Source organism: Desmodus rotundus, chromosome 1, assembly GCF_022682495.2.
Source record: "Desmodus rotundus isolate HL8 chromosome 1, HLdesRot8A.1, whole genome shotgun sequence".
Lineage (NCBI taxonomy): Eukaryota > Metazoa > Chordata > Mammalia > Chiroptera > Phyllostomidae > Desmodus > Desmodus rotundus.
This window is the reverse complement of record NC_071387.1, coordinates 35,970,077-36,114,255: the sequence shown is the minus strand read 5'-3', so window position 1 is coordinate 36,114,255 and position 144,179 is coordinate 35,970,077. Positions and strand designations below refer to the sequence as shown.

General features: G+C 42.8%; 1 protein-coding gene and 1 pseudogene across 1 annotated transcript; both read right to left on the bottom strand.

Annotated features, from left to right (window-relative positions):
* Positions 1-55,607: 55,607 nt before the first annotated feature.
* SLC28A3 (solute carrier family 28 member 3) lies at positions 55,608-109,518 on the bottom strand. The gene is made up of 18 exons (XM_024559994.3): positions 109,311-109,518; positions 85,447-85,542; positions 81,753-81,832; positions 79,043-79,134; positions 76,990-77,179; positions 75,778-75,922; positions 74,432-74,545; positions 73,713-73,790; positions 71,656-71,736; positions 70,280-70,360; positions 68,205-68,330; positions 66,433-66,563; positions 65,100-65,268; positions 64,518-64,715; positions 60,182-60,263; positions 58,833-58,931; positions 58,478-58,598; positions 55,608-57,721 (listed from the first exon to the last, which is right to left on the bottom strand). The coding sequence occupies exons 1-18, from the start codon at positions 109,368-109,370 to the stop codon at positions 57,595-57,597; spliced, it is 2,070 nt and encodes a 689-aa protein (XP_024415762.3). The 5' UTR covers positions 109,371-109,518; the 3' UTR covers positions 55,608-57,594.
* An 8,107-nt stretch (positions 109,519-117,625) lies between these two features.
* Positions 117,626-126,070, bottom strand: LOC128781454 (dual specificity protein phosphatase 5 pseudogene; annotated as a pseudogene).
* Between the last annotated feature and the right edge of the window lie 18,109 nt (positions 126,071-144,179).

The following is a 144,179-nucleotide window of genomic DNA, read 5'->3' as shown; positions in this document are numbered from 1 at the left end:
TAAAAGGAGTAACTCAGTTTGGAGAAAGGTTTTGCATTATCCGTTGTTCAGGCGGCAGTGCAGATAGTAGCAGGTAGTCTGCGGACAGGACAAGAACTGAGCGGTGGTCACAAGGTCAAGGAAGCCGGCAGCATGGAGGGAGGCGACGGCTGCCCTTGTGCCCGCAAAGATAAAGCCTGCATTTCCCGGAGGCTGACAGCCTTTCACAGGCAGAGGACAGTGATTACTCCATGGACCCTCCTCTCACGGACTTGTGTTTTGAAGGCCACAGGTCGCTCCCTGTTTCTCCTTTGCTCCTTGATAATCATTGTCTGCCTGCTCTATTTGTGCTGGGGAGAAAGTGAGGGATGTTCCAGGCAACTTCACTGCAAACCTCACGCCAATTTAGGCACAAACACCCCCTGCCTCAGGTGTCCACCCCAGTGTCTCAGGGGCTAGTTACTTCTCTGACTGAAGGGTAATCAGCAACTGTGCCTGATTCAGACATAAGTTAAAGGCTCTGGGAATTGGCCCTGAGCCGAACTTCTCCACAGCTGCCCCCTCCACAGCCTCTTCTGCCCCCTCCACAGCCGGACGTGCTGCTTGACAGGGCGATGGCTAGTCAGAGACAGCTTTACCTTCTATTGCTTATGCGGCAAGTATCCTCCCAGGAAATGTGTGTGCGTGTGTATACACATATATACACATATATATTTATACACACTCTGTCCAGAAAAATCCAGCTAATGTTAATATAACAAGAACAGTTTGTGTGACATTCTTCCATGGAAACTATTCAGATGATTCAGAAGGCAGCAGCTATGGGCAGCTGGTGATTGGCAGCTTTATCAGGACAACATGCCCACTCATGCATCACGTTTCATGCAGTTTTTTTGTGAAACATCAAATCACCCAGGTGACTCAACCTCCCTACAGCCCACATTTGGCACCCTGCCACTTCTGGCTTTTCCCAAAACTGAAACACCCTTGAAAGGGAAGGGATTTTAGACTGTCGATGAGATTCAGGAAAACACGATTGGGCAGCTGATGGTGACTGGGAGAACTGGGTGAGGTCCCAAGGTGCTTACTTTGAAGGGGACTGAGGCATCATAGTCCTGTGTACAATGTTTTTGTATCTCGTACCTTCTTCAATAAATGTCTCTATTTTTCATAGTGTGTGGCTGGATACTTTCTGGACAAACCTCGTATGTATTCTTTACAATTTTGAGACCTGGATTTTTAGCCATACCATTAGATGATTATTTCTTGTTACCTTTTCTTCTAGAGAGGGGGGATCAATGTCCTTTGCCAGCAGCCGAGGCCCTCAGTCTAAAGCAGCGTCCTCACCACTGCATTGGGTGCTGGCTGATGCCCTCCTGCCAGTGTCTCTATCTCTTCGCCTGGGGAGAAGCAGGGCTGGGGAACTGACCATCCTCTCCTCTGGAGCCCTCCCACCCCACCAACAGCCTTCAACCAAAGACTGACAGGAGATGGTATAGGAGTACTCCAGCCCCTCCTCTCCCAGGAGGGAGAACTCTGCAGTATGGACGCTATACTGACCCTGTTTTCTCAGCTGGATTAAACTATTTGCATTTGAGTCCTTGTCTCAGGCTTGGCTTCTGGGGGCTACCTGATACCAGACATTCACAAATTGCTGGAATAAACTAAGCCCTCCATTTTAATCTTCAAGATGCCTTTTTTATACCCTCAGGTTGGGAACAATATCTGCAGTGTGGTTATTGTCTTCAAGAGTTGACATCAATTAAGCTCCAAGATGTTTTATTGCAACAAATGTTTAGAGTAAAACTCGCAACAAAGGACATAACCATCAGCCCAATGGCAGGCATACATATGGTGTAAAGAAAAGAATTAGGGCTGCTGAAGGTGCAAACTATCACTACTTCATCAGCTCCTGCTGATCTAGATGTTGATCTTCAGCAAACCTGATTCCCAGAGGCCACGGCAGTCAGCAATGTTTGAAGCAGGATGAATTTTTATTGTGTGCTTTTCTCAGCTCATGGGTGGCCAATTTGACAAAGTGGAAAAAGAAAGTCATGTTGCAGCTTCTAAAAGAAGGAGAGATATAAAAGAGGACATATCTAAAAATAAGTTTACTTCCCAATGGAGAGCTTACTAGAGAGAATGAAACTTGGAGTCAGAAGGCCTAGCCAGCCCATGCAGTGTCATGCATACAACTACTTCTTGACTTTGCATGTCATTCTCCTACCAGGAGCTTCATCTTTAGCACTTCCTTCAAGACCTGGCTCAAACATTGCCTCCTCTAGAAGGTCTTCTGGGAAGCAGATCTGTCTCCCCAGTGGAGATATAGGTTGTTAAGACCATGAAGTGTCTGAGATTTTACACTACTTTCAAGTTAACAGTTAGCCTAGCCCAATTTTATGCCTGTGGGAGAAAACAGGAGACACATGGATTAGATACAAAGGACGTCATTACTCATAGCAGTAGGAGCAGCCATAATGCCAGCATTTGCTCCTTGAGCCCTAATGCTACAAAGATTTGAAGAAGGTCAGATGTCACCTGTTGATTGTATTGTAGGAGAGGAACCCTGAGCTCAGGAAGCCTGAATCTTTTATAATGAGAGTAAGTATGTCTGCCCTTAGCTCCAGAGGGAGACAATGGCTCCATCTTCCAAAGGCTGTCACTAGGCAAACATCCTTGAACCAATAGTTAGGACCAGAGAAAGCTGAGTCTCTGCTCAAAGATGTGCAGAAACATGAGAGACCCACGGCAAAATGTCTCCATCATAGATTACACCCGACAGACAGGACTGTTATAATTAAGTCAATAAGCAGAACAATGGGTAAGATCACTTAACCATTAAGATGGTCAAGCTAGGATTTGAATTGTATTAACTATATGACCTTGGGTAAGTTCTATAATCTATCGGTGCTTCAGTTCCACCACTTGTAAAGTGGGAACAGTAGTACCTCTTGGGTGCTTATGAGAATTCAAAGAATTAATATTTACAAAGTGCTTAGAATAGTACCTGGAACATAGAAAATATGAGGTGTTTGTACAATGAAATGAGAAATAAAGATTAGTCAATGCATTCCCTGGTGACCTGTGGCCAGGACCCATGTTCTTTGCGACATTCTCATCAGACTGACTGACGTGCCTCAGGACATGAAGTACGTGATTTCCATAAACTTGGAAATTTCAGTGTGTTTCCCCAGGATGGCAGGTATAATGGGCATTATCAAGATAATAGGAGATTGAAGTTTAAAATTTTTAAATATTATTATGTGTCATGAATGTTATTTTCTGCTTATACAGAGTTCACAAAGAGATAGGTCAATCTTATAGATGAAGCCTCTCTCCACTTAAATGTAACTTTTTGCCTCTAAACTCTCTGGTATTTTGTACTTTTCTTTAAAAAAAGATTTTATTTATTTATTTTTAGAGAGGGGAAGGGTGAGAGAAAGAGGGAGAGAAACATCAATGTGTGGTTGACTCTTGAGCGCCCCCTACAGGGGCAACCCAGACATGTGCCCTGACTGGGAATGGGACTGGCGACCCTTTGGTTTGCAGGCCGGTGCTCAATCCACTGAGCCATACCAGCCAGGGCAGTACTTTTCTTATATCCTCTGGGTTAGTGTGTGTGTGTGTATATGTATGATCACTCCCGATAGACTTTAGAAACTTCTGAAGGGTGGAGGCTGTGTCCTGCTCGATTGGTTTGGTAGAGCTAATAGACAGATGCTAACGTTGTGCCGAGCACTGAGCGAAGGCTCAGTCACCATTGAATCCAATAGGAGAAGAGCTACTCAACCCTCATAGTGGTCTCCTGCCTGGCCTGGGGGCTGCAGAAACCAAAGCTGTGCCGCTTGGCTGGTGGAAGCCTTCAGAAGAGATGTACGCAAGGCAGGGAAGGGCTTCTCAAAGACAAGTCTGAGAAGGCTGACAAAATCTGGTCATTTTATTCGCACACCTTGCCCTGAAAGTGTGGCATGTGTGGTGAGTCAGGTGACAAAGACAGACAGGGTCAGTCTGTCTTTGTGGCCTCATACTTTAATTCAGGAACAGAAAAAGTAGCTCTAACAGTGCTCTCCGGATAGCAGAGAGTTCCGTTCCTGAGAAAGTCAAGTTTATGGTCAGCACCAAGTTTGATTTTCAGGATGCTTGCAGGTAGCAGCCACTAGCTCTGAAGACGCAGTTTCCACAGAGGTCTGTTTGTCTTTGCGGCATGATAAAGAGGGTCATGGTCAGGACAAAAAGGACGAAGGACATTCCTCCAGCCTGCTGCTGTGTGGCTGTCCATGCATAACGTGCATTTAAGGCAGGGCTAAACAACGGTATTTCCTATTAAACGGAGAAGTGCAATTGCTTTGGGTTTCTCGTGCAGTTCCGAGTGTGTGTGCTAGCAGGGGCTTGCGAGGCCCAGACATGGATGTGCCTTGAATCAGCCAGGAAGGTGATGAGTAAAGCAGGGCTCCCTGGGAGTGGCCACTGTAATCCCAGGCCTCCAAATGGCCCGTGAATTAAAAAGCGTTGGTGTGAAAGCCAGGTGTCAGCTGACCTGTTTTTCAGGTCTCCATTTGGAAATGGAGCAAATATCACTGGAATGTCATAAACCACAATGGCAGCTGGCTCTGGAAGAGCTGGAGGAGGCTTCTGAAGGAGACAAGGCCAGGGGTGAGGACAGAAGAAGCTGATGGCACGGAGGGGCTTGGGCCTGCAGCAAAAGGAAGCCACAGCTGTGCTGACAGAGAGCTGCAGGGCATGCCAGAGATTTTCCAGGCAAGGGCCATTCTTGAATGTTAGAGCCTTAGGGTGAGGAGATACTGCAGGGGGAAAGAAGGGAGGTGTAGCAAAGGAGTGGGATTTGGAAAAGGAAGCTGGGGAGGTTTCCTGAGGCTAAAGCTTTTTCTAATGCTGAGTCTTTATTCTTTGAAGACTCTGGAGTGATAAAAGGAGGAGGAGTAAATGGCGGGCCCCTTTTCATACACCGTACATGCCATCTCTTATTTAAGAAAAGGTTAGTGAGAAAATGAAGTCCTCCAATAGAAACCTGGTTTTTACACACCTTTTACAAATCTGATCTGGGATGAAAATGATCAGGTGTGTGAATGTTTGGAGTAGTGCAGTGGGCATAAATATTATTGACATCTATCCAGATAAGTAATTCTCTTATTGGTAAACCCTCTGCACACTGTCCACCATGAAAGCTAAGCCAGGGATTAGAAGACAAAAAGAAGATGAGGTGTAAGGTAAGTAGCTCCCAATAATGGAGGGAATAACCTCTACTGTGAGTAGAAAGAAGCAAGGAAACAAAGGACTGGCCTGAGTCATAAGGGTCAGGGCACCCACCAGGCTTAGAGTAGGGGCAGGATGAGGGGAAGGAGACAGGGAGAAGATAGAAGCTCCTGAAAAATGTGCCCTGCTGGGGAGGTGGAAGTGGTACAAAAAGAGGGCAGGATGGCAGGGACAACATTCTGGTTGTAAAAGGAGGATACAGGAAGGCAAGTTCCTTCCAGGAACTCTGAGCATTGACAAGGTGGACTAAGGTGGTACCAGTCATCACTAGGAAGAGGTCAGTAGCTTATGCCTTAAAGGCAGAGGCTGTGCAGAGATCTCTAGAGATGGGAAGGTAGAGACAGGGAGGATTTGCGGATGGATTGTATGGGGGGTGTTGAGAGAAAGAGAGGAGTCAGGGATGATGGCACAGCTTATGGTCTGTTGGGATCAACAATGGCTATTTGAGGAGGAATCTGGAGTTTGGTTTAAGAGTAGATATCCTGGTGGAAATGTCATGTAGGTAGTTTGATGAAGGAATCTGGCATTTGGAGAAGTCAGAACTGGAAACACAAACTTGAGAGTCACTAGCTTGTAAATGGTGTATGAAATCCAGGACCTGGATGGTACCATTCGGGCTTGGGTGTAGGGAGAGAAGAAAAGAGTTTGAGAACTGAATCCAAGGGCCTTCCACCAGTTAGAGATCAAGAAGAGGAACACGATCCAGCCAAAGAGAGCAGTTCCCTACGTACAGCAGAATCCCTTTTCTACTGCTGGTATTTGTGATCAGGGCTAACACCCACGGCATAGATGAAACCAACTTTGTCCTTTTAGAGTTTGAGAATCTGAAGACACTAATCATCACATGGTCCTGTATTGTCCACAATGTGGGTCATGGATGGTCAGAAGTGAACGGAAATAGAAGACTCAAGTGCATCAAATTGGACTGATTCTAATCCTTGGTTTGTGACACCACATATTGGCATTGGTACATGAAAGCACTCTTTTATTTTATCTATCGTTTCATATTTTAATTAGAAAAATAACATAAAGGTCACTCACAACTAAGAACTAGTAAGAATATTTCCAGTAATCTTGAGTGCTCCCAGGTGACCAGGCCCTTAATTTTATGTTTGTCTTTCCCTTTTTTCCCCGTCTTCTTATCTTTCTTTCATGTATAAACAATGTATTGTTTAGATCTGCTTTTTAAATTTTTTATTATGGAAAGTTTCACATATTGTAAATTAAAAAGCAGAGAGGATAGTATAATAAACCCCAGGTACACATCTTTCTGTTTCAACACTGATTAACTCATAACCAATCTGTTTCATCTCTACCCACATCACCTCATTTTGCAGCAAATTCCAGATAACATATTGTTCTAACCATAAATATTTCAGCATGAGACTTAAAACACACATAATTATTGTCACATCTAAACATTTTTAATAATAGTTAAAAAATAACTAAATATTCCATTACTTCTAGAGTCCCAGTTGTCTCAAGAATGATCACATTTAAAGCTCCCGCAGGTGTGGTAGGTGGAGCGTCATCCCCTGACTGAAAGGTTGCGGGTTTGATTCCCAGTCAGGGCACTTACTTAGCTCGCAGGTTCAATACCCAGTCTGGAGTTGGGTGTGTGCCTCCCCTGGTCCAGGTGCTTACTATCCCTGATCCCTGGTCCGGGTACGGATGGGTGGCAACCAATCGATGCTTCTCTCATGTGTTATTTATCTCTCTCCCTCCCTCTGTCTCTAAAAGCAATGAAAAAAAAAAGTTCTTGGGTGAGGATAAAAAAATAATGAGTGATCACATTTGTGAGAAAATTAAAAATTTGAACTCTGACTCAGTAATTAAAGATATTAAGAAATGACTGCTATTGTGTCTTAGATGTACTATTATGACTGGGTTTGTTTTTGGTTCTTTTTAAGAGTTTTTATTTTTGAGGTATATATTATATTCGTACATCTACATCTATTCAGCGTGTGTGATATATCTATACTGAAATATTTCTGGATGAGATGCTATCATGTCTGAGATATGTTCTGAAATAGTATAGGAGTGGCGGTGCATGGGTGGGATACAGTGCGGATGAGATTGACCGTGAATTTATCACTGAAGCTGAGTGACAAGTGTGTGGGGTTTATTAAACCTTTGTATATGTTTGAAATTTTCCACAGGAAAAAAATGAATGCATAGAATGCAATACTGAAAAGAACATTCAGGTGTATAGCTCCTTACGCACACATGGGAGATATTTCAGGGTATAAACTTAGAAGTGCAGGTTCAGCTCTGCTGGCCAGTGAGTGCAGAGTTGCTCCCCAGAGTGGACGGCAGCCTTTGACAGAGACCAGTGCAGAACTCGGATTGCCTCACTCTGATGGCCTTTCTTGCGCTTTTGTGGTATGACTCCCCCCGGGGTGAGAAAGAATGTGTTGACCGGTGCCCCTGATCCTGAGGGTGAGAGCAGTGTGATAGGACACAGCTGGATCAGATGAGCCATTTCTGGAACACGAATGCCGCCTAAATCTACCTACTGTTTCTTTTCCTATGTTTGAGCCCTTGTTTTCGGTGTAAGACTCACCCAGTTTACAAAAATCTACAGACATCTGCTGTCTTTGTTTTGTTACAAAATAAATACATGTCTATGGCCGACATTACAAATAAATAAGAGACAGAAAATAAAAATCAGCTTAACCTACCATAACTGTCAATATTTGCTGTTCACTGTCTTTTTTCTTTGCATTCTATGTTCTCTTGAAATATGCTTTCTTCATTTAAGATGCTTTTTAATGTTACTAAACTACAGTTACATATATTTTTTGATGGTGGCATAATATTTTATTGTCTGGAAATGACATCATTCATTTAGGTAATTCCCAATTTTTAGTGCTTAGACCGTTCCCACTATTTCCTTACTTTTTTCTGTTTTCGCTCATTTTGAAGGACTCGGCGCTTTGACTGGTCTCCAAAGAGAACCAGCCCCACTGTGAAGTATCAGACACGCCTGCTTCATAGGGAACACACAGCACACACCACACAGTGGAAACTCAGGGTCATTAGCCATTTGATATTTGTGTCTTCCACCCTTCATTCTTCTTCCCAGAAGTGGCCTCTTCTCTATTCTTTTCCTTCCCCGGATGCAGTTTCCGATGTCCCGCATGAGTCTGAAGTTCAGAGTTATTCGTCTCTGCACACTTCCTCAGCACAGCAGAGTTCTGTAGTCAGCAGAACTGTCTTGAGATAGCAATTCATGGAGCGTCTATTTCACTGAAATATGTCCCTTGCAAGTTTCACCAAGTGATTGATCAAAATATTATACAGTCCATAAATATTTCCTTGAGGTAAATTCTTAGGGGTGCAATGGCTACACCAGAGAGCATGAAAAATGTGAAGAGTGTTGCTGATTGCCAGGAATAAGGTGTATTGACTTGCTCTCGGCCTGCGCTCCTGCGTGAGTGCCGGTTTGACTGTAGTGATTAACAGGCTGAGACCTGCAGTTGCGTTTCTCAGGATCATGTGTCCCTCTGTTCCCCACCAGCTTTCTCGGGAGCACAGCAGTCAGAGTGCAGTCAGGAGAATAAAACCAGTGTGAGTGGTGTGGATGAGGGGATGTGTTATAGGGATTAGACTTTACACAGTTGTGGCAGAGCTAAAGAAATCAAGTTCTGGAAAGAGATTGGTTAGAGGATGAGAGATAAATTTCCAACCAGGGACCAGGGAGGGGAGCTGTCTGGAGACTGGCCTGAAGCTGTTGTAGGTCCAAAGGCAGACAGTTGGGATGAAAAGCTGCTTATGAAGCAGAGGAAAGTGGACAAGTGGAACGTATAAGGGCTGTGTCTGTCTCTCACTGCATCCAGTCCCAGTGAGGCTGGTGACCTGAAGAAGTTGGCACCTTTCACCGTGGAGCTGTTCACGCGCCTGGCCCGGGATCTGGCGGGAGCTGAAGGAACGGCTTACCCTGTTGCTGCCCCCGGCTAGCAAGATGACCCAGCAGATCCGCAATGCGCATGACCGGTGCTGAACTTCGAAGCATAATGGCAGCTGTTTGACTTGGGACTTCCAAATCTCATGCCAATGTCTCTTGTGTACAATCCTAGCTCAGAATCCTGTGGGGAAAGGACTTTTGGGGAGCTCAGTTCCAGCTTAGCTAAATTGACACAAAGTAAAGCCACCACATATCGTGCCTGTAGGACTTAGTTGGTGCCAGGACATAAAAGTGAATTCCAGTGAACCTGGCAAGCATTCACTATTGCCTGGAGAAGTTTAGAGATGGGCTGGGGTGAGAGGTAGCAAAGTCAGAACATTTTGCAGATGGGTTTTTCTATAGATAAAAAATTTTGTAGAAGTGAAAAGAATATCTGCACTGAAGACAAAAGTCCATCAAAGGGGTTACTGAACCAAAAATTCCCAGGTCTGTTGCCAGAAATATTGAAAAGTCAAGCATAGGAAGACCACGTGTTTGTATCATTTTCCAGAAACAGACTTAGTAAGTACCCTGAGCTTACCTATGCATGGAAGTCTGTATAACGGCTATGGAAATATGCCCCATCAGTAAGTAGAAGCCATTGATCATGGAGCTGTGGCTCATCTGTTGTATCATGAAGAATTTATACAGTTACAGGAGTTGAATGTCTATAATAGTGATTACCCTCCACCACGCCGAGAACCTGTTGTATAGTATTGTATATATTTGTCATATGTTCCAAACATAGGCAACAAAAAAGTCTGCTTTATAATATTAAATAATTCAAAATTGTAGACAAGTACTAAATATTCCTGCTTTGGAAGAGACTTTCAGTGTTAAACACAAATTTTTTTTAAACTATCCTGTTTTATGGCATAGTTTCTTTCAGTTTTTTTGACCATGGTGGGAGTGTGAGAGGCAGAGCAGTAGAGAGAGTGAGAAGACAGAACCAGAATAGTATAGATGGTGGAATTTAAGTGACTCATCTTTGTGTCCTTGTTTTTATTACAAAGGTTAGTTCCCACTAACTAACTGATACTTGTAGTATCAGTAAAGAGATATTCCTGCTTATATCACTGTCTGATTATTTGATGTTTTTCTAAGCATCGTTTTGCTCAATATGTGCGGAGTTTTAACATGGGTAGTCTTTGAGAAAATCCTCCAAATGGGTCAGACATTATTGGTGCAGCTCTGGTAAGATCTTTTTCATTCTCATGGCAAGAGATGAGAGTGGCAGATCATCACCACTGCTCCTCAGTGAGGTGCACTGGCCAGGTTTGCAGAAAATGATCCTAGGCGGAGATTTGAGGACGTTTTCCAGAACCACACCACCAAACCGAGCCACAAGAGAAGCTGCTGCTTGCACAAGTGGAAATCTCACATTTTGGAAGTTGCCCTACAGGTATAGCCTACTTTGGCCCTTCCAACAACTCTATGAGCTCTCTACATCCTTAACAACCTCTTTGCATTTAAATTAACTTGGTGGATGCTGCTGTCTGGAATAAGGACCATGACAAATACAGCAATTGGCACTATAGTCTGCATAGAGGAGCAGTTGGCTCGCTCATTCATTCATTTATTCATTCAGTAAATGGTCACTATTTAGCAGTTGGCTTTTTGAACTATGAGGTTCAACTCGGTCAATGTAGATTAAGAGCCAAAGCTAGCAGAAAGCACCTGGCTTGGCGTGGCTCTGTTTCCCTCCCTCTCTGCATTCAAACTGGTTAGCCTTAGTCTGAATTCACTGTTTGTTGCTAAGTCTTTCGGAAAGGTACAAAAGCAGCCAAACTACTGAACTGCTATGAGGAAACTGCCAAAAAAATTAAAAAGCAGCTAACATACTCTTTTTCTTTGACACAGCTACAACCCTTGTTGACACCTTTCACTAAACTCCCAAAAGCAGAGTGAGAAAGTGAGATTCTGGGGCCTTCTAGGATATGTCTCTTTTCCAGCCCAGAACCTTTTAGACAATTGAATCATCTCTCTTTTGGGCAGAAAATGGGGTCGGAATATTGTTTGGCACTGACTGACAGGGAATAAAATTGCATGAGCCATCTCCAGAGGCAGATCTGCCTTTAGTAGGGCTTGAAGCTCATGTAATTCAGGGCCTTTCTTGAAGACAAACAGTGCAACATTACAAATACAACATTAGTTATCAAAGGGAGCCCTTGGGATTAGAAAAGAACTCAAGGCACACTGCAAAACTGAAAAAGGAGACATAGCAGAAACTTCACAAGGTGCAGTAAACAATGTAATCGACTATTAACTGTGTGCCTGACAAATCTCTAGAATACACGTACACTTTCCTCCTGTGTTTTTGGCGAGATAAAAAAGGACACATAAAGGACACGTAGCAAAGGAAAGAACATGAGGCAAAGTCACCCAATTCATTAAAACGAAGCAGCTGTAGGTCTCAAGCTTGCTCCATGGTCTGTACAAACTGCATCTTCCTTTATTAATACCACCCACCTTCCCGCCTTTTGTTTCCTGTGTTAAAGAGACTTGATTCTCCTAGTCACCTCTATCTTTTCTATAATAATTTTCCTCTACACTTTATTGGCTATTGTATTGTTTACCCCCCATCTTTACGATTTTGACCGTCATTGGTTTTAGTTTCTGTTATCCTCTTACAGCAAGAGAGTGTCTGACACTTTCAAGCTCGGCTAATTTTCGTTTCCTGATTTACATTATTGGCTTCACCAGGATATTTCCTTCCTATCCTATTTATCTGGATATGGTCAGTGATTCTGAACACAGTATATAAAATTAATCTGAAAATAAGCTCTACAAGGAGCAATTCAGATGCATTTTAAAATTGCCGCCAAGTCGAACTGGGTTACAGAGTCAGGTAATCAAATTACACTCACGCTGCATCCCGTGATCTCTCGACGAGTATGTGCGAGAGTTTTGTCACGGAGCACTGTTTTCTTTTTTATTCCGGGCCATTCCTAAGCACTGGGGGCAATTTTACGTGCCTTCTCCTCTGTCACTCAGACCTTGTCAGGGTGGGTGGGGTGCATTCTGTGTGCCAACATGTAACCGGACACCTTGGGATGCATAAAATAACGGAACCTCGCACAACAACTCTTTGTCCTAATGTTTGTAGCCTATACACACAGGAACTCCGATAACCCCATTTTGCATAGTTTCTAAGAAACATGAAAAAATTATATAGTAGGTTTATTATTATATCAGCTGCATTGAGTATTCCTAATAAGAGGAATTTGGATCAGGGGTCCTTTGCTTACTATTTTACATATGTAATCACTGGAAGAATTTCCCAAATACGGGCTTCTGGCTGCATGCATTGCTGTCCTTGTTTTTTCTCCATTATTCTTTTTTTTTAATTAAAATATCTTTATTGATTGCCTCTTATGTACAAAGGAGTATACTAGAAGCTATTACAAAAAGAATGTATATATAATTGTAGAGATTGTATATATTTTTCCATTTATTTTCTTAATTTTTATTGTTATTCGGTTACAGTTTTCTGCATTTTCTCCCCATCCCTCCACCCCACCCCAGCCAAACCCACCTCCCGCCCCCACTTCCATCCTCCCCCTTGATTTTGTCCATGTGTCCATTATTCTTTTTTTAAAAAAAATATTTTATTTATTTATTTTTAGAGAGAGGGGAAGGGAGAGAGAAAGAGAGGGAGAGAAACATCAATGTGTGGTTGCCCCTCGCGTACCCGCTACTGGGGACCTGGCCTGCAACCCAGGCATATGCCCTGACTGGGAATTGAACCCGTGACCCTTTGGTTCGCAGGCTGGTGTTCAATCCACTGAGCCACACCAGCCAGGGCAGCCTCCATTATTCTTAGCCTTGGAGTGGTAAGTGCCACGGGGTCCTTTCATTTCCTGATAGAGCCTCTGGCTTGGGGACTTCATGCTATGACGTTTGTGCTGGCACAGTGAGCAGCAGGAGCACTCCTGGAAGCCGTCCCTACAGAGGGATGGCTGAACTATACCCAGAGGTGACAGTGAAACCTGTAACTGGGTCACAAGCTGATCCACGCTACATATATCACCAACTCTCCTTCAGTGGTATCCCAAATACCTGTGACCACTCCTAAACCACCCTATAAAAATGGGAGTATAATAGAGGAAAAGTCAGAGTGGAAAGAGACAGTGGAATTGAGCAATTGAATTTAAAAAGCTGACTTCTGTAAATTTTACAAAACACATGACCTGCCAGGGCCTTGCAAGGGCCTGGGCACTGAGCACCCCAGAGCTTAAGCTTCACTGGCATTTTGGCAAACCTCCTATGCCAGTTTCTGTCTCAGTGTTCCAAGATTTCAGTCTGTTGGGTTTAAAAGAATTAAGGTTCAGGTACAGCTTATCTCGGGGAAGGGAAGCTCTTGCACGTTTGTCATACCCTAAAACAGGGTTAACACTTTCTGAGGCTCATTTTTCTCATCAGTCAATGTGACCATTCTTTCCAACTGTTGATGTGGCCTTATTTCCAACTTGAAAGGAAGGAGTGTCAAGACTGAAGAGTCTGACCTATGTACATGAACTAAGAAGGGCGGGGAGTGTGGGGGGTCAGGGCAGAGGGGAATAATGGGGGAAATGGGACAACTGTAATAGCATAATCAATAAAATATATTTTTAAAAAAGACTGAAAGGTAGGAGACTTTATCCTACTTGCAAGCTAACAAGTTAACCTGCAACAGTTTCATGAATTGTGGAAAAGACACAAGACTCCTGGACCAGAGACAAAAGACATCATTACTCAAGCACAGAGAGCAGGTGAGCAGCATATGTGCATCCGTGTCCCTTGCCCACAAGCCCCATCAGGTCTCAAAGATGAGCTCAGAGGGATGTCTGCACACGCAGTGTTTGCATTGCAGGAGAGGAGCCCCGAGTTTAGTTTCATAATGGGCAATAAAATAAGCGTGCCTGCCCTTTGCTCCAGAGGAAAGCACCAACTTTGTTTCCTAAAGCTGTTCACTAAACAATCATCCTTGAAAAGATATTCCAGAACAAAAATGTGACCAGTGCCTTGATCACAGGATGTGCAGATTCATTAGAGGCCTGTGGAAAACCATCTCCCAAGGCAGTTAAAAGCCCTTGGTTAGAGAAGTAAAGCCCAAGGTGGTTCTATACAAAACAATCGTTTTCCTGTTGGCTGAATCAGTCACCTCACAGCCTAAGAAAAATGCACAATGGAGGCATGAAAGATGCTGCTCCTTAATAACGCTCGTTGTAGGTATTGGAAATGTGATTCCCAGATATTTTAGTGTCCCTTTAATTCCATGTGACCCTGCTGTCTCCAAAGTGATCAATGTTCTAATTTTTAAAAATCTTGTGAATTACCTTTAGATTGATTGAGTCTATAAGTTGATTACATGTTTCATGAGATAGAACCAATTTTTACTCATTTTTTAATCTTGTGCTTTTCAAATATAGTGCTGGGTTCAAATCTTAACCCTGCCATTAACTTGTGATGGAACTCTAAGTAAATCACTTAATTCTCATCATCTGAGGGAAACTGTCCTAAGTGATTGCTAGGGCTCCTTCCAGATCTCAAATTTTTATGAACATTTTGCTCTTGAATTTTTGATTTATAGTGTTTGCCTTAGGTTTTGATGTTATCATCATCAACAACAAATACTGAGTACTTTCCTATCTAAAGCGCCTCACCTGCTGTTTAAACTGTAATGATGAACGAGATGTATTTTCTCTCCCTAGAGGGTAGCTGACTCTTCCAGTTATCTATTGCTGCATAATAAAGCACCCCGAAACGTAGTGGTTTAAAACAGTTATTTATTTGGCTCAGACACCTGCAGTTTGAGCACGGCTCAGCAGGGGCAGCTCACCACTCTTCCTCGTGGCACCAGCTGGGCGAGTTCAACTGAGACCAGAGGGATCATTTCCAAGGTGGCTCGCTCATACGATTGGAAGATGGGGGTTGGCTATCACTTGAGAGTTCAGTTCCTTTCCACAGAGGTCTCTCTGCAGGCAATTTAGGCATCTCCACAGCGTGGGGGAGTCCAAGAGTGAACATCCAAAGAGACCCTGGTGGGAGCTGTGTGGTCTTTCGTAAAGCTGCCTTGGAATTCACAGAATGTCATTTCTGCCTTGGTCACAGCCCATCCAGTTTCAACTGAGAAGGGGAAACAGGCCCAATCTGTTGATGGAAAGAGTGTTATGGTTGCATTACACTGGGAAATGGGAAACTATAGAGATAGTAAAAAGATCAGAAGTTGCCATGGTTTCATGGGGAAGAGGGGAGGGATGAGTAGGTGGAGCACAGGGGACTTCTCGGGCAGTGAAACTATGGTGTAGGATACTGTAGTGGTGGGTACAGACACTGTGCACTTGTCAAAACCCATAGAAGCACACAGCGCTAGGAGTGAATCCTCATGCAAACCGCAGACCCCAGCGAATAATAAATGTTCATCAACTGCAAAAAAAAAAAAAGTGTACTGCACTAATGCAAGATGTTAATGATAGGGGAAATTGTGTATCAGAGGAGAGGGGAGAGAGGGAAAGAGAAGGAATATGGGAATCCTCCACACTTTCTGTGCAATTTTTCTCTAAACCTAAAATTGCTCTAAAAAATCACATTGTGAACATTGTAAGAAGAGTAAGTGGGATGGGAGCTACCACTGTGGCCACTTTTGGTAACATGATCTGCCTCCGTCTTCAAGTTCGTACATTTTCTGGACAAAAGATGTCTCAGAATTTGTCCTTGTGCTGCAGGCCTTCCCCTGTCGCTGGGCTGAAGAAATAAGGGCTGAGCTCCATGAGGCTGAGGTCATGCCGCTTCCAAACTCCCGAGCCCTTGGCAGTGGTGAGTAAGTGCGCATTCAGAGTTCTCTTTCTAGGATAGTCAACGTAGGAATTAAGGAAACTGGACAACTATCCAAGGATCTCTGTGCATAGGGGCAGGTTTGGCTGGAGAAAGAGTACTGCCTCTGCAGGGAGAGAGTCTCAAACTGGGACTCCAGCTCCACTGCTGCTAGCTGGGTGACCTTGAGAAAGTTACTTGGGCTCTTCGGATCCCACTTTCTCCAACTGTAAAGTGTATATGATTATAATAATATTAGCAAATCTGATGTAGCACTTAGTATGTGCTGGACACGTGTATCACTCATAGTTGTTGGGTAGGTCGGCCCTAAGTTGAGTACCTTATTGCTCCTGGTTTATTGTGTGTTAAGAGAAGAATTTCCACTTCTAGCAGCTCTTGCACAGGAGAGATCAAATGGAGTGCCGTGGGTCCTCAGAGCTAGTTCTGACCAGCTGAAGCTGATAATGACTGGGCGGCTCCAGTGGCCCTCTCCCGACCTAACTGAAGACTTTTCTGGTCAATAAACAGTGGGGCTGTCATACCCACCAGTACACCTATGGTACAGACCTATGAGCTCATTCAGTCCTCTGGAGAGTTTTCAATCCTTAATAACCACCATGAAATCACCTTCGTTACACTTAAAAATGCCACTGAATTCCTCAGTTCGTTTACTCACTAGCGGGTGTTTTCTTGCCTGGCAATTCCGCCCTCCCCCAGCACTGGTAGTCTTTGCTGCATTCTTTGGCATGTAGGAAGTCAATTAATAGGCATTTTTATGAGTTTTAAGTGCTGTTTATGTATGGGTTTCCCTCTTGGGTGAGCGAGGTAAGGGATGACATCTGTGGGCTGACAACTGCCTTCTCTGGGCCTGAGTACTCTGTGACCTCCCCCAACTTGCCGAACAAATATAGAGCCGTGGGGCCAACCACCAGATGGGCAGCCAGTTTGTTTGGAACTTGTACCATTTGGGGGTACCTATTTAAGGAAAAGAATTTTAAAATTTTAGAAATGTATTTAAAGTGAGAAAATAGAACCCCCAAAATTATAAATTTAAAACAAGTGAGAAATTACAGTCTCGTAATTGGAAGGCATACGAATGGTTACCTTGTTATATTATGAGCCTCCAAAGGAGCTGGGGCCAGTGCAGAGCCCCCAAGCTCCAGCTTCATTAGCTTCATGGTGAAACCCATTCTGATGACAGCACCCTGACCTTCAAACCCCCTCCCCAGCAGCTCAGTGCTTCCACTTTCTTCCAGCTTCCAGTTAGGAAGATAAAGTTTTGTGAACTAGGGGTGGGGAGTTGCTTAGATATATAGATGAGTCCCTGGTTAGGTACCCAGGTCTTTCTCCAGAACAGGCCCCCTGGCTTGGAAATTACTTAACTTCTTTGAGCTTTGCTTTCTTTCTTTACAAAATGTAATTGGAGGACTGACGGGCTTCCCACCTGTAATTCTGTGAGAGGGGTCACAGGATGTGAGTGAAGGTGTTTTATTCCTCTCTCACAGCTCTGAGTCCATGAAAACTCTTGTGATTGTTGGTGTCTACCCGAAAGAAATCTGATCTACAATCCTCTCCGCAAAAAGTGAAGTAACTAACAGGTAATTTAAGATATGGAAACTTAAACTACGTGCTACAGACACATCGTTTAAAGTGATAAAAAACAGTATTTCATCATGGTGGACGGAGGAGCCTCTCCGATAGCTACTCTCCAGATGCTCCTTTGAGGGCTGCTTTTGCCTCTCTCTGGTCTGCATTCCCATTGCCTAATGGGCCCACAGCAGGTTGCATAAATGTTTGGTGAGTAAACACATGCATTACAGGAGAACCCCATTTTACAGAAGTGTTACAGTGAGTGTATCTTCATTGACCTTATTCTGTTTTCCCTCCTCCCTTCCTTAAATATAAACAACTTTTACCTATTCTAAGGCCCGCCTTGGCACCATCAAATGCTACCTCACTGGCAATTAAGCCCTTTTATTTAAAAAAAAAAAAAAAAAGCAAGTGAATAAAGGCTTTATATTTCCAGGATTAGAAAAGCAGGCAGGCCCCAGGATGGGGCTGGATTTCAGGTCCTGAAGAGGAAGGAGCTCAGGCCTCCTGAAGAGTGCTGAGTCTGGCTCCTGAGGTAGCAGGACCTGGGGCCCTGGAAGTGTTCTGGGGTGGGTTGGGCCTGGAGCTGTGGGAAGAAGCTTGCGCAGGAAGCCCATTCCTGGCAGAACAATGAGGGTGGCCAAGTGGCAGACCACTTGCTCTCTACAAGGAGCAAGGAAAACCCAGAAACCAGATGCCAAGAGATTCCTCACCACCTCTGGGTTCTGTAAGCCCCTGATGATTGGAAGGAAGGGAAGTGTGATTAAAAAAGGGACAGGTAGCCCTGGCTGGTGTGGTTCAGTAGATAGAGTGCTGGCCTGAGAACCAAAGGGTTGTCAGTTTGATTCCCAGTCAGGGCACATGCCTGGGTTGTGGGCCAAGTCCCCAGGAGGGGGTGCACGAGAGGCAACTACGCATTGATGTTTTCTCTCCCTTTCTTTCTCCCTCCCTTACCTGTGGGGGGGCTCCGCCCGCAGGTCCCCCCCCCCCCCCCCCCCCCCCCCGCTGCCACGGATGAGAATAAGTCTACTAAGACATGATCTGCTTGGGGAGGAAAGGCGGCGGATCTCTCTCTCAAAGAAGAAGGGCCAAGATCCTTTTCCTCAATGGGCTTTTATTGGGTTCAATTTGCAGAGGAATACAGGTAAAGCTCATCTATCATAGGCAGTAAGGATCAAACAATAGATAACATACAAAGAACTCTGAGCGCTTATTCTGAGTCAAGGTCAGTTAGCTAAGCGGCTATAGGACTTTGGGAAACAAACTCTTTTCAGGTTTGGACCCTTATAATTTAAATTGAGGGTATTAGCAAAGAGGTTTTACAGGATTTTATGCATTCTTTCTTAGGCCTGATCGACCCCGGGGAATCCGCCCTTTCCAGCACAGGACTGTACCGCCCTCTGTCATTGTTTCAGGCTTAAGTCAGGCAGGGGAAGTAAGGCAGCCAAGAGATTAGGAGACTTCTTGCAGACAGAAAGAGGACTCAGGCTATGTCAAAGCCGAGGGGCGAGGGCCCATCACCCCCTTTTTCTATAGCCCCCCGAGTCCTTCCCTGTGGGCCTCTTCATGACCACGCCTGTCTTAGGTCGTCTCTCCCTTGAGGAATCTTACCCGTCACTGGCTAACTGGTCAGGCTCAGGGCCAAGCAGCGTAAAGTGGGCAGGGGTGGCGCCCCTGCCAGGGAGATAAGCTTTGTCTCCTTAGTGGCTTATGGTCCCAAGGTCTCTGACTTAGCCTTAGCCATGGGGGTTTACAGCTTCTGAAACCAGGCAGGGTGGTTCCCCACACTTACCCTCTCTCTAAAAATAAATAAATCTTTAAAAGAAAGAAAGAAAAGGGACATGCATTGCACTTCCCACCAGGTCAGGACAGTGAGTGCCTGAGAGGGACTGCATTCGAGTTATGCCATAAAAGACGTGACACCATTCACACCTGCCTGCATGGAGCATGGGCACAGAGTGGACTGGTGAGCACTTTCCAGTAAGGAAAGAGTGAAGGTAGGGAACATAAAATGAATTCCTTTCACCAAGCTGCTAAAATTATTAACATTATGAAGGTCGAGGAATGAGGAAAGGGTCCATTGTTATTCTAACTAGCCTGGGAACTTAATCTGTTCTGAACTCCCCACTGCTGCATCAATGCCTGGTCATATATCTGGAGCTCAGGCGACCCTCTCATGATCACCTGATGGACTCACGTATACGTCCACCTGACATCCATCATCCAGGCCCTGGGGACTGACCAGAACTACAGGTGCCCATCTCCTGAACTACCTGGCATCCATCAGCCTGATTGCCTGACAGCTGCCTGATACAGTCCTGGACCAATCCTAGGGCTAAGAGTACAGGACTGATAGTTCTGAAGAATTCACTTTTTGTTATAAGAACTTTTAACTTCTCTTCCTTTGGGACACTTCTCAGTTTTTGCCTAGCTGTACTCCCATTCTGCAAACTCCAATACCCTTGAATAAATATCTATCATTTATTTCTAGAAAAAGCCTCCAGACTCTTTTGGAGTTTGTATGACCTCCAGGGAGGTCATATTTAACCAGGTCATAGATAGAACCTGTTTTGCAGTTTGCAAACTATGACCTAGAAAGGGGCCTTAGGGGTGGTGGAGGAGGCTGGTTCGTGGAGAGCTGGGCCACCAGGCTCCTCAGGAGCATAATGGGCAACAGGGATGGAGGCAGTGTGTGGGGAGAGAGAAGCCTGGGGGAAAACATTTGATCATCCAGGACGTAGACAGGACTCAGGAGAAGGGGCTAATCAATGCCTGTCAGAAAATAGTCACCGTGGAAGTCAAGTTCAAAGCTGAATATGGCCTCTGAGCCATATTATTCTAGGTTATTCTAGGGTCTGTTAACACATATGCCATAAACCATCTCATATGGTTTTATGCCACGGGGGCTGGTCCTGCTCTATTCTGGTGCTTCCAGCACCTTTGGGGGCTCCTCAGACCCTGCACTCGCCCTGGGACCCTGCAGGTTATCACTTGGGAAAATTTTTGCCTGAAGGTTCTAGAAGATCTTCCTCAGGGTCAGGTCAGCCATTTTTTCAGAACTTTATCCCAAGGTGTTCTAGTCTCGGTGCTGTTGAGCGTTGGGCCAGACTCTCTAGGGGCATTTGAAGCCGCAGGCCTCTGTTCCAGGCAGTCTCGTGGCTTTGGAAGACGCGCAGATCCCCGGGCCGTGCTCAAAGTTTCCCCTGCACATAGACGAGGGGCTGTGTGGTGGTTTGGGGGGACCTACCAGGATGACCCAGAAATCTGCATTCTGTTTTGAACAGGAATTTTTTTTTGTATCCTTTTGAGGCTTCTCCTTGTTGCTGGAAATTCTGTGACAGGCAGACATGCCTTCCCTTTGTTTTGAGAGCAGCTTTCTTGCCTTTGTGTGTGCTGCGGGGTGTCGGGAATCAGGCTGGCTTTGTCCCAGCACTGTGCAGCCGTGGTTCATGTAACATTTTACTTCAAGAAATGGCATTTCTTTCAGACCCCACCGTAAGTAAATAGAGATGAGATGATAATGTGTTTTTAAAGCACTTAAAGAGAGTTAGAGACTCAATTGAGGTCACTCATGTTAAATGTTACCTGTTGCTGCGTTAAGATTTTTGGCATTTAAATAGATTACAAGTGAGGGAAGAGGGTCCCATCACGTCACCTTCTGACACGAAAGTCCCTGCAGTCCTGAGTGACAGCCATGCCTCGGGACCAGCGAAGGAAAAGGAGCATTTGGGGGGCTCCTTGGCTGCTTTGCTTAGATTCATGCTTGGGGAACAGAGGGAAGGGCAGGCAGTTTTGCCATCATTTTGCTCTCTCTTCTTTCCCCTCCTCCTTGGAATTTTACGTGGGGTAGGACGCCGCCCAGTGCTTCTTCCCATTTGATGCTACAGCGTTTACCGTCACACGGAGCAGTCTCTGTCTAGGGAACCGAGGTCCCCATTCCTCAGCCCACAGCCTGTCATTCTGCGCAGCTCTGCGGAGGGTCCCGTACAGGAAAACCAGGGAAAAGAGATTCCTCTGCAGTGTGTTATGTTGGGTTTGAGTCACTTAGAAAAACTAAATATTCTTGTGTGATACGGGAACATTTTCCTTTCTGTTCTTCAATTGTTAAAAGAAGTTAATTTTCTCCTTTTTAATTCTTTCTTTTCTAATTAAATTATTGTTTTTATCAAAGTAGTATCTGAATCTAGTTTTTAAACAATTATTAGAATATTTTTAAATTTTACTTTTTTGAATGTATCAGGGTGACATTGGTTAATAAAATTATGCAGATTTCAAGTATACAGTTCTACAACGCGTTATCTGTCCACTGTACTGTGTTCGCCACCCCAAGTCTCCTTCCATCACCATTTATCCCCCTTCACCCTCTCCTCTGCCTCCATTCCCCCTTCCCTCTGACCTAGTTTTAAAACTTAACTGCATTACCAAAGGTCTGAAAAACTTCTCTCTTTCCCTTAAACTTTTTTTGATTAGAAATGCATTGTATTTTTTTTTAATTTTTCAATTATTTTATTGTTGTTCAATTACAGTTGTCTGCATTTTCTCCCCACCTCTCTACCCCACCCCAACCAAACCCACCTCCCTCCTCTGCTTCCACCCGTCCCCTTGGTTTTGTCCATGTGTCCTTTATAGTAGTTCTTGAAAACCCTTCTTCCCGCTATCCCTTCCCCCGCCCCCCAGCTATTGTTAGATTGTTCTTAACTTCAATGTCTCTGGTTATATTTGTTTGCTTTTTTCTTCTGTTGATTATGTTCCAGTTAAAGGTGAGATCATATGGTATTTGTCCCTCACCGCCTGGCTTATTTCACTTAGCATAATGCTCTCCAGCTCCATACATGCTGTTGCAAAGGGTAGGAGCTCCTTCTTGCTCCCTGCTGCGTAGAATTCCATTGTGTAAATGTAGCATAGTTTTTTGATCCACTCATTTGCTGATGGGCACTTAAGTTGCTTCCAGTACTTGGTTATTGTAAATTGTGCTGCTATGAACATTGGGGTGCATAGGTTCTTTTGGATTGGTGTTTCAGGGCTCTTAGGGTATAATCCCAGCAGTGGAATTGCTGGGTCAAAGGGCAGTTCCATTTTTAGTTTTCTGAGGAAATTCCATACTGTTTTCCACAGTGGCCGCGCCAGTCTGCATTCCCACCAACAATGTACTAGGGTTCCCTTTTCTCCGCATCCTCTCCAACATTTGTTTGTTGATTTGTTTATGTTGGCCACTCTGACCAGTGTGAGATGGTACCTCATTGTGGTTTTAATTTGCATCTCTCTGATGGCTAGTGATGCTGAGCATCTTCTCATATGTCTCTGGGCCCTCTGTATATCTTCCTTGAAGACATGTCTGTTCAAGTCCTTTGCCCAATTTCTAATTGAGTTGTTTGTCTTCCTGGAGTGGAGTCATGTGAGTTCTTTATATATTTGGGAGATCAGACCCTTGTCTGAGGTATCATTGGCAAATATGTTTTCCCGTACTGTTGGTTCTCTTTTTATTTTAATGCTGTTTTCTTTAGCCAGAAGTGCATTGTATTTTAATCGAAGCAAATTTAGAAAAATTCAAAAAAGGTCTAAGTGAAGGAATTGAAGCCTGACATGCTCTCATAACACCCAAATGGTAACTTCACATCTCATTTTAAATGCAAAAAACATCAAAGCCATAAGCTACATGTATAGGTTTGAATAATTGATTTGCATGATATACTTGTAGGAAATAAACAATCCTTATTGACTGTATATATTTTAAGCTTATTATGTATCTTACATTTAGTATTTCATATTCTGTATTATACCATTCACACAAAAATCACTAACATATCTGAATTCTGGGAATGCAGAACAGGTCAGACCCCATATACTTGGGTCAGTAGTCTTTTTCAATAGTTCTTAATGGTCATCTTTGTCTTTGTATACTTGAAAATTGATAATTTTAACTTTAATTAAAATTTGATTATGGATGTATATTTTAAAATATTAAAATTACTTGAATTAATCTATAAATTTATAAATTAGGTGGTAATAAAATTTTTCATCCCATTTCACCCCTGAATCCTACTTCCCAAAGGCAAATACTTAAAAATGTTTTTAACAGTTTATTCTAATATTCGCTGCCATTTAAAGAATATACTTACACTGCCATTTCTTGATACATTGATTTTAGACATTCTCTCTGTTGCCCTAGCTGGCTAATGAGGATGTAGATTTCTTACACTGTGCGTGCCCCACCCCTGCCCCTCCACACAGACACTTTATCTCTTCTTCCTATTTTATTTTGTATCAAAACATTTTTTATAAAATCAATAATCAGTGTTTACATTATTGTCTTAGCTATAGGGTCAAAGAGGGTGCTATTATTAATTACGTCCCATTGATGAATTTCATTTCCCAGACAGTCAAAAATTGTCAGACAGCTGATCCATCCGTGCCTCCCTCTCAAAGACTTCCCTACCAGAGTCCTCTGTCCCTTAGCTCCGAACTGGTCTGCCTGTGCTCCACACCAGCTGGCCAGTGGGCATCTTAGGACTACCCTTCGCATCCTCCTGACTTTTCTGTGCCATTTTCTTGGTAGAATCCCTCTTTTCTGGGTCCCTTGTACTCTTTCTTAGTTTAGTCACTTCTTTCTCTACAGCTTACAAGTTGTGAGGTTTTTGATGAAATCATCTAATTTTTCTGAGTCCAGTTTCCTCTTTGGAAAAACAGAAATAATAGTGCCCACATCACAGGACTGTGGTGAGGAGTAACCCAATTAATATACTTCCAGTAGTGCCTGGTGCAGAAAGTGCCACATACATATAAGCTATTTGGGGTTTTTTGTTTTTTTTTTTTTTTTGGTTGTGATTCATTCTCTATTAGGGTCCTTAAAAAGAATGCAAGGGAAGTTTTTGAGAACTTATCTAAAAATATCACTTCCTCCATTTCCCTTGGTTGATCATGTGACTGGAGAGAGTTCTAGGTTGAGGATAATTTTCATTCAGAGTTTTTAAAGCATTGTTCTGTCTTCCATTGTCAAGCTGATGTTATTGTGATGGCCAGTTCCTTCCAATTACAGGAGTAATTTTTTCCCCTAAAGTTGAATTTTGCAATTTCATTTTCATGATTCTTTTTTCATTCATTATGTGGGGAATTTTCAGTCTGAAATATATTACCATTATTGCCATGGTCATTCACAATTTCATCCCCTCCACTTTTCCTATTCTCTTTTTAGAAGTTCTGTTTGTTGGTTGTTGGACTTCCTGAGTTGATGATCTGTCCCACTTTCCCCTCTTATAATCCATATTTTTGTCCTTCTTTGTGATTCTCTCTGGGTTATTTTCCCGGCTTCATCTTCTGACATTTCTGGTGAATTTGATTTCACGTTTTGGTCTTGCGAGCAGCTGAGGGTTGCAAAGGGCAGCTCCGGAGTGGCGTGGGGACATCCCTGCTCTTAGCCTACTTGAGGCTTGCTTGTTTGTGGTGGAGATAATCTGTGCAAGGCTGGCCTAGTTACATTTCTTCTCTTACAATTCTTTTGTTTTGTTTTGGGTTTTGTCTTTAAGTTGCAATTACATAAATATTGAGAATCTTATGTGTGTTTTACATAACAGTTAAAGTAATTGTGTAGAATTAATTTAAATGCTAAGACCTGGGAGAATTTGTCCCAAGAGGGACTGATGTAGAAACAAAATATGTCAGGATGTGAGCAGGGGGGTGTGAATACTGGTGGAGAAACTTTCGGGTTCCTTCCAGGTTTACCCGATCGCAGGGGAGTCGGCCCCAGCTGACAATGAGTGTTTGGCACCAGCAGCTGCACAGGCTTTCTGAGGCGGGTTTCAGGAGAACTTAGATTACCACCCCTTCCATTTACAAAGGTGCCTGAAACAGAGGCAGACAAGGGGCAGCAGGATTCCTAGGATAGTAATATCCCTCTTCTAGCCCTCCAGGGGAGGGGAGGGAGCATTTGACATGTTGCCCCTCAGAAAAGGAGGTATGCAATTGTTCCTGAGGTTTAAGGGTGACCCTGGAATCTGGGCAGAAAGCCCAGATTGCTCATGGAGTTGCTGATGGCTCAAGAAGCAAAGCACCTTAAAAAATTGTGGGGTCAGAGGTGCTGGGTAGAGTCCTCAGCTCACCCATTTAGTACCCAGGGGAGCACAGCTGAGAAGGGGGGAGATTCCACTGCAGAGGATGAGGAGGTTGGGGGAGGGGGCGGCACTTGGTCAAGTAGGAAGGCATACACCCTGAAGGGACACAGCCCCTGCTGCTGGGGTCTTGCGGACAGGAGAAGAGAAGTGTGGCTGCCTTGCCCTGAACCCCATGAGGGAACGCTGCCTGGAGGCCCTGCTTGCCTAAACAAGAACTGTGGGACCTGCATATAAGGCGTCACTGTGGGACCATCCGTCCAATATATAGCACCAGTGATCCACGGCGACCTCAGCACGGAGCGGTAGCGATGGCCAGCGGCAGGGGGACCGTACCCTCCACGTGTACATGCAACCGTTAGAAGCTGCGCTGGAACAGAGGGGAGAGGGTATGGGAAGGTGGGTCTAGAATTTCCTTCTCCACCTGAAGCATCTTCAAACAAATCCCTGGACTGAGACTTTGAATTGACCAGTAATGATTCTACTTCCTGAATTTCACTGAATGTCAACTAGAGACAGAGATTAAGTTTAAGCTGGAGGTTATTTACACATTATTGGTCCAGGGGTGTCCAATCCATGGGCCACATGCAGCCCAGGATGGCTATTAAATGTGGCCCAACACAAAGTTGTAAATTTACTTAAAACATTATGACATTTTTTTTGTGATTATGTCTTGCAGTGTATATAATGTGTGGCCCAAGAGAACTCTTCTTCCAGTGTGGCCCAGAGACACCAAAAGGTTGGGCACCCCTTCTAGGAGGTTGCTAAACATGCAAAATGGTTACATATATAGGAAAGTATATGTCAAATAGTGTAAAAAAACAGAACATTATTGGATGATTGAGTTTGACTGATTGAACTATGTTCAGTCTTCCTGATGTGGAATAAGTGTGAAGAGCCCATTTGAAACAGTAAAGCCAGCTCCACACTCATTCTCCCTAAACTGAGGCTGTTTGACCAGACCTGTGTGGCACAGAGAAGAGAATACCTGAAGGAAAATTCAGCAAGCTGTTAACAGTGGTCGTCTATGGGGTGTGTGTGTGTGGAGAATTATAGGAAACATAAGTTTTCTACCAGATGGATTATTGTGATGATTTATTTTTTATAATTAGTGTTCTATTTTTATAATTATAAAATGACAACAATAAAGTGTAATTAAAAAACCCAGAAGTCGATTAGCTTCCAGCCGATAGTTTGATGGGGCTGGCAGAGGTGGACGTGTGGGTCAGCTGATGGAGCCGTTGCTCACATGGAGGACTGGGTGAGGCCAGGGAGGTGGGACATGCAGATCAATGCAAACCCATTACCATAAATAGCAAATTGATTGGACGCTCTCCTTGACTGATGGTGAGTGAGCAGCTTAATCGTCCATGTAACACCTGAGTAGGGCAAACATTTGATGTATTGTCCAAGTCAGTACACTGTGAGTGAATGGGAACATTAGTAATGCCACTAGGACTTCAGTATTAACAAGGACTGCCCGAGTGTATGCCCCTGGTTGTGTTCTAGGAGTGGAGGTCTCCTCAGGGCTGTACCCCTGTGACCTGGAGAGGGTCCGGGCACCCTAAAATGGTCCATCTAGTGAATTTTGGTGACTAGAAAGGCCCTAGATTAGTGAGTGCTGTTCAATAGAAATGCAATGCAAACTACATATGTAATTTAACAGTCTTGTAGTAGACACATTAAAAAGTGAAAAAGAAACTGGCAAAGTTCACCTTAATACTATATTGTATTTAATCCAACATACCTATGTAGTAGGCAGAATAATGGCTTCCAAAGATGTCCACATCCTAATTTTCACAATTTGTGGTACCTTATCCTACATGCCAAGGGACTTTTCAGATGTCATTAAGGTAGGGAGGGATCTTGAGATGGGGAGATCACTCTGGGTTATCTGGGCCCAATCCAATCGCATTGATGCTTAAAAGCGGAAGGGCTTTCCTGGCTGTGGTCAGGACGATGTGACCAGAGAAGGACAGTCAGATGGATGAAGCACTGCTGGCCTGGAGGGTGCAGGAAGGGGCCACGAGTCAGGAAGTGCAGGTGGCTTCTAGAAGCTGGGAAAGGTGTGGGCACGGGCTCTTCTCTAGTCCTCCGGAAGGAACACCACCCTGTGAGCACCTTGATTTGGGTTCAGTCAGGCCTGTTTTGGATTTCTGAGCTCCATGACTGTAATATAAAAATTAACAGTGTTTTAAGCCACTACATTTAGTAGCAAGTTGTTACACTATCAATAAGGAACCAATACAGCCCAACATATTTGCATGTCAACATTTGAGCCTATAAAAATTATGAATGAGATATTTTACATTCTTTATTTTATGCTGAGTCTTCAAAGTCTCAGATCTCAAGTCAGGTTAGCCCCGTTTTTTTAATCCTCAGCTAAGGATATGCTTATCGATTTTTACAGAGAGAGAGAGAGAAACATTGATCAGTTGCTTCCCATATGCACCCCGACTGGGGGTCAAACCCCACAACCTAGGTAAGTGCCCTGACTGAGAATTGAACTGGCAGCCTTTTGGTATATGGGATGATGCTCCAGCCAACTGAGCCACTCTGCCAGGGCTGGGCTAACCCCATTTTAAAGGCTCAGAAGTCACACGTAACTGGTGACTACCATACTGAAAAACATCATTCTAGACCCTTTGTCCCAGGATTCTGAAAGCTAAGTTCACCAGCGTTGATTTATCCCAGCTTGCAGCATCCGCAGAGCATCCTCTGAGGTAGCCGTTTCCCAAACTCTCTCCTGCCAGTGGCAGTTTGCATCTGTGTGAGTATGTTTGTGTACATGGGTTGCCTCCGTGAGCATTTATGCTGTGTCTGCGGGCAGTGGGGCAGGGCCAGCAGCCTTGGCAGACATGCCATGTGCCCAGGGAAAAAGGGACAGTTTTTGCAGATCCTAGTGGTCATCCCAGGAGGAACCAGCTTGCAAACTGATCTGCTAAAGATCCCTCCTCACTGCCCTGGTCCTGCCAGCAAGGCAGCAGCTGCTTCTGGATCTTCACAGAGGCCATTGCTGACGTTTAGAGGGTCCACATTCCATTTTTTAATACAAATTTTTATGAATTCTAACTCTATTGAGATATAATTGACATGGAACACTGGGTAAGTTTAAGGCGGACAATGATTTGACAGACGTCTGTATTGGGGAACCGTGTACCACAATAAGGGTAGTCGCCACGTCCTTCACCTCACAGAATTGCTGCTTTGTTGTCGTTGTTGTTGTTTTGGTGAGGACATTAGAGCTCTAAGCTACAGCGACTTTGAAGGATTACACGGGACCGTAAACTGTCATCCCACATTCCGTTTTGATCCGCTTTCACTGGCATCTCCACGGGAGCCGCCCCAGGAGCACGCACCACTGTGGTGACAGTTCCTGAATGGGACAGAGAGAGGAACGACAACACGATTGTGTTTCACTGGGGCAGGCCGGGAAATATCTTTACCATATCTTCATCGGATCCGGCTTTCACTGAGAAGTTGCTTTTCCCGCCAGTTCATCATCAGGTTGCGGGGAAACACCACAGTGTAGTTGAAGCTCGGGCAGGCAGAGATGTCGGGGATACATGTGCCGGTGCACGTTTAGACAAAGGGGAACACGAGTCTCCAAATTGCCCTTCCTGGGCTCTCCCAAAGCCAGATCCACAATGATCAGGTCACACAAGGAATGGGCCAGCCCGGCGGCAGGACCCAGACAGCTGACACATTCAATTTGTTGGCAAAACCACTGGGCACTGTATCCCTAAATCTTATCAGAATGACTCTTTTTAATATCCGATGTGCAGAAGAGTCACAAGGGGCCTGGTACACTCGCTAAAGTTTGTACTGCTGTTCACAAAGCCAGTAGGAAAAAAAAAGCTCCGTCCTTCCCACCCCCCCACTGCTGTTCCCTGAAAAAGTACGTTATCCTCTCCTCTGATCAGATTTCCTAATGAAATGACCCAGCGCCTGGGCAAGTAATCCTAAGGCCCATCTGATTCTTCTGGGTCGCTGCTTCAGAGAGCAATTCGTTTCTCTCTGGCACATGTATTTCTTATCAGAAACACAGAAATACATGTTTTGTGTTTCCGATAAGGCTGAGGTGAAAAATAGGGCGGCAGCTATACTATTGGTGCAATTTACCCTTGTAATCTATGGCCCTTGGTGATTCTGAAGTGTACTCAGGGGCATTAGCTTTCTAATTACGGATTTTCACGGGATTCTTTGCTATGCCAGTGAACGGTCAGCCCCTGAATGGGGGGACCTCTGTCTGAGGGTGGTGGCGTCATGGGGGTGGGCCTATTATGACTACAGAAAGAGTGATACCTTCAGTAGTTACAGGCCACCTTTCTCCTGGGAGGGTATCAGGGAAGCTGCAAAGCCTTGCGGGTTTACTGAGTGCTCTGCACATCATTAAAACCTGTTCATTAAGCTGGGTATGGGACAATTTGCCAGGGAAAGTCTAGTCTTAACATCACTGTGCTCTCATTCTTCAGCCTGCCAGCAGAGCACATCGCAGGCTCCCCTAGATATTGCGTGTGTGTGCGTGTGTGTGTGTGTGTGTGTGTTGGAGCAGGACTGGAGAGGCAGCAGTGTTCTCAAGAGGATAAGGTGTGACAGCGTGGAGCGCTTTACCTTTTTTCTCATCCTCCCATCTCAAGGAGCATCTATAGGTTCTGTGGTGGTAAAATCCACTGGTAAAAGCTCTAGCCTCTTTCTAGCATTAATGGGTTTCTGCGAGGCGAGGTATGGGCTTGGGTTGGATGTCTTAGTTGGAGGAATAATGTCTGGGGCTCTTGGCTAGACTGCAGGGTGGAGGGATCCTTACAGAGAAGAGCTCAGTAGACTTTCTTCCCACCTCCCAGGGCCACCATGTTGCTGGGGGCTACTTGCAACTCTGTTGCCAGTCCTCCCTTTGCCAGGCACCCCAAGCTCTTTCTGGGGACCATGGCATTGTGCTTGGCCCTCCAGGACTGGCTGCAAAGCTTGTTTGATTTTATGCCCCTTCCAATAATCTGTGTTCCAAGCCAGTGCAACAACTCCCTCTTCCCCACACAGCTCTGTGCCATTGTTCACATCTGCTCCACTTCAGGATGCCTTCTCTTTTCTACCTCCATTGCCTGAATACCATGCACTTTTTTAGGTTTAAAGTGTAGTCACCTCTCCACAAAGTCATCGTGCCCACCTCTCTCCAGCTCCATGTTACCTCTTCCTCTTTTGGACTCTTTTCCTCTCCCATGACGAATCTCTTTCTCCCTTTGAGTAGTTATTTATGTTTGTGTTTCATTTTCCCTGTTAGACTGAGAGTTTCTTGTGGGTAGGGGTCCATATGAAATTTCTCTGCCTTTTGAGTACCATCCTACACATGGCAGGTCACTGTGTGTTGAATAAATGAATGAACACAGTGTTGATCAGAAGCCACTGAGATGCATACTCTTGGAGGTCACTGGTTTGTCAAAGTGAGTTCTTGGGATCCTTTACCTGGTCGGGGTGGAGGTAGAAGTTTGTTAAAAATGCAGATTCATGGATTCCACTAAGACCTATTGAGTTAGAGTCTGTGGGAGGAGAGGCCTGGGAATCTAAATAAGATTCCCTGAGAAGTCTGGTCTTTGAGAGCCTCTAGGGATTTACAAGATGTTCAGGCCAGTTGGGATTAGGTTCCCTTAGGATAAGGATCTAGAGAGCGATGAGTGGGGGCTGGGTAACTCTAGTCCATGGATTGCCAGAGAGGGCATTTATAGCAGCTTTAAAGCTGGGAAAGGTAAGCCATGGTGAATTTTGGTCATGATTTGTAGGGACCCTGTCCTCTAATGCAGAGAATCCTGCTAAGTCAGGGAGAAAAACATGTCCTGGGCACGAGTTTAATTTGTGTACATCCACTACCCGAAGTGCTGTCGAGGATTGGCTCCAGTTCAGGAGAAGCGTGTTAGAAAATTCAAAGGTCACTGGTTTAATGAACAGAATTGGGCGTTTACTTATTAGTAAAAAAAAAAAAAAAGTTATTCTAAATGAATAAAGTGACTGAGGAAAATCAGCCAGGCTTTAGGCCAAAGGGTGGGAAAGAAGCTCAGTTTGGATACAAAAGAAATCACATAGCATCGAAGTGAATATTTTAAATGCTTATAAAATTTTAATAGGAAATGGGAACTGGATTTCTATAAACTTTAGTTACTGTGGCTAATGGGTAACTAAAGAAATAATCCATTCTTCCCTACTGGTTTTTCCAGGTGATTTTAACCAAGTATTAAAGCCATCAAGGAAAAGAAGTGGCATCCCTAGCTACACTGGGAGAAAAGCAAATAAAGAGAAAGGCATTGCAAACTTAAAAAGCTTTTATTCTAAAGAAAAGTAGTGTGGTGGTCAGGGGTGTCAAAAAGCAAAGGGTGACAAGTACTTTAAAAAAATGATGGTATTACTGGGATGCTGCTAATATTTAGAAAGACAGGGAATTATAAGAGTTGAGCTGCAGAGAAAATGGCCCCAGGTTCTATTTTCAGCTTTTCAATAGGTCAGAGGCAGCTAATGAGTGCTGCTGGTGGGTGGCAGGTCTGCTGCCAGCTGAACTGGTTGTGCAAGCTTCTTGCACTAAAAGCAGAGACTGGGGGAGCCTTCCCAGAGATGAAGCAGCAGGTAGAACAGCCTCTAGGACCCATTTTTCTAAATACCATGCTGTTTTAGCTTTAAAGTTCCGACTGGACATCCATTAGGGGGAAATTTACCTGGTTGGATCATTTGGAGTTATTGAGTTTCTGTCTGGCCAAAGGCTGTGCGTCTACCAGCCGTGCAAAGAACTCCCTGTTAACTCGGAGCACTCGGAAGGCTCCTGCAGCCTGATGTTCACCGAGTGGTCCCAGGAGCCCTTTCGATCTTCGTTTTGTGTGATAAGAAAGATGGAATGACTTACTGGAGCTGCTCTAAAAGTTTCACGTGAACTAGGCTGTCTAAGTCTGTACGTTTGTTTGAGGCCAAGTTCTGGTTCTGTATGTGTGTGCTTGTGTGTGGCCTCTGGGTGTGTGATCTTTATTTTCTTTCTCTTTCATGTCCTGGGCCACTTTGCTGTATTCAGGTTAATTGCACATCTTTGTTATTATTCTGGAAATTAGGACACCCTGGCAGTCTCCAACAGAGACACCTTGGCTCTGAGATCTCCCACGAATATTTGGCTCAGGGGCACAGAGGCAACTATTTTCCCAAGCAACTTCCTTCTGAGTCTTTCCAGTTGTACTTGCTCATAGGGTTGACAAATTCTGTTTTTTCCTGCAATCTTAAAAATTACTCTCTTCTTGAACAAGCAAGCTATACAACACGTACCAGGCATGGCTCTCAAACCACCAGGTCACCTTCGGGTCTCTGACCCTTGTTCCTGCTGATGGTTCCTGATGGTTCCTGTACCTGAGAAGGCCCCATTCCATATCTCCTAGGTAACAGTGAACTCAGCAACAGTAGCTCCACAAACAACCTGGCTGCATGGAGAATTGTCACAGAGTCATTGTCCCCAGGATGGACAGTGAGACTAAAGTGGGTAGTGGGGGCGGTGAGATCCGCCCCTGCTGTTGCCCACTTGCTGTGACAATACCCAGCACGTGGGAGTGCAGCTGAAGCAGGTACTCAGTTCAGGTTCCTCTGGGGAGGATTACATCCACATCTTCTTTCTGAAGAACTTGCACTTGTGAGCCTGGCATTGTCACTTTGACTAATGAGTGTTAAAAGAGAAATCAAGAGTCCTGGATGATCTCAGGTGAACAGCTCTTCAGGGGGGAAAAAAGTTGCAAAAGACCTGTGCTGACTTTCCCAAGTCTCAGCCAAGTCCCCAGGGCTGAGGAGTTTATGCCACGCTTCATTAATGTCTATCAGTTGCTTTGGAAAAATAGAGGGCACCAAGACTGCAGTAATCCTTGGGATCTAATTTCCAGCTTACAGGGGATGTGGGGATGGGAGAACAAGTAAATGACAGACAGTCTTAGGAAGTAACTAGGCAAATCAGTCCAGAAGATCCAGAGGACAGGACCTAAGCCCAACAGTTGACCTGTTCTCTGCATAACAGATGAATGTTTTAAAGAACTCTAAGGAACATAACAACCCAACATAATGTGTGGTTCTGGATTGGATGCTGACTTAGCTAAAATGACAGTAATATACATTTTGGGAACAATGAGGGGATATGAAAGGTGTTAGATTAGAAGAAAATTTATTGACATGGAAAGATGAATAATCATATACTGATATATATACACATATATCAGTATATATACACATATACATGATAAGTACATGTGCTTAGAGGAAAGTATGGAAAGATAACCTTGGATAGATAACCTGGGATAAGTGTGGAGGGCAACTGTGGTAATCTTGGGGGATAAGAATATGATGTTTTAATTTTCCTTTTTTCTTATTGATGATTTTCTGTTTTCCCCCCTCAGTTTTATTAAGCTATAACTGGCATATAATATTGTGTAAGTTCAAGGTATACAATGTGATGAATGGGCACACATAAATATCACAAATGATTTAAGTTTTTAATATTGAAAAATATTGCTTTGTAGTCACAAAGGGTTATTATTTTTTTAAAACACATATGTTTCTGAGCAGCAATAATGCAAAGGGACCAAGAAGCTGGGTCAGCCCACCTGCTTGTGGGCTAGCGTGCGCGCGCACACACACACACAGAGAATGTGTGAACACCTCCCTCGAGTGCCTGGGACTTCTCAGGAAGACCCCAGCGGAGTCCCTAACCTTACAACCATGTAACCCCACTTTTTCACTTTGAGGCTCTGGTGAACAGTTTGAAATTGGTCACAACGTAAACTGAGTGTGCAGAGTGACTTCCAACCGCCAATGATCTGGAGGACGGACTGTGGAGATGGAGGGGCAGGGAAAACTCATGGGAAGCTGCAGGGAGCCTGTTTCTGCTCGGGCCACATTTTGTTCTGGGCGGGAAGCACTTCTTCAAGGATCTTGATGGCTTTGCCTATCACCAGGTAAATTCCTCAGGGCCAGGGTTTATCAGTGACACAGTACCTGAGAAGAGTATTCTGTAAGACAGGTGGAAGATAAATGGCAGATAGATGGCACACAGTTTTCTATGCCAACATTAAATGCACTTCACACTGAAACCAGAGCCAGAAAGCTCTGTGCTCTAACCATGAGTCCTTTCTCCCGTAGGTCAGAGGTGCTGGGTGGCACCTCCTGAAGGTTCAAAGAAATAGGTGGTGGAGCAGCTTCTCTAATCGTGTGTTGGTGGTAAATTTAGGATAAGGAAAAACAAAATAAAACACGCAGGGAAGAAGAACCAGAGGGAGAAGACGGCTTGCAGCACAATGACTTCAGGTCCGATGTGCAGGGTCACATCTGCCCTGGGGGAGAGGCGAGAAGACCGGGAGTCACTTTGCTCCTTAGTGAAATTGGTTCAAGGGAAGATCGGATCTCCCTCCTGCTTAGCTGAGTCCCAGGACCTAGAAGGACCAGGCCAGCAAACATGTTTCCAGATATGTGGATTATGGCCATGACCTGTACTTTATTATTACTTAGAGTGAGACTGTTGTTTCTTACAGAGTAGCCCTGTTTGTGAAAGGCTTCTTGTTGGTGTGCTTGGCAGACATTTTTACCCTTAGATGTGCTGTTTAAATTGGCAAAAACAAACAAACAAATGAAAAAACCACCCCCCCAAACTAAAAACCAAACTTAAATGCACAAAAAGTAGAATTACCAAGGATGGAGACGGATGTTTACCTTGGCTGTGGAGCATCACACCTGCCACATTCTCTGGAAATTCACTATTGACACTTAGGACTGTCCGTCTCAGCACAGTGATAGTAATGACCGCTGCTGACCTCCTCCTTTTCACCACTGTGCTAGAGCAGTCAGATGTCAAATGCAAAGTATTAAGATGTCAAATTAACCATATGATTTTTGTAGCCAACTATGGTGAAATGGCAGCAATTTCATAGATTTCAATCTGGTAAGTTGTCTTTCTCTTATAGTAGTTTAGATGTGACTTGGGAGGCAGAAGATTAATTTATCAGTAGGTGCAAAATGATTAAGGCCTGGAATTGAGAAGCTTTTGCTTAGAAGTCAGTAATGCCGGTGGTATTAGTAATAGCTTAAGGGTTTTCCTGACTGTCTCCATGAAGGTGACTCTATTCCACTAGATGAGCCATATAGTCCAACTTGTAAGCCAGAGGGAAAATCAACCCAATAACTAAATGCAATTCAGTTTCTTTAAACTTTATTTTTATTGTTTGCACTCTTACACATGTCCCTATTTTTTCCCCCTTTGCCTGCCTCCACCCATCCCCCGTCTTCCGTCAGGCCATCACCACACCGTTGTCTCTGTCTGTGGGTCACATACATGTATCTGTTCTTTGGCTGATCCCTTCACCTTCTCTCATCCAGTCCCCCTCCCCCTCTGACAGCTGCCAGTCTGTTCCATATACCCATGCCTCTGTTTCTATTTTGTTCGTCAGTTTATTTTGTTCATTAGATTCCAAGTGTAAGTGAGATCCTATGGTATTTGTTCCATACAATAAGTTTTATTCCAAAGTGTTATATGCCTTGACTACCCACGTTTTCCCCAAGAGTTGACTCTGCAAGTTTTCCAGAAACAACTGTACCCTTGCACGACCAGGACTTATGCTGGGATACAGAGCTGGCAGAACATGCTTAAAGCTCCTAAGGCAAGTCCCGGAGAAGAGTTAATACTTGAGCTGCTGCAGCATCGCTGGCACAAATACGCAGCTCCCAAGGTGGCTGCTGTGGAGGACACAGGGCTCACTTAGAAAGCGCTGGTTGTGTTTCTCTTAACATCTGACACATTACTTTATCGTCACACCTTGTGAGACAGGACTCAGGGTCTCCGGAGTCCAGGGAAGGCATTTTGTTCCTTTTGTCTGGATTTTATTCAATCTCGTATCCTAGTCAAGTGGCTGTGATCCGACAAGTTCTTTTTCAGGGTCTAGAAAGATTAGCCCTGGGGTTTTTTTTTTTTTTTTTTTTTGCTTTACCATTGGAGAATCATGATGCTTCTCACATAGTTATCGACCCACGATTTAATTTCTAACTAGCACAGAGCCAGTTAAACTACTCTAATTGCACAGCATGCTACTGGACTGATATTCTCTCTCCTTGCTGGTGTTTCTCTAAGCTATACAGCATCAGTTTTCACCCTTTTTCATCTCATGGCACACACAAACTACTAAAATTTTGCAGCATACCACAAAATATATTTTTTGGCCAATCTGACAAAACAAAGGTATAATTTTGATTCATTCACATCAGACAGTTATTGTTGTGTTTGCTGTTGTCATTTTTTAAATTGACAATCTAAGGGAAAAGAGGTCAGTGCCCTGACTAAAATAGTCAGGTATGGCCTATTTTTAAATTCATGTGCACACTGGTTGAAAATTGCTAACATAGGGTAGAGGAAAAATCATGCCTTTCCTAACATAGTTAAACAAACAAAAGATCAGAATTAGTCCAAACTGTCCTGAAAGTCAGGTAACAAAAGGTTAGGTCTCCGTTTTGAACGGGCTTTCTGGGTCGCGTTAGGCCAAGTTAATGAACTTCGGCACAATGCTCGCTTCTGCCTGGCGAAAGCGAGGCCATTAAAGTGGATGATCGCGAGCTGCCGTCCGAGTCTAGGACAATGTGCGTGTATGTGAAACCCTGTGCATCACTGTTCTACGATCTGCAAACACTCGTTTTTGTAAGGGGTAAAAGAGAGAAGGTAGCTCAGAAAAAAGGTTGGTAGGAAAACCCAGGTTTTAAAATGTTTTTGGTAATTGAGTTATATGGAAACAATTGAAATTTGACTATTTTTAAAAGATATTTTCATCTTTATAAGAAAATATGATACTGAGGAGGTTCTGGAGATTCTGGGGGGTTGATCCTGACGCCTAGAGTTTCTCAATTCCTTTATACATTTCATAATTGGAATTCATGCAAATAGAACTAGTCATTTGTGTTGGAATAAGTTCATGGTCACCTTAAAGTTCCTTTTTGTTTGTGTGGAACGATGAGGTACCCATTGTACTGTCTTAAATAGAGCTGAGCATTTAGGCAGAAGACTGGCATTTGCAGGATTTTTGGCACTCATTTAGGTTTAGGGTTGATGTTAATTGGAATATTTCAGTTTGTCATCTCAGGTGTCAGACATCAATCGGTGCCTTGGCCTGATTTGCTCCAGCTGTGAAGCTGGGGCTTGAGCATCCTTGCTGGTGAAATCCTGCCACCTTGTGGCCAGCTGTGGACATAAGCATTGCGCATTGTCCCCTAAGTGTGCAGGCCACCCTTGGCTGAGCCTGAGTGAAGAAGCAGTCTGTGACAGGCATTTCCAGGCTTGGAGATTCCGGGCACAATTTTGTGGATCCTATTCATTACAGACTCTTCCACTGATGACCAAATGTTTGCATTGCGCCCTAGCCCCAGGAGAGTCAGTGATCCTTTCACTGTTTAACAGTGGTCCCATAGCTGATGGGATGACCCAAACAGAGAATCGTGACAGAGCCTTTGCTATTATTATGCATGCGGTTGAGATTATTGCTAATGGCAGGCAGAATTTTCCTATTTCATAAATGGAAGCGAAGAGCGACTCTGGAGAGAAATATCCGTACTGATTTAAAAGTTATTTGCAGTTGCTTTTACTGATGTTCTGTAATCTTCTCATTTCTTCACTTGCTACACAATTTCAAACAAAGCTGATCCCAATGAGAGATTCCATTTGTGGAAAATGAATTTGTTTGTGAACTCAATATACAAATGAAAAGGTGGCTTTGGACCATTGGGAGTAACAACTAGACCGGTGTGATAAAGTTTTGAGATTTTGGTTGGTAGCTACGTGAATGGCATAGTTAATTTAATTAGAGGGGGCGGGGAGGGGGGAAGATGTTCAGCCATTCTAAAGATAGAGAGGACCTCACTTTTCGTTCTCTGTGGGAGGGACTTGAGTTACTTGGAATGACGGGGTACCCTGCAGCTCCGCATTGTCAGCGCAGCATCAGCACCAGGAAGTTAAGTAATGCTGGGGTAAAAACCAACCAAACAGAAAGCAACGTGCCCTTCTTTACTCAAAGCCAATGTTGAGTTATAGGGAGGCATATCTTAATAAAGCCTAGCCATGAAGTATGAAGGGGCCACAGTGGATGCAAAGTATATAATCGTCTGGTTTAGGTAGTACATATTCACCAGTTTCCCACCCACTGCTCTCACAAGCCATTCCTTTAACAGGGTAAATCCAGAAAGGGACCCACGTTTGACTAGCAAGTCTTTGGAGGGCAAGATCCTGCTTGAGTGCTGCAGAATCAATGCATAGAGCAGACGTGAGGACCATCAGTAAGCACCTCACTGAAGATTTTGAAAATGTATCCCGAGGCTTCATGGATGCCTGGCTAGCTGCACCTGGCAAAAGAATGATGTGTTGGAAATCATGCTGGTTTCCTTTATGAGATATAAATTGCTGACCTTCACCAGTTTGTATTCACAATTGCGACACATGACCCATAAGCTAAATATTTACATTTTTGGTCTCTGTGTTTTAGGGTAAGTGAGTGCCTTACATAGCTGAATTTTACAGAAACCAGAAGTGGAAAAAAAACACACATTGAGTTCCTTCCCCAGCACCCCCCTGCCAACACACACAATTTTTGAAGAAGAAAATAAGTCCTAAGATTAAAGACTGAATGGAGTCTGAGGAAGGGAGGACGGATCAATTCTGCCCATTTCTCATTGAGGGTGGTCACGCTGGTGCTGGTGGTAGACAACTTGGAAGTGAGTTGAGCTGGCTTTTTAAAGCAACTTATCCCCCCACCAGTTGCCTCTCTAAGTCCTACCTAGCTAGTGTTTGTGGGGAAGGAGATGGGGAGCATTCAGTCTAGCATAGTACATAAACCAGCACAAGGGCGATTTCAAATGATCTACACTTCGATTCTCCCGGCCTATGTTGAAGACCATGATGAAACACATCATTTCTACTGTAAGGGGGTTGTTGCAGTTGTTGTTTCGTTACATGATGGGTGTTCTCTTTATGAAGATTCAGGATAAATCAATTTGTTCATACTATCAGGAACAGTCATTTTTTCTCCTTGGGAATTAAAAAAAAAATAAATCTTATGACATGGAGAATTGTGTCCATAAAAGTTTTACTGTCACATTAACCACTAAAAAGCTTGGAGCTAAATTTGCAAGTTATTCATGGCAAATATAAAGACTTTGTGGTATATATTTTTGTGTTAAGTTTATTTCTGACTCAGTATGTCCCCTCCATCCCCCTGCTGCCCCAGGATAGATTTGGCTCTGAGGAATGGAAAACCCAAAATACCAGTGGCTTAAATAAGATGGAAGCTTCATTTTCTCACAGGTAAAATTCTGGGTAGGTAGTCCACGTTTGGAACAGCAGGTCCATGATCATCAGGAACCCAGACTCCTAATGTGTTCCTCTCACATCCTCAGCACCCACCTTTCAACTCCTGGTACAAGATGGCTGCTCTGGCCTCTGCCATCATATCTGCATCCATCAGCAGGAAAGAGACTAGGAAAGAAAGGGGATACAACCAATCCTCCCTTTTAAGGATACTTCCTAGAAGTTGAACATGCAACTTCCATTTACATCCCATCAACCATATCTTACTCACATGGCTTTACCTAGCTATAAGCACAGCTGGTAAATGTGGGTAGCCATGTATTTTAGCTAAAAATGAGGAGTCTTAGTACAGAGGAGGAAAGAGAGATGGGCTATTAGAAAACAAGTAGCAGGCTGTGGTACATTTATTTGTAATTTAGATTATTTAATGGATCTTTGTGAACTTTAAAGCCATACTGAGGCAGGAACAGTTATAAGCAAATGAAGGAATAAATAAGTAAGCATTCATTAGAAGGAGGAAGATATCTTATTATTGTTTCTGTTTGATATAAGTCAGGTTGTCAGAATGAGCTCTTTGATGCCCTGGAGTTCTTTCACGGTTTCTGGAGATCCCAATTTGGGATGCCACGGATTACTCAGTGGCTGCAAAAGTAGTACAGGTGAACAGTGGGCTATTCTCTTTTCTCCGAAGGCCTAATGAGCAATACGCATTCACCTGAGCTGAGGCTATGTGGACAGATAAGCTCTCCTTGGTTTGAACAGAATTTTTACTAATGTAATACCTTAAGGCTGCTCTCCGCCAATCAGATTTGGGTTATATAGGTCTTAGATGAAAAGGGGGAAGCATTTTTATTCAACCCATGCAGTTTGTTTGGTAGACAAATATTCTTCAAAAAGCATGGCTCTTGGGTGCCATGGGGTGGGAGAACAGACGCAAAGGATCCAGAACAGTGAACAGTTTGGGTGCTACTGGCTAGAATTGCTGCTTTGTCAGGAGACTTTCAGGTTAAATAGCTCCACGAGAGCAGTATTTTTTAAACTTTAGGGCCTTAGGGATGTTGTTAAAACTGCATTGCCTGGGCCCCATCTATAGATATTCTAATTTGACAGTTTGGGGAGAGCATTTTGACAAATACTGGAGTAGAGGATGCTGATTGTCTAAAGTTTAACATTTCTAAGTAGATTTAATCAAACTGTCCTTCAGAAAAGAACAGGAACAAGTCTTTCAAAAATACAGAATTTGTTCACTTAGTAAATTATATAAGTGTCTAATCACTATGCTGTATACCTACCACTAATATAATATCGAATATCAACTGTAATTGAAAAAAAATTAAGAAAACTAAATACAGGTATGGAATTAGCTTGAAAATACAGAATTTGCATGAAATACTACATTTTGTAGGTTTCTGAAAGGCCCAGTTCTCCTCTCCCTCCCAATCTCCTTCGTGAAGCATGGCGGTCCGACCAATGAGCACACTGCAATCCTGCCTGCCTGGTAGTGATTGGATGAGGGGCTTGTCGCGCCCTCTTGCAGCTCTGGGCCCCTGACAGGCCCGGCACCAGTGGACATACAGAAATCATCATCAGGTCCCTCCTCACCATGGCAACCAGCGCACACTGGTCTCTGTCTGTCAGTTTCCAGGCTGGTGACTTTACGGGGTCACCTCTGTCATAGCAACAGGAGAAAGCTGCAATTGACTTTGGCGGTCCAAATGTCCTGGAAACAGGGCTTTCAATCCCAGGCCCCGACTTCGCAGTTTCTGGGTGCGAAACTGTTTGGCCTCTGGGAGTTGGGGGCTTGAGAGAAACAGGTTGGGAGGGGGGATTCTGGGACATGAGTGAAATTGGTGGCAGATATGTGTAAATTGGAGCTGTCAGCTGGACCAGCAGGAAATAACAAGTATGAATCTCAGGGGAAGGGACCGAATCACATTCACAAGGACAGCTTGAAATTTAGGCCAGGAGGTGAATTTTAAGTTCTCCCTTCTAGGTGAAATATCAAGACACAAGGAAAATCAGTCATCCTTTGCCTTTGAGTGTTTGGGAGGAGGTATGATAAAATTAGGACTGAAAGGAGGGAGGGATGATTGCCTTGAGTTTCTCCCAGCATTTTACTGTAAATGTTTTTCAAACATACAGTGAGCTTGAGAGAATTTGATAGTGAAACTCACTCCTTAGATTCTACCACTAACATTTTTAAGCACTGTATCACATTTTACCCATGTGTATATCCCTTTGTTCCTCTGTCAATATATCTTGTTATTGTTATCGTTTGGATAGTTTTGATTTTAATATTCTGATTATTCTCCTCTTTCTTTCCTTCCAATTTGGCATCTGTTGCTCTTTTATTTGTCCTCATTCGCCTATAACCATCATATTTAATGATTACGACAAAGAACATGATGATAATAACAGAAATAACCACCACTTATTGAATATATGCTATATGATAAGCATAACACTGGCCACTTATATTACTATCTCATTATTTGTCAAAATGAGAAGGAGGCAAAATTATCCCCCTTTTAATGATAAGGAAATGGAATCTTCCTGATGAGTGGATACACTATAATTCAAATCTGATTTTATCTGACATTTTGCCTTCATAGGCCAGTTTCAAGGGGAACAACAGCCTTAGAGATTGCCTTTCAAACTGAATTTGTGAAAAAATTTACTACAATTGTCTCAACTCTACTATCAAAATCATTGATAATATAATTTTCCATGTGTAAAGGAGTCTTTAGTTCAGCTATAATGGGAAGGCTAATCTTTTAAGGATCATTATCTGTGAACCTTCTTGGTATCTGCATTTCTTTGCATAAGAGTGAAGTAGGCAGTATTTCCCTCTCTTTATCTCTGGTGCTGAAGTTTACTGAATTCTTCTATCATCAAACATTCCACATTTATTTAATTCCTAAGGCTAATTCTCTGGGGCGAATATGAGACTCTCCATTATGGAGATTATAGGGAAGGGAAAGGATCTTTTTCTCTACCCTCTTATCTTCTGTGACTGGGGCCCCCAGGCTAACAACAGAGAGATTAACAAAAGAAACAGTTCATATGATATACATTTGGGGGCTTCACAAGAAAGAAGTGAAAACCCAAAGAAGTGGTTAGATGTGGGTAGCTCGTATCCCATTTTAACAAAGAGTGATAAATTGTGAAATAACTAGACAAAGGAAGCAGAGTAAATCGTGGGAAGGTAAATATTTGGGGGAAACTAACAAAAGAATTATTTAGTAAAATTTGTTACACAGCCCTGGCTGTTGTGGCTCAGTGGATTGAGTGCTGTTGGCAGACCCCCAAATTGCTGGTTCCCAGTCAGGGCACATGCCTGGGTTGCAGGCCAGGTCCCCAGTTGGGGGCATGTGAGAGGCAACCAAACAATGTTTCTCTCACACATCAATGTTTCTCTCCCTCTCTTTCTCCCTCCTTCCCCCTCTCTCTAAAAATAAATAAAATATTTAAAAAATAATTTTGTTATAAAGACTCGTTGGTGCCTTCTTCATTTTTAAATCTATTTTATTGATTATGCTATTATGGTTGTCCCATTTCCTCCCCTTTATTCCCCTCTGTCCTGTATACAACCTGCTACCAGCATTCTCCCCCTTTAGTTCATGTCCATGGGTCATACATATAAGTTCTTTGGCTTCTACATTTCCTATACTATTCTCAACCTCCCCCTGTCTATTTGCTACCTACCATTTATGCTACTTATCCCTTGTAACTTTTCCTCTTTTCTCCCCCTTCCCCTCCCCCACTGATAACCCTCCATGTAATGTCCATTTCTGTGATTCTGTTCCTGTTCTAGTTGTTTGCTTAGCCTGTTTTTTGTTTTAGGTTCAGTTGTTGATAGTTGTGAGTTTGTTGTTCATATTCTTGATCTTCTTTTTCTTAGATAAGTCCCTTTAACATTTCATATAATAAGGCCTTGGTGATGATGAACTCCTTTAACTTGACCTTATCTGGGAAGCATTTTATCTGCCCTTCCATTCTAAATAATTGCTTTGCTGGATAGAATAATCTTGGATGTAGGTCCTTGCCTTTCATGACCTCCAATACTTCTTTACAGTTCCCTCTTGCCTGTAAGGTTTCTTTTGAGAAATCAGTTGATAACCTTATGGGAATTCCTTTATAGGTAACTGTCTCCTTTTCTCTTGATGCTTTTAAGATTCTCTCTTATCTTTAGTCTTGGGTAATATAATTATGATGTGCCTCAGTGTGTACTTCCTTGAGTCCAACTTCTTTGAGACTCTCTGAGCTTCCTGGACTTCATGGAAATCTATTTCCCTTGCCAGATTGGGGAAGTTCTCCTTCATTATTTGTTCAAATAAGTTTTCAATTTCTTGCTCTTTCTCTTCTCCTTCTAGTACCCCTATGATTCAGATGTTGGAACTTTTAAAGATGTCCTGGAGGTTCCTAAGCCTCTCCTCATTTTTTTGAATTCTTGTTTCTTCATTCTGTTCTGGTTGAATGTTTATTTCTTGCTTCTACTCAAACCGTTGATTTGAGTCCCAGTTTCCTTCCTGTTACTGTTGGTTCCCTCTACATTTTCCTTTATTTCACTTTTCATAGCCTTCACTTTTTCCTCTATTTTGGGACCATGATCAATTCTGTGAGCATCCTGATTACCAATGTTTTGAACTGTGCATCTGATAGGTTGGCTATCTCTTTGTTACTTAGTTGTATTTTTTCTGGAGCTTTGATCTGTTCTTTCATTTGGACCTTTTTTTTTTTTTTTTGTCTTCGCACACCTGTTACGTTGTAAGGGGTGGAGCCTTAGGTATTCACCTGGGAGGGGCAACCCATGTTGCTGTGTTGTGGCGCTGCATGTTGGGGAGGGGTCCGAGAGGGAACAATGCCTCTTGTTCAGCTCTCCGCCTGCTTTTAGTCACTTCCTGCGATACCCACTAGCAAATTGGGCCCTTCTGGTGCTGATTCCCAGGTGGATGGGTTTGTGTACATTCTAGGACCCTGTGGGTCTCTCCAGCGAACTCTCCTGTGAGGCTGGGAGTTTCTCCCACTGCCTCAACCATCACAGGTTTTTTCAGTCAAAGGTTTTGAGGCTTTATTGCCCCTGCACTGGAACCCTGGGATGTGTGGTCTGTCTCGCTTCCCAGTTGTTCCTCCCAGTTTATCTGCAGGTAAATGTGGGACCGCCTACTCCACAAGCTGCCACCTCACCCAGTCTGCTAGCTACCACCTCACCTGTTCCACCAGCTTCTGCCTTGCGGTGAGTCCTCTCTGCCCAGCTGCCCCCTCTGCCCCTCCTACTGGTCTGGCTGAATGTTTCTTCTTTAACTCCTTGGTTGTTGGACTTCCATACAGTTCAATTTTCTGTCAGTTCTGGTTGTTTTTGTTTTAAAGTTTGTTATTGTCCTTCTTTTTGTTGTACGAGGAGGCACAGTGTATCTACCTACGCCTCCATCTTGGCCAGAAGCCTGATGCCTTCTTCACTGATGAGCTGTCTCCAGTGACTGAGTTGTCCTCCTGTTTGTTCCTGGTACAGGAGAGAGAGACACAAATGGAAATTAATGTCTTGCTTTTAGAGAGAAAGGGGGAGGGCAGAGGAGCTAATTGCTTTCCGCTCAGGACAATCCTTATACCAAAGTGCCATGTTTTGGGGGAGTATACTTTGATCCCCTTCATGTACAAAGAATTGATCCTCCCTGGAGTAGATAGACAGATAAATGGAACTGGACAGAATGTCCACGTATACCCCAACACCTGGAGCTTTGTTATGTGATAAAAGTGACATCTCAAGTAAATGGGAAAAATTGAAACTACGTTCTTCATTAAATGACATTGGGACAACTTCTGAGTGGCAAAAAAGCACCACAGAAAAGTAAAAATACAAATGGTGATATGGGGAAATGTTCGCAATTTATATTACAGACAAGAGGTTATACTCCCTAACAGATAAATAGCACCTACAACTGTCTGAGGAAAAGACAACTTATACAACAGAGAAATGGATTAAAGATAGGAATAGACTATCCCTGGAAGAAGAAATGTAAATGGCTCTTAAATGTGAAAAAAGATACTCAGCCTCATTAAACAAGATAAATGTAAATTAAAACAACACTGAGATGTCACTTTACATCCAAAAGTTTAATAAAATAGTGCTCTGTGTTTGGCTACTGAGAATATCAATGTCTAATCTCCATGGGAGGTAATTTTTCAGTCTTTCAAAATTATAAATGTATATGCCTTGAGTTTTAGAAATTCCATTTCTAGAAATTTCTCCTACAAATTTACTCACGCATGTGTGAAGTGATACATGTAGAGGCTATTTATTGCAGCATTTGTTTTTGCAACATATGGGATATAACATAAATAGAAGACTGCTAAATAAATTATAGTAAATCCATATGATACATATGAAAGAATGATGTCTTTATGTAGTAGTTTAGAAAGAGCCTTAGAGTATATTATTAAGTGAGCTGTGTACAGCATGCAGCCACCTGTGAATCCTGAGTACAGGGAGTTGACCCTGTCTCCCCATAAAAGGGAACCCATGCGGCTCTCCTGGGCAACCTGAGGCGATAGGGCAGGATCCAATTCTGGATCCTACTTTTGCTGGTGAAATTGCTGGCCTTGCACTAACTGGTGAACAGACTTAGATCCTCAAGGTCCCGTGCAGTGCTCACCCCTCCTCTGCTGTCAGCACTCTCTGTCTCCACTATGCTGTTGGGAGCCATACTTCTGGATTCTTTGTGGACTAGAACTCTTTCCTGTGCAAGCGAGTCTAAGGATGGTTGGGACTTAGCATTCAAACTTACTCCTGTTTTATTTATACCTGATGAACCCATGTTGGCAGCATAAAGCACCATTGAAGAAAGAGAAAAACCGCTTTCATTTCCAATTTTGGAACTGGAAAATTCATGGTAATCAGATGAAGATAACCCAGTTTTTACAAAATGAATGTCAGTGAGTAGAGCATGGAATCCCACGCAAGCCTAGGCTTGCTCACATGTTGTAACTACCTTCTTAATTGCCATCAGAAGCTCGAATTTTGATAACATGTAGACTGACCTTGTTACTAGAAATAAATTGTCCCTTCAAAGATTGTCCATTCAAAGCCTCATTTGGCTTTGCCCTGAGGCTTAGAATAAGATGGGAAACATTCTGCTGGGTGATAAATCTCTATGTCTCTAGAATTTTTGTGTCCTGCAAGAGACTAATCATGAACTCGTACCAAGATTTGATGACAAGAAGTTTTACTGTACGTGTGTTAATAATTACAATAAAGAGGAAACATCGGAGAACCAAGATGGCGGCGTAGGTAGACACACTGCGCCTCCTCGCACAACCAGAACTGACAGAGAATCGAACAGCAAGGGGGACCAACACCAAGAAAATAGAAAATAAACATTCATCCAGACTGGTAGGAGGGGCGGAGACGGGCACTGGGGTGGAGAGGACTCGCGTGGCTGTGGCAGGACTGAGACTGGCGGAGTGTGGGACAAATGGCGCAGGCAGTCTGAGCACTAGCAGACCCTGCGGCCCGACATTTGCACAGATAAACCCAGAGGGCCGGGCTCAGAGTGGCGGAGAACGGGGCAGGCAGAACAGCGGGTAGCAACCCGCGGCACCACATTCGCCCACAGATAAAGGGGACGAACGGCGGGGAGAGAAGCAGACCGAGTAACCCAGGGCTCCAGCTCAGGGAAATAAAGCCTCAAACCTCTGATTGAAAACACCCGTGGGGGTTGGGGCGGCAGCAGGAGAGACTCCCAGCCTCACAGGAGAGGTTGTTGGAGAGACCCACAGGGGCCTAGAGTGTGCACAGGCCCACTTACTCGGGAACCAGCACCAGAGTGGCCCAGTTTGATTGTGGGTATCGGAGTGGAAGATTGAAATCCGGAGGAGAGTGAGGCGGGCGCCATTGCTCCCACTCGGCCCCTCCCCCACGTACAGCGTCACAGCTCAGCGAGCAGCATTACCCCGCCCTGGTGAACACCTAAGGCTCCGCCCCTTAAAGTAACAGACGCGCCAAGACAAACAAACAAAAAAATGGCCCAAATGACAGAACACTTCAAAGCTCCTGAAAAAATACAACTAAGCGACGAAGAGATAGCCAACCTATCGGATGCACAGTTCAAAGCACTGGTTATCAATATGCTCACAGACTTGGTTGAATCTGTTCGAAAAACAGATGAAAAAATGAAGCCTATGCTAAGAGAAACAAAGGAAAATGTACAGGGAACCAATAGTGATGAGAAGGAAACTGGGACTCAAATCAGTGGTGTGGACCAGAAGGAAGAAACAAACATCCAACCAGAAAAGAATGAAGAAACAAGAACTTGGAAAAATGAGGAGAGGCTTAAGAACCTCCCGGACGCCTTGAAACGTTCCCACATCCGAATTATAGGGGTGCCAGCAGGAGAAGAGGAAGAACAAAAAATTGAAAACTTATTTGAACAAATAATGAAGGAGAACTTCCCTAATCTGGCAAAGGAAATAGACTTCCGGGAAGTCCAGGAAGCTCAGAGAGTCCCAAAGAAGCTGGACCCAAGGAGGAACACGCCAAGGCACATCATCATTACATTACCCAAGATTAAACGCAAGGACCTACATCCAAGATTACTGTATCCAGCAAAGCTATCACTTAGAATGGAAGGGAAGATAAAGTGCTTCTCAGATAAGGTCAAGTTAAAGAAGTTCATCATCGCCAAGCCCTTATTATATGAAATGTTAAAGGGAGTTACCTAAGAAAAAGAAGATCAAAAATAGGAACAGTAAAAATGACAGCAAACTCACAGTTATTAACGGCCATACATAAAACAAAAATGAGAGCAAACTAGGCAAACAACTAGAACATGAGGGTTGTCATTAAGGGGGTGGGAGAGGGAGGGGGGGGAAGGTACAGAGAATAAGTAGCATAGATGATAGGTAGAAAAATAGACAGGGGGAGGGTAAAAATAGTGTAGGAAATTTAGAAGCCAAAGAACTTATAAGTATGACCTATGGACATGAACTATAGGGGGGGAATGTGGGAGGGAGGGGGGTGGACAGGATGGAGTGGAGTGGGGGGGAAATGGGACAACTGTAATAGCATAATCAATAAATATATTAAAAACAAAACAAAACAAAAAAAAAAAAAAAAAAAAGAGGAAACATCTATGATGGCCAGCCATAGGAGGTAGGTTAAATTATACTAGAGTCATATAATGGAGTGCTTCGCAGCCATTAAAAAATAATACAAAAGGAACAATGTAGAAGCCCTGACCGGGGAGCTCAGCTGGTTGGAGTGTCATCCTGATACGCCAAGGGTTCGATCCCTGGTCATGGCACATACACGAATCAACCCATGAAGTCATAAATAAGTGGAACAATCTCTCTCTCTCTCTCTCTCTCTCTCTCTCTCTCTCTCTCTCTCTCCCCCTAAGATCAATGATAATTTTTTAAAAATGTAGAAGATGCCCTGGTCAGTGTGGCTCAGTGTATTGAGTGCTGGCCTGTGATCCGAAGGGTCACCGGTTCCATTTTTGGTCAAGGCACATGCCTGGGTTGCGGGCCAGGTCCTCAGATGGGGGTGTGCAAAGGCAACTTATCAATGTTTCTCTTCCTCTCTTCATCTCTCTCTGAAAAACAAATAAATAAAATCTACAAAGAAAAAAGAAAAAATGTAGAAGAATATTAACATGCAAAAGTGTTTGTGATATGTTAAGGTGGGGGGAAGGCTGGCTTCAAAATATATCACAACAGTGTTACACACACCCACCCATTGACTGGCTATACGTTACAGGTTATTAGTACTGTTATATTTTTGTGATAGGGTATGGGTGAAGCTTTTAGTTTCTACAACAAATGATTGATTACTTTTGCAAGGATGCAACTTATAAAAGCTATTATGAGAAGGCGTAGAGACAGGAACACCTCTGGACTCCTTCCCAGTCCAGGTCCAGTGCAGGGGCCACCTCCAGAGCCCAGTCTCTGCCATGTCCTCCCAGGGCCAGGTGGGCTCTGGCCAGTGGCTGGGGGACCTCTCTGATCTCTGCCCTGTTCCTCACTGTTGATGTCTGGAGACCAGCTGGCTGTGCTGCCTACCTGCGCAGAGGCACTTGTAGATACCTCTAACCTGAATAAAATCCCCCTCAAGCATATTCCTGGTCTTACAGGTAAGATGGAGGACACAGCATTTAAGAAATTCATGTTACCTTCAGGTCATCTAGAAGACCATTTCCCTGCCAATTTTAGATGAGAATTTGATTGAATTCTTTCCGAATACTTCTGTAACTTTTGAGAAAGAATTTTCTTCTGTGCCCAGCTCTAGCCTCCTGTAAACAGCAGCACACGGTGTCTGTCTGAGAATTCCAGTCCGTTGCTATGGAAATAATAGTCAAGTCACACTGACAGGAGGACCTCTCCTGAGCCCCCAAGAACACATCGCTTCATTCTGTTTGGTTTAATTTGGTTAAATAGATGCAGAAACCTATATTTTCGGGATAACCCGTGTTCCATGGCCAGACATAGATGAGTAGATGGTCAAAGAGAGCGAATCATTCTCAGTTGTTCGAGCTGTCCCTCTTAGAACAGGCAGGTTGAATTTGGATAGGTGAATTCTAATGAGAATTAGGCTTTGTTTCACAGAGAGCTTTTAAGACCTGGCCAATCTTTCCCATAAATGAGATTACATTTTTTATAGCTCCTAAGTAACAGAATGTTCGGCTGATGGATGCTTCTGTGTTGTGCAAGCTGCTGGAGGTAAAATCTGTTGTGGAGGATCAGAGCTCACCTCGCATGCACGTCAGGCTTTCCTACAATACTTGTAAACTATAGAGTGTTTTCTTGCCTTTCTTGTATTTTTAAAAATTCATGTTTCTGCACTGTAGCCCTATGACATCCAATGCTAATGTAAAGTAGATTTATTGCAGACTTGGAAAAGTCAACTGAATTTTCTCAAAACACACTACAGCGAAAGTGCCATTATGCAGTGTGTAGAACAGATTAACCAACATTATTTCCATCAAGAGTGACCTCACGGTACTCTAGCTTCCCTGTTATTCTCTTCTGAGCCTCAGTTATCACTGATCTGTGGCCTGAGGCCAACAATCTTGAAAACATCTGTGAAAAACAACAAGTACGTAAAGAGATTCAGCAAGATCAGGAGGGAGAGAAAGGGCATGAAGGAGCAAACTCTCATGTGGGCAAACCACACCTTCTTCACCTTCCAATTCACATTCCCTACACTTAAAATATTCTGAAACACCTAAGCAATGTGTGGTAAATAGAGGTTTCTTTAAAAAAATTTATTCTACAAAAATTGAAAACAACAATCTAAATGTTCATCAAGAGTAGAATGGATGCATAAATGGTGATAAAGTCATACAATGGAGTAATATTTAGCAATAAAAACAGAAAGACCTACTGGATAAACCTTAAACACACTGTGCCGGATGAGAAAAGCAAGGGCCGGAAGAGTATGTGCTATATGATTTTATTGACATGAAGTTCTCTGAGAACATACTAGAACCAATCTCTGGGGGAAAGAAAACCAACTGGGCTAAGCTGGGAGGACAGGCGGGGCGACTGAGTGGGAAGGGGCACCAGGGAACTTTTTGCAATGAAGGACACGTGCTCCACCTCTACTGGGGTGGTAGTCAGAGATATGGGTGTATACATTTGTCAAAACCCATCCAACTGCACCCTTAAAGTCTGTGCAGTTACCGTATATAAATTGTACCTCAATGAAGAAAAAGTGTATTATATAGCCTTTCTCTGTGAGACATTCCTCTAAGTGCTCTACATGATTTAACTTATTTAGTTCTCACAAAAATGTGGGAGAAAAGATATGTTTATTGTCATTTTACAGATGGGGAACTGAGGCAGTTTAACCCTCTGTAACTGTTTAATTTTCTGTAGCCTCCGGCTTGGCTGACTACCCAGAAAACCTGTAATGCACCCAAAGATAAATGTCATGCCCCCCAGGAAGAAGGCATAGAGTGTGATAACTGCCGGATGTTATCTATTAAATTAGAAATGCATTGTTTTTTTCTGGTGGGCTACAGGACCGCCCACCATAGGGTTTTACTATTAACTCCCTATGAAAAAAAGACCTTGTCCTGGGAGGGTTTTCCTGGCCACCACCCCTGGGAGCCGCAGCTGCTTTGCCTGTGTGTGTCAGTTTCTCCTATTAAAGCTCTTAGGAATTTGAATAGGCTACAGGTCAGTTCTTCAAAATCAATCCTGAATTTAGACTTTTGGGGCTTTTCCTCAACACTCACCCACTCCAGCTTGGTAGTTACCCCTTATTGTATTGTTTATTATACATGGACACCAAACGTTAACTGGGCCAACTTAGGAGGGAATGAGATAGAGGTGGGAGGAAATTTCCAATTTCTCAATTATACACTTGCATATCATTTGTAATTTTTATGAGTATGTGTTCTTGATGAGATGTGAAAAGTTTTTAAGTGATCCAATTAACTGTTTTCTGCTTGTATGAAGTTTAGCCATTTTGCAATATTCATCCATTCATCCTTCCATCCATCCATCCATCCATCCATTCATTTCATTCACTGAATAAACATTTACCAAATGTCTTGTAGATGCCAGATACTAGGTACTAGAGATCTGTAGGGATTAGTAGCCTAGTGGCAAACCTGTGGGCAAACAACTAAAGAATGAGGTAGGCACTCTGCAGTTAAAAGGATTTAGATTAGACCAGGCACTACTGCCCCGTTAGGTCTGGTGCCTCTATGTGACTGAGGTGGGGGAGCTGGGGGTGGGAGGAGTTGAAGCATTTCTGAATGACCTTGGGTTCTACAATCCTCTTATTTTATGTATAATACCAGAAGCATGCCTGTACATGAAAGTTATCGGGCTAATCTACCTGCTAATGTGGCTTGCAAGACCTAAATTTAATTCTAATCCTGGTTTCTCACAGTAAAGTGGTTGGTTGTCAGTTGCCGAAGGACTAGATTGAAGGTTGTCATTGGAATGCTTTTCTCCGTTGCACGGCTACAGGCTACATCCTCCTCAATATCAGTCCCTGTCATCCCATTGTGCAAAAGGTACAATGGGTATGAGGGGCTGACTTGGTGCGGATTCATTGTTCCTTTCCCAGAGTCTTTTAGAATGAAAATGCCAAGTAGCCCCACTGATGACCCCCCTGATGCAGGGTGAGTGGGAAGTACTCACTCTACACCCAGGGGCAGTCACATTGCTTTGTAATACAAAGGAAAACAAGTGTTATCATAAGCTTGTGTTGTCTTTAGACCCAGAAAAAGAATTGGTAATGTATACTTTTCTTCCTGCCTAAGCTTAAAACAAAGTGTTTTTTTTTTCCTTGTAAATTAAGTAACGAGTTGTAAAAAGTCGTTATTCTCAGGACTCTGTGGTTCATTAGCACGTGGTGCGCCTGTACCAGCCATCTCTTCCTCGAGTCCTGTGCTCCTGCCTGTTTAAACAGTGAATGATTGCCTCCCCTTCTCCGGCCCCAGAACGTTCAGGATAGTAATCCTTCCTGACACATAGTGTCCTTCAATACCTTCTTTAAAATAAAAACATGCGTGGAATGCCATCTCTTTCCTTTCCCCCACTACCCACCTGGGGCTGGGCAGGCTGGGCTGCTGCTTAAGACTATCTTAGGATGAAAGTGAGATGAAAAAGCCACTTGTGAAGACACTAGTTTCCCCACTCTGCCAGTATAAATATTGGCATTTATAGATTCTGTATGTTAGATAACAGTGTGTATGCCATCAGCGAGTGACTTTTGACATATGAAAGAGTGCTTCATCAATAATAAGCTGTTACTCTTACACAATATATAATTTCATAAAAAAAAATAAAAGCATGCCTGATTTGGGAATTGATCTGTAATTAGAAGTCAGCTTCACTGGGCAAGTGTACACCTTAAGCCCTTCACAGTGGCTGACCAGCCTAATTAAACTACAGAAACATAAAAGCAATTAGTTGGGAGCATTTGCAAAATGAATGAGTGTTAGTCATCTGTGTAGTTACAGAGACCTTGCCACTCAGCTCTAACTGCTTGGATGGGCTGATTTTACCAAAGGCGGCTGGGGGGCGGGGATCAGAGACAATTTTCTGTAGTCCACGACTCCAATTTGTTCTTGGCTAAGACTTCTGTAGGGTCAGAGAATTTGTTTATAGCCATAGTTTCTGTGTTGGGAAAAGAAATGCCATTTCTGCCCTCTCCCCTTTTGCAAACCAATGGAAAAACAACAAATAGAATAATAAGCAGTAAAGTAAACTTCCACCTTCATTGAAATTAGGAGACATTCATATCTGGACTCATACCTATTTGAGAAAGGGCTTTCAGATTAGTGAAAACTGTACCCATGTGAACACAGACTCAGAGAGAAGGCTGGGGGCTTCGAATTTCATGGGCAGACTAGACACAGTGCAGAATTCTTCAAAATAGATGTCGCAGCTTTGACTTCAAACGAGGTCAGGGTGCCTCAGCTGACAGCAACATGCTGTTGGTGCTTAGTGACCTCAGATGACAACTGAGAAAACTCACAGGGAACACACAGACACGCCATCTTAGAAGACTATGGGTGGGTGTGTGGAGGATAAACTGGGGGTAGCGGGGGGGGCAGGGGAGGCAGCCCTGCAGCTTCTATGCCTCCTAAAGAAGAGTGAAGACTCCGTCATGCCCCAGTGGTTTCACTGCGAGCTTGCAGCATATCATCTCATTTGTGTAGAATTGTACACGCACACATACACACATGCGCATGCACACACAATAGCAGGAAGGAAAGGACAGAACTGGAACTATATACATAACGACTTACAGGAATTTCCAAGGTATATTGCCAAGTGAAAAGAAATGAAAGGTGATATGTAAATAGACTCATTCTATTTATATATAAACAACTAATCTCCCACATTCTTATATGTTTGCAGCAAGGTGCATATGCCAGTCAGTCAGCAGTATGAATCTCAGGGGTGTGGTACTGGAAAGAGGTGGGGTCAGCAGGGTGAGGAGGAAGGTGTGTGTGTGTGTGTGTGTGTCTATGCAGATGGTCCCAAACTTACAATTTTTTAACTTTACAATGGCGTGAAAGTGCTATACATTCAACAGAAACTGTACTTCAAATTCTGAATTTTGATCTTTTTCTGGGCTAGTGGTATATGGTAAGATATACTCTCTGTTGATGCTGGGCAGTGGCAGTGAGCTGCAGCTCGTGGTCAGCCACGCAATCTCAAGGGTAAACTACTGATATCTACTGTGAACTGTGTTACCAGCATTTTTTAGATACTGTGTTTTGTGTTTTTGCATCCATCATATCTACAAAATGCCCATCTGTGTCTCCTGCTATGGTGAAAAGAAGGGGAAGGCAATTACTCTTGAGTTTCAGCTGTGGGCTAATGTATGTACTCTGAGCACATTTAAGGTAGGCTAAGCTATGCTATAGTGTTTGGTAGGTTAGGTGTATTAAATGCATTTTGACTTGATATTTTCAACTTACAGTGAGTTTCCTGGAATGTAATTCCATCATAAGTTGAGCATCTGTAATATCATAATTTTTAAATGACAAACTTTTACTTTTTGTAATTTGAAAGAGAAAAATGATTAACAAAAAAAGGGCAGTAATTGTTTTTCTTGAAATAATAATTTTAAAAAAGAGCTCAGAGAAGAGTTAAGAGCTACAAGCATCCAAGGAATACTAATGGTAACAGACTATGAAAATTAGCTGGTCAGAGAGGCACATTAGAAACTGCAAAGAGATTCTCTTAGAAAGAGATTCTTAACAGAATAGAAAAATGCAAAGAATTAAAAAGAGAAAAAAGAGAGAAATATAATAGCCATAGCAGACAAAGGAGAACTAATACATGAATAATTGGCATCCCTGACACACTGAGCCAAAGGCTTTTATGAAGGCTGACACCAGAACATAAAAATAGAGGGAAATGAAATATAAATATGTTTTCATAAAATAAAGTCTATATATAGAAAGGGCACATTGAATTCCAAGAAAGACTTGATACAAAGATCAATAATTAGAAATATCCTGGTATATTCTACTTTAGACATAAAGAGTTCTTTGGGCATTTAGCTGCTCCTTCACCACCACCATCACCACACCACACTACAAAAGAAGGTCAACTATTTACACACAGACTTAAAAAAATTACTCTTGTACAAGAATAAAAAAGAAAAATATAAATTACTTAAGGTATCTCAAAACCTTTTTCACATTCTCGTGTGTGTGTGTGTGTGTGTGTGTGTGTGAATTCAATCATCAGTGTTTGTGTTTTCTCCCACAACATGGTGTTTATGGTACGAAGACCATTGGTGATAAGCACTTCATTAAAGAGCACCCCACCATTGTCTCTGGAACTTTCTTTTGAGACACGTTAAGTCTCAGAACCCATTGAGGAAGCAAGTTGGATGCTGATGATTTCCTGGTCAGTGGAAGTATCAATAGAATGTTTTCAGATCTCAGCCAGGACTTATATTTCTTCCTCAAATGGTCCTTATGTGGTTTTTTGACTGAAGTGTAGCATCATTTTCCAGTCTTGTTACTAAGAATGTAACTAAATTTGTACATGAATAAGCTTATAGTTATGCCCTATAGCAGGTTGACTCCTTGAAGGGACACCAGGATATTATGTATCCATGTGGTCTATCATATTATTTCTTAAAAATATTCACTATTTCTCATATGAAAAGGATAAGTCACTCATGGCCATTGACATCAGGTTTGTCCTGTGATTAGTTTTGGATAACAGACTATAGTAGAAGTGAAAGGTGTCACTTCCCAGCAGAAGTTTTAAGAGCCATCATGTGGTCCCCATCTTTTTTCCTCCCTTTCTCATAAGCCAAACATGCCCCACATAGGGCCTGCTCCTTTAGCCAGCGTCTTGGAAATGAAAACAACATAGAGTACAGCCAAAATTGACCCTAATAAACTTACGCGAATTAAAATAAACTTGTATGCCACCAAGATTTTTGGCTTATTTGTTACTGCAGACCAGTTTAGCTTACGCTGACTGATGTAATCCCCTAAACACATGGGGTTTAACTTAGTTTTAGAACAGTCTAGGTGCTCTCCTGAAAGACTCTTGATTTCTGCAAGACTTCCTCAGGGCAGGCAATGAGTGGGTGACTCATGATTGGTCCTCCTCCATGTGAGATTCATGTTCAGGCTATTTCAGTTCAACCAGGGTGAATGCAGGGTGATCTCACCTGAGGTGCTGAGATGTTTTTAAACCAAGCCACTCTGGACGACTTTGAGACTCGAACTAAGTGGGTGTGGCTGAGTCATAGCACAGTTTTTGTGACCTGTCATTTATACCTGTATTCTGGTTAAATGTCCCGAAATCCTAAGGTTATTAAACATTTTTGGGATAGGAGTCAACATATTAGTCCAGGATGCCATAGTAATTCTCAGTGGGGAAGGGGCAGGGGAAGGGAAGATTTTGTAGATCTGAAGGAAGATGCTGTAGATCCAAAGAGTTCACTCCTATTTTTCTTCTTTCCAGTTAACACTGATTCTGTGATGGAAGTATCAGTCTGTAAGAATAGCTTTTATTTTTGCTCCAAAGTAGAAAATTCAGCACCGGTACTTAGAGTTCTGTTGGAGAAGTGACTGAACTCAAAATGTATTAGGGATCCAACTGCAGTTCAGTGTTGATGGACTCAACAATTGGCAGCAGTTCTTCAGAGAATACAGGCTATGGTTTCCTCCTGGGATGACATTGCCAGGACCGTTGGCAACAGTGCTAATGGAAAGTGGAATGAAACAGTCAGTTGAGCCTTAGAAGACAGAAAGAGTAGATATGCAGACGATGAGGACAGAGACCCCAGAGAATTAACTTTGAGTCTTAATTCCTATATGGCCTCAAGGACTTATATTTCCTCCAGAATAAACAAAGAAAGGATCAAATCAATCCTTATAGAACACTTGCATATTAAGAAGGACAGATGGGTGAGCACATTAATTTTGTAAATAGAAACTGTACAGGGTGGGGGTGGCTGGCCTGGGCCACTGGTGTCCCCTCATCCACTCTGCCCAGGACCATGTTGTCAGGACACCCTGCATTGCTTGATCTTCAAAGGGAGGCAGTACCTAGTAATTAATACTTGGGTGCTAGTTAAGGGCTCTGTAGCAGAAAGACCAATTTTTCTTGGGTCTTTCTGTCTTGATCGTGCATGTACTCATTTTGCTTGGGTAAGTGACATAGCTTCTCCAAGCCTGATTCTATCCAGTGCTTAACCAGGCAGGAGTGCCTAACTTACACAGTGGTTTCGAAGCTCAAGTGAGCTCATTCATACACAGTGCCTAGTACACAGCTGGGGGCATAGAAAATGCTTGAGCAGCACTGGCTAGTATTATGGTTCCTAGTCTTAGCTGAGAAGAGCCAAAGAATTGCCACACACATTCTTCCATTTAAATAATGTAAGAGTTATGAAGTTATGAAAACAAGTGGATGGGGTCTTTAATGGATATAAAAAAGTTATAATCAAGAATACAGTACCTGTTCAGTAGACTCTGGCAACAAGATACTACATTGGTTGTGTTTCTAGGTAAACTGGAGTTGAAGACATTCTCTAAAATGTGATGGCAGTTGACATCCACAGGAGTGCCAGAGAGAATGCCTGGGAGTGGAACAGAGTGCCATTCAGTATATTAATTACCAAAGTCCCTGAACTCTCCTCTGTTCTCAGCATCTCCAGCACGCCCCACGCATGTCACTTTACAACATGCTTGAAGGTAGCACTCCTCTCAGCTTTCTGGAGCAGCAGACACTGGGTATGCAGGTGGGAGGCCCTGCCCCCCTGAAAGCTGCCTTCCTGTGAGGGAGACAGGATGCAAAGGACAGGTTGCATTACCTGCGATGCACGCTGTCAGGAAGCAGGCTATGGTCCCTGAGATCAGAGCTCTCATTGCCCCTGAGGTGATGTCACGCTTTCTGGAAGGAGCCATGGATGCTGTGAAACAAGAAAGCAAGCACGAGAGATTAATGTCGAGGTTACTGATTAGAATTCCAAGTTCTCAGCCTCTGAGAATCGTTCTGGGGCTGGGGAGTCAGGTTAACTAACTTAAAAAAAAATAAAGCTAGTGGGGAAGTTCAAGATCCAAGAGTTCGGTGATAAGCTCCACATCTGGCGAAGTTCTCTGGTGTATAAGGAAGGGAAGAAGTTTGTCCAAAAGAAAAAAGCCCTCAGTTTCATCCAGAAGGCTCCCGGCATGGCAAGGGCATGGCAAGACAGATGCGTTGCAAAGATGGATTCCAGATATTTGCAACCCACTCATCAGCATCTACTTCAATGCCTGTGGCAGACACAATCTAATCACAGCATTTTCCCACTGAACTTCCCCTGGACCTCAGAATCCTTCTCCAGGGGGCCACTATATATCTCCTGGAACTGGCATGCAAAATGAAACACATGTGTCATCCCTGGGCGGAGAAGTACCTGCACATTGGAACAGATTCATGCTCAGGTTAGCTTTGGTATATTAGGAAAACTATTGGGTTGGCCAAAAAGTTCATTTGTTTTTTTTCTGTAAGGTGGCTTTAGTAGCGCTTAGTTGTCTTTAACTTCATTTAAAACCGTTTTGTTAGATTCTATTGTGACAGCTGTCAAATCAGTGTGCATTAAAAAAAAACATCAAAATTGGTAAATTTTTGTATAGCCTTTTAATTATTGAAGATGGAAGGAAATAAGCACCATTTTTGGCATATTAGCTTTATTGTTTCAATAAAGGTAAAAACTCAACTGAAGTGCAAAAAAGATTTGTGCACTGTGTGGAGAAGGTGCTGTGACCGATTGAACGTGTCAAAAGTGGTTTGTGAGGTTTCGTGCTGGAGATTTCTTGCTGGACAATCCTCCACATTTGGGTTGACCATTTGAAGTTGATAGTGATCAAATCGAGACATTAATTGAGAACAATCAAGGTTATGCCATGTGGGAGACAGCCAGCGTACTAAAAATATTCAAATCAATAAAGTTATTGGTGAAAATGAAAAGTGTGTCTTTTATTTTATTGAAAAAACTAAATAGACTTTTTGGCCAACCTAATACATTGCAGAGCAGGGACAAAAAGTAGACCCCAAAGCATTTATTGCCATTGCAGGGCATTCCCCCGTCCCCCCCGACATGAATAATGTTACAGAGCAAAATGAAGATCAACATGGACAACATCACATCTGGTGTCGAAGAATATTCTTTCCACTTACTGAGTGCGCCGACCACTATTCCTAGGGAGCTGAAATTGGCAAAGCCACAGAGAGCATAAGTGGCAATTGTCTCTGAGCGAATCTGTAAATAAACATAAACACACAAATGTATAGACATGGTGTGACCCAGCTTATAAATCTGACATCCTACGCAGGCTTCTAATTGTTACTATGGAAACAGTATTGACATGTAAATGTCCAGTGCGTGGTGTCCAACACTTGTTGCTTCCTAGGCTCTTGTTTAGATCTCCCCCTGAATTTTGAGGGAGGGAAAGGGGCTGTGTGGATTCAGAGACTCTCTACAAAGGACTGGGGCTGGTCATCTTGACCTCTACAGGTTGCTCCTTTCTGCTCAATGGCAACTTCTAACATTCAATATGACCTGGCCACCCATTATAATGTGCCAGGCACTGTGCTAGCTGCTGAAGATACAAATTGGTCCCAGAAAATATTTATATTACATTTATTTGACAAAGGACTTATTCAGGATGTATGAAGAACTGTAATAACTCAATAGTAAGAAGACAAGCACCCAATTAAAACAGATAAGAGATCTCACAAAAGATAAATGGCCAATGAGCACATGGGGAGGCTGTTTGACATCATTACTCACCAGGATATGCAAATAAAAACAATGAGATATCACTGCACATCCATTTAAATGGCTAAAAAGGATGGACATTAGCAAGCGTTGGTGAGGATCTGGAGCAATTGGAACTCTTGTACATTGTTGGTGGAACGTAAGCTGACACAGCGTGTTTGTAAAATAACAACATACTTGCCAGTTTCTCATCAAGTTAACATACACTGCCTGTATGACCCAGCAGTCCCTCTCCTAGGACTTTTCCCAGGATAAACAAACACATATACCCACGCGAAAACTGTACATGAGTATTTATTCACAATAGCCCCAAGCTGGAAACAACCAAAATGTCCTTCAACAGGCAACCAGACAAACAAATTGTGCGTATCCACAAAACAGAACACTACTCCGCAGTACAAAGGAAGATAACTAGTATATGCAACAACATGAATGCTAAGAGAATGCATTGGTGTGAAATTCTAGAATAAACAAAAGTAATCTACAGTGGAAGGAAAATCATTGGCTTCCTGGGACTGGGGAGGAGGGGTGTTGCCTGCGATGGGGCGTGAGCGAAATTTTCTAGGTGTGAAGGAAATGTTCTGTATCTTGATTGTGGTCGTGGTTAGAAAGGTGGCACATCTGTCAAAACTCAGTACACCAAAAACGGGCCTTTTTTTTTTTGTATGTAAACTATATTTCAGTAAAAAGAATATAAGTTAAAATGAGTTATACAGTAAAAAGGCAGCTCACAGCTACCACAGGGGTTCTTTTCAGTGTGACTGTGGTGTGTGCTTGCCTTTGTCCCCCAGCTCTGACCGTCCCATGGGAATGTTAGGTGTCCACTTAGCAGTGGGAGAGTTCAGTCCTCACAGGGCAGCGAGATGATGGGAGGTGAGTTCCTACGACCATGAACATGGCCCTGCGCCTCGATTCAGATAGTCAAGAGGTGCTGCTCAGGCCCAGTAATTCTTTCTCAGGTTGAGGGACTGACTACAGGAAGCTCAGAAGATTCCGAGGACTTTGCTGTTCACCAGAGGCACACCCAGTCTGGTAAACACACCCACATGATTGAGGGAATAATATTCTTTTCCAAAATCCTGAAAAATCTATGCATCACTTCACAGAATAAACCAGGCCAATGTTACTTTCAAAGTAGGGGTGCCTTTTTCTCCTGTTTTCACTGACTGGATTTTTTAAAAGCTCACATTTAAGACTCAAGTGGTCATGGTAAGTTTTTGTTGATTATAAGGCCCCTCTTCTTTTTCCTGGTTTCTGAGAACTCCTTTGTTGACTTTCAATCCGTGTGCTTATAGCAGGCAGGAAAAAAATATTTCAAGTATTTGAGCCGCCCAGTGTTTCTGGAAAAGCTAGTTCTCATGCCCTGCTTTCTCTAGTGCTTTTCATTTAGTGCAACTGGCTTCGGAAACAGGCAAGCCTATTAAAAGACCATGGGGAGGGAGATGACATCAAGTACTTGAGATTCCTCTTTCCCCTTTCTGGGGAATTATGTGGAGGGGATACACAGATGTGGCCATGGAGGGTTTTATAATAAGAGGAAAAGGAGGCTGGGATGATTGCCCTTTGCCTTTTCCCATCAAAGTGCAAGATTCCATGATGGAACGAGCTGCACCATACTGGGAAATTGAGAATAGGTCCTATGGCTCTTCTTGCACATGAGCAACGATTCCATAGGAACAAGGGCAGTCACTGTAGCACTATCTTTGATAGCGAAAAATTGGTAATAATGCTCATTGGCAAGGAACTGGTTAAAATGAATTATGGTGTGCTTGTACAACAGACTACTATGCCACAGACATTGACATGGAAAGGCATCTGGAATATGTCATTGAGTGCAATGAGCAAGGTTGAGAATAGGGGGGCTAACAGAGAGGGTCCAGGGAGAGGGGATGGGGACAGGGAGGATAAGATACTTTTCCCTCTACATCTTTTAGTTCTTTTGAGTTCTGTACTATGGTATGTGCTACATGTTACATGTTACATGTAGCACACACCAAACATGCATCGCATTATGGTTAAGGAAGAGAACATGATGGAGCAATCAAGAGCTCATTCTGGGGTATATGGGTGCTACGTACATGTTCTGACCTCTTAAACAGAGGTCAGCAGTGGGCATAATTCCGTGGACTACACTGGGTTTTTGCCTCACGCACCCAGATCTTACACTCCAGTTACATGGTACCCTTCCTAGGAGACTGTTGGGGCACTCTCACCACTTCCTGGTTGGGAAACAAGAAATTGCAGGGACTCATCCCCATTTTGTAGATTGGAAATGAGATTAGGAAAATAAAAAATGCTTTCCCATTATGACAGAACACTTGTGGAAGACATTGAGCTCGTATTTCCAAATTTCCTCTGTGCACCTGCCTCTGGTTGGCTTATCCCCAACCCAAATCAGCCCTACCGTGCTTTTCTCCATCCTCTTAATAACCTGTTCACAAGCCTGCTTGGCATTGCCAGAACTGGGAGCTTACTTTCCCATTAACAAAACCACTTTCTCCTGGCAGCCAGCAGCTGGGGATGAAAAACATTTCACTTAATCTAGGCTATTATTTACTTTCAGCAGGGAAGCTAGCTGGTTAGTGGTGGCATCTAAACAATGAGGATATTGGGCCAAGCCCCACTGTGCTGTCAGTTGAAGAATGAACATTTGAGAAAAAGGAGACCTATACTCATACCAGCCCCTGACCGCAGATACAAAGCAGGGCTCTCCTGGAGTGTGCTGCTACTTGTGTGTAATTATGTGGCAGGCAATCTGCATGTTTGGTCTTCGGGAGGCTGGGAGAGATGGTGGTGTGCAGAGGTGGGTAGTCTGTCTCCATTAGAACCTTGGGCAGCACGGTTTTCCTTCCCTTCCCTTTTAAAGCCAAACACATGCCTAGGACATTAATTCCAATGGGATTGTCTCAATGAGTAATGGTGAGAAATGTTCACCATTTCCCTAAGAGTGTTCATGTATGACAATTCTGTTCTTCAGAGAAGTAGAAGTCAGAGACTCAACTGCAAATGTGGACTGAACAATGGCCTTGCCTGAGTTCTCTTATCCCATCCAGGCCCAAGCAGTCACGAGCATCTCCTTGCAGCCTAGTGACCTGAAGTCCTGACATAGTTGCTGGGGTGCTTGTCTCAGAGGCTCAGACCACAGACCCTGATCTCCTCTTCTCTCATCCACTTGGAGAGTGGAGTGGCCACTGTGTCTCACTATTTCTTTAGGATGTCCAGACACAATGTTGCATTTAAGCAGCTTCTCAGAGTTCATAAAAGCACTTAAGCTGGAAGGAAGAGGCCTTCATGATCATTCGACTATGAGACCCATTAGGGCTTAGGCCTAATCACTTGTTCAGTGCTGTGGCCTGAGTACCTAAGTATGCTGCACACAGACGGTATTCAATAAATGTTTGTTGATTGATTGATTCCAGCCCTAGCTCGTGTGACTCTGGGTTTGGATCCATAGTGCTCAGAAGTAATCCTTGCCGCAGTGGTAAGGATTAGTTGTGTTTCTCTTTACGTATGCACACGTGTGCACGCACACAAACTGATTAATTCAACGTAACTGAAAACCATGAGGTGCTACGTACACTATGAGCTCCATGAGACCAGGGATTTTGGTCTGGTTTGTTCTCTGGTGTATCCCAAGTGCCTCTCCTGCTGCCTGATGCACAGAGGCACCAGTAAGTATCTGATGAATATAGGTACATGGCGAAAACGTGTACTGACAGCCAGAACATTACTCACCGACATATATTGCTGCACACCATTCACGAATTTGGGTCCAGCCTCTTTCCTTAAATTGATCATTTTCGAGAGATGCTCATAAGCCACAAATTCATTGAAGAATGTCTTATAACCTAAGAGTTTGGCAACCACAAAACTGTCCTGCCAGTCCACTCCCATCATGAAGGAGAAGGGCATGAAGATGTAGGAGCATATTAGCTATAAAAAACCAAATATAGATACTTTATTAGAGTAGGGTTTAGCTTCCGCCTCATCCTTGTGACAAGACTGTCCCTGCCCTTTCTGTGTTTCCGGAGGCATAGAAATCCTTTCGCACACCTTGCCTAATGGAATCAAGGTTGGAATCGGTTGTTTGAAGTAATCTGGATTCTTGGGATGGGGTCGGGAGACACGACTGAATGTTGGGAGGAGGAGGGTGATAAGGGACGGAGAAGGGGTGGGGAGATGGGGGCTACTTGGTCAGGGTGCACACTGGGTGAGAGTGCACTCCAGGTAGTTAGGGAAGGCTGTTCACAAACCTGTTTTATTTTTAATCAAAGACAGGCAGAAATAAAGTGGGGGAGAAACATGGTAGAATTATACCTCGAAACTCAGTTGTGGGTAGTCCAGCATGTGTCCGAACCAGGACAGGGCTGAGTTCACAAAAGACAAGAGGGCTATGAAGGCAATCAGGTTCACGGCGATGTTTGCCACCAGGGAGATGGATGAGGAGGCTCCCTGCGTTGCGGCTTCTAGGAGATTCCTCGAATCGCTTTATAAAAAAAATAGCAACCCCAGAATTACCAAGGAGTTGTCAGCAGATAGATATCACATGTATGGAAATGGCCAATCGGAGCTCATTTGGATGGAGACACCAACTCTCAGGCCCTTGCCTGAGTCAAAATACTCACCTGAATTCTGTGAAATCATGAATGGCATTTGTGATTGTTGAGTGCAGGTGATGAGTGTCTGTTATACGGGTACTACTCTTTTAATATGGGGTCATTTATAATTGAAAAATTAGGAAAAGAAAAATATACCATATTATATTTAATTAAAAATAGCTATCAGAGAATATTTACAAAATATCCACAGTATAAGAATGAACAATTCAAGGAAGGCCTGAATACCCGTAACCTCATTTCTGAAACAGGATGTCACCGTCACCTTTGAGTCACACCCTGTGCCCCTCGGCGGTCTGTCTTAACCTCATCCTCTTCCCTTGAATCTCAGAAGTGCCTGGCTGACTTAAACTGTGCTTATATTCCCATTCTTTTCAATTCTCCTACTTGTCTGTATCCCTAAACAATATGTTACATAGGTTTGCACATTTGCTAACTTCGTAAGCGGAATCACCGTATTTTATATATACATTTGACCACCTGCTTTTCACTCGTGGTTAGGACTTTACCTGTGCACAAACAAGGGATGAATCCAAAAACATGTTGGTTGATTAATTCTGTGATTTCATGAAACACTTTTGACCATCCTAAATCCCTTAGTCTTTTCCACCCTTTTTTCTTTTGCACAGAGCCAAAGAAAATGAACCAATGAGGGGCTAAGGATAGTTATCACACCATCTCATCCTTATTATGTAAGAAACTTCTAGAAATGGTTATCCTGTGACTTTCCAGTGGTCTTAAACCAAAGATCAGTGAACACTATACTATATTTAAGGTGAAATATCTACATTAACCAGTCAAGGAGATGTATTGACATTAAGGTAATCAGAAAGGTTTTCCTCCAGTGTTGAAATAAGATTTTTTTGGGGGGAAGTCTAAATAGTCACTGGGAGAAATTAAATTCGGTTTACTGCCATAACTCACTGTGCTGGGTAACACATTTTTGCTGTGCTCTGCCCTCTGACCCGTGTCGTCATTTACTAGGTGAACACGTTCGCCTTACCCATTTTCCATAAGTGAGCACGAACACTTACCCATTCTCCATTTTCATGGCATTCTTGAGGGTTACTTTAGGTGTTTCAGTCTCAGGCCAAAAGAGTTTGGCAACAGCCAGTGATGCAGGTGCTGACATAACTGAAGCTGTTAACAAGTGGGTGGATGAAACCTGAGATTTCAGGAGAAAAAAAGCCAACTTAGGAAGTGCTTCTCCGTTGTGTTCAGAATGAATGACTAACAAGGGAAAAGATGGGCAGGAATTGCTTCTATGCCAGAAAACAATGTTTCTTTGGAGGCTTGGAAGAGCTCACTTAGCCAAGTCAGCATTGCCTCGAGAGTCAGAGGGACAAGGGAGGAATTTGGGCTAATTAATCACGTCTTTGCAGAGAAGCACAAACCTAGTCAGATCACTTTGGAAGAGCATTGTTCTTGTGCTGTAGGAACTTTCAGAGAAGACTCTTCCACCTCTTTGTTGTCCTTTTGAATGTTCAAATAACCCCTAACGTCCATATTTAATTATGTCATCAATTTAGGGCACATCTGGGGTTGCAGGCATAGACACACCCCTCTCCACCTTTCTTCTGCTCTCCTGAAATTCTTTCTGTCTTTATATTATATTCATTTATCCAGAGTCCCTTTAATCTGTAAGCTATTTCTGTTTTCCTCACTGCCTGTCTTAAACTCTTTCCCACCCCGCCCACACCCTTATTGTTTCTGGATTCTCATTTGCTATAGTTTCAGAATTCTAGATTTAGCGCCTCTCTCCCTGCTCCCATCTGGGGATCTGCTCTTCCTGAAGTCTCCTAGCCTCTTTTCTTCTTCCTTGTTTTTACTGATTGGCTTTCTGAGGCCCAGATGAAGTCCTGGAATGAAACATGCCTATCTTGTAAGAATTCCTAACCACTGTGCCACTGTGTTATTCCATTTCTTCTCTGGCAGTTGCATCTGTGTGCAAACTCTGTGCTCAGGGCACATGCACCAGTATCATAACATTCTCCAGTCCCATACCATGGGCCACCAGCTCTCAAACTGGGCTGCACATTGGAATCTGGGGAGTGTTTTTCTTTTTTTTTATTGTTGTTCAGGTACAGTTGTCTCCATTTTCCTGCCACCACTTTCTTCCTCCCCACCCACCCCCAAGAATCTGGGGAGTTTTTAAAAAATATATTTATGCCCTGGTCTCATTGCATGAGACTCTGGTTTAATTACTCTGGGTTCTGGACTTGGGCATGAGGGTGTCTAAAAGCTCCCAGGTGATTCCAATGTGCAGGAAGATTTGAGAACCATTGCTGTAGGCCAGGGGTCAGACAGCATTTTCTGTAAAGGGCGAGGGAGTAAATATTTTTGACTTCAGAGGACACAACTATTCAACTCTGGAGCGTGAAAGCTGCCATGGAGAAACAAATGGGAGTAGCTGGTTTCCGATAACTTCAATTACCAAAAAAGGGAGTGATCTAGATTTGGCCCACGGGCCCTCGTTTGCTGATCCGATCTATGTTGCCCTTACTAATGTCAGTAACAGTTTTTTAAATTTATTCTTTATCAAATTTATATTTTCAGCTAAAGTAACCTCCTAATATAATTTCATTCTGTTATGGTTTGGATATAATTCACATGAAGGTGGCGAGGCTATGAAAGCGAAGCTCCCAAAATGTCACTCCATTTAAATGCCAAAGAAACTGCGATCAACGATACAGCAAAAAGGACACTCTTCTGGCCCCCTTGTCCAGGAGCAGTGGGAAAAAAAGGGAAATAATAATAGAAAAGAAAGAAGAAGTTGTATTTTCCATACATTAATCCCCATTCTTACCCCAAAAGAAATGTATGCGCCTAACACACTTCCGGCAATGGTAGCAAACCCAGCTGTCATAATTGCGTGGAGTTCTGACTTGGTGATGTATGGTAAGTAAGGCCGGACCAGCAGTGGAGACTCCGACTGGAAACAAAGAGTGACCAGATTAAATGTTCCTTTTTAAATTTTGAGAGTTTATGACAATTTACTGAAATTTCCATTCTGAAAATGCAATATTTCTAAGAGTGGACCTCAGACCAACTCTATCAGCATCACCTGGGAACTCCATAGACATGCAAATCCTCAGGCTTACTGATCAGAAACTCTGGGGGGTAGGGCCAGCAACCTGTTTTAACCTGCCCTCCAGGTGGTAGAGACGCATGCTCAAGTTTCAGGACCCCCACCACAGATGTCTGGGTCTCATGTCACAGATCTCTCTCTCTCTCATGTGTTAGGTTTGCAAAGTTTGCAAGGCCAGTGCACATAAGGCCCCCACCCAGCCTAAGATTGGATTCGGATGGCTGCCTACACTTTTCTAAGGTGGGAATGTCACTGGTCAAGTAACTTCACCGAGTGGCCTGGTCTTGCGAATTGTGATTCCCAAGCCTCTGTGACTTCCTATCTTCCAGCTTCATTTGACAGACCATAGATCTCTTTGCTGATCCCAGGGAAATAGAGACACAAGTATAAAAAATAGCAGCAATAACACGGATAGGGACCCACAGGCCCTTTTCTCATGGAGACAGAAACCCCCTCTTCCTCTTGGGTAGAAAGGATTGGAGAGGATGTAGTTTGTAAAGGTTTGAGTGCCATTAAGGAGGGCTGGCTGCCTGCAGCATGGGGCTCTCCATAAATAATAGCTGTACTTTGAGCATATTAAGTATCAAACTGAACACCACAGAAGCATGTGTGCAATTTCACAATTTCCCCTCATTATTTCTAATTGTTCTATAAGATTGTGTTGAGCTTCAATTTATGGACTAAATTGAAACTCTGTACATGAGTTCTCTTCCCCCGTAGGTAGGAGTAATCAACTCAAGATGGTGCCCTAATTAGTTCTGAGAGATTTTATGACTATAATTATAATAATTTCAACTCCCAGGGAAGGATTATGGGCCCCTCACTAAAGACTACGCTCCAGGCTGGCAAGCTGGGCTCACCAATAAGAAGGCCCAGCTTGCCAAGCAGAGCTGTGAGCCTAGGATTTGCGGCCATGTGTTTTTCTGGCTGATTTGATTTTTTGCTTCAGATCCAATTTCCTTGGGCAGCCATGATAACAAACACTCATACTTGGTTTCTGTGGTGCGTGCTGCCATTCTTCCTGAAGTTACATATCCTGAGTGATAAGGATGATCATTACTATTTCTTACTTATCCACCCCTTAGGAATGCTGCTGTTTTAAGAGATAAACCTTGGCATCTTTTTTTTTTTTTTCTTCTTAAATGGACTTTAGGCAAAAGAACACTTATTCATGTGATGGGTCAGGGAGATAAAAATGCTTTTGTTCATCATCATTTTTCTTCAGGCACAGCAAAGACGGACTGCTGGCCAGTTCAGAAAAGGGAGAATGAGCTCGAGTATTCCTACAGATGCACGGTTGTTGGCTGAGAGCCTTTCCTGGACTCTGTCATTACGATGAGCATTACACTACAGAACGTGAAGCTGCCTGTGCATGTTTGCGGCTTCAGGATAAATGGTGAACTCCATTTAGGTGGACGAGCTGCTAGCCTCTGAAGGGTGAGCCAGAAACCTCAACAGTTCAATGAGTTTAGAAAAGATTTATTGAGAATCTATACATAAGAAGCCCAACGCTTTCATAAAATGATTCAATCTTTCTTCCTGTCCATAACTTTCAAGAACTTAAGTCCCACATTAGTGCACCAAGACTCTTGGAAGGGATCTTAATCTCTCTCTCTCATGCTCTCACTTTTTTTCTCTTTCTCTGGAATCCTGGACATTGTCAATACTGAACATTCCTTATTTTGACATGCTTACACTAAAAGAAATAGCACGGTCATTTTTAAATTCCACTTTCTGGGAAGAGTATCCATTTGAGCAGGTGTTTTGTTTCAGTTTTTAATATTACAACATACCTGTCCGACGAATATATTGCCAGCAGCAACTACAGATTCAATAGGAGATGATCCCATAGTAACGAGCATTATCCATCCAACCTAAACAGGAAAAGTCAATGAAGAACTACTTGTACATACACAAAACTTCAAAGTAGGGGTAACAATCTTTAAACTGGAGGAAAATGCTGCGACCTTCACCAATTGCTGATAGGCAGTGATGGTGCTACATGCGAGTATATTACATCTAGTCCACAGAACAGGCTGACCGGATCCTCCTATTTGAGTTGAATGTCTGAGTCATCACAGATACTTCGAACATTACACAAATGAATTTCCGTTGAAATATTATAAACAGTCATGTAGGCTTTGCTGCATTCCAAGCACTGGGTTAAGCCCTTCAGCCGAGTAATGCATTTATTCCTTATAATAACACTTTGAAGGAGGCCTTATAATTATGCCCGTTTTATAGAAGAGGAAACCTAGGCACAGTTTAGTTGCTTTGTCCAAGATCACCCAGCTATTAAGTAGTGCCATGTAGTTGAGGTTTGGCCTTTTCTTATGTGAACATAGCTTATGGCCCCACTTTTGTACTCGTCCTTCTAAGCAGAGCCTGTGGGGCCCACCTCAGGATGAGGACTTCCAATTGCATTTTCTGTCTAGACGTGAGCCCAGCAATTCTGAATGTTTAAGTCGATGATCAGATAATTACGAGCCCTGGCATTCTTGCTGGAATTCTGAATTCTGCTGGTATTGCGGTTCTCTCTTTCTTGACCCATCTTGTTTACTTGCAGAGATCAAAGGAGGACTGTGACTGTGCCCAGGCCCTGTGTGTACTGCCTCGCTCTCATGTGCATTCACACTAGGTGGCAAATTTCCTAGCTTTTTGCTCTAACATGTAGAGTATAAGACGGACAGTTCCTGGGGCAGCAGGAATGAGATTATCTTTCCAGACTTAAAAAAATTTTCATGTGCTTATAAAACTCCCCCAGGAGAAAAAAAAAAAACAGCGGTCCCTTTCCCCCTTTTTGCTTTCATTCTCTAGCAACTCCTAGGCCAGGAGCGCCCACATTTGTGACCTCCTCTCACAGAGTGACTCTGTGTAAGGCACCGGGGCGGGGGGTGGGGGGACAGCTTTTCCTAGCAGGCATCTGACCTATGGGAGTCAAGTCTTTGGCTTAAAGAAGGAATTGCTAATAGAAGTCCCTGAGATGAAATTCCCTCTGTGGAAGCATGTGGGACTTTGGGTATTTCAGTCTAATAACTGGGGTGGTGGGGGTGGATCTTGGTACAAAGAGGAAAGAACTTGGAAAAACCTGGATAAAAGGCATGTAAGACTTGGTCCCTGAAATAATGCAGCTCTACAGCTGTCACCCGATCCCTTGCAGTCCCAGTACCTTTCTAATGACCCACTGCATCAGTCCGAGGTGGTAGAGCATGGACATCACAGTGCTGAAGAAAACCACGATGGGCAGGACCTGGTGGTGGGGTGGGGATGAAAGAGACAGGCGGGTTAATGCTGGCCCCAGTACTATGAGTAAGTTTCACGTCAGTCTCCTTTCTGCCCTCCCTCTGACCCGTCCGCCTCTGAGACATAACAAGACTAGAAACTCCCCTTGGACTAAGAAATGGTTTTATTAGGCAGCTTCCCCACTGACTGCCTCTTAGTCTAGTTTCTCTGGGTAAGCTTGAGTATATTTCATAGGCGACTTAACATAATTTTCTCCGCTATGACGAGCTCCTCTTACTTTAGTGTCTCAGAGAAGGAATGAAGATTTGGGGGAATTCTAATAACTAGATCAACAGACAGAAGGCTACTGGCAGATATTCTTGCTCTGATATGAAACCATCATGGGTGCCACCGCTTGTTGGCAGGGTAACCTGGGTGAGCAACCTTCGATTCCCATTCGTGGTGGCTGCCCGGATCAGATACAGCGCGGTCAGTGCTCACACGCCGTGCCTCTTAGGGAGCAAGCACTCGTTCATTTAGCGTTTAAAGTGATGGTGATTTTACTTGCAGATTTTTGAATCACTAAAAATCACTGGATAAACTAGTTAACTTCTGTGTTAACAAAATGTTGCCTTTTTCTAGATCCTATTTCCCTGATGCTCTTTGGGTGCCTTCCATGCAGCCTGTGTGTCTACAGGGAGCAGCCTCTAGCAGGCAGAGCTCACACAGCTGTGGTCTGCGCGCGTCCGCACCCCTCCCCCACCGCACTCCTCCAGACCCTCTGCTCCCCAGCTAAATGGCCAAGGAGGGCTGCCACTAGAGGCACAAAATGACCGAAGACAATTTGTACAAGATCTAATTTAGAAAAATCTATTAATAATATATATTAAAAGACATCCTGTGCATTATTGAGAGCTCACTCATGTGCTTTTATTGGCTCTAATGGGCAGGCAGAGCCTTTCTGAAAGCTTCAGGGAGCTGGAGGAGCTCATCCCTCCAATGTTCCCACAGGGGAAAGGATGGAGGCTGCTGCCCTGGGGAACACGATCTGAAGACACTCAGACAGTCTGGGCAGCAAATTACTTCTTCCTTGTGACTTTTATTTTTTTCGGTTCTGAATTAAATTCATGATATGAACATATTTCAATCTCAATTTATGCACACTTGACCTTTCAGAGCTGGCTTAGTTATCTCAGCACCAAAGCATGAACTCAACAGTTTAAAAAATCAGCAATTTAAAAAAAGATTCACTATGAACAGTTGGCCTAACTGATTTTGGAGTATTTTGGAGGTAAATTTGGAATCTCTAAGTGAGCAAACAATTTAGAAGTGTAGGAACAACAACATACCAAAAAAAAAAAAAAAAAAAAGAGCTGAAGGAAAAGCCACTTGCATCTTTCTGACTCAGCAAGTATTTATAGGGATTTCCCCAGAGGAAGGTGAGCTTCCTGGGGCTTGTGGGAGCCTTGGGAGGGAACCTATTAGGCCTGGGCATGGGGCCAAGTTGCCTCTCTTCTACAGAATAACATTCCTCCTTTGGTTGGGAGAAGGCCCAGCCTCTGCGCCCGCCTAGGCAAAGGCTGTGCTCAAGGAAAGTTGCAGAAGATTTAGCATGGGGCTGGCTCTGGAAGAACGCAGGTGATGTGCGTGAACGGCTATCCTGGTGTGCTTGAGACTGAGGGGTTTCCTGAGCTCGGAGCTGCCACCCATCCTGGCCCTATTCACTGCCAGGCACCTAATGTTCTTTCCCCTCAAATGTCAGATACTATTACTCCATGTAACTTTCATAAGTATCTCAGGCAATGCTACCAGCCCTTTGCCAAAGGATTTTTTTTGCATATCCTCTGATAAGGACTTCCTCTGATGTTTCCTTTAATACGATGGTAACAAAGTAAAATGTTTGCAGTCCACTGGCTTCATATGTAGTTGTAAATGAAAAAGGGTAATAATATGCTATTCACCTACTACATGTCCAACAGGTATATACCTGGTTTTTGGCTTTACCTTAAATGCAAAGAAGTGGTCTGTGTATTTCTCACCAAACACAAACGAAGCACCAGCATCAGTGTACGCCAAGAATGTCTGAGATGAAGACAGGAAAAGAGAAGACCACTCTTTGAGTAAAAGATTACAACCACTGAGGCAGTGGTTACCATTCATAGGACCTACCAGGCTCTGCAGAGGGTGGGGACCCAGCAAACTTGCTGCATAGATTTGGAAAGTTAATTTTCTCAGCTTTCTCCCACTCCTGGATGGCATAAAAGTGTATTTTTGAACTATCCCTGCATACAGATATTTTGTCATTTCCGACATTCAGTCTGACTCCAGAATGCTCAAGAATGAGTCAGGTGTGATTAATTGCTCCAGCAAGTCACAGATGGCACATAGGTGGCACTAATTACCACTAGACGCAAAGAAAGCCTGTTTCTTCTCTACCTGTGGAATCATTTTAAAGGTGTGACACCCATTGGGCAGAATACAGGGGGCAATCGGGATAGGGTGGGATGTAGTGGATGATATGGGTAAGGGACAACCATAGTATTAATAAACTAGATGGATTAACATATTTGCATAAATGAAATTATTTGTTTAACTCACGCTACAGAATTAAAATTTGGGTCAACTAATACAGACAAATAAACCTATTTCTGACACATCTTAAGAGTTATATCCAAATGTTAAAAGCATTATAAAAGCAAGGTGTTCATTTGAACCCAACTTACCTGAACTTGTTTGCCCAACCAATCAAAGGCCATGAATCCTGGCTCAGTCCTTAGGATTAAGAGACCAAGAAGAAACTGTATCCCAAGGCCCCAAAAGACAGGTCTCCAGTAAACCTATACAGAAAGAGGAAGAGATATATCTTGTTAGAAAATGAATGCCAAACTCAGCAACAATGCCGAAAAGATCACTCTTTTACGACATGCGGCCTGTGACGTCCCTTCTGTGGAAGGCCAAAGCAGTCACGAGCACAGAATCCCTTGATAGAATTATACTCAAACATCTCAGGGTTGCATTCCTTCTTGCTAACCCTGAGTTTGAAACCTTCAGTCCTGGGAGAGTATGTAACTGTTATGTCATGATAAAATAACTCAGATGCAAGAGTGGGCTTCGAAGGGCCATTGCAGGAAGAAGGACTTGACCTTTCTAGCTGAGCTCTTCCTATTAGATACATGCCATTATTTCCTTTACCTGGAAAATGGAAAGGCAGAACATCACTTCTCTGTGTGCCCAAGGTTTATTGATCTGATGATTTGTAAGTGAATTAAGTGAAATTCCTCCTGTTGAGGGGCTCTCATTTCACTGTGAAAGGTGCCAATTAACTCTAATGCAGACCCAGAGAGTGCAGCAGTAATGGACAATCACCTGCTTTCATTTTGGGTGCAGAGATGAGTGGCCTGCAAAGAACTATGGGATCGGAGACATAGAACACAGTGGAGACATTCACCAGAACAGGGCAAAGAATCGAGATCATAGTAGGTGACTTTTTTTATTCCTTGGGTCACCCTTTCAGCCAGTAAGTCTTCCAGAATGTGATGCATGAGTCATATACGAAAGCTTCAATGTCTCAGAATTCTTGCCCATTTAATGGGTTACCAGCTGACAGAATAAGAATGAGAATTGAATTCCATGTGAACAAAACTGTTTAAGAACAAAGTTTTGGAGTGAAATAGCCTAAATTGCAAATGGAAATTTGATAAGCTGTGGAATCCAGTGGTAGAATATTAGATTATTTGCCAGTCTGCGGAAATCTGGATCAAAATGGATGAGTTTTCTTTATATTTTGTACTTGTGCTTCACAGCAGGAGGTGGGTCCTTGAGCAGCGATTGGACTTGACAGGAGAGAACTTCTCACTGGTTTTGTAACCAGAAAATTACTGAGAGTGAAAAGTGAGGGAGTAACTGTACGATGAAAGTTCTAGAAGAAGGGCACCCTAGGCACTTAAAATATCCTAGCAAAGTGGGACAAATATTGGATAACAGTTAAATTGTCCCACATTCATTAATATGAGCAATTTACACATGAGAAATAAGGCGAACCCCCCCAAAAGATTGATTTTGTACTTACTTTGGTTGGGTACTTTGAAAATAGAAATAGCAGGATAATGTACATGATGAGTCCCCCGAAGGACACCAGCTGCTGTTGGCCCAGTTTGGCGGTGTCAAGGGAGAGCCATAAAATAATCCCCAGGATCAGTGAACTCCAAATTACCCTAAGAGAACCGGAAAAGAGACCTTGGCATCATTCACAGACACTTGAAAATCGCGATCAGGCTTAAACTACCAAGCAAAAAAAAAAAAAAAAAAATTAACAAAAATAACAAACCCTGGCACCAAGAAGTTGTGCTTCTACAAATTGCATCAGATCCTCTTTGGTTGTGGCTATAAAGGCAGATAGCCAAAAAATTAAGCAATGTGTTTTCCTCACTTCACAACTCTTGGGCTCTTGGCTGGTTCAGGGACATGTAAAGAAGTCAGCAGAAAAGATGTTGGAGAAAGAAGTCTGGTTATTTCTTTGAAAGAGCTACTGGGAGCCCTTGCCTTTGGTTTGGGAGATGAGTGAGGTTATTACTTTTTAAGGGAGAACTTGACATGTGTTCTCTGCAGCTGAGGCAACTTACCCGAGCCTCAGAGAACTGAGCTGGACTTGAGACTGGGTTCTGACTCCCTGGGGAATCTGGCAGGTGTGACAAGTCTGGTTCCTGGCTTGGATGGCAGACCCAGAAAGGGTGCTGTGTTGGCATTGCACAGTCCTGGCTTATTAGGCCAAGGCTGTGTGAAGTTTCCCAGTAGATCCCATGTGGGCCATGCTGGGGAAAACCGGTCCTGGATCCTACCCACCTGGGGGCCACTGAGGGAGAGGAGGTCCCACAGACAGAGATGGAGGGGAAAGTTCTGAGTGGTCACCTGCAGGACACAAGGTCCTACAGGAAAGAGTTGCCTTTAGTATTTCACAGGTTATTCCCCCCGAGGAGGCCAGAGCAGGAAGCCACCTCCCCAGGCAGAATGGTCCCATGTTTTGGACATTTTACCATTTAGTAGCACTTGAAACTAAGGTAGTTTATAGGGACGTTTGAGCACGTCTCTAATGAGCCATTGCCTTATCTAAGCCTTGCTTTCCTTTTTGTAAAATGAAGACGTTTCAACAGATTATCCCTGAGGTTGTTTCTGGCTGCAAAACTCCGTAAGTGAGGAAGGAATTTCAGACCAAAGTTTGGGGATGCTGCTGGAAAAAACTACTACCCCTCCCAGATGTAATAAGAGAACAAAATGTATTTACCACTTCAGCCAGAACCAATGGCTATCCAGAAGTCTTCTGCCAGGAGACAGGAACTCATCAATGCGAGGTTCGTATTTGGCCATAAAGAGATCCCAGATCACAAAGAAGATGGCAGCCACGGTGATCACGAAAAGTGGAAGAGCTCTGTGAAAATTTAGCACGCAGGCTGCGATCACCATAGCCAGGTAAGCTGTCCAGGAAGCAAAGGCAGACAGAGAGCATCACCAACACCAGCAGGTGACCAGCCTCCAGCCCTGATCTGGCTCACCCAAGGGCAGGTTCAATGAACAAACCATTGAATCAAGGAGTACTCTTGATATGTTTTAAAGATTTTATTTATTTATTTTACAGAGAGAGGGAAATAGAGGGAGAGTAACATTGATTGATTGCCTCTTGCATGTCTCCCCTATCTGGGACCCTGCAGTTCAGGCTTGTGCCCTGACTCTGCCCAACCCACTGAGTCACATGGTCAGGGTACTCTTGCTTTTCTTGACGTGACTATTGGCCCCTCTGAGTTTAAGTCCCTAACAGTCTCACCATGAATGCTAGGACAGGGTGCTAGGTTATAAAATGTTCTGACTCCTTGAATCTTGATGCTTGACCACTGGGCCTCTCACTTGGTACTAACCACCTTTTTCTGGTGTCTAGCCAGACTCAGCAGGTGAACTTCTATCAGTGAGAGCCCAGGTGTTGAAGCAACCATTGGCAAAGAGGTACTGATCTTCCTGGTTTGCAGCTCAGATTTGGCCTAAGCTCGAGAAGGAAGATCTCTAAGTGCCATGTCAAGAATCTCTAAGTGCCACGGAATCTGTAAAGGAAAGTGGTGGGGGTGGTGAACAAGGTGGCTGCTTTTGAAGAGGAGATGCTAGGATAAGAACAACAAGGTTTCCCTTAATGGCCAGCAAACATGGTTTTGTTTGCAAGGCAAATTTGGCCCGCCCCTTGTTTTTGCAGGTAGCAAGTACAGCTGTATTTGTGTACATGTATTTGCATTCTATAAATAAAGTCTAAAGGGGACACGGCCATGTGTGTCTGTTCACTTTTGCACTATGAGAGCAGAGATGTATGGTTTCGATGTATGGCCTGCAAAATACTAGTTGAGCCAGTACAGAGAGAACTTACAACCCTGCTATTCCCTGTTCTGGCTGTGTGAGCACCAGCAAAACCGCTGCCTTTGAAGGTGCAGAGTCTTGGGTTAATTTCTGTGGACTTCGGTGGTAGGGTTCATGTTTTATAGAGAGGAGTATTCAAAATCAGCAGGTTTCTTTGCTTTGGAGGGAGAACATCAAAAAACCTGCTCTTCTGTGTGCTATTGACCCTCGAACAACACGGGTTTGAACTGCATGGGTCCACTTATCTGTGGATTTTTAAAAATAAATACTGTAAATGTAGATTCTCTTCTTAGTAACACTTTCTTTCCTCTAGCTTACTTTATTGTAATTATACAGTATAGAACACATACAATATACAAATATGTGTTAATCGACTGTGTTATTATTGGTAAGGCTTTGGGTCGACAGTAGGCTGTTAGTAAAGTTTTTGGGGAGTCAAAACTTATACGTGGATTTTTGACTGTGTGTGGTGGGGATTGCAGGTTGTTGGTGCCGGTAACACCTGCTTTGTTCAACGGTCAGCTGTAGACAGCACATCTCTGCCTTCAGGTAAGAGGAGGGGACTACACCTTCCTAGGCCACTCCCAGCATTGTAGCTACATAAAGTATTTATCAATTGCTTATATTTCCTCTTGCAATTAGATCCCCACGTTGTGATTACCACCATGTTTTCCAGTTACCTGGATTTGCATTAACCGACTTTCAAGTCCACATCGCAATAACAAAGGCACAGAGTGGGTGGCCTAGTTTAACCAGACAGGGGACAATAGGGATAGGCACCCTGAGCTGAGGGCCTTCCTGATTTACTTCTCTGCCTCTCTGGATGATTCATGAGGTCCAGAGGAAGGGAGGATTTATTTTCCTTCCACAGAAAGCTCAGTGTAATATCTGGGGGACCCTCAAAGAGAGACACTGGCATCCCATCCCCTTTCGTTATTTACCTGCTAACAGGATGCCCCAGGTGATGTGCCGAATGGTTCTTTTGTGTTTCCTACAAAAAGCACAGACTGTAGCGTACTTCCTTGACAGACACCTGTAACAACATAAAACAAAGTGTCAGGCAGAAGTAAATGCCAACAACATGAAACTAACCGGTATATAACAGCTAGAAGAGGCTTTGTAAATAAAGCAAGCTAACGAACAAATTCATGAGGCATATGTCCTACAAAATGGAAGTGGGAAACTCATTGCATTGTAGACTAAACTCAGCCATGGCTTGGAGCCACCTTTGCAGAACAGGTGTGCCAAACACTGAGAGATTAGAGACACAGAGAGCCTGTTCCTGGAAATAGAGTGGGAGAGGTTGTTAACTAACCAACAGCTGAAAATAATACAGAGGATGAGGATGTTTTTCACAGGGCCTCCATTACCTTATAAGCCAGTTATTAAATATTGATTTTTTTAAAAAGTCTGATGAACTCTCATCCCTCTTGTTCCAGAGTTTGAGTAAGGTGGTGGTTCCCTGTCCTGCTCACCACACTTTTTAGTGGGAAGCTGACGGACTTTACTGACTGCTTGAAGTGTAAAGTAGGATTTTGTGGATTTGAGAGTTTTAACCAGTACGTTATCAGATAGCTTCCTCAAAAAGTTCCAGAATTGTTGGTGTATCTTTATTTCTGTTCAGGGTTTTGTTACAGGGGGTGGGTAGTGTGTGAGCAATGTGTGCATGTGATCACTTCTTCGGGAAGATCACGACCACCAGCGAGTGAGATTGGGGGGGGCCACAGGGTCGGACCCACACCCACCGTCCTGTACTTCTCCTGAGATGCTCCCGGTCCCTCTACACCTGCTCTGAAACCTGGCTTCCCTGCAGGTGCCTCTTTCCTCAAGGCTACATCTCACGGAGGTCTCCCCTCCCATTTGAGGCCAGGTGGAAGGAATTTACTTGCACATTTAACTATTGCCACTTCCAGGCCACTGGATAGCATTTTGAAAACAACTACTTCTTGTCCACGTAGAAGATTCCAACCTCTAGGACCTCAAAGGACTCAGCTTCCTGCTGGTACCTCCCTCCCTGGTTAGCGCCTCCAGTTCCTTTCCTTCCATCAGTCATGCCCACATGTCCAAATCTCAGCCTCCTTCAAGTTTCAGGGCACAGCTCAAGTTCTTCCCTTCTACAAAGCCTTCTTGCATATCCTCAGACAGAGGCGTTCGTCTGTACTTTACACGTACTGTCTTTTTATTGTTTTGTTATGACGCCTTAATCTGACTGACTTCCTGGAGAACAGAGCTTTGTGAGCCCTATAGCGCCAGCACCTTGGACAGGCATTTGTGGAATTACTGGATAAATAAACCGGGAGTGTATATTGCTTTTCTGAAACAGTATTTTATAGCTGTGGGTTGGGACCCATTGGTGGACTGTGAATGGTAACCATCACTTAGAGAAACTGGACATGTCAGAGTAGATCACATGTAGTGATGATAGGTATTATTTCACAAAACTTCTGTCATTACGTACGTGGGTGAATGTGTGCACCGAGAATCAGAAATGCTGTTCTAGAGGATGCTGAGGTAATAGAAGTGTAGTAAAGACTAAGTTGTTATGGTCTAATTGAGGATAACACATTATCCTCAGTTGTGGATATTGTGTTAAAAAGCAGCGGTGGTGAAAGGCAACATTTAATAGGGAACATCCATCTACTTTAGGCTGGATTTGTCAGATGTTTTAATTGCAGGGAGTGTGTGTAGTCCATTAGTGCCACTGCACACAATAAAGCAGCTAGAAACGGAGGCTTCTGCCATCTGTTAGCTAGGCTGAGCCACTTCCCACCGCCCCATGGCTGTTCTGTCCCATTAGCGTGAGTGAAAGCTGAGCACCCCTGACCACCCAGGAGACTCTCCAAGCCCCAGGGCCAGAGATTCAGGAAGTGTGACGAAGGATGGGACTAAGCTCAGCTTTTCGAGGTGGTAAATATTTCGTGATGGTGTCTGTGTGACAAGATCTTTCAGTCTCAATTCTGACCAATGCCAGAGATATCCTCTGATAATAAAAGCCAAGTTCCTCATAGACTTGGGAATTTCAATTAAATTTAAATAGGAATTTAGAAAATTGACAAATATTTTAGTGTTATGATAGAGTACCAGATGATCTTGGACTAGGAATCAGAAGCTGAAATTTTAAGTTAGCTTTGTTCCTCTCTAGTTGACTAACCTTGATTAAAGTCACTTCCTGACCTTCACTTTCTTGACCAAAAAAAAAAAAAAAAAAAAAATTAATACAATTTGCCTCTCCTACCTCAAGAGGTGATCAAGACTTAGAATACCTTCAGGATAACTTAAGGTAATAGTGAGTAGATTGGGTTTTGAGAAACCAATTGCTTATTGATTGACATTGAGAAGATAAATTAACTATTTTTGTGTGTACTGGAGCAATTAGTTGGTAATTTACACCTGTAATTAAATGAGTGTCCTGGGTATTATGTTCCCAGGACATCAGCAGCTTGAATTTACTACATTGATTATTGTAGAGCTCCATTAATTTTTCTGAAAATAATTGGTTGGGTGGGCAGTGAGGCAAAAGGGTGGGCGGTGGTGACCGTCTCTAATAAATAATAATAGATGTTTAAAATAAAAATTAGGTGAGGACGAACAAAGTAGCAAAACTGTTTGTTTAGGAGGTAGGTGTGTTTATTCTCTGGTTTAAGCCTGTACCCTTTTGGATGCATCTCTTCATCCTCCTCCTCATCTTCATTTCTGAGAGAATTCTGCTCAACGGTGACCTGCTCTTCGCCCTGAAAATCAGACATTGAAGCAGAGACACAATGATGAGAATCCTGGGCATAATGGACTCTGATCTCCCTGGCTTGGCAAACAACTTTCAAAATGTCCTTTTAAGTTACTATAGAGAAGATAGCTCCTATTAGACATTTTCCTCCCTAATACACACACACACACACACACACACACACACACACCTTTTCTCTCCCTTTTCTTCCAAAGAAGTTGTTGGTATTTTTTCCTTTTGTTTAGAGAACAGACTCATTCTTATCTCTGCATTTACATCTCGTGTGTCTATTGTAATCATTCAACTCCAGCTCTGTTTCAGGAAAGTGCCAGATGAAGTTAATGCTAGAGGCTGCACAAACCCCCTATACACTCAGCCAGCCCTGGTTTCCAAAGGATGGAGACCACGGCTGGTGCTATATTCCTGGCAGCCCAAGGCTTGGTCTGCAGGTGTGAACACTAGCTCAGCATCTTCAAGAGCTTATAAACTTCCCCTTGGGAACTAGGCTCCTTCTATCAGTTGGGCTAAAGGGAAATATTTCCCTTCCTCAGCTAAACCTTGTTCTAGTTAATGAGTGAAGTGTGTACATACCTGGGTCAGTTTTTCATGGATAATCTTTCTGGGTACCATTTGAGCTCAATATCCATAACCTGTCCTGTCCTCGGGATGGTGTAGAGGATTTCCTATCTCCTTCCTCTCTGCAATAGTGTCTAAAATGCTATAATAAGCAATGGTGAGGGAAGGGGGGAAGTATGCAGGTGTGGCGTGGTTCTGAACATGCTCTGAGAGATATAAGGCCAAATCTCAGCTTCTGTTTTCTGTCACGTTCCATGTGGCCATTGGTTCTTTTTACTTCAACAGAACTCAGAGAAATAAGCCATTAGCATATCTCTGAGCTGGAAGGATCCACAAGGATCATGGAGTCCTTTGATGCCAAACTGACCTGTACTTCCAACTCAGAGTACCTTCCTTTTCTGGGCTGGACCTCAGGAACTAGGGCGGTGAGAGGATAACTGCAGTAAAGACCAGCTGAGTCCAAGCTACAGGTGCAGGGGGCAGGGGCAGAGATGACCCTTATTCGTATTTTTCCCACCTAACACTTAGCTTGGCCAATGTTAATTTTGGTAAATATTCAATTTAAATGATTATTATTTTTACAGTGAAATTGCCCCAAGTAACCTACTATCTGTGGAATGTCAAGCATCACTATTGTTTTCTTTTTTGCCCCCAACCCTTTCCTGTCTTTAAAACAAAGTAACACAAAATGACAACACCAACAACAAAGTCTTCTTGATCCCAGACATGGGACATCTGCCTTCCTTCCCTTCCTTCACAGCCAAGCCACTTGGAAGAGCTGCCCCTCCCTTTAGTGGCCACTCCCTCACATCCTGCTGGCTCAGCCCTCTGGGAGCAGCCTGTACTGAGCTGCCTTCTGCCAAGGCCCCTCAAGGACCATTGTTACCAAATCCAACAGCTACTTCTCAGTCCTCACATTCCTGTTCACAATAGTAAAGTGCCTAATTTTTTGTTTTTGATATGTTTTATGAAACAATTTAAAGAGACTTTTTAGAGCAGTTACAGGTTCACAGCAAAATAGTGGGGAAGGTACCGAGATTTCCCATATACTCCCTGCTCCCTTCCCCCCCTCCCATTATTGACTTCTCTCACCAGAGTGGTGCTTTTGTTATAATCAATAAATCTACAAAGTCCATAGTTTACATTAGGGTTCACTCTTGGTGTTGACCAAGAAAAATTCTGACACGCCCTAAATTAAGTTATAGCAGGCTGGACGGCGGGAAGAAGAGACAAGAAGTTAAACAGTTAACAGAGTCCAGGGCAGAAATCAGCAAAGGACAGTTCACATTCCTGAATGTGTGCTGAAACTTTGAACCAACTTCCAGGCAGCTATTTGGGCTCTTGTCTGAAGAGAAGAGCTGGCTACCAGGCACCACCGCATCTCCTACTCACGCAGTTTCTGGACTGTTGCCCGCAATCGATCCAACCACAGCGAACACGTCTTCCTTATGGACTATGCACCTATTCCAGAATTTTCTTCACCTCACCTTCTCCTCCCCCCTTGTCTATAGCCAATGTACATTCTTTTAAAATGACTTTCATCTTTCTTCCCCAAGTTCACTCTATAGGAGAGCCCCACTCAGCGCCCTCAGGACAGCGGTCATGCTGTCTTGTCCATCAGGTTCTGCTCTTGGTGGTTTGGTCTGCGTGCCCCAGGACCGGGTCCTTTTTGGGCTAGCATGTGGCTCAACAAACCCCTTCTTTCAGAAAAATCTTTTGGCAGTGAAGGTTTTTGTTTAACGGTGCTTTACATTCTGTGGGTTTGGAGAAGCATTGAATAACATGTATCAACCATTCTAGCATCGTACCGAGTAGTTTCACTGCCTTAAAAATCCTTTGTGCCTAGTCATCCTCCCTCCCCTCTTGGCAACCACTGACCTTTTTGCTGCCTCCACAGTTTCCCTTTTCCAGAAGGTCACATAGTTGCAGTCATACACTAGGAAGCCATTTCAATTGGCTTCTTTCACTTACTGATGTGCATTTAATGTTCCCCTGTGTCTTTTCATGACTTGACAAGTCATTTGTTTCTAGCGCTGAAGAATATTCCATTGTCTGGATAGACCACAGTCCACTGAACCATTCACCCACTGAAAGGCATACTGGTTGCTTCCAAGTTTCGGCGATTATGAACAAAGCTATAAACACCCATGTGCAGGTTTTGCGTGGACAGAAGTCTTGCTTTCTCTTTTTCTGTTGTTGAATGATATTCAGTGAAATGAACACGTTTTACAATATAGTAAATGAAACAGATAGTAATAATATGTGTAGCATGATCCCAGTACAGGTACCACGTGCATGTACTTGCCCTAAAAGGCCTTATTAGGAGATGTTAGGCACTGATTTTTCCTGAAATGACAGGTTACTTTTTTGTGTTCTGGATTTTGCTGCAATAATTTTCCAGAATTGTTTTTCTCCTTTAAACAAGTTATGCTTTTTATCATGAGAATAACTTTTCCCCTCAATAAATGGGCACCCAGAATTTCTAAAAAATAAAAAATAAAATAAAATAGAAAGATGACCGATGTGGAGAATTTGCTCACGTTTTAGCAGCAGCAGGCTTTCTTCACGTGGGATCCTACCCAGAATTCAATACATAAAGAAATGGAAGTGGCATCCTGGGGGAGAGCTTCAGCCTGCTGTGTAACTTAGGAGTCACTGAGGAGCCCTTGGGCCCAATGGACACGGTTTCGGAGCCATATCTTAGAACCTTTCTCATCTGCCTCATTTACCTTAAAACTGAAATGCTTTTGTTTAGGCCAGTGTTTTCTGCACAGGACAGAGCTTGCAATCTGCAGCAATGACGTGTCAGAGAACCCGGGGTGCTCTCTCTGCCAGAGAACTAACTCTGAGAACAGGTATATACACACAAAACCATCATATGGGCACGCATGTTTTCTTCATGACTCTGCCTTACAAAGTCTAGTTACCATTTAACTCATTCTTCTGGGTACCAGCTGAGCTCCCTGCTTTCTGTCCCCACAGCTCTCAAGGGCCTGTTCACTGGTTACCATGGTGATAAACTCACTCAAGGATCTCTGGTCGTACCTGTTTGGCATTGACATGTTCTTGGTTTTGCACAACTCTGCTCCGTAAGGAGTCATTTCCTGATGTGTTCTGGTCTTCGTGAATGTCTTCTTCATTCTAGAAACAAAGTACAGTTGAAAAAATAAAATTTCAGAGCCCCCCCAAGAAATCTTGTTTCAGAATGGCGCCTTAGAAGCCGTCTTTCTTTTTATTAAATTTATTGGGATGGCATTGGATAGTAAGATTAGTTAGGTTTCAAGTGTATATTTCTGTGATACGTGTATAGTGCATTGTGTGCCCACCACTCAAAGTCATATCGTCTTCCATCACCGTGTATTTGACCCCCTTTACCGTATACCACACTCCCCCACACGCCATCCCTCTGGTAACCACCATACTGCTGTCTGTGTCTATGAGTTGTTGTTTGTCTGTTCATTTGTAGCTTTCAGTTTTATATCCCACATGTGAGTGAAATCATATGGTTCTTAACTTTTTCAGTCTGACATTTCTCTTAGCATAATATTCTCAAGGTCCATCCATGTTTTTACAAGTGGCAGCATTTTATCTCTTCTTATGGCCGAGTAGTATTCCATTGTGTGTGTGTGTGAGTGTGTATGACACATCTTCTTTATCCAATCACATATTGAAGGACATTTTAGTTGTTTCCCTATCTCCACCACTGTGAATAATGCTGCAATAAACATAGGGGTGCATATCTCTTTGCAAATAAATATTTTAAAATTTTTCAGGTAGATACCCAGAAGAGGGGTTGATGGGTCATATAGTAACTCTATTTTTAATTTTTTGAGGAATCTCCATACAGCTTTCCATACTGGCTGTACAAGTTTACATTTCTACCAGCAGTGAGTGAGGGTTCCTTTTTCTTCACAATCTCTCCAGCACTTGTTATTACTTGTCCTGTTGACAATAGCCATTCTAACCGGTGTGAGGTGGTATCTCATTGTAGTTTTGATTTGCATTTCCCTATAGCTAGTGAAGTGGTGCATCTTTTCATACTTCTCTTGGCCATTTATGTATCTTCCTGGGAGCAGTGTCTGTTCAGGTCCTCTGCCCATTTTTTAACTGGATGTTTGTTTGTTGGGTGTTGAGTTATATGAGTTCTTTATATATTTTGGACATTAACTCCTTCTTGGAGCTGTTGTTTGAATCTTCTCTCATTTGGTTGCTGCCTTTTTGTTTTGTTGGCAGTTTCTTTTGCTATGCAAAAGCTTTACACTTTGATATAGTTCCATTTATTTACTTTTGCTTCTACTTCCCTTGCCTTTGGGGTCAAATTCATTAAAGACCAAGGTCCATAAGTTTAGTGTCTGTGTTTTCTTTTTATATAATTTATTGTTTCAGGTCTTATATTTAGGTCTTTGACCATTTTGAGGTTTTTGCATATGAGGGACAACAGCACCCTAGGGATAGGGTGACAAAGATGAGGTGTTTAAATGAGTCAGCTGATTAAAGAACGAACCAGTGAATCTTGGCTCGTGAAGAGACAGATGATTTTTGTTTTGTCTTGTTCTGATAGAAAAGATTGCTGTGGTCCAACTTGAGGAAGAGAGAAAGGAAGGCAGTTGCCGCACTCTGGGCCATATACTTTTCGAATAAGCAGAACTGAGGCTGAAGGTGAAGGTTTCCAGTCTCCTTTCCCTCACATCACACATGCTTCCAACTTACACAATAAAACAAACTACAGGAAACCATAGGCCAGATCATTTTGTTCATAGGTGTGGGATTTGTGAGATGTCACAACCTGTCTTGTTTGGTTTAAAGCAATCTCTGGTGGTAATGAGAATAAGAAAATGTCTTTTTTTTTGGTGAGGCTGTCTTGATTTTACTTTGAAGAACTGAGTATGGTGTGCTCTTGGAGGGGTTTCCTGACCCCTTAGTGCTGTTTCCAGATGGGACCAACCCTGGTTCATTTCTCTTTACCTTTTTCGAGGGGTCCAAACTTCCTCTCACCTCATCCCAATTTGCCTTTTTAATATGGTACTTCATTCCAAGTGAGGCAACTGACAGGTGAAGAGTGTCAGGTGGGTCCTTATATCTTTTTAGGAAATGTCCCGTCCTAGCACTGTGGGTCGTGACCCTGTCTTTGAGAAAGAACAAGTGCATGACTTTGATTTTAACTTTCGCTCTCTGGCTGGTCCCAAGGACCTAGAATAAATTGCAATTCCAACTTGTGTTGCATTTTCCATTTACTGAAACCCAAGTGTATATAAATATGAATAAAATCTAACTTCCAGTACACACGTGACTGATGCATAAGTCTTTTGCCAAAATGCCCTTTCGTGTTAGTTGTTTAGGTTTTACTTGAGTATAATTCCTTGCGCTCAGCAGACACTAACAATTATTTGTTGAGTTAATGAACCACAGTGATTTATTTTACTGTTACACTAATTGGTACAGCAATGTAGTTCCTCCGGGTATTATCTCCTGTCAGATCTGGTAGGTGGGGGGGATAGGACATATAGAATAGGAAGATGACACAATATTCCTAATTGCTGAAGCTGGCTGAAGGGTACTTAGGGACTCATTGTACTATTCTTACTTTCATGGATGCTGAAAATTTCTTTAATAAAACATTAAAAATAATATCCAGCAAGAGTTGATGGAAAAATGGAACACAGGTAACAGAAGGGGCTGGTGCTCAGGGTCCCTAATTACCAGTAGGACACTGGGAAGGTCACATCTTTGTAAGTTTCAGTCCACCCATCTACAAAGAGTAGTTTTGATTGGATGTTCTTATGGTTCTTTTCAGAATGCTGACATTTTCTGGTTCCATGAGGAGCTTCAGCTTCTTGATGTTGATTATTCCTGCCACCTGGTGGCAGAATCAGAAGCTTCCTGGTAGAACATAAGGATGGAGCCTGGCTTTTAAAGTTAAAGAGGAAGGGGTGTGTGTGGGTGTGTGTATAGGGAGGGGGCAGGGGTGGGGATGGGGTGGCGAGTGGGGCAGAGTGGGCATGAATGTTGACAAAAGTGCATCTGAATGTATTTGGTAACATGTAATGGGATTATTTTACACCTTGGCTTTTTAGTGTTTTCAGGAAGAACAATGCCTCCTATTTGAGGATTTACAACAGAAATAATGGGGGTGTGGTGTGGGTGTTGATTAGAGCCTGAAAAATGACCCTCAAGACTTACGGTTCTCTGCTTCCTTTCAAATTGGAGCCAGTGGGCCTGTAATGGGCTGCTGGTAGTTACTTCTTATTGTTTTTCCCACCTATTGAACAATTCAGATTACTAGATGCCTCAGTCTCCCCTGAACTCCCGAAGGCATGACTGCGCTCTGGGTGCAAGCCTGTCACTCCGCTGGGTGAGTAACAACACTGTGGGCGTTGTGTGTGAACATTTCTAAACAGTTGACAGCCCGCCACTTTTAATTTCTCAGATTAACGTTGGTTGCTGGAGTCCTGAGGCTGGTGATCCAGGATAGAGCCTCCCTCCCGCAAAGGGCAGGCCCTGAGCCAGGAGTGCCTTGTGCCTGGGGTGTTCTCTTTGAAGTTGCGCTTCCCAGCTGCTCAAGCAGCTACAGATCCACAGTGGGTGTTACAGGGGGTACAGGTGGACAGAGGCCCCTTTTTAAAAATTTCTTCATTTACTTTCGAAACCATATTATATCTAGAATATAGGAGATTACCGAAATCACTCGTCCTCCATTTGTGATGTCCCCTTCTACAGAAATTTAGCTGAATACATGGCCACCCAGAATAAAGGCTGTATATCCTGGATTCCCATTTCAGTGAATTCTGGCCAATGAAATATAAATGGAAGTGGTGCCCTGTGTGGGGTGATTCAGGGAGGCTCCATGAGAGGTGACTGGCAGGTACTCTTTATCTCTTTGATCTTCTGTCCTGCTGCCTGGTATGTGGATGGTTCCACTTGGACCAAAAACACAAGGGCCCCATCCCAGTGACGTCAGAGTGGTGAGTTGGGGTGGGAGGACTTCAGTCCCCGGAAGCCATGGGCAATGCTCCCACTCCAGCTCTGTACTACTCACTTCCTGACTTTCAGCTGCAGGAAACAAGCTTCTCTCTTGTCCCTTTTGGGGTTTACTTTTATTTGCACCTGGACTGATGCATACTCACTGGGTTAAATCCTTTAAAGGTTTTGTATTTGATCCTAAGAGGCCTGTGAGATGGGTATTGTGATCTCTCTTTTTACAGACCAGGAAACTAAGACAAAGTAAGTCACTTACTTGACTCAGGTTGCACAACCAGAAACAGCTGAGATGTGATCTGAGCTCAGGCCGTTCAACCTCAGGCCACTTCCTGCCGTGCCCGTAGTAGAGTTTGGCTCTTGGGCCAAAGCCCTTTGGCTTTGGGAATATCTAAAGACATAGTAGTACACCTACAGATTAAATTCCCTTTTGATTAAGAAAGCTTGATTTGAATTCTAGATGTAAAAGACAAGAGCAGAAATGATAGAGGTGGTACAAGATTCCAGAAATGCTTGTGGCCATTTTTGAACTGTGTTTGGGCTTTGGAGGTCATTTCTCAAGCCGGAATTTTTCCAGGCTCACCCTACAGACTGATTGTAAGTAGGCTCTATCCTTAAACAACATGAGTGTGCGCTCCTCCGGCGCTTGTGGACATGTCACGTCTCCATGATGAGTTTGACATTCTCTTTTCTCCCAACCATGTCTGCTCACTCATTCAGTCTCTTCCCACCACTGTGGCCCTGATTTCACAACGTGACTCCCGTCTCTCAGTTTTTGTGGCCAGGATTTCCCTGATGCAGACTCAGCATTACTGTGATAGGAGAGCCTTTCTTCTACCTTCTCTATAGAAAGTGCTGTGGCCTGGCATTGCTCTGAGTGTATGAATGGCTTTGCTGAGGGGGTACAGCTGGGCTTGAGGACTAGGGCAAGAATGGCAACCTACACCCCAGGGAGGTTTTCATCCTGACTGTTGGTGGGACATAGATCATGCAGGCTTATGGAAGATGGAAAAGGCCCAGCAGGCCAATGTGATGAGGACATGAAGCCTGAGGAGTTGCTATAAAGATCTTTAACTGGTTTTAGCACTTGAGACTTCACAGAAAGTTCTGTGAGGTGTTTGATAATATACCTTGGCTGGAAGGCTTTATACCACAGGTGTCAAACACAAGGCCCACGGGCTGAATCCGGCTCTCCACCTTGTTTCTATCTGGCAGCAGCAGCAAGCTCCTTGCCCCTAGTTAAGGAGTAGTTACATTTATACAGTTCTAAAATTACAATCGGCCCTTCGAAGGCAAGTGCGAGGCTGATATGGCCTCTGGTGAAAATGAGTTTGATACCCCTACTTTATACCATTAGAACAGATTTAGATTGGTGGTCAAAGTTGCTTATTTTATTGTGTATGCATGTATCATGTATCTATTCTCTCTCTCTCTCTCTCTCATCATTTGCACACCTCTCTACATCTTTAAACCAATCTTCCTAATGTTCTCCAGGTCCATCAGTGCTGTGCTAAGTGAAATAAACCAGTTGGAGAAAGACAAGTACCATATGATTTCACTCATATGTGGAATCTAATGAACAAACTGAACTAGCAAGCGACATGGATACAGACTGCTAGATGGAGAGCAGGCTGAGAGTTCTGGGACAGGGGTTAGGAGGTGGAGGGATTGAGCAAAAAGGAAAAAGGACTCATGGATGTGGACAACAGTGTGGTAATTGTGGGGGAGAGATGGGTATAAGGGGGACAAATGGCAATGGAAATAATATAATAAAAAATAAACTGTTAAAAATTTAAAAAAGCAATCTTCCTAGAAGCAGTCAACATGGTACATTCTGAGAAGGAGTGATGTCTTAAATGTTGCCATGGATGTCAAAGTCCCAATATCCATGACAAAATTGGGAATGTGATGTCACTTGGACTTGGAACTGTGTAAGTCTATATACTTTACTCACTGGCCTGTTGGGCTAAAAAGCCAGGTACTTTTTCCCCTGTTCTCTGCTGAATACCATGTACCCAGGCATAGAAATGCTTGACACTGTTTTTGAATGAACAGAAAAGATAGTCCTAGAGGCTGCTAATCTGATTATAGCAGCAGCTGAAATAGTGTCTCTGCAACTTAGAGACCAAATGGTCTGCTTTCTCTATTTCTCCAAGAATGTTACCTTATGTTCTAATATTCTAAGCCTTAGGTGCCTAAATAAAGGTGTGAGAAATACATCTTTAATTTTTGTTGTTTTTCTGAGCTTCTTCAAGTGATCTAATCTTTCTGTGGCCATTTCTTTGAACATGGAATGAGACCAGACTAGAGCAACCACCTCAAATAGTACCTTAAAATTCCAAAAGCAACAAAAGAGATTGCAGGGAGTGGCTCAACATACACCTTAGGATGACTGCTTCTTGGAACATTGATAAATTATCCATATTAATAGGTGTTACCTTGTGATAAGATGCTTGGGTTCCATGGTCATACCTGGGTTCAAAGGGAGACTTAATTTTTTGAGGCCCTGTACCCTATTGTAGTGGAATGAAGCATTTAGGACTTGCCTGTGGGGCCACAAGGAGTAAGAGCTCTTTGACTTTTATGTTGATTTTCTGATTTAGTTTGCTGCTTGCTTGCTCGCTCTGGGGCATTCACAGTCTCTTTGTTCTTTATTATTAAAATCTGGCTTTTAAAAGCCAACATCTGTTTTGGAATCTGATCTTTCCAAATTGTTTGAGATTATTACTCCTCTCCTCTTTTTATTTATTTATATTTTTACTTCCAAAATCTACAAATGTTAAGTATCTTAAAGCCATTTCTCTATAACGTTTTCCTCCAAACTGCATGGGCTTTTCCTCGAAGGAGTGCATTTTCAAAGGCCATATTTCAGAAGCCCTGGATCTTTACCTATTTCTCCTGACCTTCTTGGCTCATGTAACCTTCTGACCCAAGTCTTGGGTTTATGAAATATTTTTTTAAATCCTCATCTGGGGACATTTTTTCATTGCTAAAAATGAGAGGAAGGGAGAGAGGAGCACCAATCAGCTGACTCCTGCATGTGCCCCGACCAGGAATTGAACCTGAAACCCTTTGGTTATGGGACAGTGCTCCAACCAACTAAACCACACGGGCCAGGGCTTTGCAATTGTTAATGTGAATTGATGGGCACTGGCTAGATCCTTCCTCCCTGAGATGTTCCTGTTTTTCTTGCTGGCCTGTGTGGGTTTGTAGCGGGTAAGGAGCAGCAGGGCTGTGGGAGGAAGCCACCTGGCAAGCCAGGGCTCCCTGCCACGTGTCCTTGGCACAATTCTCGGTCGCCTCTGAATGCTCTGAGGGGAGCTGTAAATTGGGTGGAACATTCTCCCCTTGTGACCTTTGGGAGCTAAGGGGAAACCGAACCTCTCAGTACAGGAGTGGAAGGAAAAGAGCAAAGTGGCAGAGTTCTGTCTGTGAAGGAGAAAAATGAAAGGTTTGTAATCATCACATTAAAAAAATAAATTTAATCTATGCATTTGCTTCTGTTTTGTTTATTCATTTATTTTGCTTTTTAGATTCCACATATAAGTGAAATCATATGGTATTTGTCTTTCTGACTAATTTCATTTAGCATAATTTTGTCTAGGTCCATCCATGTCATTGCACATGGTAACTTTAATTAAAAACATTTTTAAAAATTATAAAAAATGTAAGTATGCAAATGCTCATAGAATATAGTTTCCATGAGCTTTCTTGAACATACTGTTAGAGGAAGAATGTCAGCCAAACAAATGATAGATGGAGAAGTTATGGCAAAAGGAGAGATGATATGTTTTAACTCTATTTAATGAAGTAAAATCTAAAACATCTCCAGGAACTCTGATTTCAGGACAAATTTTAAACAACATACCCCTGACAGGGTAGAAGAGATGATCAGAAAGAACAGTACCTGAAGGAGAAGGAAAAGAAAAGGTAGATGTAGGGTATGCAGGACCATTTCCTCATCTGTTAATTTCTGGGAGCCAAAAGAGATTATAAGTAGCTGTGTTTAATTTAAGGTAGAAGGATAAACAATACAAGACATGTATTCAGTTAAAATGAAGTGGTGGAAGAGAAAGGAAGAAATTATGGAAGGATGAGAACATGCCAATTTTATGTTACTCATAGTCTTAAGCTGGTTATGAAAGGAACCATTAAAAGAAAACAAATGAAATAAACCAGAAGTCTTCAGCAGAAATCAAACAAAAAAAGGAATGTACAAACCACACAGTGGAAAGATTTTGAAAAAACACAACATAAAATATGATGAGAGGAGCTAAGAACAAACAATCTGGCAAATTGAACATGTATTTGATTAAGTCAGGTAATAAACAAAACACAGTCATACACTGAAGACGACTCAGAGAGGATGACACATGCAGGGGTGATGGTCTTAATCCACCGCGGCTGAGTACACAACAACAACAACCACAACCACCACCACCACCACAACAACAAAAGACAATTAACGTGTCTAAAAAGAAGCAATGGTTGGGATACAATCTCACACTCTGGGAAGCATAGTTATCCAAGCACAAATGGTATAGATTAACATAAGGGAAACACAGGGAGAAATATCTAGAAACACACTTAGAAAGAATTTGAGAGAGCCTTTCAGTCTATGCCAGATCCAATGGGCAAAAGTAAGGATGAGGAAGACCAAAATTACAATGAATAACAGGAATCTAATTAACATCTATTGAACCTATAACCTGAATAGAAAATATATTATGGCCAACACTGCTAGTTGTTCCCAGTATCTCTTCTTCCTCATTTCCTTTAAAAATACAATTCTGAATTTTGGCAGAGCCTAAGATTTCCCAGAATAAAGGTACATTTCCTAATCTCTCTGTGGCTACAATTATGTTCTGCCAGTGTGGTCAAACTGGGGTGCAACTTCTGGGAAATGTCTTCAAGTAGGACAGGTAGTGGAACCTCCAGGCCTCTTTCTGGGTGTTTTAAAATACATAAAATTAAATATATAGGATTAAAAGAAAACCAATTATATTAAAATAGTTATCAAAATAAATAAATTTGTGGTGGAATAGTATATATGCATCTTTATTGATACATTAAAAAAAGAAGGAAAAAACCCAGCAAGTTCCAGTGAGAAGTTCTAATAACTACCTTCATTTAAATGCCTTGGATGTAAATTATATTTTGAGCTATTTGCAACGGATATGAACTCTTTTTACAACTTGTATGCATTAATGCCTTATAGTGAGGGCGCTTTTGCATCTTGCACATTCATTTCAAATTGGGAGTTCTAACTCCTCTTGGTCTGTGGAATGGAATGGACTGGGTCCCTTTCCCCCTCAGGCTTATGTGGAAGTCCTGCCCTTCCTTCACCCACATTCATCTCTTAGTTATGATATTACTATAAATAGATACATCTGGGAGAATATGGATCTTTTTTCTTATTTGTAATTGGATATCTTGATTTCCACTTATGGATCTGTCCATAAATCTATTAGTGGGGGAAATAAAATAATACCCAGGAATAAAGGTCTTAGCATCCTTTTCACATAGATTCTTGAAATAGATAGCAAATTAGTGATGTTTAAGTATTCTGCTTAACTGTCTCTGAGGCTCTTCCATTGCATTCATCAGAGTCCAGGGTTATATTTAGAAGGTGAAATGCAAATTAACTTCCAATGTAAGTCTGGTGCCAGACCAGATAGGCTCATGCAGGCCGAACACTAGTGGTTGCTGCATGAAATGTCCACTTGATGACGCCACTCCATCAAGACTGTAAGACACAGTGGCCATGAAGGATAATGCCTGGCCCAGCTTTTTTTTTTTTTTTTTGCCCAACTTCTGATCATGGCAGTATGTTGGCTCTGGAAACAGAAACCTGATTAAAAACATTAATATGCTAACCGATGGTCTCAATTTTATATACTGTAAATGTTTACTTCACATGTTGTCTAGATTGGTTATATCTAATAAAAAATTCAATCCTTGTCAATTCTGAGATTGCTGGCCAAGTTTGGGACAAATTGAGTACCAAGAAGTCAAAAATATGAGTAAAATGTCTGCAACTTGTGTCAAAGTCCATGGATTGATGGAGGGATGGATAGAGAGAGGGTAGCACAGATGAGTAAATATGTGAGAAAGCAAGTACAGCAAAATGTTAATTGTAGAATGCAGGTGGTGGGTTTATAGGTGCTCACTGTGAAATTCTTCCAACTTTTCTGTATGTTTGAAAAAAATTTTTTTAAAGATTTTATTTATTTATTTTTAGAGAGAGGGGAAAGGAGGGAGAAGGAGGAGAGAAACAGAGATGTGAGAGAGAAACATCGATCAGTTTCCTCTCGTACTTGTCCTGACTGGGGACAGAACCCACGACCCGGGCATATGCCCTGACTGGGAGTCCATCTGGCAGCCTTTTGCTTTCCACGATGACACCCAACCAACTGAGCCGCATCAGTCAGGGCTGTATGTTTGAAAATTTTTCATAATAAAATGTTGGGAGAAATAGATAATGTTGATAGTTGGTTATAAAATGTTGATTCAATAGGATGTTTGTCTCTGATACTCCAAAAGAGAGCACAAGATGAAAAGAGGGAAACCTGTTCTTTTTCAAAAGAATATGAGGTAAGGAATATTGAAGAAATGAAAAAAATCACTATTTTACAGATCCAAAAGTAGTAATTGACTTAGAAAATGATCATCAATGGATGCTAAAACCATTGGGTGAAGTGCATTGGGAAACTGGATATTCACATAGCCTTGAAGTCTCACCCCCTCGGATTCCTTACTCATTAGAAGAGAGAGAAGTGTACCTCTATAAAAGAGTGGTCTGCTCAGCGCCACCCTAACCTGCTCATTACCAATAGATGAATTCAATTCCTCCAGATGCACATGTGTATATTTCTTTATTTCCTTTCTACATGTGGAGTCTTTAGAGCTTGGGGCTAGCTGAAAGTCACATGAAAGTAGAATTGTACACTCCATGACATCACTGACCTTCTCCTGCTGGGTTGACTTTCACTCTTACTGTAGCTCTTGATATTTGTGTTGATAATTTGTGTTTGGTAAGGTGTGATTCTTTAAGTCTGGCTCTAATTTCCTGTGATTGCTTCTTGCCTTTCTTTGACTTAGCCTGACATGTTTAAATAGAGAAAACACTTCCGTAAGAACTTCTACTGTATGTTTGGGAGGGAGAATACTAGAACAAAGCCTCAGGACATCCAGTGAGAAGCTAATCCTAACAGTAATGATGTGGCAGTGATGGGACTTTTTACTCTGGGCCAGGTACAGGCACAGTAAGTACTTTGTGCTTCTCTACATACTACCTTACTTGATCCCTCCTTCCCTTGATTCTCTAACATTTGCATCTTTATTGATTTTTTATTGCCCTGAAGCCAAGAATTCATATATTAGCATCTTTTCTCCTCCCATTAAAAACCAATCTTCTTTCTGCCCTTACTGGTTGTTATGGTCTTAATGTTTGTGTCCCACCAAATTCATTACGTTGCAATTCTAACCCCAAAGATGATGGTATTAGACGGTTGGGCCTTTGCAAGTTGCTTAAGTCCTGATGGTAGAACCCTCATGAGTAGGATTAGTGCTTTTATGAAAGAAACCACACAAAGACCCCTAACCACTTCCACCAGGCAAGAGCACAGTGAGAAGGTGCTGGCTGTGAACTAGGAAGAAGGCCCTCATGAGACTGCAACCATGCTGGCCTTGATCTTAGATTTCCAGGCTCCTGAACTGTGAGAAATGAATTTCTGTGAGTCTATGATATTTTGTTACAGCAGCCTGAATGGACTAAGATGCAGTTCTATATATGACCTCATATTCACTCTACATCCCATTCCAGTATAGCTTCCACTCCTATCATGCTATGGAAATCACCCTTGTCAAAGTCATCAATGGTTTCCATTTCCCTAAATCCAGTTTTTATTTTATTAGTGGACCACTCCCTCCTTGAAATACTTTTGTCCCTGACTTCTGTGATAACGTATTTTGCTAGTTTCTTCCTACCACCTGTTCTCCATTTCCTGTATGGTATCAACCTCTTCACTCACCAGTTCCTTGGGGCTCTGTTCTTAGAGAGTTTAGGAAAAAAGTTGTCCACCATAAATTACACAATTGATCATTTAATTATAGCCATAATAAGGACTATTTAAAAAGTTCAAGGTACTACTTTTACGGGTTAATTAGAATAAACTTGTCTGTGTCTGACTTTCCAAAGATACAGTCCATTTAGTCATGGGGGGAACTTACCAACAAAACATCTTCCTATAGTTGAGGGAAAAAAAAATGAAGAAACAAATATAAAATCTCTTTGAATCTATTAATTTTTCTTAGTCTCATTTCCTTCTCTGATTTGTTTTTAGTAGGCAAGTCTCCCTTCCCCACATCTGGCTTTTTTTTTTTTTTTTTTTTTTAGAAATTCACCTTTGCCCTCCCTTTCCTACTTCCTCCTTAATGAGAGCTCTTTTATCATTTCCACATATAGTAGAGCGAGTGCCTGGAACATTACAGACTACCTCTTACTTTCACCTGTGCTTTCTAAATTCTTCCCCCTCTACTTCTTTGTTCCCTGTTCTCTGACCGAAAGACCTCATGTTCTGCAAGGGAATGAGGAAGTGGACATGTGGGTTAACAGGAAGCCCAACATTTTGCTGGCTTTGTGTGCCTTTGTCTCTTTCCCCTTCCTTGTTACATTCAATATACCTTGTAACTAGACCTTTGTTCCCCACCTGCTTCGCCTGCATGGGTCTGCCCTCAGTTAAGCAATTCTTTATTTTAAATCTCCATGGCTGCACAAGTTAGACCGGTGTTCTCTAACCAACTTTCTCCCTGCAAATGTTCCTGAACCCATGAATTTCGGTAGACGAGAAACTCAGGATGCGATAACTTGAATTAGAAAAATAAAAAATTCTTCAAAAGCTAGAAAGAGAGGGACACTGACAGGGAAATCAGACCCATCAGGGGACAACTGCACAACTTCATAGGTTGCGCTATTTGGACCTTTGGTATGTTCCTGGAGTTGAGAAAAATCAGGAGGGTCAGGGAGCTGGAGAGTCAAACAGGTGAGAAAGTATGTTTGTCTTGGCCACTTCGGATTATGGCTAACACTTCCTCATGGTATGAGGAGCCTTGCCTCACATTAATGAGTGACTTTCTGGTCGTGTTTCACAGAAGAGTTTATACCATTACTTAAGTTACAGAACCTTCTAATCTGGCAGGCTAGTTTTTCCTGGAATGTTCCCGAGTCCACAGAGAGTATAGAAATTTGGCTTTAACCCTAAACATACCGTGGGTTTTGGATTCTTGGGACCAGGATTTTGAAATTAGCAAAGTACCTTGAGGTAAATCAGAACTGACTGGACTCTATTCCTGTGTGCCTGTCTTTCGCACCCCGCCTGCCTTCCTGCTCCCATCTCTCAGGCAGGCCTTTCAGGGCCTTGACTTCTGCACATAACGTAATATGGAAAAAGTAGTTCTTGACATGGTAGCTTGGGGAGTTATTTGTGCTCTACTGGTTATTTTCCTTCCACCTAACACAGAGTAGATGCTCAATATATATGGAGGGATAAATGAGCCAAAGAATGAAAACTGCCCTGGCTGGTGTGGCTCAGTGGATTGAGTGCTAGCCTGTAAACCGAAAGGTTGCCAGTTCACTTCCCAGTCAGGGCACATGCCTGGGTTACAGGCCAGGTCCCCAGCTGGGTGCATGCAAGAGGCAACTGATCGATGTTTCTCTCACACATCAATATTTCTCTCCTCTTTCTCCCTCCCTTCCCAGCTCTCTAAAAATAAATAAATAAATAAAATCTTTTTTAAAAAAGAATGAAAACCTTATAGGGGTTCATTTAGAATATTTGCGAAATATTCTCCAACCCTCAACCTAGGCGAGCTCACCTTCTCATGTGACGAAGAGCACTTTGTACACTCTGTGTTCTACTAGCTGGCCACTATGTTTCAACCAAACAGCAGCTCTCTGTTTCCACGTCCTAGCACAATGCCTAGCACCATGTCAGAGCTCAGTATATTTCTGTTGAATCAGTAAATGTCATGGTTTATGTCAAAGAGAGGAAAAGAAGCAAACAGGGACTTCCATTTGCAGAACCAGGAGATTAGAAGGAACATTAAGAAGTCTTCAAGTGCATTTCCCTGCTTCCTGATTTAACCATTCCTGGTAATCATCTACTTTTGTTTTTTTGAACACCATGGGAGGCTTCTTTACCACGTGACTCACAGGGTTTTTTTTAATCAGAAACCTCTACGTTTATTTACTTCCAAAGGACACGCTATATGCATACCATCTATTCCTTTTTCTCTGCCTCTCTTTCTTTCTTTCAACTTCCTTTCAAAGGAAAAAGAAAAACAATTAGACATGTTAGGAGTAGAACATGTTAGTCCAGATGTTTGAGGTGGGGTCGAATTAGACATCTCTAAATGCAGATCCCGGCTTCGAGTGAAAATCAGGCTGCACTGTGTCTGTCTAAAGCGGCCATTTGAAGACAGACTTCGAAACTTCTGTGCCACAATACAGACTTGAGGTTTATGCTCACAACAATCTATTCTAGCTATATAAAACCCCAAGTACTCCCACCTTTGCTTTTTAAAAATCTGACTAATAGCAGTTCAGCTAGCATCCACGGTCCAGCTTCTCACCAGCATCAACGGTGCCTGGACGAGATGGGTCAGTGAGTACCACCACCCTCATTTTCAATTAAGGGACTGTGAATTGGAAGTTTTGTAATCAGTAGTGAAAAACAAAAATGAAAAATGAAACCAGAGCCTGGTAACTAGTCTTGGTTGTGTTTGAAGTGAGAATACATTTTTCTGAAAACCTCTGTAGTCTGCTCTCTGAGGTCTGGGGACGTGCTTGCAGGACACATTGCCTTGTGATCCAATTGAGACTGTTGTTCCCATGGCTGCTCAGCGGCTTCCAACCGTTACCGACATGACTTTGCATGGCAACCCATGCAGGACCAGAGATGGACAAAACCCAGGCCTTACTCCATGCAGTCAACATGCAGAGCCTCAAAAGAAGCCTTTTCAGATTTAGAGGGCGTCTCTCCTGGGACATTCATGGTAGAAAAAAAAATAGCACTTAATCTCCTTTTTCTTCTTTTCTTTTCCTGTGACTTAGGTGCCTGAATGCTTCCCCCAGTTTTAATAAAAGGCAACAGTGAGGGCTGTAAGCCTCAGAACCTTAATCCTTGCCCTGCGCATGACTGATCGATCATCAACGCATTTCCCCGAGGCTACTTTCCCTCACCTAAACCAGAGATGTGGCCAGTACTATTTATCACTCAATCAAACAGATTCTCCCCTGTGACATGTCTGACTTTGCTATTTAAACTAAGGTTGTTGGTGACATTAAGAGGATGGTGGAGTAAGGACCTCCAAAGCTCTACTCCATAAAAGCAACAAGAATGCTGGAAAAATGGTCAAAATAACTTTTTTAGAACTCTAGAAATTTATCAAAAGCTCACGGCAATCCAGAGAGTATGTTTTATGTGTTGGGTTGGCCAAAAAGTCTGTTTACTTTTTTTCTGTAAAATAAAAGACACATTTTTCATTCTCACTGATAATTTGATTGATTTGTATATTTTGAGCATTTTGGCTCTCTCCAGTGTGATATAACATTGACTGTTCTCAGTTAATGTCTTGATTTGATCACTATCAACTTCAACTGGCCTATCTGACCGTGGAGCATCACCCAGAGAGAAATCTCCCTCATGAAACTTTGCAAACCACTTTTGACACATTTAATCCGTCACAGCACTTTCTCCATATACTGCACAAATCTTTTTGTGTGTGTGTTTCAGTTGCATTTTCACCTTTCTTGAAATCATAAAGCATGTGCTGAAAATGCATATTTTCTTCCATTTTCAATATTAAAATGGCTACACAAGAAATTCACCAATTTTGATTTTTTTAAAATGCACACTGATATAACAGCTGTCACCATACAATCTAATAACATTGCTTTGAATGAAGTTAAAGACAACTAAATGCTACTAGAGCCATCATACAGAAAAAAACCAAATGAACTTTTTGGCCAACCCAATAAAACAACTAAATTGCAGTTAGAACAGCAAGCTTTCTGGTGTCTTAATTGCCTCATCCTAGTCCACTGTCTCCGGACTCACGGTAGCCTTGAAAAACAGCTCTGCAATCACAATAAAAACTGGCAGCCTCACTGCTTATGGAGGGTCAAAATGGGGCGGGAGCTCTCCCAGAGTCCAATTCCAAAGTAACTGCCATTACGTGGCCTGTCTTGTAGTTCCTTTAGACAATCCCACAAGGCTTGTCCATATTTGGTCTGGCTCAGAGCTCACACCATTGTTTCCCTGGGGGCAACTGTTAATACAGACATTTGCCCGAAGCAGAGATAACTAATGGTTGGAGTAAGAAACAAGCTGAGCAGAAATTTGAAGAGAGAGCTGGGAATAAGATATCTGCAAGGGCCTTTGAAAAGCTCTGACATTCCTGGGACTCTACAAGCCCAGGCACATGGTTGTGTTCATGCATGGGAAGCAAAAGAGAAGGACCAAAGTGCTCATCTCTGGCAGGCCTTGAGACTCCACAGAAGCAGGAAGTGCAGGGGGGAAACCCACGGCCTGCACACGGTGCCCTCAGCAAAGACTGGGAGGTTTATTGGTTCCAGGCCATTATTACCAACCTACAGAGATACACAGGACATTAAGCAATACTATGAACAACTGTATGCCAACCAATTAAATAACGTAGATGACATGGGCCAATTCCTGGAAACACACAAATTATCTAAACTGACTGAAGAAGAAATAAAGAAATATTAGATGTATAACAAGTAAAAAGATTGATTTAGTAATCATGAACTTCCCAACGTAGAAAGATCCAGAATAAATTTTAAAAAGACCAATGTGAAAAAAATGAGAAAAGATAAATTATGAAAATCAGGCAAATCTAAAGTTGTCTGTTTACTTTTAATTTTGTGACATAAACTTAGTGGTCAGATCCTTAAAGGGCAGGGGTAATCAGATTTTTTCTATGTCATCCCAAGCCAAATATTATGTATCTTACCTGAGTCATCAATACATGTGGCTACTAAGTACTTGAAATGTAAATAGTGCAACTGAGAACCTGAATGTTAATTTTATTTAAAGTTTAATCTCAATTTTAAAATGAACACGAGAAATTCATTTACTGGAAAACATTTAAGTATGTTTGAAACTTGGGTATGAATCTACTTTTTCAACTATACATTTTATAAAATCTAAATACAGATTAAGTATTTCTGATAAAAATTTAGCATTAAAATTGGCATGTACTGTAAGTGTAAAAACACACTTAATTTTAAAGACTTAGTATGGAACAAAGAATGTAAAGAAAGTATCTCAATAACTTTGCTTTAATCACATGTTGAAATGATAACATTTTAAATATATTAGGTTAAATAAACTATGTTGTTAAAATTAATTATTTCTGTTTCATTTTACATTTTTTAAAAAACATTTTATTTATTGATTCTTAGAGAGGGGATGGGAGGGAGACAAAGAGGGAGAGAAACATCAATGTGTGGTTGCCTCTCATGTGCCCCCTACCAGGGACCTGGCCCACAACCCAGGCATGTGCCCTGACTGGGAATCAAACCAGTGACACTTTGGTTCACAGGCCAGCTCTCAATCACTGAGCCACACCAGCCAGGCTCATTTTACATTTTTAATGGACTTGTAGAAAAATTTAAAATTACATATGTGGCTTGCACTATACTTCTACTAGACAGGTCTACCATAGCTCTCAGCTAATATCTACTTTTTTTTACATTATTAATGATTTCTTGTTTTCATTCCAATGCCTTGATGACCATGAGTAAGTAGTCCCCTCCCCGACATTTTTTTTGAAGGGAATCATTTCAGGAATGCTCGAATGAGGAAAAAACAAAATCATTAAATCCATCCCCTCTGAGATATCATGGAAGTGTCATGGGTTATAGTCATAGAGGTTGTTTTCCTTTAGAAATAAAAGTTGAGGAATGATCATACAGATGTGAGGAAACAGTAGAGAATGCAATTTTTTCAAACTTTCTTCACAAAAGCAAGATACTGTACTGTCATGTGTTTTCTGTGTTTTAATTCAGTTGTGGGGAAAAAAATCATCCGGATAGCTGCAGCCAAACTTGTGCTGAGCAACGTGAAAACCTGCTTGCTAACCTGAGTGTGATTCATGTTGACCTCCCTCATCAGAGGTTTAGAGAAACGGTCCTCTTCCTCTTTACTTTGCATAATTACTTCCAACTTCAAAACTCTAATATTAAGTGTATCTGAGTTAGAAGTCCACGCAAATGTTCTAGCACTTATATGACCTTTCAGATTTTAACCTCCATTGAATGAACTCTCCATACCTGACTGGCTCACCAGACAACATGGAGTAGATCAGCTTTCCTCTGTGTGTGCAGGGTGGAGGCACATTTCCTGTCTAGTCCTGTATCCAGACTTTCATACGTGGTTTCCACCCAGCTGACTTCCTCATGAGCATCAGGCAACTTGATTTGGGATTCTAAGGGATACCATTCAGTAAAGGTGTTCTTTCAAAAACTTGCCTGAATTTTCACCTTTAGAAGTTCTGAACTTTAGCTGACCTTTCTTGCTGTCTCTCTAGCTTCTCTGGGTCCTTCCCACTCCACTGAGTTTGGGAAAATCTTTCAGTTACCCTATTCAAAAAAGACCCCAAATATGGACAATTGGCAATTGTGATATTTTTCAAGTGGAGAAAAGTTTTTTGTTTTTTTTTTAAAGTGATGCAGAGTCCTGGCTGGTGTGGCTCAGTGGATTGAGTACTGGCCTGTGAACTAAAAGGTCGCTGGTTCAATTCCCAGGTCACATGCCTGGGTTGCAGGCCAGGTCCCCAGTAGGGGGCGCTCAAGAGGCAACCACACGAATAAAAAACTTGACTCCCTCTTGTGCTATACATAAAAATTTCAGAAAATATGAAAGAGTATCTTCATTATCTTGTAGGTTAGGAAAACCTATTTCTTTTTTAAAACTTTCAGTTACAGTTGACATTGAATATTATTTCATGTTAGTTCCAGGTGTGCAACATAGTGGTTACACATTTATATAGTTTACAAACTGATTGCTGGGTAAGTCCAGTACCCACTTGGTATCGTACATAGTTATTACAATATTGTGGACTATATTCCCTATGCTGTACTTTACATCCCTGTGAACATTCTGTAATTTGTACTTCTTAATCCCTTCACCCTTTTCACCCATCTCCCCAACAGCAACTCCCGTCTGGCAACCATTAGTTTGTTCTCTGTAAGGAAAAGATTTAAACAAGATATATAAAACAGAAAAACACCTGATAAATGTGACACAATGTAATTAATTTTGTTCATCAAAATATTACTGTGAAAGACAGCTTCAGAAGGGTAGAAGGTATTTGTAAACCATATAATAAAAAAAGGCCTGTATTTGAAATATTTAAAGAACTCTTTGAAATGAATAGGAAAAGACAAAATGCAGTAAAGGGGCAAGAACAAATATTTCCTAAAGGATACATCTAATGGCAAATAACATACAAAAATTAAAATTAAACATCAATGATATACTACTATACACCTATCAAAATCACTGAAATTAAAAAAACCAGATATAGGCGAGGCTATGGAGTAATAGGAGCTCACACTCTGTAGATGGGAGTGTAAATTGGTAACACCACTTAGGAAACCAGTGTGGCCTTATTACTCAAATTGAAAGTGCATCCCCAGTAACTTCGCAATTCCACTCCTTCAGTGTAACTCCAGAATAAACTTGTTACATATGCACCAGGAGGCACGTACAAGAGTATTCATAGCTTTGTTGTTTGCAAGAACTCCCCAAAATTCCAAACTTAACAATAAAACTGTCCACTAACTGTAAAAATAGGTAGATAGTGTAATATTTATGGAGAATACTGTATATCAATGAAATTGGATCAACTCCAGTTACATGCAACTCTGTGGCTGAATCTTAGAAATATTAAGCTGAACCAAAGAAGCCAGTTACAAAATAATCATCTTGCCTAATTCCATATGTTTTACAATAAGCAAAGAATTTTTCTTGTATGTTTCTATTGTATAAAGTTAAAAAAACAGGCAAAGATGGTGCTTGGGGATTTATAATTAGAAGTTAGGGTATAAAGCAAAGCAGGAAAGTAATTTCCACAAAGCTGGGATAGCTGTAACACTGGGGGAGGGAGACATTTAGGACAGAATGCGTGTGGTGGGGCCTCCGCCGGCCTGAGGGATGGCAATATCCTATTTCTTAACCTGGGTGCCGCTTTATAATAAGTTGTGTATTTGGTTCTGTGTGTTTTTCTGCGTGTCATTTTTCACAATAAAATTTTTTTAAAATAAAAAGCTCTCTGTCTACAACCCCAATCTTGCCTCCCCTGAGCCTGTTTCCCTGTCCCTCCCCATGGTTCTCTCAGCCAAAGGAATGTCCCTTCTACTCATATTGTCTCCAGGCTCTTAATTCCCACTCACAACGTGCAGAGCCCCTCCCCTCACCCCCAGGGTCACCAGTAATTGGCAAATCAAATGCACTTATTCTGCGCGCTCCTCTGTTCTCCAGAGGAGGTTTTGCTGTTGACCTTGTAGCTCTCTTTTCCCTTGGCTTTTCTCTGATCCTTCCTCCTGACCTCTCTAATTTTCCCTCACCTTCAATACTGGTGCTTCCCAGCTTTCTTTCCCTGCAGTCTCATCCACTTCCGTGGCCCATCTCTGTGCTCACAGCCCCTGATGGGTGATGGCCCCTTCCAGGCTCCAGGTGCAGCTATGCACACGTTTCCTGCTTTATCTCCATCTGTATCCAGGTGTGGGAAATCATCTGAATTTCAGCCCACAAACTTCAAAATGAACTCATTCTCTTCCTCTCTCCGACCCTATTCCTGGATTTCCTATCTAAATAAACTTCCAAGTTGACGTCTCAAGCTAGAAATGTTGACTCACCACTCTTCTTAACCTGGCCCAGTTCCAATAGCTACTATTATTATGTTCATTAGGCTTTTGTTAGGGTCTGCTGTTTGTTTCCCCTACAGACCCGAATGTTGAAACCCTGATTCCCAGTGTGATGATATTAGGAGGTGGACAATTTGGGAGGTGATTACGTCTAGAGGGCAGAGCCCTCCTGAATAGAATTAGTGCTCTTATGAAAGAGGCCCCAGAGAGCTCTCTTGCACCTTTGTCTGTGTGAGGACACAGCGAGAGGATGAGGTGTGGGTCCTTACTAGATCTGGAATCTGTGGGTGCTTTAATCTTGGACTTCGGAACTGTGAGAAATAAATTTCTGTTTATAAGCCACGCAGTCTGTGCTATTTTGTTAATACAGCTTGAACAGGCTAAGACAGAACTGTGTTTTCTGTGTTTGTTTTTACATATATGACATACATTTTAAAAACTTACACTACCTCACTTAATTCTTTCAACAACCCTGACATAAGTTATTATTATTCTTCCTTACTGAGAAGAAAAAAACTGAATCTTCAGAGCCAGCAGCTCTTACACCCAACTCCCGTCAATTCCAGTGCTGAAAGCTTATCAGAAGTTGGAATCCACCCCGACCCCCAGCACTGGTTTCTTGTTTGAATTGTTATACTAAATACATAAACTGCCACATACACACACACACCTCCCTCCATTTCTGTCTCCCTTTAACAGGTCCGGTAGAGTACTCTTAAGAAAGCAAACATTTGATAATGTTAATTGATTACTTTTCAGATGCCTCAGCACACACAGAGGCCACATGATCGGATGCCAGCCTGCCCCTTTCCCTATCCCCATCCCCACCTCTACATTTGATCTCCGGCACACACGCTTTCAGGTCCCTGGGCCTGTGCACAGACAGTTCTTTTTACTCGCCATGCTCTGTTGCCACCCCGCCCTGTTCAACTGAGGAATCCCAGCCTACCCTTTAAGCCCCATCTGACCTTCTCGCTCCCTCTGTGATGCTGTCGCATCCTCAGTCAGCCCTGCTCCACCTACATTTACTTACAAGGTATTTGGTGCCAACCTCCAGGGCTATTTTTTGCTTTTGTTTTCTATCACATTATATTACAATTGCTTATTTGTTTCTGTCTGCCCTGTTCTTTGAGGGTGAGAATCATGTATTATTCCTTCTTGAATTGGGATCTCATCCTAGCGATGGCCATATCTGGAGGGTAGTTCATGGTTCTGCTGAGTAAATACATGTCCCTGGAAATCCTTGTTGAAAAACAAGCGTTGGAAGAAATAACCTGGCCACCACTGGCTGGTGTTGGCGTGCAGTGCTCTGCTGGGTTTGAGATGCCCTGCTCCGAACCCTGAGGCCTGGAGACGCTCTGTTTTGGTAGAAGAGAGTGGGGGATAGAAAACGGGGGCCATGGCTGGTGTGTCCTCCTCATGGACTGAGCAGCCAGGTGCTCATGACCTTTCTCCTCAGCAGACACCTTTGTCTTGCAGTCATACTCACTTTGCCTCTTTACCCCATTCCATCCCTTTTATTCTCTTGGATCATAATAGGCCTTCTGCTTTATGCTTTTTTTCTCATTTAACCCTTTTGAAGGTGATAAAGATCTGCCACCCAAAATAGGCCATAAATTCTTTCAGCATAAGAATTTTTTGAGCTAAAGACAGTTGACAAAAAGCAGACACAGAAAGAGCTATTTTCTCCTCCTCTATCTGCCCCAAAACAGGGCATACATTTCCCTGGTGCATGTGTCCCCCTCTCCCACACCAGAAAGAGGTAAATGACACTTATTACTGGAAAGAGAGATGACATCGAGGTACGGCTGCATAAACACCTCACTAACACACCTTATCCCCCATTAGTTCCCCCCATATATTTCCCAGTCAGTTTCCCGCAATGTACTGATTGGCCTAGATGCCCAACCTCTCTTTTCCTTGTTCAGTCACTTCACATTTACTTGTTTTTTGTTAAAGTGGTATACAAGCCCCTGGGTCTTACTGCTTCTTTGAGTGTTTCACTTCTTTTCTATGAAGACCAGTGCAGGTAAAATTAAAACTATTAATTAAATGTGTATGCCTCTTTTCCTGTAAATCTGTCACTTACCTGTTTAATTCGCAGACCACAGGCACTGAATCTAAGAAGGCAGAGAAAACATTTCCCCTCCCCCTACACTCACAACCTGTGGGACAAGCATCGTTGTGACCGTTGTCGGGTGGCTGGACTGCGGCCGCGGAAGTTTTGACAACTTGTGTGTGGAGGAGTCAGAACCTGGGTCAAAGCCCTTTCACCTTTGTTCCTTTTTCGCCTTTTTCAGTGCCTGAAAGTTTGTTTTGCCTGTTTAGTGACTCTGAAGTTCAAGGAATTCAGGCTCCCATGTTGAATGTCAGCTCAGGAAAGGAAGCACACTTAGGAACAGCCCTGAAAAATCCCCAGACTAGACCCAGTCAGAGCAGCCCAGTGTTTCCCAGTGATGGCACTCTCTGGCACCCAGCCCTGGGCCAATCAGCATTAATCACTCAGTGAGTTTTGGTTGATGACATGAGACTGGTTTGCATAACCCAGCTGCACTGGTATAGGTACCCGGGCCACCATCTGACAGGAACCCTGGGGCCTGGTTTAAGAGAAAGAAACCCTAGGTGCAAATTACATTCGGGATCTGAATTCCCCCTATTCTTTCTTTCTCACCCAGTATGCAAGTCAATGCTGAATCCCTGCCTGTGGTCAATCAGAAAAGCAGGAGAAGATAGCCTGCTTCTAAGAGACAGGACAAGTTAGGGATCTAAATAGGTTCTGGTTAAAAGAGACTTTTCAGGTTTGTCAACCCAAGAAGGAAAAAAAAAAAAAAACCAAACAAACAGGCTTAAAGGGTGCTATTAAAAACCTTACTGGGTTCCAATAACCCCACTGCTTTATTTAAGAAAGTTGCCAAGGAGGCAAGAAAAGAGGATTATTTCCATTTACTTGGTCCTAAAAATAAAGGAAATTTCTGCTCACCTGGAAGCCAGTGTTTCTGTAGCCTTCAGCTTCAGAGGTGGTCACATTCTTCAGCTCCATGAGCTCTTTGCTGCTCTTGGAATTCGCTGGTCTCTGAATTCCTCTTCGATGTCTGGTCTGGAGGTCCTCTGTACCTGCGAAAACGAACACAGCCTCTGCTGATGTAGGAAGGCCACCTGCTGTTGTAGAAACCTGGGCACTGCTTCAGTTTGGAAATGTCAAGACAAATGTCCTCACTGGGGCGGGGCAGGGAAGGTGGGTGGGGTGGAGGCTCTCAATTCAGGTCCACCCACCTCATTAATCCTTCCTATTTCCCCACGATTGCCAGCCCATTTTCACTCCAGGGAGAAAGCTCATGTCCTGCACAAAACACAACAGGACACTCTCTTTATGTCCATGAGTGAAATAATCTGTTTCCTGTGGGCTGTGTTGCAGACTAGGCGTGGTGGGGGTGGCTGAGGATAACAGCTGGCTGCAAACAAGCCACCACTGTGCTGTGCGGGGAGGTGCTTGGTACTGTGTATATGGTGGTCTTGGTGTATTTTCAGAACAAGGCAAAGTGAGGTGTGAGAAGTTAACAATCTATTCAGGATCATTTGACTAATGCAGGCACAAAGAGAGGCTAAATCCAGGTATGGTGGATTCCAAAGCCACTGTCTTCCATCACTGTCTGTAGCCAGATTGTCATCCATCCGTCACTGGGATGCTTTTGAAAATCCAACTCCTAGACATGCAAATATGTGGCAGATCAGTGAAAGGTGACCAATGGCTCACTTAATAAAAGGGTTCTTTGCTTTATGAAATTATCAGCTGTAGGATTCTTTCAAACAATACATTTTAAATGACCTATTAGGTATCTATTAACCATGATAATTGTGTGGGTTATGTGGAAATGTAGAAAATGCTTATGATAGGTGAAAAACTAGAATTAATAGATAGAATGCTGCATGCAGTGGGCAAAGAATAAAAGGAACTATCAAATATTACCAGTGGTTTTATCTGAGTTGTGGTTTTATGGGTTGTTTTTAGTTTCTCCTATATACTTTGCTGAGTTTTCTAGAAAGAGCACTGTATGACTCTTATCATGACACAGCCTGCGCACGCACACAGACTCACACACAGTGGTTGTTGGAACCGGCTCTGGCCGGGTTGCAGTTGGTAGCAGCATTGTCCAGTAGGACGCAGGACAACCAAGAGGGTGCAGGTTTGATTTCAGTCAGAGCACACACCTAGGTTGTGGGTTCAATCCCTGTTCTGGGTGCATAGGGGAGGCAACAGATTGTTTGTCTCTCACACTGATGTCTCTCTCTTTCTCTCTCTCTCCTCCTCTTTCTCTAAAATCAGTAAAAACATATCCTCAGGTTAGGATTTTAAAAAAGAGCTACTGGAACCATCTTCCCTGGGTTCAAGTCCTGGCTCTACCACTTACTGCAGCAAATTACAGCTTAGGAGCTAAACCTAGCCTATTAACACTTACTGCAACCTAAGAGTTAAGAATGGATTTTAGATTTTTAAATGCTTGAAAAAAATCAAAATGACCAGTATTTCATGGCACATGCAAATTACATGAAATTCAAATTTTAGTACCCATAAAACAAATTTTGTTGGAACACAAACATAACCATTCATTTATATATTGTCTTTTGTGGCTATTGCTCCATAAAGGTAGGGCTGGTTAGTTGCAACAGAGACTGTATGACTCAAAGGCTAAAATATTCATTTCCTGCCCCTTTATAGAAACTCTGTGCTGAACCCTGACTTCCTAGCCATGTGAATTCAGGCAAGTTTCTGATTCTCTGGGCCTCAGATTCTTCACTTACGAAATGGGAATAATAGTACCCATTTTACACTATGATTGAGATGATAAATATAACACTTAAAAACACATGGAATAATGCCTGGCATATAGTAAATTTGTTGCTTTAAAAAAAGGTAAAATGATCTCTACAAACTTACTTGCATGTGTTTTAGGTACATCTTTCTACCTGAAGCCAGATATACCAGTGGTTGAGTACATGTTATGTGGCGTTCACACAAGAATGCACAGCACCCCTTGCTGGACTGGGGGTCAAGTCAGTCTCTCCCCTAAGTCCCCACCATCCTGGCCCTGTGAGAAAGTTGAGTCCTGATTCCTCATTTATGTGGTGCTCCCGGACCCCTCTTCTAAGCCCTCCTCCTTTATCAACACCATCCACACTTTCTTTTTGCTTTAGGTCTTCATCGATTCTTCACTGATTCTTCATTGATTCTCTGATAAATGGAGGATTTGGGATTTTTATCAGTTCTCTCCCAATAATTGTGATTTGCCAAAATAAGTAGTCACTGTGTTACCAAATGCAAAAAGTCAGACTAGAAGTGATCAAGAGAGAGGCAGAGAAACTGAAGGCAGGCAACGTGGGAAACTTACATGATAATATTATTGGAACAAACCACTTGTTGCAACCAGGTAGTATAACCTCAGTGAACTCCAGACTCAATCTAGTTTAAGGTTATGGAGGAAACTTATGCTCTGGAAGAAAAGGGAAATCTTCATTCTGCCATTTATGGTTATTTATAATTACACAAATTTGACTCAAATGCTTGACATTCTTGTAGATACTGTCACATGAAACTTTTATTTACTTGCTTTCAGAGAGAAGGTATGGGAGGGAGAAAGAGAGGAACAGAAACATAGGTGTGAGAGAGAGGCTTTAATCAGTTGCCTCTCGTACACACCCCAACTGGGGACCGAACCTGCAACCAGATATGTGCCCTGACCAGGAATCGAACCAGTGAGCCTTTGCTTTGTGAGACAGTGCCTAACCAATTGAGCCACACCGATCAGGGCTCACATGAATTTTTTTTTAAATGATTTTGTTTATTTATTTTCAAAGAGAGGGGAAGGGAGAAAGAGAGGGAGAGAAACATTGATGTGCAAGAGAGACATTGGTCAGTTGCAATCGATCAGTTGCCTCTCGTACACCCCCAAATGGGGACCTGGCCCTCGACCCAGGTGCCCTGACTGGGAATAGAACCCATGACATTTCAGTTCACAAGCTGGCACTCAATTCACCAAGCCACACCAGCCAGTGCTCACATGAATCTTTTAAAATGCAACAACCCATTGATTTTTTCAGCCCCTTGACTGCAGACAGTAAATTTGAGGATTCCAAGCATTTGGAAAGTACATCACTGCGTGAGCAAGAACACTGTCCGGTGTTAGGCATGAGACTAATCAGCGGGATCACTGCACCGATTATATAGATGTCTCTCCATTGTGCTGTACACACGCAGCTACTATAATATTGCTGCCAACTGTAATTTAAAAATAAAAAATTAAATACAAAATTTTAGAAACCACTGTGCAGGGTTGATTAAAAGACACAATGACCTGCCCATTCCATTCTCCAACTGTATCTGCTAAAAGAACAAATCGAGACCTAAAATGAGAGTAAATTGCACATACAACCATGATACTAAAATGTGAGCAGGATGGTGATATACAGAGACGTTTTAATTTAAAAAAATGCTATCTATTCGAAGCCTATAGTTGAGAGCCTATAGAACTATTGAAAATGCACACTTTGTTTGCAGCACAAGAATTAGCTTGATATATGTGGCTATCACTTAAAATGATGGTACTTGGTAGATGCTATGGCTCAGTTTGTCACTTTGGAAATAGAAGTATCATCAGAAAATGAAAGACCCTTTTAACTTTACAAGACACCAAATCGTCAGCAAGAATAGAGACATTATGTGCTTCTTGATATGATGCATCGAGGAGGACATATCACTTCAGTGATATCCCTGCCCAAAATGCACAACCCGCATCTGACAATGAAAATGTTAGATCCAAACAAGAGATATTTTACAGCATAACTGGCCTGTATTTTCAAAATACTCAGGGTGATGAAAGACAAAGAAGGCAGACAGACCATTCCACATGGCAGGACACCAAAGATACAGGACAAATAAGTACAAGACACCATCCTGGAGTGGCTCCAATGTTATAGAGGACAATGTAGGGTCAATCGGCCAAATTTAAATTTTGGTCATAATACTGTCTCAGTATCAAATTTTCTCATCTTGATGATTGTACTATGGTTATGTCCATGAGAAGAACCCGCATCTCTGAAAATACTAGAAAGATTTCTATTTAGGACTTGCCGAGGGCTATAGCCTGAAAGCAGAGCTTCAGGAAATTTTTAAATAGTACTCCAACTTTGGAAAAGTGGAGGGTACTTATATAGGCAGAAGAGTGAGCAAAAAGTACACTTGGTGTGGCAGAAGGTTCGATTAGGGTGCATATATTTCAGCTACTGGCAGTTTTACAGCAAATGGAAGGGATGTACAGGACAGAAGAGGTTAAGTTGTGCCCCCTGGTGTCAGGGAGTCTGGGCACAGGGTCTGAAAAGAATTAAACTGCTTCGAAATTGCAGTTCAATGATTTGTAGATAGTTGTTTTTAGCACAGTGGATTGAATGGAATTAAGTATCAATAATATTAATTGGGGAGTATTAAAAAGCAAAAATCTATCTGCAAAGGTGATTTTGTTAGAAAAACAAATCCCAAAGTATTTTTTATTTCAAATACGAGTTTAAATTGTTCCCCTTCCCCCTTTAAGGTGAATTTTTATCAGGATGTAGCAAGATCAAGCGTTGATTTCTAGAGTCATTAGTGTTGACACTGTAAAAGATTGGGGTGGTGAACACACAATACAGATGATGAATTATAAAATTGTAAAACTGAAACCTGTATCATTTTATCAACCAATGTCACCCCAGTAAATTCAATTTAAAAAGTTAAAAAAAAAAAGAAACTGTAAAAAATATACATGGCTATCCCCATTGTTTGTGCCTTAGTAAGAAATGTTAGGGAAGCTCATTGTTTTCTCCTGGTTATTAATTAAGTCAAGAAGCTGAAGCCTCCTTTATTTTCTCAGTTACGTGAGAGGATGCCCTTAGTTGGTTGCTGGAGGATTGAGGAATGAAGGCGTATGACGTCTGCAATTTTTTCCCAAATAGTTCATAAAAAACGATGACATGGAAATGAGTCAGAGGGAGATTAAAAAAGCATATGAGGCAACATGTTCATGGTGAGTCTGATTACATTATGAAAGTTTTTGTTATTGTTGCAAGTTTTCTGTAGGTTTGAAATTGTATCAGAGTGTGAAGTTTCTGAATTATTCATATATAAACCAATGTGAAAATTTAGCTTCTTTGTCAGTTATGTATGTGGAGGGTGAAATGGTTAATTTATATAGGATATATTTTTCTCTTTTACTATTTTTACTTTCCACTATAAAAAATAACAATAATCAGTAGCGGTGCTTTTCTTTACATTTTTATGGATTTGAGGAAATTACTGCCTTTTCTCCTGGAGAAAAAACTTACAGACAAAAAAGACATTATGAAATCTGCAAATTCCAGAAGTCGACAGCTTGAAAAGAGCCCTGCTGGGGCCAGGGAAGAAAACAAGTCTCGCAGGAGACAGACAAGCACATACAAGGGCTGTGAGCTAGGAAGACCAGTAATTGTCATTCCAGAATACATAGTAGGGGCCTCTTTCTCCTGGCCCCCACTGCCACCACCTCAAAGGGGTGATTTCTAGTCTATAGTCTGAAGAACGCTTTTCAAATGACACAAGAGTTGCCATGAGGAGAGGCGCAATGAGAAAGGTTCAAACATGAATAAGAATCATACTGACAAGGTCCAAGAAAGAGCCACAGTGAAAAGGCTACCCAGAAGCGCCAGCACAATGAAAAAAAAAAAGTGTCAGGATCTCGCTGCTTCAACCAACTTCCTCCATTGGACCCAAAGGGGAAATCTCAAAAACTTTTAAGGGGTCAAATCAGCATATAGATGGAATTCCTACAAACCCTGTAGGGTTACTTTCCTTAGGAGTTGGTGATTAGCTTATGCCCTGAAGCAGAGACAGCTACTATATTGCCAAAGCTAAAAAAAATTTTTTTAAGAAGGTGGAAAATGTGCTTCCTTTAAAATAAATTGGCTTTGTAATTGCCTTTTTCCAAGTCTACCAATGGCTTTTGTCTTATACCTGAAGTGCAAAGAACGCCGAGGTGTCAGGACTGGTCAGCCGGAGTGGGGAGGGGTCTGGGAGTACAGGAGTCAGCCCTCGATGTGCTCTCACAGGCTTGGCTGTCCTTCCTTTGGTCCTGGGAACCTACTCCCATGGTCAGTCTGAGCTTTGTCCATGAGCCTGGTGACCACTCACTGCCTCAATAGGGGGATGGTATTGCACAGGTATGAAATGCCCCCAACTTTAAGAAACAAAATTGCAGTGTCTTCTGGCCAACATGGAGGCATAGGTAGATATACTTTCCCTCCTTCCCACAACCAAAAGAAAGACAACAACAAATTTAAACACAAATAACAACGACAACTGCCAGAAAGTCAGACTGTACAGAAGTCCAACAACCAAGGAGTTGAAGAAGAAACATTCATCTGGACTGGTAGAAGGGATGAAGCCGGGCAGCCAAGGTGGAGAGGATGCGCAGCAAGGTGGTCCCACATTTGTGTGTGGATAAAACAGGAGGAACAGCTGGGGAGTGAGACAGACTATGAAACCCAGGGTTCCAGCCTGGGGAAAAGAAAGCCTCAAACATCTGGCTGTAAAAACCTGTGGGGGTTGTGGTGGTGAGAGAAACTCCCAGCCTCACAGGAGAGTTCATTGGAGAGACCCACAGGGTCCTAGAACATACACAAACCCACCCACCCAAGAATTAGCACCAGAAGGGCCTAATTTGCTTGTGGGTAGTGGGGGAAGTGACTGAAAGATGAGCAAGTGGCATTGTTCCCTCTATGACCCCTCCCCCACAGACAGCATCACAACACAGTGATGTGGGTTGCCCTGCCCTGGCGAAACCTAAGGTTCTGCTCCTTACAATGTACTGGGTGTGCTGAAACAAAGAAATATGGCCCAAATGAAAGAAGAGGTGAAAACTCCAGAAGAATAACTAAGTCACAAAGAGATAGCCAACCTATCAGATGCACAGTTCAAAACACTGGTAATCAAGAAGCTCACAGAACTGGTTGAATTTGGTCACAAATTAGATGAAAAAATGAAGGCTATGCTAAGAGAAACAACGGAAAATGTACAGGGAACCAACAGTGATGGGAAGGAAACTGGGACTCAAATCAACGGTGTGGACCAGAAGGAAGAAAGAAACATCCAACCAGAACAGAATGAAGAAACAAGAATTCAAAAAAATGAGGAGAGGCTTAGGAACCTCTAGGACATCTTTAAACGTTCTAACATCCAAATTATAGGGGTACCAGAAGGAGAAGAACAACAGCAAGAAATTGAAAACTTATTTGAATAGTGAAAAAAAAAACTTCCCTAATCTAGTGAAGGAAATAGACTTCCAGGAAGTCCAGGAAGCTCAGAGAGTCCCAAAGAAGTTAAACCCAAGGAAGCACACCCCAAGGCATATCATAATTACATTAGTGAAAAAAAACTTCCCTAATCTGGTGAAGGAAATAGACTTCCAGGAAGTCCAGGAAGCTCAGAGAGTCCCAAAGAAGTTAAACCCAAGGAAGCACACCCCAAGGCATATCATAATTACATTAGCCAAGATTAAAGATAAGGAGAAAATCTTAAAAGCAGCAAGAGAAAAGGGGACAGTTACCTACAAAGGAGTTCCCATAAGACTATCAACTAATTTCTCAAAAGAAACCTTACAGGCAAGAAGGGATTGGAAAGAAGTATTCAGAGTCATGAAAGTCAAGGACCTACATCCAAGATTACTCTCTCCAGCAAAGCTATCATTTAGAATGGAAGGGCAGATAAAGTGCTTCCCAGATAAGGTCAAGTTAAAGGAGTTCATCATCACCAAACCCTTATTATATAAAATGTTAAACGGACTTATCAAGAAAAAGATCAAAAATATGAACAATAAAATGACAACAAACTCAAAAAACTATCAACAACTGAGCCAAAAAACCCCCCCAAAACCCCAAAACAGAAACAACCTAAGCAAACAATTAGAACAGGAACAGAATCACAGAAATGGAAATCACATGGAGGGTTATCATTGGGAAAGGGGAGGGGGAGAGTGGAGGAAAAGGCACAGGGAATAAGAAGCATAAATGGTAGGCACAAAATAGACAGAAGGAGGTTATGGATAATGTGGGAAATGGAGAAGGCAGAGAACCCATATACAACCCACGGACATGAACTAAAGGGCAGGGGGAATGCTGGTGGGAAGGGGGGTGCAGGGTGGAGGGAATAAGGGGAGAAAAAAATGGGACAACTCTAATAGCATAATCAATAAAATATGCTTAAAAAAAGAAAAGAGAACAAAATTGCAGTTGCTCTTAGGCCTGGGCTGGTTCCCCACCCCAGTTTTTATAGGATGTGGCCAAGGTCATGGGGCTCCAGCTGAGCTCTGAGACTGTGGATGGGTTGGCACTGGTGGAGGCATGGAGGTAGGGCCTGTGCACATATGCAGTAGGAGTCCTGTGCCGCAGGGCTCAGTGTCTGCAAGTGGGAGATGAATGAAGAGCTGCCTGCCTCCACTTGGCAGGACAGAGCCTTTGGGTGGGTGTGGAAGTCATGATCTCAGATTCAGGTTGCAGGAACTGGCCCAAAAAGCCAAAGTTGGGTGAGATCACACTCCTCCTCTGCTTAATATCATTGAAGGCCTCCTCCAGGTGGATCTGCTTGGTCTTCATGAAGTCAGCCATGCAGATGGTGTGCAAACGGGAGATCCCAACTTCATAGTAGCCCAGGAACTTGCTTATTGTTTCTTGAAAGTGGGAGCTCATGTCAGCTGCGAGGATCCACTTGTAGTGTAGGTGGGCCAGGCAGGTCTCAGAGGTCCTCATTGAGGCAGACATTCAGCAGGTTGGTGAGGATCTCATTTTGGGTGCATGGTTGGCACTTCCAAGGTTGAGGAATGGGAAGAATCCCACTGCCCGCCCTGCTCAGAAGCCAGCCTGCAGCTAGATGTTGAGCACTGGTTTCCCACACTGGCTAAGGTGGGCTTGCTCAGTTTCAACCTTCGTTTGTGAAATGCAATTTATATTCATGCAACACTCAGGATGCTCCCTCTGAGGAAGTAGACGTGCAGGTCTGGGGCCACCAGAAAGATCCCGGGATATCCTGCATGCTCACCGCCCAATCTGGCCAGGCCACGCACTGTCCCAGAAGTCCTATTTTATACTTTCTAAAACCCGTGAAACTATATATTATCCCCCATGCAGTTAAATACAGGTTCTGTACGAATGTTATTATTTCAGTTCAGAGTTGGGAGGGGTTTATTAACAACAGCAACAACCACAATTCTGCTGTTGATGGGGTTTAAGGTTTTTGGCATATAGGTTTTCTCCCAGATATTCATAAAAAGGTAAGAGTTGCCATTACTAGGTCATGCTATGTGGCTCAGAATTATAGAGATGCCAAATAATTATCAGTAAGTTGGTCTTAAAAGTTGCTTTAAGTCTAAAAGGAAATATTTAACCCATGTCTTGAACTCACATTTCCAGCCTCACCGGTCTCTATCCAGGTATTTCATGGACTGGTGGAAGCTTGAGTTGGTGTCGGGGCTCTTAAACCAGGCGATAGAGCATCTGGAAGTGGTAGTATGTTTGGGCTCCCTGGGAAATAGTGGTATTTGATTCTATTCAATCTACTGAGTTACAGTTTTCGAGCAGAAAAAGACCATGTCTTACATAAGCAATGTAACAATCACAGTCACAAATACGCAAAACTATGTAAAATTAAGGAAGAAAAACCTCAGTTTCTGAGTTTTCTGTTAACTTTAGTTTGTTACTTATCATTTGCTTTGTTAGCATGATTCAGAACTTATCAAAGCTAATCTTTCCAGGTAACTTCCATTCATTCACTCAATTCAAATTTTAATCACTAAAAGGAAAAAAAGAGAGATTCTATTCTAAGCTTCCTCTTCTGAAGATTGAAGGTACTGAGATACAGTTCAACATTATTGTCTGTTAGTGGCGCAACAGGGCAGAAGGCCTGGCCCTTGCCTCATCTTGTTCAATTCTCTTCCTTGTTCAAAGATCTTCCAGGCCCTCAGGCTCTGCTCTGCCCCAGAGCATTTTTGAAACCAGAAAAGACAGTGGAGTTCGGGCTGCCTGTCACTACCAAACCCAATAAGCAATGACAGCGATTGAATCTTTATGGGCGCTTTATTCAGATGGCCGGAGATCTGAGAAGATGGCAGGTTCATACCCTAACCGACCATCTTGTTTTTTTCTTTCCAGGCCAATGTTTTTATACCAGGGAATAAACAAGGTGTGGTGAGGGCTTTGAGATGCAGGGATGATTAGGTGAAAGAAGCTGCAACGTTCCTTTCCTGGGCAGTTAGCTGTTCCCAGGGGCGAGTGGTCATCTGTCTGTCCCCGAATCCCAAAGGCCTGGAAGCCTCCAGTTGTCCCCGGGCGGTAATCTTTAGCAGTGCCCCAGGAGGTCAGCTGTTTTCCCAGGAGCCAGGAGGGCCTTATCTGTAGTTTCTGAACCAAAAGCTTTCATATATACATTACTTGCTAGGCTTATAACTTTTTACCTTAAACTAAAATTTTCCAACTCTTGAGTCCCCTATCACAACCACTGATGGAAAACGTCATTTTTGATCCCCGTTTGGGAATCTTCAGTCGGCCAACGGCCGACTGTGTGCTTTGTTCCATGTGATTTTATATAAGGGACTTGATCATCCAAAGATTTTGGTATCTGCAGGTGGTGGGGGTAGAATCTGGAGCCAATCCTATGCAGATACTGAGGGACAATAGTAGTTAAGTTTTGGGGGGACCAAAAGTTATATTCATATTTTTGACTGTGGTGGGATAGTTGGTACCCCTAACCTCTGCTTGTTCAAGGGTCAACTGTGTACATATCTGTCACTGTATACAGGGCAGGGGGGCAAAAGTAGATTTACAGTTGTGAGTGTGTGAAACATGGAGTTTATTCTGGTATTATTATTATTTATTATTATTATTACAACTATAACGTACTTTGGCCCACCCTTGTACGTACAGAATGTCTCTGGAAGGGTTTAGTAGGAACACCCTGTGGTGTCCTCTGGGGACGAGGGCAGATATGCTTTCCAGCCTAAATCATTTCAATCTTTTATTCTCATTTGAAAATAAAATATTTTATACTTCTAAAAGAATCAATAAAATGTATGTGTAAGTTATGAGATATAATAGAAAATAAATACTTACGAGCTAGTTACTCAACACTAGGATACCCTTAATGTTCCCTATATGTTACTGTAGGTACAATAGTTAACTAGTTATTAATAAGAAAGAGAGCAAGGGAAATTAGACACTGAGTTTGATAAACTGGGGAGTATGAGCCTGTTTGCCTCACTAAGAAGCTACAACTTCACAGCCCTGAGGATTATAGCATTGCTCTGCCAAGGGCATTAACACTCCTCCCTTCCCCCTCCAGTGCCACATTGTTGGGCGGCACAGGAGGAGGTGTTGGCCGTAGAGGCTTGTCAGTCTAACTAGAGGGTGTGAACCTATCAAAAGTCCCTGAAAATTCAGGAAGTTGATTGGTTATTTTGAAAAAGCACCTGGTCTGTCCCAAAAGCAGGGTGATATAATCTCAGGGGGAGAAAATAATCTCTCTCTCTCCCTCTCTCTCTCTTTCTCTCTCAAACTCTCTCTCACTTAGTGACCTGTACTTGTCCTGTGGGTCCGCCCATTCTCTCTCTCTCAGGAGCACACAACCACGTGGGTCTAGCAACTACTGGGGTCTGCAGTAGACTGTGTGGACTTCAAAGGACTAAGCTTTAATATCAAGCAGGGACTCTGGACTTCGGCTTTTGTTTTGGCCTTGTTTAAGACACAGTTGGACTTTTTCCATGACGAGATGGAGAGATGAGACATTGGAAACCCAGGGGCAAATTTCCACCTGAATAAACCTTGTTGCCACACCACAATCTCCTGGGTCCTTGGAATTCCTTCCTTGTGATCCCATGGAAGAGCCTGATTTCCACGACAACATATGAAATCTCTTTATCCCGTTACCCTGCCTGCCATCCAACCCCATCCCTTAAGGTACTCCTTGTCTGAAATTTGTTAGAGGGTTATTTCTTTGCCCTCCTTTATGGATTTGCCATATACATATGTACCCTATTGTTGCAGATGGATACAGGGTCCAGGCTCTAAGTGGTCATGAACAAAGAATTGAGCAGACTACACAAACAGACTTAAGCAAAGCAAGAAGCAAAGCAAGCAAGATTAACAAAAGCACATTTGCCAAGATGGGAGCGGGCCACCTGTGACCAGAGAATGGACCACTTCAGCTGAAAGTGTTCAGGCATTATTGGGTCCCCTAATTCTCCTTGATTGCCCACACATGGAGGGAACTGCAATGCTAATTTAGGATAATGAGGCAAAGGTACAACTGAAGCTCTGGTGCGCAAGCGTGGCTCCTTGCCAGGTGTCACAGGCATATCTTGGGAATCAGGATGCTGACTGTTGACAGCTGTGGTGTCTTATTATTCTATCTCCTGACTCACTTAGATAATATATTCTTTTGTCTTGTTCATTTATGAACTTTGTAAATATGATATGATACTCTGTGTGTTCTTTTGTAACTTGTTAGTTTGCTTTTCCTCCTCAAAGTGTAGCAGAATATGCCCAAAATAGGCCTCTTTGGGCTGATTATTTTTGAGAAACAACAGCCACAGGAAAAGCTCCAAAACCAGAGTAGAAATTAACTTTCTGTAACAAAAATTTACATTTATATTTATGTGTTGAATAATGACATTCAGTCAACGATGGACCGAATACATAATCATGGTTCCATAAGATTATAATGGAGCTGAAAATTCCCATTGCTTAGTTATGTTTTCCTAAAAAAGGGGTTCTACAGCAAGTAACCTCACACGGTAATCTGATCATAAATTCCTAACCGGGCATGTCATGGTGGGTAACCACTTGCCTTAAGCAAGCCTGTCCATTGTTTCTGTGCATCTAGGTTAACCGTCTTTGAAATGAGCCACCCTCAATAAAGCACATAATCTTATTAAATAGCCTATAATCCAATCCCTGCTTTGCATTCTCCCATCTCCATGTAATCTTCCTTATGTTCCTTCCTTAATTTCAAATGCATAAAAGAAGCTGCAAAACTGTTATTCTTGGGATCATTTGAGGTTTTGCTCCCTTGCGTATGTCATCAGTTTGGTTCAAATAAATTCCTATAAAAATTCTCCATAGATTTGAACACTTCTTACATTAACATGTTGTAGCCACCGTAAAGTCTAACGTCACAGTGCAACACATTACTCACGTGTTTGTGATGCTGCTGGTACAGACAGACCTACTGCACCGCCTGTTGTATAAAAGTATAGCCCATACAGTTACAAAAGTAGGCTATGCCATTTAGGTTTGTGTGAGTGCGCTCCATGATATTTGCACAATGATGAAATTGCCCAAAGACGTATTTCTCTGAATGTATCCTCGTTGTTAAGTGGCACATGACTGTATAGGGGAAAGCTCCACTTGTAAAGGTGTCTATCTCTCTGTGCCCAAGAGAAGAGTGACTCTAAATCTTCAGGAGCTCTTACTAATGGAGAAATCACTGACATAAATCTGCATAAAAATATACCCACATTTACCACGCTTTTCCTGGTTACCCTCCCATAACTGGCCTCCCTTCCCCAACACTTTACTTTTGTCTTTAACTTAAGATGGTATGAAGGTGGTGCTTGGACCATTTTGGGAGAGGTATTTAATTTCCCTGGGTGTCTTCCATGTAGCTGGGAGGTATATATGTTACTAAATTTTGTCTCTTTTTCTCTTGTTAATCTCTTTTGTTACAGAGGGTTCTCAGCCAACAATTCAGAAGCGTTGAAAGAAAATCATTTTTTTCTGTTACACACCCTAACATTATTTCCTAGGATTCATTCATGTTGAAGCTTATAACTAAGGTTCACTTATTTTAATTATTTCACAGTGTTCCATTGTATCAACTTATTATTTATTCAGTTTTCTTTTGATAAACACTTGAATTGTTTCAGTTCTTTATATCATGAACAACACCGCTAAGAACATTCTTAAATATCTTTTGGTGCACAAGTGCAAGAATTCTTGGGATATATATATATATATATATGTATTTAGGAGAGAAATTAATACAAATATTCATTTAATTAAGGTAGTACATATTTTCATACGCTTGTTGGCAATCCTGAATGCTTATCTTTTATGAGTTCAATCTTGAATTCATCATATCTTTTGCACACTTTTCTATTGGCCTGTTAGTCATCTTATTAAGTAGTAGGGATTCTATCATTACATGTAGCAAGCTGCCAAAATACTATTGCAGTTTCAGAATTTTTTGCATCGTAATGGTATTTACTATGGATGGGGAAAAAGAGGGTTCTGTGGAAAGTAACCTCACAGGATGATCTGATCATAAATTCCTGACTGTGAGGTAATGCTGGGTAGTCACGCTGATAAGGGGACTCCAGAAAGAAGATTATTTTTAGCTTTAGCTGGACGGTTAAGGAGCTTAGTGATTAATGCACACAGAAAGCTCTTGTTCCAGGCACCGGAATGTATGACACAACCTCCCCTGACTTCAGGAGGCCTGTAAGTGACTCAACCTTTGTGCCCCAGGAGGACTGCAAGTGATCAGGATGATATCTGAGCCTTTTTTTTTTTCTTTTTGAAAGATTTTTTTTTATTTTTAGAGAGAGAGGAAGGGAGGGAGAGAAACATGGATGTGTGAGAGAAACATCAATCAGTTGCCTCTCATATGATCCTAACTGGGAACTTGGCCTGCAACCCAGACATGTGCCCTGACCAGGAATTGAACTTGTGGCATTTTACTCTGGAATGATGCCCAACACACTGAGCCACACTGGTCAGGGCTAGATGATGCATTGTGTAATCACTCATTGCACATGAGCAACGTGTTGCACTGAGCTCTTGTGCTCCATGGAGGGAATGTCTGCAGACCAGGACACAGATAAAGAATGACCAGTCAGCAGACAAAGGGATGCTAGGAAAACCACCAGACTGCAGCCTTTAACTGATTAACCCTTCCCCCTGAATTCCAAACCCGTTACCTACATTTTTCTTCTCCGTATAAAAAAGGTCAGCTTGAGATGAGATGTTAAGATGGTTTTTTAGGGTACATAATCCACTGTCTTCTCAGATCAGATCACCAGCCATCTGAATAAAGTGCCTATAAACATTCAGTCTTTGTCTCTATTGGTTCTGGTAGTGACTGGCAATATGGATACTGATTTTTCCAGTTGCAATGCCCCAGGCCTCTAACTTCTTTAGTGAAGGGTTTTAAACAATCCCTGTCCATTTTTTCCTTTTTTCTGTTTTTTTTTCCTCTTTTGTGTCCATTGTTCTTGTACAACCAGGTTAACATATTTTTGAAATGCCAGGTTAACATATCTTTGTAATACTTCAGAGGTATTATTTTGAAGTAATACTCTTAAAGTGGGTATTCACCCTCAAGAGAGCATGTAATGTTGTTAGCTCCAATCTTTCTCACCTTCCCTCCTTAATTTCAAATATATAAAGGAAACTGCAAAACTGCTATTCTGGAGAGCATTTGAAATCTTGCTTCCTAGCATATGTCATCAGTTTGGCTCAAATAAACTCTTGTAAAAATTCTCTACAGGTTTGGACATTGTTCATATCAACATAACTATTAAAAAATTAAAAATAGCTTACTAGGACTCTTAAATGTTTGTGTGCTTGAGAATTGTAGTGAAGGAACAAGTTTTTCTTGACTCTCTTAGGGCCCTTGCTCAGTGTGAAAATTAAACTGACAAAGACAAAATAAAAGGAGAAAAGCATACAATGTTTATTGAATTTTTACATACGCATAGGAGCTTTCTTAAGAAAATGAAGACATGAAGAAGTGACCAGAGCAGGAAACTTTTATACCTTACATAAAAAGCAACAATATATTTGTGAAGATTTGACAAGACAAAGGTGTTTGGGCTGGGTGTGGCTCACTTAAGGTGAGATAGTCCTTCTCTTCCTCAACTAGAAAGATAAGGGTTAGTTGAACAAGGCCTGTTTGCAGATTGTTCTGATGTTGGCTTTGGGCTGATAAGAGTCTGTCTCTAGTCAAAGGAGAATTTATTTCCTGCCTTTAGCAGAAAAGGAGGAGTTTCTCCTTGATTTTACTGCTTCTTAATTGCCTTGAACATAAAATAATTTTTATGTCAAACGGATATATTTTTGGGTGACATCCTGGTTTCCTTCGAATCATCTGAAAAGTTAAAAAAAAGTATGTTTCCTGACCTCGAACTCTAGAGAATCCTATACAATAGGTCTAAGGAGGGACACAGCAATGTGTATTTTAAACAATTAAGTTGATTCTCACCATCCTCGTGAGGCAGGTTAGTAAGAAGCTAGGCAAATTCCTTGGCAAGTGGAATAGGGAAACTGAGACCGATAGCTGAGAGAAAAAAAACTGTCCTACCAATTTACATCCAGGTACAGAGGGGTGGGGTTGGATTATAGATGGTTAACAAGATTGTGTGCTCCTTTGGGGGTGGTTGTTTCAAAGGTATGTTAATGTAGAGGCACGGAAACAATGGATGGGACTTGCTTAAGGCAAAGATAAATCTTTTACTAAAAAAGTAATGTGCCTAGGGTGTGGTTACACGCCTTGACCTGACCATTTAGGAATTTATAATCAGATCACTCCATAAGATTACATTCTGTAGAAACCCCTTTCCATTCATTCATTCATTCATTCATTCATTTTATGAATACTTGCTGAGCACTTACCATGTGACAGTTGTTGAGCAACATGTTGGGAGTGCAAAGATAAATAAAAAAACTGTCTCTATCCAGAAAAGGAATGGAAAAGGCACACACACAAAAACAGATAATACAATGAAGTACATACTAAATACTGAACAAGAGTTTAAAGTACTACGAAAGCAGTAATTGTTGGGGTGGGATCACCAGAGACATTTTTGAAAATACCTCCTCCACCCCCCTCATAATTTTGTTTCATTCATTCAACTATCTTTATTGTATGTCTATTTCAGGCCAGGAGCAAGATAGACAGTTTCTGCTCTTAGAGAGGTAACATTTCTTCTATAGGGAGAGTTAGACAATGCCATGACCAAGATTCAGCTCATTCATCAATTAATACATGAACAAGAAAAAATAGCAGGTGGTGATAAGTGCCATGTATAGAACAGAAATAGGAAGGGAAGGCCTCTCTGCAGATGTGAATTAAGATCCAGCCAGGAAATATGGAGGGGCTATGGCGGGGAGGTGGGAGAAGGAAGGAGGTGGAGGTGAGTAGGTGGGAGGATGGGGAGAGCATTCTGGGCAGAGGACACAGCTAGTCGTGCATAGCTGGAATCATACAGTATGCGGTCTAAGCCTGAGCTTAGCTGGTGGAAAACAGAAAGGCTGGAGCACAGAGGGAGGGGATATTGGCAATGAAGTAGGAGAGGAAATCAGCTAGAACCAAGAGGTGGGTTAAATGATTTTATTTTATTCAATGTGGTAGGAGCCTACTAGAGCATTTTAAGGTGGTGAATGGATGAAATTTGTTTTCCATTCCTAAATAACGTTCTAGCTGTTTTTTAGAGAATGGATTGAGGTTGGAAGCAGGAAGATCACTAGAAGCCTTTTGCAATAATACAAGAGAAGGAACTGAGCAGTGTAGATGGTAGTAACAGCAGCATAGGTTCGAGAGGCTAGAGGGTCTGGTTACTTTTCAAGAGAGAAGGTAAGACCGCTGTTGGAGCAGATGTGGCTGTGAAGGAAAGAGAAGTGTCAAGGCTGATTCTGATCCCCAAAGCTTGTCTAATCTACCTCGTAACTTCTTCTTGAATGTATGTATCCCCTTTTTTCCCATCCCACAATCTCAGATCTTACTATCTTTTACCTTAAGTCCTGCAGGAAGCTGTCAATGAACTCTTCCTTGGGCCTCCAGCCTGCCTTCTCTTCCTCCCTCTATCCATGAACACATTACATGTTTTTTTTAAACAGTGATTTTTCTAACATAGCTAATCATATTACCCTTAACATTATTAAGTGAGTTCCTAAATGCTCTTAGCCCAAAATCCAAATTCCTTAGGGATTGGGAAAGGAATTATAATATTACATACTTTTCCTACACTGAGTCCTCATCTAATCCCTCCCAGAATCCCATGAGGAAGTGATTATCCCCATTTAATGGGAAATAAACTGAAGCCAGGGGTGAAAGAATTTGCCCAGGTCACAGGGTCACAGGGCTATTAAATGACACACAAACCCGTGGTTTCTAACCATGGTTGTAACAGGGGCTATTGTTGGGGGTTGGGGGAGCCCCCCAGGGTACCAATATCTGAATATCCTAGGGGAGGAGCTGAATGAGCTGAATTTCCTTTTCTCTTTTTAACAATAGACTTCATTTTTAGAGCAGTTTTAGATTTACAGCCAATTGAGTTGAAGGTACAATGATTGCCCATATAGCCCCTGTCCCTATACATGCACAGCCTCCCCATTATCAACATCCCCCAGCAGGCTGGTGCATTTGTCATACGCACTGAACCTCCGATAACACATCCTTATCATTCAGAGTCCATGGTTTGCATTAGGGTTCAGCCTTGGTGTGGTACATTCTATGGGTTTGGACAAACGTGTATTGACATAGCCATCGTACAGAGTAATTTCCTGTCCCCAAAATCCTTTTGCTCTGTGTATGCATTCCTTCCTCTCCTCTAACCCTTGGCAACTCCTGATCTAACTGTCTCCATAGTTTCTCCTTTTCTAGAATGTCATATAGTTGGAATCATACAGTATGCGGTCTTTCCAGATTGGCCTCTTTCACTTAGTAACATGCATTTAAGGTTCCTCCTTGTCTTTTCATGGCTCAATAGTAAGAATATGTTTAGTTTTGTAAGACATTGCCAAAGTATGTTCTAAGTGGCATCTGTATTCTCACAGCAATGAATGAGCATCCCTATCGCTCTACATTCTCACTAGCATTTGATGTTGTTAGTGCTCTGGATTTTGCCATTTTGATCAATGTGTATGCCATTGTTTTAATTTGCATTTCTCTGATGACATGTCATATGGAGCATTTCCCATGTGCTTTTGCCATGTGTACATCCTCTTTAGTAAGGTGTCTGTTAAAGTTGTTGGCTTATTTTTATTCAGGTTGTTTGTTTTCTATTGTTAAGTTTTAAGAGTTATTTTTGAATATTCTGGGTAATAGTCCTTTATCAAATGTGTCTTGCGAGTATTATCTTTTCATCTCTTGACATTATTTTTAATAGAGCAGAAATACTTAATTTTAATGAAGTCTATTTAATGAAATAGACACTTGCCAAAGGCCACACCTTGTAAATGATGCTCTTGGTACAAATTCAGATGTGAGGGTCCTGAAGCCGCTCTTACCCACCAGGCTCAGGGACCCACTGGGGGAGGAAGAACTTTGTAACAGGGAAAACTGGCTGCTGTAGGGGTGAAAAGATTTTCTCTCTTCCCTTCTAGGTTCTTTGGTTGGTCTAATAAATAAGTTGATATAAGACAGATTAACAGAAGAAAAATAATTTTAATTTTGGACTCAGAGAAAAATATGAGACTCAAAGGAGTGATCAAAGCAGGAAGCTCTTCTACTTTTTAGACAAAGAAACAATAAATTTGTGAAGAACAGACAGGACGAAGGGGTTTGGCCTTGGGTAGTGAATTGGTGAAGAAGTAACAAGGTTTGTTCATACAGCCTCCTCGGCCCCAAATTCCTTGTCTGTGGTGATCAGGGTGCCTTCTACTCTCCCACCACAGGGAGGGCACCTTTCACATGGGAGATTCATCTCCTGCTTTCAGGGGGACAGAGGAGGGTCAGGGTATCTTCCCTGCATTGGCTGTTTCTCAACTTTCTTAAATTCAAAATAATCAATATGCCAAAGTGGCATACTTCAGGGTGGCGTATTCCACTCCTCTTCACTGCCAAGAGGACTGGACTCTTGCAGGCAGAAAGTCAGAATGGAATTGAAAGGGTTCTTGCATTGGGGTAAAATCTGTCTGTCCATATTTGGAGGACTCCCCAAACTCAGCACCGATAATCTATGCTATCCGAGCCAAAGACAGAAATGCTCGTACGGTAGGTCCTCATTATTTAGGGATTCTGTATTTGTGAATTCACCTTCTCACTAAAATTTACTTGCAATCCCCAAGTCAGCAGTGTTCTTTTCCTCATCTATTTAGTGCCACATTTTAAATTTTTGTGCTTTCTCATCAGTGATTTCATTTTTTAAAGTGACCCTGAAGCATAATGCTGAAATGCCAGCTAGTGTCCCTAAAAGGCAAGAAGGCCGGGATGTACCCAACTAACAGAGAAAATATGTATGTTAGATAAACTGCCTTCTGGGATAAGTTATAGTACTGTTGGCCATGAGTTCAATGTTCATTGTTAATCAACAGTATATATTAAATCAGGGGTCTTTAAACAGGAACACATATAAAACAAAATTATGTATTGATTGGTTGATCAAAAGGTTGTGACCAGAGGTGTGCAGGACTAGAAACCTGTATTTCCTATAGAAGCAATGGTTTGATATTCACTAAGTCAGTGTTTGTGGTAACTTTATAGAACATAACCACCCTGAATAACAAGAATTGGCTGTACTTAAGCCTTAAGCTGAAAAACACATTTTCAATGGCAGTAGGAGGAGGCTTACAAAGTGTGCTGCTCCCTTAGGGAAAGTGTGCTGGCAAATTTGATGAATCTTTGGGAGAGTAATAAGTAGTCAGGAATAATTTTGTTAACCTGGAAGACTTAGAAAATGTTTCTTTTGGGGACATTAGGAAGGTTTTACTTCATTTGACTTCAGAAGGTATTTGTAATTTTTCTTTATTGACTTTAGAGGAGAGAGGGAAAGAGAGAGAGAGATTTGTTGTTCTTCTTATTGATATACTCATTGGTTGATTCTTGTATGTATCCTGACCAGGGATTGAACCTCCAACCTTGACATATTTGGGACAACACTCAAACCAAGTGAGCTACCAAGCCAGGTCAGTACTCATAAGTTTTCACTCATTATATATTTTCTTTTGCTCATATTTAGGAGGAATATTCTACTGATCGTAGAAATCCAATTTCAGTTTTCTCTTTTTTAAAAATTATTTATTTATTTATTTTTTTATTGTTCAATTACAGTTGTTCCCATTTTCCCCCATTGCTGCCCTACCCATCCCCCCTCTCCTGCATTCAGTCCTCCCCCACTTCATTGTCCTTGTCTATGGGTCCTTTATACACTTGCTCCTCGACTTGACCCGTCTCCTTTTTGTGCTGGAAACGTGTGTAGATTACTGGTAGACTTAGATGCTCAGGAAAATTCCCTGTATTAAAGTGGATCTGATTTAAATTCAATCACGTAGAGGACACACATGGGTGGTGAAAGCCTTTGGAAGATACCTGGGTGTGAAAGACTTCAGAAGGGGGAGAAAACCAAGTACCCCGGTCTGGGAACCTAGGAATGACTTCTTTGTCCTTTTCCCTTGGGTTCGCTTGAAACTTCGAGAAAAGGCACTTTCCCCCTTTCCCCCTTCTGCTGTCATTTGAGACGTCCTGCTGGCTCTGCCAGCCCTGCTCTTGCTCCTTTCTGGTTGCATACCTGATTGTCTGATGTCCTGTCTGAAACTTTTGCCCTGCTTTTCTTGTCCAAACTTAGGATATTTAAACTCTAGCAAGGGAACCAGTGTGACTGTGACGCCCTGGGGGTAAGAAAGGAGTGGCCACCTCCTGTGTTCTGTAGACATCACCCAGGACCCAGTTTCCAGTCTTGTCCCTTCATTTCGGGGCAGGTCAGGTACCTTCCCTGTGATGGTCTCACCCTTCAGTCTTATCCTCACCTGGTCTCTGCAGAGCAGGCACAGGACCAGCAAGGCTCCAGTTTGTCCAGCCCTGTGAAGCCAGGAGCTCTGGCTCTGGAGTGAGAAAACATTTTTTACATGTTCAGGACAAAAATCACATGACTTTTAAATCACTTTGAGTTTTGACTAAGTTCTATGAGGCTCATCCTTGAAGCTGTGATTAAATCACCATCATTGTCATTTTAGCATAGTATTAAACAGACGTATTATTTTAGGAGAAGGCCTTCCAATCTCTCTTTCTGGCATGTTCCCCTGTGGGGCAGGGGCAGGGGCGCTGTCCCCTGTGGAAGTAACACTCACAGTGGGTTAGAGGGGGTGCACACGGAAGCTGGGTACCTGGAGAGGCCAGCTGGGGTCCTCTATCAGAGCTTCAGAGCTTCACTCTTTTGAAGATGTTATTCATTTGTTTAGAGAGAGGGGAAGGGAAGCAGAAAGAGGGAGAGAAACATCAATGTGTGGTTGTCCCTCACATGTCCCCTACTGGGGACCTGGCCTGCAACCCAGGCATGTGTCCTGACTGGGAATCAAACCAGTGACCCTTTGGTTCACAGGCTCACATTCAATCCACTGAGCCACACCAGCCAGGGCCCAGAGCTTCACTTTTGTAAGGAGTATAGAGGTAAATCGAAATGAGCAACGAGCAATTTGTAGTTAGCAATGCTTTCAATAGAAAAAAATAAAAGGAGAGCTTTAAGGCACTGTGACCCACAGGACCAAAAAATCCCTCAAAACAGCAAAAACAAAAACAAACCCCCCAACACAAAAAATCCCCAACCACTCCCCCCAAAAAGTCCAACCAACCCCACCCCCTAAAACACTAAAGCTGGATGGGAGGGGTGTGTGTATGTAGGGATGCAATGGTGTGGGAGGTAAGGGGGTCAGAGTCACTTACTTTGCCCAGATAGGTACATCTAGGAAGAGTGATCCCCCAAGGTCCTACACCCCACCACTGTCCTCTGAGAAAGGACGTCACTTTTTCAAGATCAAATAGGTACACGTGCACGACTCCCACTGAGAATACATGGGCTCTTGAAGGCCACGTGAAAAACTATCAGCGATTACAGTGGTTTGGGGCCCTCCAAAGGGCCACAGTCCATACACAGATAGACAGTGTATCTGTTGTACCAGATTTTCACAGGAGGGGGATGATCAGGGGAAAAATGTCTAAAAAGGCTCCTTATGGGGGACAATAATACAAAACAAAGTGGAGAAACACTATGCCAATTGTATTCCTCGGGGGGCACTTTTCCGCCTGTAAAGACAGCATTTCGGTCATCTCAAGTGAAACCATGAACCTTGGTGCAGATCTGGCTCCCTCTAGAGTGTTAAGAACATAATTCTCCTGCAAGCAGAGAGCAGCCAGGAGTCAGGTTTGATTTAATTCTTTAATGAGAGAACCAGCAGGGAGACCACAGCGCGGGAGCAGAGCATTCGAAGGAGAGGGATTTGTGGGGTCCTTGGGGGCAGTGGGTGCCCAACTGAATGGCCAGGTTGTAACAGTGGAAAATTGTAATGTTGGGAAACTATAACCCACCTCTTGACATTTTGCCTGTGAGTGCTGACTCTGACTAATATGTAGCTTATAAATAAACAGCATGTTTGTATAAGAATCCCAGGAACTAACTGCTTAAAAGACAGACTCTGCCTTAGAGCTCCCCAGTTCCAGGAGATTTGCTGACCTTCAACTGTGGAGCCAGGATGATGTGAAACTGGACTTTGAGATATAAGTCTCCCATCTTCCAGGAGATGGGCTTTGAGAGTGAGTCCCCCATCTTCCAGGAGATGGGCTTTGAGAGTGAGTCCCCCATCTTCCAGGAGATGGGCTTTGAGAGTGAGTCCCCCATCTTCCAGATGGCTGGCATCTGCAAATAAACCACTTTCCTTTACATCAGCACCTGCTTCTTGAGTATTAGCTTTTGTAGCAACAGGCAGCTGGACCTGCGTTTGGTTACAAGTCAGATGTATCACTTTAACTTTCTACAGCACAGAACTGCAGCAGTTTTGGGCATCACTTTCCTACTAGGTCACACAGTCAAATAACTTACCGGCCCTGGCTACGCATCTCAGTTGGTTAGAGTATTGTCCTGATACAACAAGTTGTGGGTTCGATCCCCAGTCAGGGCACATATAAGAATCAATCCATGAATGCCTAAATAAGTGGAACAACAAATTGATTCTTTCTCTCTCTCTCTCCTGCTTTCTCTAAAATCAATAAATAAAAATACCCCCCCCCCACTTAACCAATTTCTGCAGGTTAATAGCCTAATAGGGCTAAAACCCACCTGCAATCTAAATGTGAGTTGTTAGCCAAACATGCTAGACCCTGGGAGTGTTAGGTGAGGGTCAGGCAGACTTACTGGGAAATGCTCCAGCATAATATGAAATATGAAGCAATTACCCCTCTACCTTTTATGAGGTAGGTGCATGGTTTTTCTTTAATAGGAGTATGGATTTATTATTGCAGCCTTCTGATTATTGCTAATTAAATACCTCCGGAGTGTGGATTCCTGTCGAGGGGTCCTCAAATGACGACCAACCTTCCCAGGGGAAGCATAATTTTAGATTACACACATCTATAGCCCTTGGACTAACACTTAGCATGTGCTAAGCATGCTCTAAGTGCTTTGCAGGTATAATTTTCCTTAATTTACACTATGTCCTGAGGTCTGTCCAGAAAGTATCCATCCATGTAATATTAAAAAATAGAGATATTTATTGAAGAAGATAGAAGATACAAGAAACATTGTACACAGGACAATGATACCTCAGTCCCCTTCAAAGTAGGCACCTTGGGACCTCACAGAGTTTTCCCAATTGCCATCAGCTGCCCCGTTGTATTTTCCTGAATCTCATCAATTGTCTGAAATCTCTTCCCTTTCAAAGGTGATTTTAGTTTTGGAAGAAGTCAGAAGTCTCAGAGAGCCAAATCTAGGCTGTAGGGGGGCTGAGTCACCTGGGTGATTTGATGTTATGGCACAAAACTGTATCAGACGTGATGCATGAGCAGGCACATTGTTCGATGAAGCTGCCAGTCAGTCACCAGTTGCCCACAGCTGCAGCCTTTTGAATCATCCCAACAGTTTCTGCAGAGGGATGTTCAAACTTAATCCACAATTTGATGCAGATTCGTTTTTCTACTCAGTCATTTTGAATGTAATGGCCGTAAAAACATTTGAATGTAATGTAACAGTACACATGCTCACTCAATGGCATCTACTGCCCCCGCTGACTAGTGCAGTGAAACTGTCATCGTTCACGCATGTGCATTATAGTCCACTCTGCTTGGCTGCCAGGTTACATTGATGTTGCTCAAACCATTCTTGTGTTAACAATGGCTTGGCTCCTTTTGGACAGACCTCGTATATTAGCCAGGATTCTCCAGAGTAATAGAACCAAGGGACTTTTTTTATAAGGAATTGGCTGATAGGATTATGGAGGCCAAAAAGTCAGATCTGCAGTGTGGGCTGGTGGGCTTGGGACGCAGGAAAGTGATGGTGCCCACGAAGTTCAAAGACAGTCTCTCCTGGAGAAAGTTTTTCTTACTCAGGGGAGGGTTCATCCTTTTGTTCTGTTCAGACCTTCAACTCATTGGATGAGGCCCACCGCACTGGGCCTCATCTCCTCACTGGGACTTCCTTTTCCTGGTGGGTCTATGTGGAAATTCTTCAAGGCCAGGGCTGTCATGTCAGTGTCCTTCCCTTCCAGTTCCTTGCCCCTGGTCTGCAAGAAGGGCGGGGAGCGGGCCTTGACCTGCACAGCCTGCAAAGGACAGCAGGTGCTCAGCTGGAAAGTGCGCCGGTGAAGGCTGCAGGGAGGACACGGTGGGGCACGGCTGGTACAGCTGGGGTTTGGGGGAGGAAGGGCCGCAGAGAGGACAGTGAGGGCCCCTGCTGACCTCTGTGTGTAAATTTTGGGAGAAAGTATCCCTTTCCCATGGGTAAATTTCGAAAGGGTGACAGCAGTTCTGGGATGTGCAACTGTGGAGCAGAAGTCACTTTTGTGCAGCGCAAAGCTGCCGCCTCCCCTGAGAGGTGCACTCCCCAGCCAGGGCCCAGGGCTTGGAGCCTTGGAGCTGAGTGGGGCTGGTTGTCCACCCTCACACTCTGCGTGCCCAAGCTTGGCGGCACGCTTTCCTCCCGTTTTTCCCCCTCCAGGCTGGCCACCCCACTTGCAGCAAAAGTCTGCAGGCTCGGGCCTGCTCCGTAGTTTGGGTGGGGTCACAGGTGCACTCAGTCATCTTTGTGGGCTTGTTCAGACCTTGGGGAGAACTCAGTACCTCGAAGTAGCCCCCCCCGCACCCCCCCCCCCCCCCCCCGTCCCGCACCCCAGGAGGAAGGTGGTGGTGGGAGGTGCTGGAAGCTGGGACAGATATCACGTCAGCTGCTGAGAGTGAGAAGGAACAGGGTCTCTCAGAGTTACCTCAGGCTGTTCGCTTACATGTAGCAGGCCAGGAAGCTGGCGAAACAGCCCCCTGTTTTCCCCTCTGGGATCCTGCCAGGTATCCATATCCCAGCCAGACTGGCTTAGGCAGAGGTTAAATTTTCCCCAAATCTCTCAGGCATTCAAAGGAGAAAAGATGACGTTGACCTAGGAGCAGGCCTGACCCTTTGAGTTCATTCGTGGTTCTGGGCAGTGGGATCTCTCTCTGCCTCCTATGGAGGTAGCTGTAATTCCCATGATAGGTTATTCACTCTACTTGACCTCAGGGGCTTCAGAATGTATTTTCAAAATATATTCAGAAGCAAATGATGTGGGAAGGATGACTCAGCCCACTGCAGAGAACTGCGCCCCTCACCACTGACTTGGACCTGCTGGTGGGAAGGAGTGTGGGTCAGGCTCAGCTGTGGGGGAAACTGCGTTGCAGCTGCGGCCCGATTGATGAGAACCAGTGTGGCGGATGAGAGGGTCCCCACTGAACACGAATGCCGTGAGGCCGGGGCTAGTTTCTGTTTCACAGATGATGTTGCAGATCATGTGTGTGCCGCGTCATGCGTATCCAATGTTTAGTTTTATGACTATGGGAGCGTGTTTTTATTTTTTTGAGATTGTTGCATCATAGATGTCCTCTTGTCCAACCTCCTCATTTTACTGATGGGGAAACAGGCATAGAGACTGTAGATGAGATGCTGTGATCTCACATCCAAGTAGTTACTAACAGAGATTGAGAACCCAGATACACTGTGAGGATGAATAAGGGCAAGTAACTCCAGCAACCTGTGCCTCAGTGTCCCCATCTTATAAATAAAGGGTGTTGTGCTGGGGTGTCATCTCTGGGATGCCGGCTCTAACATCCCACAATCCTAAATTCCTTCCTTGTACATGTTCTGGCTTTTTCCACTTTTCTAAAACACAATGATTTGATTGATTCTTTAAAAGCAAAGGCTGCCAACTAGCATTACGTTCATTTTTGCATCATAAAAAGGATAATTCCTTGGTTGATTTCAAAATGGTCTATTACATAACCAGCCCCAAAGTTAAAACTTGCAATGCACCAAATTATTTATAAAACTATCAATTAAGGAAAAAAATTACTAATATCTGGGTTCCTTTCTTCATGAAATAGGAATGTAAATATTTTGTCTGGTAACTTCAAGATAGCATTTGTGTTAAAAGCAGTGTAAAGTGTGGCATGGATAGTCCGCCCAAATAGGTGAATAATACATACGTACCTTACATGAATAATAAAATATTCATAGGAAAATGCACACAGTCAATACATGTTGGAAAGAGAGTTTCAAATGCAAGGCAGTCATCAGGCTCTCTTATTATGTTTTTCCTCATGTTTTACGGCATTACAGGTTCATTATTATACACAGCATTCTTTTTTTAAACTTAATTCAATTGTAAAGATCTTCAGAAGAGATTCTGTTAGTTTCTTTGGCCATTCATTTCATGATTGTAGTGATTTTGCCCATTAAAAGGTCTTCTTTGTGTCCATCAGCCTAAATTTCTCATGGTGTGGGGCCATCTGGGCTATACGGGCAGCTGAGGCTGATTTGGTCCCCACTCACCCTCTGGGCTGGTGCTCAGGGCTGTTGAGGACCAGGAAGGGTCCTTGGGTTTGCAGCAGTTTGCAGCGGGCATTGGAGGCTGAGGAATCAGTCCAGAGTTCCAGTAAACTGGAAGGAAGGTCAGTATTGAGCACTTGGGAACAGAGCCCCAGAGGACAAGGAGCAGGGAACAATGCTGGGGAGACAAGGGCATGGCTTAAGACAATGTACAGACCCCCAACTAAGCATCTGGTTGAATCTACAGGAGCCCAGAAGGCACCTGCTGTGTGACTTTGGAAAGCCCCCTTCCCCCTCTCTGATTTCTCATCTGTAAAATGGCAAGGGTGTTCTGGGAGTTATTGCACTACGGGTGGTCTGAGTTGATTTTGTGTGGGCCGGAATGGCCATTTGGTTAAAATCATGCCTCTTAACTCTTATCTGCTGCTTTCTCCTGCTGTATCTGTGAGATGGGATTTTTATTAATTGACTGCACGTGAGATATAGAACGTGAAAAAACCAAGACGTAGGGCTATGTTTACTCAGATTTTCTCCAATGCACCAGGGACACAGCAGCGAACGCACAGGCAAGCACGCAGTCATTGGTGTAGAAACAACGAGAATACACTTGTGTGTATTTAGAGCACGTCTAGCAGGCTTTACAAGAAATCCTCAGCAATGCCTCTGAGGCCAAGGGTGGGGCAATTAACATTCTATTGCAGAACCTTTGGAACGTATCAGTTCTGTACCAGGTGAATGTGTTTCTATTAATATAAACAGCATAGATTTAAGGAGAAGAAGGGAAGCGCTGTGCGAATCCACCTGCTCCCTTACGCCATCTGTGTTTAATCCGGTGAAAGCTGAGCGGGGGAAGACGGCTGCAGCCTGTGATGACACAGAGCAGCCACGTGGCGGCAGTGTTTCACTGTGATCAACCCAAGGCACACTACTTGGTTTTAATGACCTTCTCACTGCGGATTTCGGGGAGGGGCCCCCTCCCTCTAGGTTCAATTTATGGGCTTCAAGTAAAGATGCAAAATAGGATCCTGAGTGGAAAATAACGGCTGTAACAGATATCCTCTGGCTCCTCCCTGTCTTTTCTATTAGAACATTTCCAGGCTAAGAGCCCCTGAGCCGCGCCAGGGAGTCGTTAGTGTAGAGACACGGTCAGAGGCCTTAACCTGGACGTGAGGATGGGGACGCAAAGAGAGAAGTCACATCAACCAGGCAAGGGTGCAGGGGACTGTGCGAGCCCCTGCCCGCCGAACTTGAGAAAATAACTGGCTTTGGTGAAGAGCTTGGCTTTTTTCCTTCCACTTACCAGCTGTAGCCGCCAGGGCACGGGAGGCAAACAGAAGACCAGGCTGAATCTGGTCCTCCACCTTGTTTTATCCTGACCTGCACTTTGTTTCTACTCTGAGCTCTTGCTGAACTGTTAAGGAGTAGTAACATTTATACAGTCCTAAAGTTACATAATTACATTCAGCCCTTTGAAGGTAACTGTGAGGCTGATGTGGCCCCACCCTGTGAAAATGAGTTTGACACCCCTGCCCCAGGGCCTGTTCTTTCTGATGGGTCTCCCCTGGGGCAATGTCTACACAAGACTTGCAGAGGTCAAGGTTGTAAACAATGAGGGGAGGTTGCAGGGGTGGTGACTTTGGGCGGGTGACAGAGCTTCTAAGACAAGTTCTTTGGTGAGATTGAGGCTGCCCCAGGTTCGTTGGGTAAATGAATTAAACACAAAGATTCTGGGGCAGCACCATTGCTCAGTCTGTTCTGTGGGTCTGGCTGGAGCCCAGGAGTCTGCATGTTGAATAAGCTCCCAGGAGAACCCTTAGGGGCGCAGGCCAGTGTCTGGGAATGCTTTTTTGGGTTCCTTCCAGTGAGAAACCGTAGTTGTGGATGTGATAACTCTGTGTGAAGTACATGGGCCAGGAATCTACTCTAACTGAGTTTTGTTTGCACTCATTTCCTCAAGGTGTTGTTGGCCTTCTTGGGGCAGGAAGCAGATTCTGCAGCTGCTGAGGTCTGTTCTTCCCCCAGTCCAGGCTTTCCCTTTGCCTGGGTGATGGCCCTCACCTCATCAACATGGGGATCTCAGCTCTAGACTGTAAATTCTTTATATTATGAAAACAATGCAAACATGTACAAAAGTGAAGAGAACAGCACAATGAGTCTTTATCACCTAGATTCAACAATTATTAAGATTTTGCTATAGTTGTTTCACCTACTTATATCTTTGTGTCTTTGCCTTCCATAAGATATTTTCAAGCAAAATCCCAGCATGTAGTCATTTTTTCCCTATGGGGCACTTTTTTCCATAATTTCCATGCTATTATAATACTCGTTAATAATAACTTCTAGGTATTATCTAACTCCTGGTCCATACTCAAATTTCTCCACAATTGTCTCAAATATATCTTTTTACCTTCAGTTTGAGGTCTAGACTCTTGATGTTATTTCCTCATATCTTCTAACACAGGCAGTTGCAGAGACACATTGATGGGACATTTAAAATATAGCACAAGTTCTAGCCCCAAACAACCACAGAGACCTGGAGAAGTAGAGATGGTCACAGGTTCAGAGTCAGAGGGGCCTTGGAGATCACTCAGCTCCCCCCCCCCCACCCCCAGTACTGGAGTCCTGGGTCAGGACTGCAGCACATTTGGTGATTTCTCAAACTCTCCCAGGGTCCCCCGTGGAGAAAGCATAGATTCGGGATAGAGACCCAAAGATATTTGACTGAGTGAATTGCTCACCTTCCCTGAGGCCAGGACACCCTAGCACGGAAAGGGGGAGTCGAAGCTTCTTTCGCAGTTGCCCATCCAGCCATCTCTCCCGCTTGGCCCACTCTCTGTCCACTCCATAAACAGCAGGTGTCTAGGGCGTACTGTTCAGGCATGGTTGGAGACGCTCGAGGAACTACCTGCAGACACATCCCGAAGCTGTCACAGGCTGTCATGTTCTCTCCCAAACCCCTCCAGGCCAGCTCTACCCAATAGTGTTCTCACATAATCTAATCAGACATTATGGGAATCAAGGAAATACGGATGCCAAAGAAAACAGTTATTTCTACTTTTTCTGAAATGGTTGAATACAATATAAAGACTTGGAACAGGTGAGTTGGTAAAAAACTGCCCCCCTCCAGTTTTATTGAGATATAGTCTACATATAACAGTATATAAGTTTAAGGAGCACACCATGTGAAATGATTATCACAGTAAGGTAGTTAACACAGCCATCACCTCCCCTGGTTACCTTTCTTTTTGTTTTGTGGTGAGAACTTTTAAGATCTACTCTTTTAGCAACTTTCAAATATATAATACAGTATTATTTACTATAGTCATCGTGCTGTGCCTTACATCCCCAGGACTTATTAATGTTATAACGGAAATTTGTACTCTTTAACCCACATCTTCCCAATTCCTCCAACCCCTGGCAACCACCGTACTACTCTCTGTTTCTGTGAGTTCAACTTTCTTTTTTAGATTCTACTTATAGGTGAGACCAGATAGTATTTGTTTTTCCCTGACTTATTTCACTTAGTATAACACCCACGGGGTACACCCATGTTGTCACAAATGACAGATTTCCTTCTTTTCTATTGCTGAACCATATTCCACTGGACATCCATACACCACATTTTCTCTGTCCATTCATCCACCGATGGACACGCGTGGTTCCATGTCTTGGCTGCAGTGAGCGGCACTGCAGTGAACGTGGGGTGCAGCTATCTTTGCGAGATAGTGACTGCATTTCCTTAGGATATGTAGATATGTCCCCAGAAGTGGAGTTTATGGATCATATCGTAAAAACTAGCTTTTGAATCAGGCCTAGAAAAGATGGTTGTAAAGACCTGGGGAAAATGATAAAAACCTGGGAAATTCTCCAGTTCAGATGGTTTCTTTATTTTTATTTTTAGAGAGAGGGAAAGGAAGGGAGAAAGAGAGGGACAGAGACATCAATGTGTGGCTGCCTCTCATGCACCCCGCACTGGGGACCTGGCCCGAAACCAGGCATGTGCCCTGACTGGGAATCGAAATGGCAACGCCTTGGTTCACAGACGAGCACTCAATCCACTGAACCACATCAGCCAGGGCAGACGGTTTCTGAAAAGAGTTTAAATTTTCACTCTACTTCTAAGACATGGAAACTGGTAATCATGTTTAATGCATAGAAGCAGAGTTTACGAAATGAAGACTAGGTGGGTCTAATTAGCAAGTTTCCTCAAAGAAAAGCCTTGGGCCAACACCACAGTTGGGGAATGGAAAAACACTCGTATGTATTAAGTTCAAATTAAATTTTTAAGGCATTTTTTATCATCTTTTATGATTCCCTGCGTTAACTTAAAAAAAAATCACTTACCCATATAAAGGTGGAGGGTGTTGGATATAAGGATTCTGCATTAATAATAAATGCTTATTTCAGAGGATTAATGTGAAGAAGAAATGAGATTACATAAGCCCTCTGGTCCAGTGCTTGGCACACAGCAGGCACTCGCATATACAGATTCTCATTTTCATCTCTTTCCTTCCAATGATAAGGAACCACAGTGTCGTAAGACAGCTGCTCCATTTCCTAACAGCTCTAGATTGCGAGAAACTCTTCTGAAGCCTCCTGGTGACTTCTATCTATCAGCCCCAGTTTCGTTTTCTTGGAGGTACAGAGTCAAGGGCAATTCTACGCATATTTGAAGAAACCGTCTCGTCCCTCTATTTTTAGTTGTCCCTCAGATGACTCATTTTTCAAGATTCCCCCTCATGATTTTACCTACTCTACTTACCCTCTCTGTGCCCACTCTACATGACCCGTGCGAGACCAGATGAATGTGACATTCTGTACGTGGCACCCTTTCGTCTTTGTTCTGGACACTCCCTCGCAACGAGGCCATTGTCACCGCACAAGTGTTTTAACAGTGTAAACTGCTGCTAATACAGGTCCTGCTTACAACAAAAACTTTCAAGTCTTTTCCTTAGAGACAGATTGCTGCAAAGCCAGGCCTTTTCTACCTTGAAATTGTACGTTTGATTTTTTTCAGCTTGTATGTGTGAATTCGTATGAATTACATTTCATCTTGGTTGCAGCCCAGGTTTCTAGCTTGGTATTTAGATATGATAATATGATGCAAATCATCAGCACATCAACATTTTCTCCAGCTTGGCGTTGGAGAATTTGGTAAGCGGGCCTTCTAGGCCCCTCCTCAGCCTGCTGGTAAATGGAGGAGAGGCCTAGAGACTCTCCAGGAGAGACTCTCAGCCTACAGGAAAGGAGTTGAGGCACAACCACGTTACAAGAGATCCTTCCCTCCCAACAGTTCATTTAACAGTCAATTCAACAAATATTTACTAAGTTGTACATGCTGGGCATTGTTCTAAATGCTGAGGATATAGCAGTGGACAAAACAAACAAAAATTCTCTGTTTATGAAGCTTACATTTTAGTAAACATCATTTTGGCTAATAAGTCTGTCCCCATCATATGAGGTGGGGCCTCCAAATCCCGAAATTTATTTATGAAAAAATTGTGTATTTATTCTTACATACAGCCACCTTCAAAGTACCCTCCACCTTCAAAGTGCTCTCCATTTGATGCCATACACCTACTGAGACTTTTTATTCCACTGCTCAAAACAGTTTTTGAACTTGTCGATTTTGATGCCTTTTAGTGCTTCTGCCGTTTTCTGTTTTATCTCTTCCACATCAGCAAAAGATTTTCCCTTGAGGACTTTTTTCATCCAGGGAAACAAAAAGAAGTTGCTCGGGGTGAGATCAGGTGAATAGGGAGGGTGGGGCACTAGGGTCATGCCGGTTTTTGGTCAAAAACTGCTGAACACTCAGTATGGTGTGGGCAGGTGTGTCTGTAAATCCCCCATCATGAAATGAGCAAATGCATTGAAAGAGTCTCCCAAAAAAACTCACTGAAGCTGAACGCAGCCTCTCACAAGAATGTCGGCTGGTGCACTGATACAGACGGGCTCCTAGAACACTCACCTAGCGGGGGAAGCTGTACTTACAAGGGGCCTGCCCTCCAGAAGGTAATTCTGGTTTTTGGGTCCCTCCTCATATATATTCCTCTGTCCTTATTTAGTTCAGCTCACATCTATTCATAATAATAATTTATTGAGTAGTTATGTGTTCTGCTCTTCGTGTGTGTAATAGGTGTGAACTGATGTAGAACAAATGCATCGACCCAGGTGTTCACTGACTAGATCGGCAAAAAAGTTTATTAGCACACTCTTGGGGTTCCTTCTTCTTTCTGGATTATCCACAAACCTTTGGAAATATTTGCAGTCTAAAAGGAAATTTCTCTGAACTTCCTAGTGCTGGTCACTTCTCTGTATTGGCTGTTTCTTGCCACTTGGGGGTGCTGCCTAACGTATATTGTGCCCCACTGTTTGACTTGTTCCTGCCCCATCACCTATTAGGAGAGGTTGGTGCCCTTCAAAGGAAGGTGATTTTCCCCCTCCTGGGCCTCATTCAGTCTGGAGTGCTCTTCCCTGGGGTTCTCTGGGGGCTGTTCTTAGTTTTTGTCATTCTCTGGGGCCCACGTTCCATGAGTGGCTCAGGGACCTTCACTACGGTCTGAAAGGATCCCTTTAGTTCTGAGACTATTTTGGGTCAGTAAGGGAGAGATTGAGGAGACAAGAGCTGAGATTTTTTCTTTGCAGTCCTCAAAATCTAAAAAATATATTTCATCTCCTTCTTGAGATAATGCTAATTGATTAAAGTCTTCCCGATTGTTTTCCATGTAAAGTAAAAAAAAGTCTGACTACTTTTTAAGGAAAGGGGTGGAGAATAAGGTGTCATTTGGGGGAGTGCTGGGGACCCCTGATGCTCCCCGTATCACAGGGTTGGTGGTGTCAGTCGCAGTGATACTGGGGGGAGGATGGTGGAGATAGGGTGGCAGGCGAGGCATGTCAAATCTTAACATATGAGTTGCCATTTCTCAGAGGCCATTGGGCGTCTTTAAATATCACTGAAAAAAAAAGTCTTGTAAGTTGCTCTCCAAGTATACCTTATTTCATTTGATCCTCAGAAGGGCCCCACAAGGTAG

What these genes read in the sequence shown, in the direction of transcription:
- SLC28A3 (XM_024559994.3), bottom strand. Translation starts at nt 109,370, where the DNA reads ATGGAGCTGAAGAATGTGACCACCTCTGAAGCTGAAGGCTACAGAAAC. An exon ending in CTGGGGCATCCTGTTAGCAG is followed by an intron (nt 77,180 to 79,042) that starts GTAAATAACGAA and finishes CTTCCTGGACAG; the next exon opens with CTTACCTGGCTATGGTGATC. An exon ending in GTGTGCAGCAATATATGTCG is followed by an intron (nt 60,264 to 64,517) that starts GTGAGTAATGTT and finishes GTTTATTTACAG; the next exon opens with ATTCGCTCAGAGACAATTGC.